This window comes from Lethenteron reissneri, chromosome 15 (genome assembly GCF_015708825.2).
Source record: "Lethenteron reissneri isolate LAM-NWPU_2019-01 chromosome 15, ASM1570882v1, whole genome shotgun sequence".
In the NCBI taxonomy this organism is placed as follows: Eukaryota; Metazoa; Chordata; class Hyperoartia; order Petromyzontiformes; family Petromyzontidae; genus Lethenteron; species Lethenteron reissneri.
Window position 1 is genome coordinate 5,492,980 of NC_083793.1, and position 144,179 is coordinate 5,637,158.

Genomic DNA, 144,179 nt, shown 5'->3' on the forward strand with positions numbered 1-144,179 from the left:
AACACACCCTTCTCCGAGGATTTGATATTGCGAATTAGAAAAACCATCCTGAGCTCCCGGAGGAATCATCGGGTCCCTCTCATTCACCCTCTGGCATAAATCCCCATTCGCCCGAGCATCTTTAGAACACCTGACACTGAGGAATAGGGAAGGGGAGTTCACCCAGATCTGGGGTCCCCTCGCGAATGTCACTCCAGGGTCCCTGAGTTTACTTGATTGAGCTTGAGACTTAGGGGCGGTCCATAAATGACGTCACGCACTGGGGGGGGGGGGGGTCAGACATTTGTGACGATGTGTGACGAGGGGGGGGAGTTGAGAAATGTGACGTCACATCAAAATGCGCAACTTTAAATAAATATAGACAATTTAATTAAATAGACTTTTTTATATAAAAACAATTCTCCTACAACATCAGAGTGCAGCGCCACATCAAATACGCACCACAATGACAATAGTTTAAAGCGATTTAAAGCATGTTTTATTTTCAAAATGGAAATATGGTTTGGGGTGGGGGGCAGAGCTTTGTGACGTCATATTTGAGGGGGGGGTCTGACTTTTTGTGACGCCGTGTGACGAAGGGGGGGGGGGATCAAAAATCGTCCAAAATCGCGTGACGTCATTTATGGACGGCCCCTTATTCCCCAGCCCCCTCTCCCCCCCTTCCTCCCCTGAAGAGAAGGGATCTGACGCACCACGCGCCACATAACGCTCCGGTCCTACACGTCCACGTTGGTTGTCTGTCCGAGCCACCTATCCCGCTAAGCACCACTCTCACCTCATCATGGGACCTCCTTTGGTACTGGCAAAGGAGGTCCCATGATGTAGCTGCTCACCCCGAGCTCTCATTACTCTGGTAGTGGCGTTGTCTTTGAACTGTGCGCCTTTTGGCGTCATCTGGTCGAACACTATGTGAGGCTAGGCTCCAAAGAAAGCTGTCTCTGGTGTGGACCAATCAGTTTCAAAGACAATGCATAAATTATCAGAGTATTGTTTTTTGTTTGCATTTGACTGCAAGTATTGTGGTTGATGTAAGCATGATTCCTTGCAAAAGGTGGCAGTTTTGTTGCCAAAAAAAGGGGAAAAACCCTTTTAGTGCCACTCTCACCTGTCAAGGAAGTTGCACACCCCTCCCCCCTCGTGGTTCGCTCAATAAAAAATAACTTACAAAAAAAAACCTCAGCGCTGAAGTTCACCTATTGTGAGGGATTGCCATTGGTTGCGCGTCTTTTTAGGCTTGAACCTGTAGTAACATGACGACGGTTGCCGTGGGCGACGAAGCTAAACGTTAGTAGCTTCATTCGGAAAGTGAGTTATTCACCCTGACGCTTATCCTTAAACAGGGCCGTGGTAGCCTCGTAAGAGCTCGCTTCGTCCAGTAAAGCCTTGTCAAGGTCATGCAGGCCAAGCCCCATTCAACCAGTTCATAAACAGGACCAGTCTGATAATTGATAATTGGTTTTTTACCCTTTTATCTGGCAACAAAACTGACACCTTTTTTTTTACAAGGAGTCATGTTTGCATAGACCACAATACCTGCAGTCATAATGCACTGCTTTTCCATTGGTTATTAGAATGGCTGACATTGAGTTAGGGCCTCTAAAGGCCAGAACGTAGCATGGTTGGATACGTACGGTGCGAAAGAAGTTCAATACAATACAACTTTCTTTATGTTGCTGTATCCCGAGTAGGTCGCAAACGTTTGCCCATGTCTAGTCCTGAGCCGAACTATATCGTTACATAGCCAAACACGATTTTTATATGAATACCATTTTACATACGAATTTACTTAAACGAAAATACAGAAAGTTGTCAAATAGAAAAAAAGATCACCAGAGAGGTGGCACACACTTGTAATGCAGTGCTTTGAATACAAAGGTTTGGCAAATCTTATCGTTTTATGAAATTCCCAAAATGCTTTGGGCTGAGAGGTGATTAGGCACTTTCGTGGAAATTCATTAATGGGAAGTAGAAAATTATTCATGGATATGTTTACTTCTTCGCATGTAATCCACTCGTTCACGTGGATTTTTTTCGGGTACTGTACTTGCAAACTTTAGACGTTTCCAAAAGTGAATCATCCCAACATCTGAAAGGCAAAAACCTCCTGGAGATTTTCTCTGCAAGTGACATTGTACAACCTCTTCAAGTGGATACAATTATAACATCGCCTTGGTTAATAAAATAAGTACAACGTAAATAAACTGAGCGGTTATTTAACAAAGATAGTTTTTTTTTCATTTCCCTTCATTTATTTATTTAACAAAAATTAAACTGCAGAGAAATCCTTTTGAAAGGTTTGTTATTCGTGTTACTTTGTGTTTATATTAACGATGACGATGGAAGCTTAAGACACGTGACATGCTGAGAGTCTGTGCAATGCTTGCTCCCGTCTCCGTGCTGTATAGACGTTGAACTTCTGTCGTGTTCACCGTTTAATACACACACAATCGTAACAATCCCTTGCCGCTTGGCTGCAAATATCAGTTTTTTTAAATGCATGTTGTGTATCAAGAGGCTGCTTAGTTCTAAGTAGCCATAATATAAATATGCTAAATTCCTCTTGATATGCAAATTATTTTGTCAAGGCGCCCTTCCCCCCTCCATCCCAGCTTAAATAGTCGCTCCAAGCCTGGAGTGTGTCATTCAGACTCTGTCTTCTCGACAGACCTGTTCCTCACCTGAGGACGGCTGCTTGCGTTGTGGCCGAAACGTCGTGAGAATTATTGTATAATGTTTTAATGTATTATTTTATTATTTACATTCTACGTGACTTTACCGAAAGAACCAAGAAGAGGATAGCCATAATATATTTTAAAAAATCGCTACCGAGGAGCATTTTGAATAATAAAATAAATAAAGCAAACAGCAGTTTTGTTTTAAATGCATGTAGTCTATCAAGAGGTTGCTTAGTTCTAAGTAGCCATAATATATGTAAAAAAAATCGCTACTGAGTAGCATTTTGGCTAATAACATAAATGAAGCAACCTCATTTCAGTGTATCTACATATGTATTGATCTACTTCCCATTGGTCTATTGGCCTAGACTTGGGGCAAACTGCAACATTTGTTTAAATACAAAATCCTTGAACCTCTTTCGATTTTCTACCTCTCATTAACAGGGCGCGCTTACTACACAAACATTGCCGCTTTACCAGGTGTTATCGGAAAGAACGCTTCCTTAGTGATTAATGGCAGACAAGATACAAATATATATTTACAGCATCAGTAATCTATAACAATGCCCCTTTGCGCCGCGGTGGCGAGATGTTAACTCCCTCGCCTGGTATGCAGGAGGTCGGGAGTTCGATACCAACCCTGACGCCTGCTGCTGCATATTTGGCGTGTCTCTCTTTCTCCCCGTGGTCGCGTTGATTTTTCTCCGGGTCCTCCGGGTTTTCCTTCTATATTTAGAAACGTGGTTTTAGAATATTTGGCTGCTTTAAATTCCCACGCGATAAGCCACTTCGTTGGGCTATAATTTGTGGCCAGGTCGCTTTTGAAAAAAGAGCTACATAGCTCAGTGAGCCTTACCTGGTAAAATACAATTTGTATAGTTTTTCGTTTATTTACGTGCAGTTTCTTAAGCGCTTTTAAATGCAAGTGCATACAATCGCTGAAACAAATTTAAATTATATTCTCCGTGTGCAATAATACATCGACATATGTACTTCCATGAAGAAACCTGACTGAGCATCACCTTTGCAGCATGACCTTGTATAAGGGGGGGCGGGGGGGCAATCGTACAAGAACTAAGGGAGGGCACGATGCAGCCCACGTTAAAGAAACGTTAGGCGAATGTTCAACACTGAACGGAATGAGCGATGGTGCGATCCGCCTTCGTCGTCCATCGATGCATTCTGCTCTGACTCTAAAGAGGTTGTGTGCCAAATTGGGCGAACTTTGAAGAAGAAAAAGAGGAAAAAAACCGCACCACGAGTGTCAAATACCTTAACCAGCATCGACTCGACGGTTAGAACTTAAAAATGGAGCTGCTGGTCCAATGGGCCCCCACAAAACTCTTTTTTAAAAATCCAGAATTGTGTCATCAAACTCGCAAAATTTTTCACTTGACCCAGGGTTCAACTCAACTGATCCTTATTTTGGCAACAAAAAAATTGGATTGCGACCAAGCTGTCAATTCTTGAAATGTGCGTTGTTGTGTAGACGATGGTATCTTCTGTTTCCTCCTCTGCACGATTCGTGCCAGATGGGCTTTCCTGCCACACACGAGGGCTCATAAATAAGGCGGCTTTCAAACAATTTTATTGCTCCGAAACATTACAGGCGAGTGTCCTCAAGTGCAATGCTCGGAACCATAACAGTTGTTGTTGAACTCCTGTGACCAGGTCAAACGCACAATATGTGTGTGTGTGTTTGTAGTGCAGTATGTAAACATGGGCACTGGTGAGACAAAGGCGGTCAAGCACTGTGCTTGCCATACCACCCCCTTGTATGCCCTTCGAGCCTTCAAAGGTCTTGGCTTACAGCCCTTGCCCCCTTGTCTTTGTGTGGCAAACCCAGACTTGGGCAATGTTGTAGGCGTGAGGGCAGCGAGTATGAGCTGTGGTCAGGAGATGTCAGTGTTGAGTGAGATGTCATCTTTCTCGCCTGGTATGCCGGAAGTCGCGGGGTCGATCCCGACCCTGACGCCTGCTGTATATTTGGAGTTTGCGTGTCTCTCTCCCCGTGGTCGCGTGGAGTTTTTCCCTTCATATTTAGAGACGTGTGTTTCGATTTAGATTAGATTTTTTAGCTGCTATACATTTCCACATGATAAGCAACTATGTTGAGCTTTCATTTGTGGCCAGGTCGCAATTGAAAAAGTGAATGGCTCAGTGGGCTTCACCTGGTAAAATAAAAATAGTTTGTTTTATATTTTTATTCTTTTATTATTTCCCTTCTACGTGACTTTACCGAAAGAACCAAGAATATAGTTTAGTTTTATTTGTATTTTTTTATTGAGCGATTTGCTTACCTTTCTTATACTTTGCACTCCTATCGTGTTTTTGTATTGTTTGTTGGTGGAACGTTCTGACCCGCCCCCAGTGGACATCTGTGAAAAAGAGCGTTATAGCTCATAGGATTCCTCCAGTATTAATAAATATTCTGACACTGCATGCATGGGTTTTCTCCAGACCCTTCAATTTATTCCCACTCACAAACGGCCCTGAAAGGTACCGGTGCTCAAACAATCACAATGATAATTCCCTCCTCAAACATTACCGTACTTACCTAGGCTTTCCTATGTAGATAATTTGAATTGTTATTGGTGTTTTTGTTAAAATAAAATTTTAAATGGAAGGCAACCATGCAGACTCCTTAGTCCCATCGTCAAATGAGGAAGATGACCATTCGGACATTTGCAGTGCTGCTGTTCATAGACACACGCGTGCACACAGAATGGTAACAACGAAAAGCCTTTATTGAGTTTTTTGTTCTTCAGTTCATTGTGGTTATGAGGAGCCGGACAATGAATGAACATTTGTAACACGTGTTAGTCGGTTTAGGACGTTACTTGTTTATAGTTCATGACTGTGATATATATTTTAAATGTGTGTCATCTAATTTTACTTAAGACATACACAGCTGAAAATGTCTCAGAATCTAGCGCAGTGGCATTTCTGTGAATTGGCTGTGGGCGCCTTTATCAGCAAAGGTTTTTTTCATCTTGTCCCCCCCCCCCCCACCAGCCCGAATGAAGTGCCCTGCCAACTTCTTCTCCCGCTATTGCAGACTTTTCCCTGCGCAAGCTCTCCGTGCACCGAGGATGAACAGCAGTGTCAGGAGAGTATCGCTCTTAAACAAGGGGCTTGCAAATACAAACGTGGGCTTGGAACTTCATTCCGATTGAAGTCCAGTGAAGAAAGTGAAAAGGGCATCAACAGCTTTAACGATATGAGATTCATTTCCGAAGCCATTTAACTCTGCATGACACGGCCATAATCTACTTGCAGCTGATATTGCGTCATAACAAATGTTACGTTTTTTGGCCTCTTAATATTTGTTTGGGTTTAATTTTTTTAATTTTTGAAGCAGTGCCCCATTCTTGTGGCCAAATGTATCGAGCACCACCACTTTGTCCTCGTTTTAACAGTTTCTGTTTGACGTGAAATCTATTTTCAACCGAGTATGTCCAAAAGCAATGCTGTCCTACAGAGTATTTACAATAAATAGAAAATCGATTTGTCTAGTACCGCGTGAAAAAAAAACTATACACAAACAAAAAATACCAACACCTTAAAAGAAAAACAGTTGCACGCCTAATTAAATAAACATTTAGGGGGACAGAAATAAGTGTAAAATTATTTTGTTAAAAAGCTCTATCGTTTCCATGTACAAAACAACCCTAACCACCCCCCAGAACGTTTGTAGCACGTCTCAAAGTAAATGGAAAAGTTATGCATCACTCCGTACAAAACCTGACACGTACCATACACCAGCATAGTTTTGCCCTCGTGGTCAGCTCCAACATCAAGGCTCTTCACAACGGGATCATCTGATGTAACGATGGGAATAGCGTTACAGCAGCCTTGGTGGTTTAATGAATCAAACCTTGCGGAACCGGCAAACACAGTTTACCCCTTCACCCTGGAGCCTACGAACTACGTGATGTACATGGCAATTCCATGTATCGATACCCCAGTGATTCATTCACCCCGAAAGACGCCCACCTTACTTCCATCTCAACAAGCGATTGAATGCAGCATTGCAAAAGCGACGGCTCCACGTCGCAATGGAGGAGAGTGCTCAGAGATTGAATGTGTATCTTGAGATTGATGGTGGCGAAACATACAGAGGCTTTGAAATGATAATCTTCTTGTATCTGTAATTTCTCCATGTTTATTTCGTTTCGGTATCTATGCATTGGATCACCCGAAACAGTGGATGCAAAGACACACATTTTGGTAATGTTTTTAAACTTCATAAATCACGTGTCTGTAGTTTACGTGTAAGGCAACGTTCGAGCGAGGGCATCCCACAGAGGTTGCGGCTACAATTAATGTGGCTCATGCATCACCGTGACTCCAGGCTCAATCAATCGATCTGCGTTGTTCTTTTGCCTGCGCATGAGAACCAGCGTCCCACAGTAAAGATCGACTAAACTAGAGTCAGCAAGATGGGAAACCTCCCACAAGCCTCGCCCAGTGAGATGCGGCTTATGATGACGATAATGTCACCAAGCTCCACCCATCACTTAACGTCTATCGGCAACACAGGGAACAGAATCGAACTGATAATAATTATCGGTTGTGTAACAGGAGGCTAGCCCAGTTATACGCTAAACCAAACATAAGGTTAGGCCCAACGCGGGTCAGAAAAAAATGCCAAATTAAAACGGAGCCGGCATTAATGCAATTCTGCGGTCCAACTAATTCCGCACAAAGTTTTGCCAACAAGCGCAAACATTAAGGATGAAGTTGGTCTGAACACCCTGGACACGTAAGGATGGCAGGCAGTCTACACAGACTCTCCTCCAGTCTTCTAAGAGTTGGTACCCTGGGTAGAGGCAGAATGGCACCGAATCTTCAGCCTGGGTTCTGAGAAAGGCGCGTGTCCACTGGCAGTTTCCAACAAATCATATTTCATAATAAACGTTTTTTGGTGTTAGATCGCGTTATTTATAAATGTGTCTTAACCCTCCACCACCCGACACGGCCAATCAGTAAAAAAGTGTCACGTTGACAAAAGACAAATATGATAATTGGTTCTTTACCCTTCTATCTGGCAACAAAACTGACACCTTTTTGCAAGGAGTCATGTTTGCATAGACCGCAATACCTGCAGTCATAAATACAAACAAAAGACATAACTCTGATAATGTGCACTGTCCTTGAAGTTGATTGGTCCACACCCGAGACAGCTTTCCTTCGAGCCTAGTCTCATATGGGTTGGACCAGATGACGCCAAAAGGCGCGCGTGCGCCTTTTGGCGTCATCTGGTCCAACCCATATGAGACTAGGCTCGAAGGAAAGCTGTCTCGGGTGTGGACCAATCAACTTCAAGGACAGTGCACATTATCAGAGTTATGTCTTTTGTTTGTATTTATGACTGCAGGTATTGCGGTCTATGCAAACATGACTCCTTGCAAAAAGGTGTCAGTTTTGTTGCCAGATAGAAGGGTAAAGAACCAATTATCATATTTTTACTGGCAAATGAGGTCCCCATAGGAAAAGACAAATAGTTCACTGCTTTAGCCCACCGGTGTGTTGAAGCCACAACATTTACAAATAACGCGATCTAAACCCAAAAACGTTGATTATGAATAACATTGGTCGCGAAAGCCTACGTGTTAAAATCATATTTACACAAACAAGCTTAATTAGAATCAAACGTTGTTAAATCCCTGCTGGCAAACTTAACATCATTGTATTAGTATTATGTTAAGGTTTAACGTTTCGAACGTGAATTAAAAAAAAAACTTTTTTTAAACAACTCGTTTCAACTTAAAAAAAAAACAGAAATTGGCGATGCGTGTTTAGACAGGTTGAAATCATGCTGTTTTAGATTACGAGCAAGCGTGCATTATGAGTGTATAGGTTTGACTGTGCACACATGCTTTTAAAATGTCAAAGTGAATTAATCGGTCTTTCTGCACCTTCAGTCTTAGTGAGTAAACGCTACACGTCTGCCAGGGAGAACGTTCGACTTTAAAAACAAATGTGCTAAAAAAAAACATTGCGTTGTAAAGGTTGATGCCAGCGATGACCCTTGAGGATTTCATTCAACCTCACTCACCAGTCACAAGGGCAGGCAACAGCAGCGACCGTAATCGCAAGATAAACGTTTCCACTTTGGTTGATTTCACAAAATGCGCGGGTTTTTGTTGTTGTTGTTGTTGTTCTTTACCCGATTGAGAATTTGTGTAAAAATAAACCTAATTAACGTCTTAACACTTGTCGTACACACGTCTAGATAAGGAACTACATGCCCGTAAAAGATAAAGGTGCAGCCCTGCAATTGCTCGCTCATGCCACTGCTGGCAAGGGCCAACGCTACGGGGAACGCTTAATAGAGTCCCTCTCGAGGGCTATGTTGGCCTACGCTTCCATGCTGGCGAGCCACCTTGGAAGGACTCTGTAGTACCCACACTTTACCCCACCTCACGTGAGCTTGCCGTTCGAAGAACTACTATCCATTGATCGTGCTGGGTGGGACACAGGTTGGTTGGGGGGGGGGGATGGGTATTGCAGATTTAAGAAACCCGCTCCTATTGTTGCAACTGCAGTGTCGGGAGAATGAAATCGGCGTACTCCGGATTGCTGATCCAGTGTGCGAACCGTTTACACCACTGGCAGCATCCCTCACGTGACAAGTATGATGAACAAAGCAAAAACAAACTACAAAAAAAAATCACCAAGAATGAACGGGAGCATGTGAACTGGTGTGGCACTGACAAGACTTGAGTATAAATATTTACAGTTGAATAAATTACGACATCGACGCTATAGCTTTTAAAAACAGGTAAACCTCTCTCTTTTCCAAACAAATGATTATTACTTCGATTCACTGAACTAGTGGCACGTGGCTGATACTGCCCTACGCGTTGCCATCGTCACTGCACAAGCGTACGGACGCCCTGTATATGATAATATGAGAGAAGAGACACGTGGTTATAGTACTGTAAGAGTGAACATTTATACCTTAAAACGCACAGTTGCGCCCAACGCTGCATGACAGCACGTACACACAGATTCAGGGCCCATGTCAATTCGCTGGTCCTAGGAGTATTTGGCAAAGTTATGCTTCTAGTGCCTTTGACCACATAGCTCGTGTCGTTAACTTATTTAATTCAGGGGGGGGGTCCATTTTTGTCACCCGTTAATATCGTCGTCACGTATATAATCTTATTTGCAAATGGAACATTCATTTAGAAAAATAAAATAAATCTATGTTGAGATGTTTATTTATCTCCACTTGCTATCAAGTTATCAACGTGCAAGTTGCTTACAAGGACTCATTTAGGGAAAAAGATAACTATCACGGTTTATGAGACGTTTTTACTTTAGGTGCGCACGAAAGCTCAACTAAATAATTGATGAGGGATTATTCCTCTCAATATCATTTGATTTTAACTGGTTTGAAAAGTAATCATTGACACTCTACTACATGGAACTCAGGGCATCGTACACACGTATGATTCCGACGTATGTTTGAAATAATCTAGAGTCACTAAACTGGGAATAAAAGACAACTAAAATTGTGGAAATCCATGCAGGTGCACGACCTACATGATTTTGCATTTCACTTTCCAAATGTGTCCCTTTTTTGTGCAGCAACAAATTTCCTTTCAACTGCTGTGGCCCTCGAATGCAAAAATAAAAGCACCTTCATATTATCGTCTAGTTTGACCAAATCTCACGGAATGGATACACGCCGTATCATCACCTGTACCACCAAAGAAGCCCACGCGCAAATACAATTGAGCTTTCGCAATCAACATACGCGCCGTCGTGTAGGGGTGTGTGGCTTTGTTTCCAGCGCAGCGTGCACACGGCGTGGCTCTGATGAACCAGAGAAAAAGCAGTGTTACATGGTCACAGGCACTCCAGTAGCCGCAAAGAAAATGGCACGTTCAATTTGGTTGGTACAGGGTGATATGGCGGTGGAGCGGGGGGTGGTGGATGTGAGTACTCGTCGAAAGCGGTCCCTTCTGCACCTGCAATACGAAAACCGCACGCAACCATTTGGCTCGAGGGAACCCTTAATCATCGACCTGCTCGGGGCAATGAACCTGTTGTGTTCGCCCGTCCCTATCGGTTGGTGGTGCGCTCCACAAAACAAATACCGACAACACAAAACGGAAAAGAGTCACTCGTCTCGGACCCTCCTCGGCGGGGGCCAACGGCAGAGAAGGGGCGCAGGGGGGACGAGAGAAAGAGCCGTCGCGTCAAACGCTGCGCGGGCTCCTGTCGTTCTCTTGCGTGCGCCGGTTGCGAGCCCTGTGCAGCTCCCGCAGCTGCTTGGACTTGACGTGACGAGGCTGCAGGTGCGCTCCGCGGCGTGCCGGGCGACAGGACGACCCGTGGCCTGTGCTGCTGCTGCTGCTGCCGACGCCACCACGACCGCTCGCACAGCTCGCGCAGACCCGGCCGCAGCTCCGCGTGGTTCAGCAGCTGCATGACGTCGCGGTACCAGGACCTCTGGCCGGGGCCACCGGCTGCGTCGCCCGGCCCGCCCTTGGCCCGGCTCACGTCCTGCAGGAGCAGCACGCCCTCGAGCTGCGATGCGTCGAGCACGTAGAGCGAGAAGCGCGCCAGCGTCTGCACGAAGCTGCCGTGCTCCTCCGCCTTGCACAGGTAGAGGCCCGAGTCGCCGGGCTGCAGGGTGCGCAGGAGCAAGCCTTGCTCCGTCACGCTCGCCCGGTCGCTTGGGATCACCTGGCGCGGCGTGGAGGGGAACGAGCGGTTTACACGTGGATGGGTGGCCAGCACTACGCCCGACCGCCTTCGTCTCCCCAGTGGCGATGTTTACACATCGCACCAGGTACTCATTTGAGGCTGAGTCGACCTAAGGGAGGCCCAGGACCAGTTCAGATATTCGACACCGGTGTTGGCCGTGAGCGGGAATCGAACTCGCCGGGTTCGTAGCGCGGCACGCTAAGCTCTACACTACCGCTCCCCAAACACGGACAAACAAAGATCCCCCGTATAGCCTCAACATACCGTTGGGGCAAGTGCTGTTAGCGAGCACCAACACACAGACACACACACACGTATGCACGCCAGTGAACATACCAAACACATTCGCAAACACGCACACATGCACACACAGGCACACACATGCACACACACGCACACACAGGCACACACAGGCAGACACATGCACACACAGGCACACACATGCACACACAGGCACACACAGGCACACACATGCACACACAGGCACAAAAGATCCCCCGTATAGCCTTAACAGACTGTAGGGGCAAGTGCTGTTAGCGAGCACCAATGAAGGCCGGAACGGTACACGAGGGGGTAGGTGGCCAGCCCCACGCCCGACCGCCTTTGTTTCCCCAGTGGCGATGTTTACACACGGCACCAGGTACTCATTTAAGGCTGAGTCGACACACAGGCACACACAGGCACACACATGCACACACAGGCACACACATGCACACACAGGCACACACATGCACACACAGGCACACACAGGCACACACAGGCACACACAGGCACACACATGCACACACATGCACACACATGCACACACAGGCACACACAGGCACACACATGCACACACAGGCACACACATGCACACACAGGCACACACATGCACACACAGGCACACACAGGCACACACAGGCACACACAGGCACCCACATGCACACACAGGCACACACATGCACACACAGGCACACACATGCACACACAGGCACACACATGCACACACATGCACACACAGGCACACGCGCAAAACGAAGACCCCTGCACGAGACACACAAACTGTCGCGACCAGCACAACCGACGACGTCGTGGCATCACACATCGGGTGTGCTGTTAAGGCCGAGCCGACCATGGGGAAGCCCAGGAGAGGCTGCGTTACCGACCGTCTGCCGACGTCAACTTCCCACACCACGCTCGCGACAATGGGATTACAAACCACAACGACACCACCCAGAACCGCACAGGCGAGGCGTGAATCATCAGGGAAACTCAAGGGGGTAAAGCATGGAAAGGGAGTGCAAGTGAAAAAAAATAACTTATGCCCTCCTTGCCATCGACCATTACTCACGTCCCTTTGATTGACTATCGGCGTCTCCAGTGCCTACTCGCAAGGTTTATACAAATGTCACACACGGGCGAAGCGCGTTAAACGGAGCTTGCCCATGTGCTACTCGCAATGTCCACGTGTCAACAACCTGTTGCTTGTTTTGTGCAACCACTACTGCTTAAGTGGCACTAGATCGCATAATGAAGGCTCTCTGGGATCAGAAACCACATCATAAGCACCACCGCGTTGAAGCCTCTCTCACTCTGTTATCAAGTGTGGCAAGCCCTCTCATTCCCCCTGATGGGCATAAGCATGACCGGTTGAGCAGAAATCGCAGGGGTGGGGCTTATTTGGTCCCGAGACTTCTGCACAAATAGTGTGAATGTCCATCTCCTCCCACGTGCCAGTGTCCTGTGGCTGCAGTGCGTACAACCTCAGGGATGCACTGCAGCAACTCATAATCACTTCCCAAACATGAGACCTCTATCACCGAGCAGCAGAAGCCACGTGGGAAGGGTAACACCTCCAATTAGCACGGCTGGCTACGTACGGTGCGAAAGAAGTTCCCCTCTGGGTCACGCACCGCCCTAACTTGGGACACATTGTCCCTCTTTCACCGCCGTTGGGACAGAACCCTCGAACTCCCCAGGGAACAGCATTGTGGGAGGACCGGCGCCACATCGGCTATAGCAGTGCAAGAAGGCCCAGCGCCACCACCTTCTCAGGGCAATTACCGAAGGGCATCAAATGCTTGTTCACCAGTGACACCCACATCCCGAGGAACGGACGAACAAATAAATAGAGCGGTGTGAGAGACAGACTTTCACTGACACACACACGTGCGGTGAGAGGGGCAGCCCACCTCTTGTCGATCCTCGATGTTCTGTCCCTTCTGCAGGAGCCAGAAGACGCGGGCCTGCCGGGAGCGCGGGGCGCACTCGAGCAGCATGCTGCTGTTCTGCACGCCGTACACCGCCCTCTCGCCAGACACCGCCGCGTCCGGGTTGTCTGCGAATGGTGAACAATGACCGCGGTGACACGGCAGACGCTCAGCGGGGAACGGGCGGCGAACGCTCGCGGTCAAAGAGCACGCGCCAACTAATAAGTACTTATAAGTACACGTCTGTTCTCCTGTGCCGCGGTAGTTGCATTCCTGAAGTGCACCGCGTTATGGAAAAATCGCGTTATATATACAGTATATATATTTTTAAAAATATATAATATAGAGTAGAGCACGATCCACGATAACACGTGAGATGCGTACGCATCCAGCAGCATCCCGCCTCGTGCGATGCTACCCCGAGGCGGCCATTACGACTGCTTACGCCTACTCGCGCGACGTAGTTCCGTTCACTCGATCGCGTTATATCCATTTCGCGTCCGCGTTGTAAAAAAATGTGTACCCCGATACGTTTGTCGCGTTACGTATCCAACTCGCGTCACGAAAACAACGAGCAGCGTTATAGGAGAACAGACTGTAGGCGTGCAATACGGTAGGACTGAAATGCGGTGGCAAGTGGACAATGGCTTGCGCAGCGGGACTTTGTCTCCCACACGTTTCTGATGATGATGGTGATGATTTTACGTCATCATCAGAGCTCGGCAAGCACTCAGAAGAAAATTCTCATCGCAAACACCAGATACCCCGTAGCAAGTGCGAAACACAAAAAGTGCTGAACGGTCATTGTGAGCATCAAACGTATACATTACTAAATGCTGACATCAAAGTGCAAAGCATTGATAGCGGGGGCCTATGCACTCGTATCATTAATCCTATGCACAAAGTACACGTGTTAGAAACTAAACATTCATTCACACATGGCAGGTGCGAAACACCAACATCCAGTCTTAAACATTCAAGAGTAAACCTTAAACATGCTGAAATGCTCAACAAGCACTAAACACTGTCATCAACTGTCAAATACAATTATAAAGTATTGAACACATTCAGCATTAAGTACTAAAAAACGTATAGCAAGTACAGTAAAACCCCTCTTAACGAAGGCTATTGGTTCCAAAAAACGGTCGTTAAGTGATTTGGTCGTTATCAGCCATAGCAAGGGACTCAGCATTGTGTTAAACACTTGCAGCAGAGTGGTGGAACAATCGTGGAATTGCACAAAATACATAGAGCTAAATGTTAAATACGAATATTTGAACTGACTCTCAATGCCACTTGATTGCTCTGGTTGTATTGCCTGGGGTTTAGGGTTGGTGATCTCATAGATTTGTGGAAACTCCCAAACCCCGCTGGGCTGCAAGGTGGTTTATGATCCCATCTGTGCATGGGTTTTCTCTAGGCACTACAGCTTCCCCTCACCTGCAAAAATACAAAAAGGAATTTGGCCAAAAATCCCAATGCATAATCTTTCTGAAGAAGGGATATTAAGAGACTCAGACCTTCGGGGTAATTAAGCTACACGTATCATTTACCTTTTGATTTGCACCTGCCCATAGTCGTTGTCGCACAGCATCTTGAGACGTGTGCACACTTTATAAATCCAAATATGTTTTAAGATTTATTTTTTAAACTCGCAACCTCCCGAGCGCCCGCAGAAAACGGCAAACGTAACCGCGCAATGTCAGACATCGAAACACTGGCGCTGATTCACACTCAATGAAACTCATCAAAAGTTGAATCGCTCTTTTTCATTGTAAGTGGTAACACCCCCCCCCCCACCGACACCATGAAAACTTAAGCAGAACGCACGCAAAACATGACAAGTGATACAAATGCTCAGAACATCACGTTCATGGGAAACCACCCAGAGTCAAGAGCGCCTATGGGCAAGTGTAAGCACGTGGAGCGCGCTTTAACAGCGGCCGTGTGGCAGTGGAAGATACGTGCGGTGTGTGGGATGCGTGGATGTGTGAGATGCGTGGATGTGTGAGATGCGTGGGTGTGTGGGATGCGTGGGTGTGTGGGATGCGTGGGTGTGTGGGATGCGTGGGTGTGTAGAATGCGTGGGTGTGTGGGATGCGTGGGTGGGTGGGTGTGTATGTGGGACTGTTTGCTTACAGTTGTGGAACTGGTCAGAGCACTGAGTCATGGGATCTCCGTTCCTGATGTCCTGACGTCTGGATCGCCTGTAGGTGGGAACCGCAGAAAGAGCCAAAGTTATCAAGTGCCACGGACCACACGTTTACTCTTTAGTGCCTTCCACAGGTTGGTAGTTAGATGGGTGGGTAGGTAAATGCATCGGTAGGTAGATGGGTAGGTGGGTGGGTAGGTAATTTTGTGCGTAGGTAAATGGGTGGGTGAATGGGTAAGTAGGGAGATAGGTGGGTGGATGGTGGGCAGGTAGGAAGGGAGGCAGTATTAAATTAAAACAGCAACTGTATTTTTTTTCAAGAACACCTGTAAACATTTACACTGGGAAAGACTGGTGTCAGAGCAACGGATGCACATTTTGATACTGCGATTTATTTTGATACCTCCAACTAACAAGCATGCATTTGAATGGATGAAAACTGTTGACACCAACCCAGGAAGGAAAATAAACTTATCTGGGAAGCGTACATCATGTCTGTTAGCTCAATAAACAAGGTCATGATGATGACACTGCCCTCTGTTTTGGTAGGGCCCATCATCTGTCTGCCACGTAATTATTTGTTGGAATAGAATTCAAACATTTCCCCGAACCAGCCTCTGCCCATGAGACACAGAAGCCCCACCGAGTGATCGTGGCAAGAACGTGCTCTGTGAACGTCAGAAAGTGGCTAAACACTCCAAAGATAGTACAACGCAGCGGGAGGGAGGGGTGAGTTACATGGAGGGCAGAAGCACTCGAGCCAACCAAGGGCAAGACCTACAATTAACGACCACACGATTTGCTATTTTTATTTAACCAGGTAAGGCCCACTGAGCTATATAGCTCTTCATCAGAAGCGACCTGGCCACAAATGATAGTTCAACGAAGTGGCTTGTCGTGTAGAAATTCATAGCAGCCAAATACTCTAAAACGCATGTTTCTAAACGTGGAGGGGAAAACCGGAAGACCCGGGGAAAAGTCGACACAGCCGCGGGGAGAACATGCAAACTCCAAATATCCATGCATCAGAATCGGAATCGAACCCACGACCTCCTGCATACCGAGCGAGGGAGTAAACATCTTGCCACAACAAAAAAACTAGTCAACCAACAACTCGTACTAGATTTTCGAATTACTCTAACCTGACCCCTAACCCCACCTGATGCTTCACCAAGGCTTCATTTCACTTTTCATACTTTTCAGGCTAAGATATTCAAGCCATACTGCAGGGTGGGGGGGGGGTGAGATGGCAGCCTCATTTCATCTGGCCCATGACCCCATAGACGGGTGTGCTCGAATTAGCCCACGCACAATATTTATCCGTCGCTCCAAGAATATGAGCCACACTTATTGGGTACTAGCGGGGAATATTTTAGACCGGGCAACACTTTATAATTTTAGTGCACTCAAGTCACCAGTTGTCTTTAAAGTACTGTAGTTCTGAGCCTACACAGTCATTGAGCCTTATACACTTAACATCTAGATGGAAAACTATTTCTTTACAACTCTTTTTTTTACACTTTAGTTTGTAGTTCTCCCTCGGCACTTCCGATAAGCGCGGTTGGCTACCTTGCGGCGCGACAGAAGCTCAACGTACATACGTAGCGTGATCAAGGCTTGGTAAGAACCTAAATGTGTGGCCTGCCAAAGGTATCTGAAGGTCCCGATTTGGCCCTCGAGTGAGAACGTCCCCCCCTACCACCACCGCCCTTCCCCTACAAACCCTCCAACCAGACGGCGTGGCCGGCGCACCTCTTGTTGGAGGGGAAGTATCTGCGAGCACGAGTTCCCGTCCCAGGCGCAGTACGGGTCCCGCGAGAGGCAGCACTCGGCGCACGCCTTCCCGTAGATGCCGCAGCGCTGCAGGGCGAGCTGAGTGACGCCGGTCTCCGAACCCACGTACAGCTGTTGCTGCTCGCGGGGAGAAAACGTGCGCAGCGTCACGTGGCAGGGAAGGAGATCGAAGCGCCGATGCCCGGCACCGCGCTGCGCTGGTTGGCTTGCGGACCAACGCCAGCCGCGATGAAGGATGCCGTTTCTCACGTGGGTGGAATCGCCGCCGGCAATGGCGCGAATCCGAGAGTGGTCAAATGGCTGATGTTAGATAAGGGGGAGATGCTAATTGTAATCAGGTGAGAAAACAGAGGTGGGTGTAACCACCCAGTAGAGTAGAGTGGTTCACGATGGGGCCTGATGCAAGGAATGAAATGTCCTGCCCAATTTCCCCCTTCTTTGCTGCCTGGAACCTGGGGCCTCTCTGGCCCATGGACCACTCCTGGTGCAGTTGCACCGCCGATGTACTCGACGGCGACACCGCTGGATTCCCGGGAATCAAAACAGATCGTTGAGATGAGCCACGAGATTCCATGACAAACAAACAAATGAGTTTATTCTTGAATTCAACGAAAACTCTGAATTATGACAGCTCTCCCCACGTATTAATGCACTGACCCCCATCGACTAGAATAGATTTTTACTCTCGTGATACAAGCGTAGAATCGTGCGCTTGAGAATTTTACTTTTGTTCAGTTCGTTTGTCCTATGTGATGTGTGAACTTTCACCTCTGCAGCCACTGAGACGTGGCACATTCACCGCAACGTTGAGAGTTCTTGAATGAAATTGCGGGGGCAGATTGGTTACATGTCTTTTGAATTGATGTTGGGGGAGGGATCACTTGTTCCATGCCTAATACTGACATAGGAATGGTTCCAAAAGTGGATTTGATAAGCCATCAGTAAATTAAAAACTCAATCTCGGCAGTTCCATAAATCGCTTATAATAAGCGGAATTAAAATTAACAATCGTAAGATCTTTTTTTTTTCTTCCAGCGCCCACAGGAAAAGCGTGTCGGTTATTTCACGATGGACTTTTTTTCTCACGCGTTTAACCCGAGGCGGCCAACGTTCTCACAAAGAGCCGCATCAGCCGTAATTTCAAGTTTAATAAGCGCAGTTTATTTCTCCGTCTCAGCAGAGGTCACGATCTCCCCACTTACCCTCTTCGGTGATATTGCCATTGACAGAATCGGCATGGGCTCCTAAAGCAAACAAGGGGGACAAAAATAAACATTACACTGGAGCTCGTTAGCGAAAGCATTTTAATATAAATCTACATTACACGGCCCTCAAACAAATTAAGCACTGTTGGCAGCCGCACAACCTATCGGGTTTATGTTATCGGGCCAACATAATCATACCCCGCAGACGTACGTTTTGCAAGTGTTAGCTCAATCCATGAGACAAAGTGGGCAGGAGATAACACCATGGCAAGTGTATTGAATCCATCTGTGCAGTTGGCTCTGGGTGCTCCGGTTTGTATGGACGTTGAACTTCTTTCACACTGTACGTAGCCAACCGTGCTAATCGGAGGTGCGGGGTGCCCGCCCACTTGCCACGAACTCGTTACTGCAATTGGCCAAACATCTCAATTGCTGGACCCTCCTGAAAAAAAAATGTCTTGAGACTCGTTGAGGCTTTCCTGCATACTTAATGCACGTGATTATGAAGGTTATTATTTGCACGAATGTTTAGTGTGATACGCTCATGCGCGTCGATTTTCTCCGGTCACTCCCGTTTCCTCACACATGCAGAAAATACACATGAAGGAATTGGCCAACCATCTTAATGAAGGACCCTCTTGAAAAAAGACAGTCGTGAAGGCCTTTCCTAGATAAACAAATAACGGTCGCAATCATAAAATTGTCCGCTTTTCCATGACACGCGATGAACAAAAATCCAACACTGCGCAGACGCAGCAAAAGCCACGATACAGTTCGCCACTGATTACCAATGTCGACGACGATTACGTATCACGTAAAAGCTTTCGTTCATACGGGCTTTGATAAGCAACGGACGGAGTTTATAACTGTATGTTGAGTTTGGCAAGACATTCGATGGCATCTGCGGTTGCCGGATATAATCCATTTGTGCCTCGTGTAGCTCGTGCAAAATATATCTGCGGCGCAGCGATCAGGGATGCCAGTCGTGGACGGTTCTTCACCGCAGTCACAATTAGGACATTGCAGGTTGACCACATATATCAACACTCGCTATCAGTGCCATTTCCGGCTGACAAAGGAGTCGAGGCTTGAGTCCAAAAAGGTGTCCTAGACTCTTATGTGTAAGGCTGCCACTTGTCCGGGTTTGCCATGGATAGGGGGAAACCGTGTGTTCAGATGGCAGGAATTAATAATTAATAAGCCCAGTTGTGCAAATGTCCAGATTTACAGTGCATCCTGCACAGTTTTGGTAGACCAAGGCTGAGTGAGAAATATGTCTGGGTTTTGCTCCGTGGAAAAGGTAGCAACTCAATTTGTTTTTCAAAATACAGCGTGCTTCAGAAAAATGTTAAATGGGACTATCGTTTTTAATGGGAAAATAACGGATAATACACTGTAACGTGATGATAAATGTATGTTAATAGCTTTAAAAAGTCAAAGAGTCTCCACTTCTTCTCGGTTCTTTCGGTATAGTCACGTAGAAGGAAATAATAAAATAATGAAAATAAAACATAATAAAATAATTCTCACGACGTTTCGGCCACAACGCAAGTAGCCGGCTGCTTGCGTTGTGGCCGAAACGTGAGAATTATTTTATGATGTTTTATTTGTATTATTTTATTATGTTTTATTTTTATTATTTTATTATGTTTTATTTGTATTTTTTTATTATGTTTTATTTTTGTTATTTTATTATGTTTTATTTTTATTATTTAATTATGTTTTATTTTTTATATTTTATTATTTCCTTCTACGTGACTATACCGAAAGAACCGAGAAGATGCAGTCACGAAAGCTTTAAATCGAAAAGATTCTCCACTTGTTCACCATCATTGTCAACACGTGTCTGGAATCTTCACCAGGTGGTCTCCAGAGCCTGGAGGCACATTTCCTGTAATATTGTTGCAAATTCTCAGAAGTGTTAATCAACAAAATTTCTAAGCAGCCTGTATGTGGCTGACCACCAATTGCCATGAATCACCGAGCACCTGGTGCGGACGAGGACGCCGCCATACCTTAAACACCTGCACTTCCTCCAGCGTCACCTCCTCCAGGTCCTGCCACGTCTGCTTGGGCACCAGCACGACCTTCAGGACCGTGCCCACGTCTGGGTGGTAGGGAGGTGAGAGTCAGAGAGGATGTAACAATAGTTTTTTTTTACCCTTTCTAGCGATAAAACAGGTGTCGTACGATGTTAAAACACCAAACAGAATTCTTTTTCAAGGAATCAGCTCTGGTGTGGACCAATCAGTTTCAAAGGCAATGCATATATTACCAGAGCAGGTTTTCGTTTGCATGTTCACCACAAGTACGTGTTGTTAATACAGACAGGATTCTTGTTTTATTGCCAGAAAGGGTAAAACCTATTCTAGTATTTTATTACTGGCAATAAAGGTCCCATAGTCAAAGGGGATGTTCGTTTCCTGCTCGGCAAGTCGAGACAAACTGCACACAACTTGCGTAGGCCCAGGTGCCCCACCACTTTGATATGAAGGGGGTGAGACACTCTGTGTATACTCAATTCAATATCTCCACTTCACTACATTAGTACTATCCATACCGAATGACAAGCGCTCCATTGCTATTTTCTTCCGTGGTTATTTCAGTTCTAGTTTTTAAACGTGACGTGCGAATTGTAAAGATAAATCAAACTTTAAATGAACCAAACTTTTATTTTAATTGCGGCACGCAACTGGCAGTAAGACACAATGATAGCGAGGGCTTTATTACCTAATGACCCTAGAGGATTGAGCATGAAACATTATCAGAGGACTACAGTATTTAATTTAATAATACTATGGCAATACCAATATTTGCACCTGTGTTGTTCCCGTAATGTAACAAACCACCTCTAAAGGCAGTCCTCTTAGGCTAGGGGACCCCCGATCTGTAGCGTACCCCCATGCGGTGCAAAGTGAGCAAAAGCACTGGCCTACAAAAGTGGGCATTTACCTGCTACAACAAAAGTGTCAGATATTTTTTTTGGGAGGTCCCTTCTCAAAGTTGGGAGGCTCGCCGGCTCCGCATGACCCTGAAGCTGCCGTTCGCCGCCGGGCGCTGCCGGGCTAACGTGCGTGCGAGCGTCATACCGGTGCCGATGAACATGACGTCGTAGGCGCCGTCGTCGGCCTCTACGTGGTCGACGGCGATGCGGGTGAGGCGGTAGGGCACGTTGGTGCGCACCACGATGGGCTGCCCGCTCGACGGGTGCACGGGCGAGAACATGAGCGGGTGGCTCCGCACGAAGCTCAGCACCTCGTCGGGGTACTCGTGCGTCGACGCGAAGCCGCCGAACGTCTTGCTCGGGCACTGGCGGTTCGGGGCGGAGGGGTTGGTGGGCGTGAGGTGGATGGCAGTGGGTGCCAATGAGTTTGTGGCCACGGTCACGCGGTCTGCAATCTCCATCTTCCAAGTATTTTTTTTTAGGTATGTATGTTTTTTTATACTGTGTGTAATTACGTGTAGTTTTTGCTGTACTCGTATCTCAATTTAGTTTCAATTGCACAGTCTGCATGATTACGCGAGATGAAAATACTCATACTGAATTGTCATCCCACGTTGGAGAATGGCCCACAAAAGTAGATTATATAGAATTCCTCTGTATTCTTTACGGTTTCATTATGCATTCCATTAACCTGTGAGTGATATTAACAGAGCAGAGTTTTATACGGGTGATACGATGCGGGTATTGTGCGCATTAGCAATGGATATTCATGGACGAATCAACACATTAATACGTAGCGAGAACTGAGAGTTTTTGATTGAATTGAAATTTTACTCTATTTTTGCCTTTTTCATACCAGTTTGTCTCGTTTGTTTTGCATTGCCCTTCTTGTCGACCAATCTTTACATGCATTTAATGAGCTCCCATTGCCCCTAGTGAGCACAGTGAGCTTGATGTGGAGATGGCTGCTCGAGCAGCCGGTGAACGCGATAGCAGGTGCGGTATAAAGATGAATTATTGCTGGTGATGAGCGTAGGATGGGGGTGACTCACTGTGCCGGGTCGGGGATAGGGCACCTTGCCCTGATACTGCACCCACTGGTAGTTGGGACCCTCCTTGTGGGCAAACGGTCCCAGGAAAGAGCGTCTGATGTCGGCCATGGTGTACTGGCATATCGCCGAGCCCTGGAAAATGGGACTGGGAAGCACACACGTGGGTTTGACATCGAAACAGATTCTAGTTGTGCCTGCTGCATTTATTTATAATGGTTTTTCTAAGAAGCGAACCTGTGGGCACATACACACCCAAGCCTCAAGCCTCCTGACGAATTATCCTTTACATTACCAATAATTTTGGTTGTGTTTGAGTCTCCATGAGGGTATACTTTCACACTTTTCTCTACCGCTGCTCACCGTGCAAATGCCTCGCCACAGTACATCGCAAACGTGGGCGAAAAAATGTTCACCTAAATAATTACAGAGCACGGTCCCTTGATGAGGGAGGGATAATTGTCTGAATAACACAACTTATGATGTCCGGGACGCGAGCCGAGCAGAGCCAACAGCTGGCACATGGAATTTGAGAGCGGCCAACTGGCCGGGAGGGGGTGGGGGGGTGCCCCCCCAATGATGCGATCGAAATTAGGGGTTTATTAGTAATAATTCGGCATTTTGCGACCCCCACTGCCACTGTGTAGCATAATATTACTGTGCCAGGGACTCTATGAGATGATAGAACAATAGTCTGAGTTCCATAATTGGCAATAAGTAACGGCAAAGCAGTTATAAGTGACTCACAGAATTGTGCGCAGTTGCGTATACAGTACACCACTTCCCTGAAGGCATCAACACCTTCAGCGAGCGCGATGCCGATCACACAACGCGGTTGGAATTCGACCCTCGATCGATGGCTGTGCCATTGCCGCACATGCGTCGAATAAAAAGCAAGGGACAAGTCCTTACTTACTAACAACTCCTCTATCATTTTTCATTGCTGGAGGGGTTGCCCCCCCTACCTCAAAATCCTGGCTCTGCAATTGCCCAAGGGCTGATCCCTATTAACCGACTCGGGTGTATTGGTGGGTCTCAGCTTTCCCCTCCCGAGCCAGCTGGAAGGAAGTGGCATGAGTATTAAGTACTTTATTTATAAGCAGGTAATAGCCCACTGAGCCTAAACATCTGTTTTCCAAGGGAGAACTGGGTTAGAAGCATGTACAACATAATGACAATTATGCAAAGTATAACATTTAAGAAAGCTTGGGTACATTTGTCAATAATTCTAATAAATCGAGTTTAATATAAGAACCTTTAATTTTAATTGGTCTGGGTAAAATGAATTTTATGTAAAAAAATGTATCAAAAGACTGCAATAAATATTGTCCAGGTGATGTGACACTACAGATTCAAAGAACGGAGAACTGCTCGTTCAAGGCACGTTGTGCCTGCTGGCTTGAGCTGGGACAAGGATCTATGTAAACGCAGGGAATCTTGTAAGTGGCGGAAAAAGATGCTCACCTCGAAGTTGTAAAGACCCCGTAGAAGATGGGGTTTTTGGGATCTCGCGTTGGCATCATGAAGATATCCTCTGCGCAGAAAGAAAAAAAACACCGAATGTTAAATCATCAACCCAAGCAGTGCATCTCGTGCATGTATGTTGAACGTTATTGGAACCTCATTTGCCAGTAAAAAGTGCGCCTTTTGGCGTCATCTGGTCTAACACCATGTGAGACTAGGCTCTAAGGAAAGCTGTCTCGTGTGTGGACCAATCAACTTCAAGGACAGTGCATACATTATCAGAGTGGTGTTTTTTTGTATGCATTATGACTGCAGGTATTGTGGTCAATGCAAACATGACTCCTTGTAAAAAAGGTGTCAGTTTTGTTGCCAGATATGTCGAACGTCTTTCGCACCGTACGTAGCCAACCGTGCAAATCAAAGGTGCGGGGATGTGTGGGGAAGGACAATATGGGACATAGGGAGAACTCTTTCATTTGGATAAATTACTTGGGCAAAGGATATACTTGCTCACGCCAATCGCCGTGCTAGGCACACGGAATTGACGAACGCACACGCCATCAATCACTGGCTCATGTCGGTGGAGAGATGCTGACTCCTGACCCTGATGACTGTACAGTATATTTGGATAATTGTTTTTTTACCCTTCTATCTGGCAACAAAACTGACACCTTTTTTACAAGGAGTCATGTTTGCATAGACCACAATACCTGCAGTCATAAAGCAAACAAAAACATAACTCTGATAATGTGCACTGTCAATGACAGTGCATACATAATAAGATAAAAGGGTAAAAAACCAATTATCATATTTTTACTGGCAAATGAGGTTCCAATGGAGTATATTTGGAGTTTGCATGTCTCTCTCCCAGTGGTCGTGTGGATTTGTCTCCAGTTGCTGTAGTTTTTCACCTCCAAATTTAGCATCAACAATCGGGTTTAGAGTATTTGGCTGACCCTATAAATTCCCACGCGATCAGCCACTTCGTTGAGTCGCCATTGGTGTTGGGCAAGTCGCTTCTGGGGATAAAAAAAGAGCTCTATAGCTCAGTGGGCCTCACCTGGTAGAATAAAATATAATTTTAGTTTAGTTTAGATTGTGAAGTTGCCGGGGAGCAACTGCACGGTTACTCACGCAGCTCATCAATGCATGTACATTTGGAGTTTGCTTGTCTCTCTCCCAGTGGCCATGTGGATTTTTCTGTGCCTGCTCCTGTTTTTCACCTCACATTTAAAATCAACGTGCCTTTTTAGAGTAGCTTGCTGCTACTATAAATTCCCACGTGATTAGCCACTTCGTTGAGCCGTCAAAAACAAAAGAGCTCTATGGCTCAGTGGGCTTTGACCTGGTAAAAATAAAAACAAAAACCAATATATATCGTTTTAGTTTAGACTGTGGAAGTTGCACGACTACTCACGCAGCTCGTTGAATTGAGTGTCCACCCCCTCGCCGCCGCCAGGCACCGAGCACATGAGCCGGGCCTTCAGGAAGGTCGTCCACTTGTTCACGAGACTACGCTGGCCGCCCATGTCGTTCTGCAGAAGCAACGGGGGTCGCGAGGAATACGAACGGAGGGGTCAAAAGGTCGGCGGGCCGGCTGGCAGTTCGCTCGCGCACGCAACAGCTCCCTCTCGTGCGGCACATTGGGAACGGCGTCGGCATTCATGCATTGCCCGTTGCGGGGTGGAGAGGGCTCAGCAAGCGTGGCGCGCTCAGTGGTTAGCCCAGCTGCCGCTACGAGCCCGGTGACCCGAGTTACATTCGCGCACGCGTCCAACAATATTTGAACTGGCTCCGGGCGTCCCCTAGCTCTGCTCAGTCGTTAAATGAGTGCGGCATGTGTACGGCACGGATGCAAGTTGAACTTGTTTCGCACCGCACACACACCTGTCAACCCCTTATCAGTGCCCCTACCTTATAACAGACCAATTCAGACCTTGTTGGTCACCACGTGCTCTTATAAATCGCAACGTTCATCCTATAACGTCCCATCACAAGGTAGAAACACAAAATAGACAAAAAAAATTGCCCGTATTGAAACGGCTGTACGCCGTACGACCCTGAAAACTCAATTTCCCCGTACAAGATTACGGGGTAAACCGTGTGGGCTGACAGGCTATGCGAAGCGCCGTGGTGATGTGGTGGTGGTTGGGTGGGTGGGCAGCTCACGCGGCACAGCTGAGCGATGCGCGAGTACGTGGCTTTGCCGGCGAACTCGCCCTCCAGCGCCGTCTCGCGCAGGAAGAAGTACACCTTGTCGTCGTCGGAGTTGTCGCTCTCGGGCACCCAGAACGCCGCCACGAACTTGGGCTCTGCGACGGACAACGTTCCACCGCCCGCCCGGTGTTGAGCCGAGCAGTTTCGGTGGTGGCCACCCGCCGATGCACGTGTCGCCCGTTGTTTAAAAATATACGGAGGACAACTTACTTTTGGCCACAAAATGAGACCTTTTTTGCCGGTAGATGCTCAACACGAGCTATAAATGCTCCGATACGTGCATTGTCTTTGTGCTGTTCGCCCTTTGGCGTTGTTCTCTGCTCTGACACTGGTGGTGAGACTCGGCCATGAAGATGGCTGTCTCTGGTTTAGGCCAAACAGTTTCAAAGACAATTCCATAGATTGTCAGATAATGTTTGTTTGCATGTTCACCACAAGCACACGTGCTTAATGCAGACTCGATGCCTTGCAAATGGTATCTATTTGGTGTTTAAACACCTTAACACCTGATTTAAAGCTTTCGTGACTGCAGTGATTCATATTCTTGGTTCTTTCGGTAAAGTCACATAGATTGCTTGCATTGCGATCGAAACGTCGTGATATTTTTATTTCTATCTACTTATAACATATGACCAGGGCGGTGACCACTGTGAACTTATAACATATGACCAGGGCGGTGACCACTGTGAACTTATAACATATGACCAGGGCGTTGACCATTGTGAACTTATAACATATGACCAGGGCGGTGACCACTGTGAACTTATAACATATGACCAGGGCGTTGACCACTGTGAACTTATAACATATGACCAGGGCGTTGACCACTGTGAACTTATAACATATGACCAGGGCGGTGACCCTTGTGAACTTGCCGTTGAGCCAGCGTGAGTTGTCCTGCTCGGTGCGCACCGAGTGCCGGCTTCCCAGGCTCCGGATGATCGCGAAGTCCCGGCTCATGAAGTCGGTCGCCATTCCGCTGAACAGCTCTCCCTCTACATTTGGTAAGATCGCCCCCCCGCCCCCCGTCTTTGTTAGTATCAATGTGGTACGATCGCTCACCTCGTGAGTGTAAATCGCGGGTTGTCTCCACGTAACTCGGGATTCCTTCCCGCGTGAAAGATATCCCCGGTGGTGAGAATAAATGGCCACGCACCTTAATCGATGCCCCTCCTGAATGAGCCTTTTGACTCGGTGATTATTCTTTGGATAATAAAATCACATTGCTAAAAGTTGGTCATTATGTTCCCATTTTCCTGACCGATTAATTTGCCTTAAAAAATATTCCGACCGCAGGTATTGTGGTCAATGCAAACATGACTCCTTGTAAAAAAAAGGCGTCAGTTTTGTTGCCAGATAAAAGGGTAAAAAAACAATTGTCATATTTTGCTACTGGCAAAGGAGGTTCCAATGGTGTTAAAAATATATTTTGGTATTTTTGATAGTCATGGGCTCTTATTGTGTCGTTTTGTACGTGGTGAGTGAGTTTTCATCCGCCGTCTGCTGTTTTCCCAATGCTATAATTCCTTTATTTTTATTTAGTTTTATCACTTTCCGTCCTTTTCTAGTTTACGAGCATGTTTGTAAAGAGCCTTGAGGCCCCGTGGCATTCCGGCGCTATATAAATGCAAATCATTATTGTTGTCGAATATAACCAAAATAAACATTGCACGCGTGTGCATAATAGAAATGATGACCTGCGGTGGAATTACCAAACTCCATTGCATACACCGCGCCTTGTTGAATGAATGCGAACCAGTGAGGCATTACCATCACGGCATGTGTGCCTCAGTCCCAGTGCAATCTTATTCAGCCTTTAACAATAGCCAGCCTTGCGTCTTGGGAAAATGTGTTTTTTTTATATATAATAATTGTGGTTGAAATACAATAAATCGAGCTTGTGTTTCTATATCATTTGAATGCAACTGCATCTCAAGTTCGTTCTGTATTATTTGTCCGATGTATAACGCGCACGATTTGGGCGTAGGGAGTCGCTCATGCACGTCAGTGGCGTCAGTGGCGTGAAACACAAGGAGAGAGAGGCAGTCTAAACCAACTAAACTTTTCATTTCTTATCTTACCAGGTAAGGTCCATTGAGCTATGTAACTTTTTTTTTTAGAAGCGATCTGGCCACAAGAGATAGCTCAACGAAGTGCCTTGTCACGTGAATATTTCTAGTAGCCAAATACTCACTATTTCAATAGCCGCAATACATGTGAATATGAGAAGGTGGCAGTTCCTTAAAGAGCCCCATGCGGCTGCGAAGATGCAGGTTGCCGACCGCTGCTCTAAACCATCGTAGGCAGTGGAAACCCGGAAGGTCTTGGAGCATGGAACTTGAACAGTTGGCAGGGAGATGGCTGGGAGACTATGGGGCAACAGAGGAGATGCAGGGCAGAGACTCACCCACGAGGATGGAGGCGATGGGGATCGTGGGGTCAAACGGACTTTTCCACTTTCCTCCCTCCCCGTGGTTGATGTCCATGTGAAACTCCCGGTCCTGGATTGAAATAAAACACACGTGGTAACGTCACGACTGGGTTTGAGATTGGTAGCTGTGCTCATCTCCTTACTTACAGCCATGAACCATCGGTGGAAATTCCACGTTGCTAACTTTCCATAGCACAGCCGCTCCTGAATTCCACCAAACATTCTCAGAGGTGAAAGGCTGAGTCGATCCCCGACTGAGATTTTTTTCATTCCCAACCTGATTGTGAACCGCGCCCTATACCGCTGTACCAGACCGGTAAATAGGGGATGCAACATAGAACCTTGAGCTTGAAGTGTAATGATTAATGCCTCGAGCTACTCAGCCTCACGTCTCAACTTCGTAACAATTATCTCTTCCAGAGGTGCAAGTGTTAAGGCTCCACTGTTGCGGTAGTATTGTCTGTCCTTTTATGTTATTTGCTCTGTTTTATTCACCTAAAGGTACATATTTATGTATTTTGAACTACGTAGCCAACCGTGCTAATCTGAGGTGCGGGGAAGGGTGCATCCATCCATTGTTATGATGCATCGATCCATTGTTATAAATTGATTCCTATTGTTACGACACGTGTAATTGTAATGTGTATGCTGTTGTTACAATTAGGCTCAATGCATGAACAAAACAGCACTGTTAAACTGCACAAAGGAGAGAGCCAAAATGAGAAACAATATAAACAAGACGGTAAAAACGAAACAATAAAAGTTTAAATTATGATTGAATCGCGGCTCTGAATCGTGACAATCCATCAAATAGCTTGAGTGATTTATTGTTTCATGCTTATACATTCACACATATATAGCACAATGTATACATTGTGAATGCACTGGTATATACATGAATCGATGCACATTACCACTAAGTTATTTTAATCGATTAATCACTCCACGATTAATTACTTTAAATTTTGTATTATTAGTAGTAGTAGTATTGCACACCGCCTGCAATGGATGTATGCGTGGCGAGAGATATTCGCGTTAGATGCACATTGGTTGTACTGCGTATAATATTCCAGTAGGTGGCAGACGTGGACCAGTGTGTATACTCAGCAGAGGTTGCAACCGGGTACCCGATACCCGTACCCTACCCGGCCGGGTACGGGTACCCGTTTGCGACCCTGGTGCGGCCGGGTACGGGTACGGGTAGGCCGTGAGTCACTGGTGAGCAGCCGTTTGTCACTCATTTCGGGTAGGGTACGGGTAGGGTATGGCTACCCATACCCTGCTGGCCCGTACCCAGCAGTGCTGGGTACGGGTACCCGTTTGCAACCCCGGTGCGGCCGGGTACGGGTACGGGTAAGGAATCAAAACCCGTTTGCGACCTCTGATACTCAGTGGGATTCTCCGCTGCTGTGGTCGATGTTAACTTGGGTCGAAATGTCAGTTTCTCAACTCCTCCTGAACCACCTGTGCCCACCTCTTTTGTTATTACCAATCCATACGGAAGAGTTGCCGAGGTGCAATTGTTAGCAAACGGAGCTCGCGATCAAGAGGCCCGTTTCTATATATTCAATCTCCTTGCATTTTTGAAACATTGGGCAAAATGTCTTAAATCCCCCAGTTTTGTGTCTGCCCAGCAGTGAGAACCTTGGTACACCACAGACTCTTGGCAGGTCACCACGTGATGGGAGGGGGTCACGTGTGACTACTCCCACCTCCTCCAATATGTCTGGTCACCATGGACGAGTAGGCCAAATACTCTGTGGATGGGGAGGCTCTTGGGAGTGTTTCACAATGGAGCCCCTTCGGCGAGAAGTGGTGTGCCCAAGTAATTGCAGGGCTGCACCTTTACCTTTTGATGCAAATCAACCAACCTTAAGGTTGGTAATCGTAGACGGTGATATATTGGCGAATTGGGAGGGCTAGTGTTGAGAAACACTGGCCTAGGACACTCACCGTTTTTGCATTTCGTCCGAAGTGACTGTTGAGACTTAACTGGCTTCCCGAATTAAGTTTTTTTGAAAATTATTTTATTTGTCTATATTTCTTCTTTCTTTCTCTCTCTCCCAATGACATGTTTCCATTCATAATTGCTGCTCACTGCAGTTAGAGAACGACCACTGGAAGACCGAGCACTCTTCAATTGCCTCATGCACACCGAGTAGTGCCCCTTCTGACGTGCCCTGCATTGGAGGCCATTCGCTGCACAGCAATCAAACCAGATTCTGTGAACTCCGGTCATCCTCACAGTCACCGCATCGCGCGCTTTCAGAAGCGCTTCTGCGACCGTCTGGAATGCTCTTCCTTACGATATTAGGAAGCCACTGGAGCTATGCACTTTAAAATAATTTAGATTGAAAACTCATTTAGTTAGAATTGCCTTTTGTGTTTAGTTTGTTTTCCTTCCCCTCCCACACACCTCCGATTAGCAGGGTTGGCTACATACGCTGTGAAAGAATATCAACATACACACATACATTTGTTTTAGTCCTGACAGCTACCCTTGATAACTCTGTTCAATCACAGATGGTACTCTGGATTCCAATTTAGGATCTAACAGTTCCACTGGCTCAGTGCTTTGCCAACTTATTAGCCACCTAACCACGAGGCTACCCTAACAATGAACCTTACCTTACCATTTGTACGATCACAGAATAATACCTCATTAGTGGGACACTGCTATATATAACTGCATATTTAACAACAAGTAAAATGTAAATAATAAAAGGCAACTCAATTGTTTCTACGTTGGAGAAGGCTTCTCAAAAATTGCACAGGACAGCCACGTAAAGAAAAAACTAAACTTTTGCCGAAAAGCTACAGCTGTTTGTTATTCGCGGTTACGACAGCCACCCTCTTTCTTGGTACCAGAAGCATTTTACTCTGCTTTGGAAGAATGAGTTGGGGCTCAAGCCAATATTGTTCATTGTGTCCGTGAACTGGCCTTCCGCCTGCACAAGTAAAAGGGGCTCCTCCACCGCATGTGCTGGGCCCCCGTTTGGTGTGGCCGGTGTGGGCCTCCTTCAAATAGCCCAGCACGAGATGAGAAACAGCATTGCGATGTGGAGACCCAAACACATTCCTCCAGAGACCAATTAGCACGGGACACGAATTGCTCTCCAAAGTTTCGCGAGATAGGGCTCCTATCTCGAATGGGAAGTGATGCAGCTGTGTGTGTATCTGCCGTGCTGGGTTGTAATGTGGGCCAAGGTGGAATGGGACACAATGATATATGAGCTAGTAATGAGCAAAAAACATCAATGAACAACGGGTAAACCCATTACAGATGCATTCATTATTTGGATATTAAACTCATTATTCTCACAAAGATATTTAAAGGCCAGGAACATATTTCATTTGACGAACATTTGCTGTACATGAGAAGAAATAAATATTGTAAGGTCGGTCAATTCAAACGCTTTTTAAATATAAGATTTAAACTTAGCATACTAAAATTAACTTTTTCAGCCCTTGCCAATCGACTGCTGGATGAAGGGCCTCCTCGTGCCTTTGCTGCCATGGTGGTTGTTTGACCATACTTCGTCATGCCAGTCAGTACGGGATGGTAAATGGGTGTGAGGATTCATAACGGGTTCAGAGGTCACTTGGTCACCAGTGGGTTAGCCGTGACGGGCGATCCAACTCGGGTCGTGGATTTCATAGCACAAAGCACGAACCACCCCCCCCCCCCCCCACTAACATCACTCTTAACGCTTTGTGAAATTACATTTCCAAATTTAATACTGGTATGTTAGGGGCAGGAAAAAGGAAGGAATGCATGACACACATTTGTGAGAAGTCAGAATGAGGCTGCAAGTGGAAGACGTTGGGTGGGGGGGGGGTGGAGGTGGTGGAGGGAGCTTGTGACTCAGGGAAGGGCGTCTCTTTTGCATTCGGTTCATTCACCACCACAGGAAACGACATTCACCACCGCCGCTACAACTACGGTTGCCACCTGTCCTGGTTTTTCTCTCGCATTGTCCTCTACGCGAGGCAGCTGTCCTGGGTAATCCGTATGTCTGCGCAGGACATTAAAAAGCCCGTGCCAAAAAACTACATATTTCTACGCTACTCGCTTCGATGCATTTATATGAAGTCCTCCTCTCTCGTGATAGCGTGGGGTAGTCTTTTCTTCCCGTTACACGTCCCCAGTTTTTTATGTGCCTCACAGATGACAGCCCAGCCACATCTTTCCAAAATTAACCGAGCACGCATGCCCCAGGCTCAACACCTGAACTCCCCCCGCTACCCCCACCACCCAACCTCCACAAAACAAAAATAAAAAATAAAAACTGCCACGCAAGCTGCAGACGTCCGCTGCTGGAGATCGACACCCCGTGTCGCAGCGGCAAGCAACGTCGGCGATCGGGTGACAGGCAGGCGCGGGGGAAGGGTGGGGGGGGGCATCATCGCTGAAGACATCTCCGCGGACAGACATACCTGTGGCCGGGCCCTGCGGCCCACTCCCACGTAGTTGCAGACGGGATGGAACGCGCCCGTGCCGCACGCCAGCAGGTGCGACTGGTTGTAGTGGTGCAGAACCTTCGCGTAGTTGCCACACTCCGTCTGCAACGCACGGCCGTCACCCGCGGTCAGCCGCCGAAGCGACGGGTTTGTTTTTTTTGTTTGTTTTTTCACGTCGTTCTTCCAAGAATCGTTCACTTCGATTATTATTTATACGATGCCGCGCTCGCGTGTTCCGTGTTTTGCATCCATGGAATAAACAATGGAAAAAATGGGAGCGCTTGACAGATCATGCCAAAAAGCCTCGCTGATTCTCAAGACTTTATCGGGCGAGTTCTGCAATGGGGATGTGTAGCCAATTCCATTAATGAGTGTCTGCCTTTCTCTTAACGTAACCAGAATATCGAGATAACCCACACAAAATGCGAACATAATAAAAATAATAATAATCCCCATTGTTTATCCAGGAATAGCCTGAGATTTAAGGCGCTTTTTCAGAATGGTCCTCTATTGGCATGTTTGGACAAGTTCATTCATGCGTGGCATGTGGGAGCAAACCATAGAACCCAGAGACAACCCTTGCATCTAAGGAGGCAGCACAATGCTGACCACCTGCTAGTCACACGCCTGCAACACGCTGTGACCCCCGTGGTAACCTATCAAAGTAATAACCAGGCTCAAACCTTGCTGAAATTTTGAGTTCCTGGAGGATTGTAACCATTGAATGGTGATCTGTCGAGAGACAAGTGCCCTATATGACTTTATAAATCCTGACATTCCGTGTAATACATCCAAATCGCTGTCACAAGAAGGTTAAAAACATAATTTTGACCGTTAATCAGAATATAGTGGAGGAAATCCGATGAGCTACACATCCGATGTCCACAGATGTCCAGCCATCTTTTTTACTTTTCACAAACGTTTACAAAAGTCAGTGGGCTCGGACAGGACGCGTCCCTTATCGAGACGATAGCTGGTGGTCAAGAATAACTAAAGGGTGGGGACCGTGCACGAGCAGTGCGTCTGCCGTGGAGATGGAGCGGTGACATCTGCTCTTGTGCATCTGCTTGACGGATAACACTGGTCAACAAAAATATCACTGGTCAACAATAAAAACATTTTTTTCTGGCCTGGACTTTTGCAGCTGTTTTAGACTAATTTCAGGGTGCCGATTCCAAATCTGATCTCAGATTTGCTCTATCACATCTCATTTTTATGCTATCGGCATACCCCGTTTTCATTGATTTTACCCGAAATTAACTCTGTCACTTATGATTGCAAGTTGTTGCGAGTCAGTGACTTCTTTAGTGTTAAAACACGGTGCTGTATTTTTAGGATAGTGTGTTTATAATATAATTTTATGTAGATATCCACATTTATTTAATATTTTTCTTCTGCAGTTTTTATTGAAAATGCAATATTTGATATCTCAAAAACCTGATGTGATAGACAAAAACTGATGCCAGATTTGGAATCAGCACCTTAAAACCGTTGGAATACCTCATGCCAGAAAAAGTGTGTTGACCAGTGTAATTATTGCATGGCGGGGCTGTGCGAGATGGGGATGGCTTAGGGATGCCTTTATTCAGCAGTGGATTGATCATGGCTGATGACGGCGATGATGATATATAGTGGTAGAGACTAGCTTATTGTACTCGAGAGCCACAGGTCGATCTGTCTCACTCATTAATTTCTCCAGTTACATTGGGAGTCTGGGTTTCCCCCGCCCTACCCCCACATTTAAATAATGTAATATATCTTTCATTTCAAAGGCAGTAAAATAAGAGAAATGCTGTTCAACTCCAGCCAAGTCAAGAGCAAGCCTGGAGGCACGAGGGGATGGGTGGGGGGGGTCAAAACACCCTTCTTGGAACATTACAGGGCAAGGACGTGGTATGTCACTCTGGGGTTTGCCGTGGGAAAACTATGTATTATTTTTTTTGCCTTGCGCCATAGTGTTGGTATAGTTACCTGTCATTCAAGCCACCCAACATCGGGCCCTCTCTTTTCCTCCTCGCCGCATCCCTCCCCACGCCCCCGCCAGCCCCCAACAATGCCACTTTGCTTCCAGTCACAATTACAAATTCTCGAGTAGGGCACAGACGGACGCTAAAAAACAATGAGCGCATTGCCGACCGCGGAGAGAACGGGGCTCGTGACACTTTAAAGCTGAGCTTTGGTCTCTGCAATTCCTCGCGTTCCTTCTCCCGGGGCCTTATGGGGCGGGCGAGCACTGTGCATGGAGCATCTGCAGAATTTCTCATCAGTAAGAGCCCTTCACAGCCTCTGTTTATGTGAGTAAGGCAGTGGTCCTGAATGCAGGTGCGTCCAAGTAAGGTAGATGGACCGTGGGAAGCCGGATTAGGTTTTGCCCTTGGAGCCTTGCAAGCGAATATAAAAGGGCATTTTAGCTTGCCAGACTGTCCGACCTTCCCCCCCACCAGTTTTGGTCAGGCCTGGTTGGATTTAAAAGCATTAACACATTCGCTCTTTCACACACTAACCCAGTCACACATTCGCTTCTTTCACACACTAACCCAGTCACAGATCTGCCCTGACACACACACTACCCAGTCGCGCTAAAGTGTAACTTAAGGCAGAGGTGTGTTTTTCCCCCAGCTCTGCTTAAGAGCTGGAATAAAAGCCAAACAATCTTAGTTTGAAGATTGCAAAGTCTGCCCCCCCCCCCCCCAGCAACCAGTGACAGGAATTTATTTCATTTTGTGTGGCTATGATGCAGCGTCGGCGAATACATCAGAAACTTGACTTGCACAAATGCAGATGTGGTTAAGCTGGACTCTGGTGAGTGAACTGAGAGAGGCTGGCAAGTGCAACTGTCACTTTAGTCTGTTGATGGAAACGTAGATGGTGGCTTAAAACTTGAAGTTGAATGGCATCCAATTTTGTGATTACCCCCCCACCCCCCCCCCCCAACTTCAATGCCTTCTAAACAAATTATCAGATATGAAAACGACCCGTGGCCCTAGAGTCATCCAACTTCACGTTCAAGATGAGTCGGAAAGAAAGCTTTGACTTAACTTTTTTTTAGTTTCGACGTGGAAAACGCTGCAGCGCCAACTCTCGCCGGCAGACGCATCCAACCAGCAAAACACCGCGTCAACACGAATAGCAGACAAATGCCACTTACATCTGCGAGGACCTCGCAGCCGATTTCCTGAATGTACTAGTCCTCAAAACACTTCTATGGACACATTTAGACACGAGGATTAACAAGGTGACAGCTCATTCACGGTGGAATGGAAAATTATTTTCCTTCCATCCCACCCCCCGATTTTCTTGTGGACTGCAAGGTTTTACGAAAAGTTAAGAATATTTTTTGGCAAGCACGTTCCCTCCTCTCAACTTCATCCATACCCAACCCTCTGGCAGCGCTAAAACAAACACGCTCATTTTGGCTCACCGGTTTGCTCCGAAAGTGAACCCAGCTTCTGGCTGAGCGCTTTGCGACAAATTGAGTGAGCAAATTTTTCCACCGCGAAAGGGGGGGGGGGCTGGAGGGGGGGGGGATGACACCCGTCGGACATGTCAACTCCAGCCCCTCACTCGAGAAGCGGCGTGCAGATTTGACGCGAGCAGATCCAGAGAGAGAGCTGAGTGCAAACACGTGCTTTGATTGACGATTTGGATGCACGTGGGGATATTATGCCGCTAAATAAGCATCTCGGCAAGGCCGTTTGCGGCACGTGTGAATAATAAATCATTGCATCCGTATGAAAGCAATAATTTATAATTGGCGTACGTAGAATTACAACAAACTCATTTTCAACAGATGCCCGAACACACACGGTTGACTTATTGGCACCAGTAGAGATCGTTCCAAAAAGAAAATACTACAAAAATATTTAAACACGTTGTATAGACTGCGTGCATGTACCGTACAGGTGAATTGGTGTAGGATATCAAGAGCATCATTACAATGCAATGGATTTTTTGACGTCGTGTTATTATTCAAAGAGGACGCATTTTAAAGGTGGAATAATTCCCCCCTCCCTCCCCATTCATCGTCGAGATTTGTATGAACGGTAGCACCTCGAGTGGCTGCAGAGATCATGTGAACCGATTAGACGCATTCATTGAAAAACGTTGATTCTTACGTTGGCGAATCAAGGCACCTAGGATACATTCATCAATTGACTGAATTGGATGTTCACGCTCGCATCTGCCAGCCGGGGCCAATGTTGCGATGTGGTTTGCCTGAATTAAGTAATTTTGTGCGGTTGTTGTGTTTTATGGAGTGTTAAAATTGCAAAGAAAATGGTAGTGTCCACGTTAACAGTCGAATGCCATTTGCCCCGCTTGAATGAATAACGTTTTATACCATAAGACAGTTTTGGTTATCAGGTGCCACTGACCTTTCACCAGAGTTCTGTGTAACATTTCAGCAAAGATTGTTGACACAAGAATTGCAGTGACACTTCTCTACGCATAAATGTTTCTTTGTCTAGGTCATTACGATGAACCTAAGCAGTTTAAATGACTTTTTCTTAGACTGCTGACACGTAGAATATACTGCATTATATTTTAATCCAATATGAAGCGTCAGAGTATTTCATTAAATGGAACCACCTTTAATGAAATCCACACCAACATTTATTTAAAAGGTAAAGTTTGGCCCAAAGCAATGTGAATTGTCATATGAGACCAAAAACGCTCGAGATGCATGTACATTTCTTGAGATTAGTTTCAGTCTGCTTTCATTCAAAACAGAGTGCTTGCCAGTGCCAAGCCACTCAGGGCTCTGTCTTTTATCAACATCTGACTCCATCAAAGAGCACCGTGTGCTTGTTTTCTATATATATAGTGCCCTGCTATTTTTGATAATGCCCTTGCACTTGTTGGAATTGATAACATTCACACAGTGGAAACTTTTATTAAAATGTTGCCACCCTGTCTCAGAGCATCACTTTAATTGCTGCAGCTCTCCGTTTTGGGTCACCTGCACAGCCTTGCAGGATCTTGTCACGGAGCATAAACCATCACGCGAACTCCGGTCACCCTTGCAGTGGCGTTTAGCTAGCCATCCAACAAATTCAACCACTGCATCGCAACGGCGCTTTCAGATGTGATTCTGCGACCGTCTGGAACGCTCTTCCTTCCGATATTAGGAAGCCGCTGGAGCTATCCACTTTTGAATAATCTGGAATGAAAACTCATTTCTTTAGCACGGCCTTTTGTCTTTAGTCTGTTGTCCTTCCCCCACACCTCCAATTAGCACGGTTGGCTACGTACGGTGCAAAAGAAGTTCAACATTCATACATACAGCCAATGGTGTCGGTGGAGCGATGAAACGCTGCTCACACCAGCGGCAACGACAAAAAAATATTCACGGGGAAACCTCATCCAGCAATGGATAGAGACTGACCGATGAGGAAATCAATTGTGGAAGCTGCAATGTGCTGCCCCGCAGAACAATACGATTTAGATTTACAGTATATAGCTTCTAAGCTTGAATGCCACACAGAGGAATAGGGAGATGCGTGAATACGATAGCTTTCGACTGCACTTCATTACCACTGAAGTTGACTTGCACAGCTCAATTGGACCAGACGTCAATCGATGCAAATGCACAATTGAAATGTAATTTGCATCGACGTATCGTAATCTCGTTGTGCGCGCAGCTCCGTGTTACCATCTCTGGATACAATTTGACTGCACCCCACAGAGTGAAAGCAAGCTAGCAAGCGGACAGGCAGGCAGGCAGGCCATAACCTCCGTGTATGAACACCATCCTAAATAAGTAATGCCATTCTTTTTAATCTCGTCTCCATCGCACTCGCTCGGACACCACGCTCTCCGCACGTTGTCGCCACTCCCACACACACACACGCACGTGCGCCTGATTGTTGCTTTAGCCATTTTGACAGCGTAATCCCTCCGCTATACGCGGTGTCAATAGCGCCGCACGTAGTCCTTCCATTCCTCTTCCCTCGCGGAATCGTTAGCCGCGTTCTTGTCCATTATCGTCTGTGTCCTGTCTGCCGTGCCCCAGCCGCGTATTCTCCTCCCTCCCGCCCGGCCAGCCGACACATTCACATTTTGCAAAGAAACACAGCTTGAACCCAAACTGTTTTGATTTCATATTTTATTTTAATTTCCTGGTTCCTACTTTTTTTTCTTTCCAAGCAAATCCTGACATAAGGCCCTTTTGCTCGAGACGTTGACTCTTATTTTCCTTCCTTGGAAAGTTTCAACGTCCACTATGAATAGTGTTGTGTATGTGTGTATGTAATATATTTATTTTTTCTTAAAAAGCAAATATCAATATACTCCTTATGACTTACTTGGCACTTACTTTTGAATCGTGACTTAATATACTTCCATTTATAATGTGAAGCATGTTGCATTATTCATCCGATATGTTTTTTTGTGTAATGTGTTTTTTTAAAGTATAATGCTGGTAACATGTCTAAGTATGATTTAGAACCCACACACTTATAGCCGTCTTTTTTTGAACTTCTGTTGCTCATCTGCTGCTGCAAATGTGGATACAAAAGGTAGCCACTTGGGCCTGCAAGTTATAATAGAGAGGACAGCCTTAAAGTGGATCAGAATTTCATACATTTACTAAGCTCCCGATGGACGGCACAGCACGTCTGTGGCATCTGTATGTAATGCGTGTCCCATGGGAATGCGTACATTATGTCACGGAAACCACAAATAGTTCCCTTTATATAAGTGGCTCTGGGCGCCAGACAAATAATAAGAGGGAGCTGCTCGCTCCTGCCAAGCGGGCTCCATGTGGACACTGTGGGACGTGAGCCACTTATTCTAGATTTGAAGCTTTCGTGACTGCAAGGATTCATATTCTTAGGTTTTTTCGGTAAAGTCACGTAGGTAAAAAATTTTAATTAATAAAATAAAAATCACGACGTTTCGGAGGCAACACAAGCTTCCGTCTTCAGGTGGAACCGTCACAGCTATCGTGCTGTGACGGTTCCACCTGAAGACAGACGCTTGTGTTGCCTCCGAAACATCGTGATTTTTATTTTATTTTTATTTTACTTTTATTACTTTTAATTTTTTACCTACGTGACTTTACCGAAAAAACCTAAGAATGTGAGCCACTTACTTTGGGGTCCTTCCCGGCCGCTCTGCAGTCGTCCTTCCATTCGCTCGCCGAGGGCCAGAAAATCTGCGCCGGAGAGAAAGCAATACACAAAAAATGAAATGGCAAGAGTTAAACGATGTTTCGTATCTGTAAATGGCACACCGTGGGTATACATTGTTTTAAAGAATTCATCTGATTAACATCTCCTCGACTTGATGTCCTCACTTAGTTGGGGCAGCAGGCTCCATTCCACTCCTTTTAGCACCCCCACCCCCCATATGTGGCTCCGTTGCATCGGGGCGATTCTCCGAAATCTTGCGATTGCGAGCTACGCGACGGGCTGTAACAGGCTCGCGTTTTGTATAAAAAATAAACTAAAAATATATATTATTCTGATTATAATTTGCAGCCCTTGTCCACCGCACTGCTGGATCAAGCCACCCTCTTCCCCCTCGTGACGCGTTGGTCACAAGGGTTATTTGACCATACTTCACCACGCTGATCAAGGTGGGTCGGTGTAGGGGAGTCCGACTGACATGAGCAATGGTCTAGAATCAAACTTAATTTCACCCTGATCACTGTCACCGTTTAACCCCGGGAAAAATAATTCTGCCCTGCTTTCATTTTATAATAGATATATAAAATGAACATATAAATGGAGCGCAACAATATTCCGTGATGCTTTCATGAAACTGAATACGCCGATGAAAACGTCAGTTCATCCGAGTGCATCCGACACCAGAATACTTCATGAGCATTGTCAACAGAGGGGAGCAACTACTTTCTCTGATTTTCAGTCCAACCTAGTTGACATGCTGAGCCCAAGTTGAAAGGGCACTTAAAGGCTGTTTGAAACGTGCCTGGAACGTCCCGCAGTTATTTTCTCCACTGAATTAACACCTGGCAGCTATGTTAACAATGCCCAGAAATCAGTAAGCCAGACAAATCCGTGACACTATGGGACCAGGGTGTCATATTTAATCATCGCCCAAAAGGGCAACCTACAAACACGTGCAGATATTAAATCATTGCCGGCACTACTTAATAATTAATAATAAGCCCTTTATGGTCAATGAAGCACACACATACGCACACGTGCAATACCGTAGCTACTAGTCGTTCTCCAGACTCACACGGGGGTTTAACATTTATGCAAGATCGCAAAAATAATAATTTTTACGTTCAAGTCAAAAAAATATAGACTTTAATAGAATGAACACACCTTCTTTACATCGTAATGTGCCATACGGGCCCTTTACAAAGGCCCCAATAAATATCGTTTAAAGTATAGAGTCCTGATAAAAAATATATATATTGACATTCGAATAATATATATTTCTATTATCCCAACAGCAATCGGCAGATATTCATATTTTTGTTACTTTTAATCGTAAAACTTTGCAATGAAACACTGTTCTGTGGAACCTTTGAAACACACACACACACATATACATACACACATATACACACACATACATACACACAAATACACACACACAAATATAATTTTTAAAGGCCCTTTCAAATATTTGTTACTTAAAAAAGCTAATTTGGAAAAATGGTCTGCCCAGCATTACTTTAAAGCACACATGCCTCAATTTGGACTTGGATATTATTAATTTTCTTTGTAAGTCGTACAATGAACAAATCACACAACATCTGTGTTCCTGCTGTATAACCCAAAGAATATACATATCAGTGTACGCATAATAGCGGTTTAGTATGGTTTCCATATGAAAACATTGCTATGAAAGCCATTGCCATCAAACACACTCCAATGAGGTAAATTGCATTTAATCTGTAATACATGAGAAAATAAAACAATATGAACTGTACGCTGTAATACAAGTTTCCCAATGTAGGTTTGATTTATTTTATTTTTTTACTTAAAACGTGGGTTTAATTAGGTGCCCAGGTGGCTATGCGGTGGAAACAGTGAGGCAGCAAATGGTGAGAACCTGGGTTTGGAATCTGAACAGTCACCCGTGGTTGGCTTATCAAGCATTGTGAACTCATCATTCCAATCTCATTGCGTGTGGTCAAATAACCTCCATGACCTACACTGATAAACGGCTATACGTGTAGGCGTAGATCGTGGTATTGGACACACACAAAAAGGAGCCTAACCTTCTTGGTTCTTTCGGTAAAGTCACGTAGAATGGAAACAATAAAAATAATAAAATAAAACATAATAAAATAATTCTCACGACGTTTCGGCTACAACGCACGCAGCCAAGCTTGGCAGTGTTTCATTCTTCACCTGAAGATGGCTGCTTGCGTTGTAGCCGAAACGTCATGAGAATTATTTTATTATGTTTTATTTTATTATTTTTATTGTTTCCATTCTACGTGACTTTACCGAAAGAACCAAGAAGGTGAATCCCTGCAGTCACGAAAGCTTTAAATCGAAATTTAAGGAGCCTAACGCTTAGCCCGATCTGAAGTAACTGAGCGGATCATTCAAACCTCGTCATATATGGTCGAATAACCTCCGTATACCTGCCCTACAAGGGAAGCCCCTCATCCAGCAGTGGATTAATAATCGGCAATACATGTACAGTATATGGAGATTTTAGTATTGCACACACACAGAACACACCGAACACTTAGACCTCATCGATAGTAACTGCAATCAAACCAAAATCGATGTGCATGTAAAGTGTAGAAGACTTTGCCTGATCCTTAAAACCAAACGCATCAGGGACCTGTTTGTCAAAGAGGGCGTGTGCAGATAAGTGTTGTCGAGCCCAAAATCGTTTCACTAAATTATATGGCTGTGTCTGGTGACACTGCGATGCTAATTCTCAAAAGTCAACATGGCTTCAAACTCAAACAAAGTGGGCTGGCAATGTCAAACTGAGCAAGTGATAGAGGTTCTACATCCTCACAATAGAGGCAACTACCAATACAGAGGATTCAGGATGTAAGCGCACCCCTTGGGAGACAGGCCAGCTGTGCTTATATCCAAAGCAGCGTGCTTGTATCAGAAGTTGGCACCTCACCTTTCCCCACCAGTGTGATGTGAGCAATGTGTTGCTTATGCCAGAAGCATAAGGTGTGCTAATATCCGCCTTTTACTGTCGCTCAACCGCTGCTGACTTTTAAGAAAGCGGTATTCATTCATACTCTTAGTTATTTCGGTAAAGTCACGTAGGTAAAAAATGAAATAAAAATTAATAAAAATAAAAACAGGATGGGCCGCGGGGGAAGAGGAGTTGTGAAGTGGCCAAGTACTGCTTTTCGTTATGCTGCTGGGTGGGTAAATTAATTAAATACGATTAAGCCGCATTTTGTTATGCTGCTGGAGAATACTGTTAAACGCTGGGGATGTTAACACTCGGTCGAGTAAAATAGTGCCTGTCAGATAAGATGGTCCAAAAATGTGTAGTTAAATCTTTTTTTTTTGCATGGTTGATAACATCTTTCCAATGATTATTAAGTTTGTACCCATCATCACGGTTGAAATGATGTCTGTGTTTGTATTTGTATTCATTTCATCAACCCTGGAGGGAAGATGGGTTAAGTCGATCCCTACCAAGGGTTTCAACTCGCGACCCTCCGACTTAGAGAGTCACACATCCTAACAACGGCACAGCCTACCGACTGCACCGCCGTGGATGAATTAACACAAAAAGGTGGTGAACTCAATAACGGCGAAAGGAATGTCTGCGGTGACGATCGCGTTTCACCAACCGTGAAATCTCTCCACATACCTCCCAATTGGCTCTAGAATTCATAACAAAATCACTCTCGTTTTTTTTTTCAAGGTTCCTAAACGCTCTCCTCCTTTCACCTCCGCGTGTGTCGACCACGGCGGATTGCAAACGAGCCAGAGCCCGCTGTGCGTTGTTTGGCATGGTGGCCGACGTTTAACGTGCGCGGACGACGGTCACCTTTCGGTGGTCTGAGCTGATGTTCTCCAGGTTGAGAGCGAACAGGTAGTCGCGGGAGCCAAGGTAGAGCTGCCCTCTCTCCTCGTCCATCAGGAAGGGGTGGTAGCTCTCCGTGTCGTACAGTCCGCCGAAGCTCCAAGTGCTGTTCGTCGCCTGGAGCTCTGTGCGGAACAAAGAGGCAGCGTTGAAGCCATTAATGGCAAAACGACCACAAGCGCATGAATATGTGAAAAAAATGAAGAAAAAAATAATAATAAACACGCACACGCTGCATTATCTAACGCTTGTAAGCGTGGGTGAGAAGTATTTAACGGGTGGTAATGTTGCGTTGCAAGTCGCACAGCGGGATAGTGTCACCTGGAGCACGACGTGCGAGGTCGAGAGATGATTTCACGTCGAATGACGTCTACTGGAGTCGTAGATGCATGCCTCTATTTGGCGCTGCCTTTGGGAAATCCTTTTAGCACTGGTTTTTGTTTACTAGTTTTGGGCAAGCCTTTGATCAATTTGGCCAGTTTATTGTTCATAAGGTATATTCTTTCTAGTAACACAACTTTTAAATAAAGTCTTGTTCATTTTGGACCATGTTTACGAGTGTTATCGTGGCCCCTTATTGCAGGCAGGCAGAAGGAAGGACAGACGGACAGAGCTCATGCATACACACTTTCGACCTTGAGCTGGAAAACATGAAGGAACGATGACTCATACTGGTAGGAACCTCCTGGTTACACCAGCCAACAGGGGATTATTGTGTCCGTCGTGCAGGGAGGGGCTGGGTGAGGATGGAGGGGCTGGGTGGGGAGAGTGGGGCTGGGTGGGGGGTGGGAGGGGTGGGGCTGGGTGGGAGGGGCCAGTCACCCAGAGGTGCCCTTATAAAACTCAACGTTTAACCTACTCACACCGGCTTGTGCCCGCCCTCACAGTCGGGCATATTTGCGGAATACACCACGCCGCCGTTGACCCTGGCCATTGACCGAGCAACCCAACGTTTCTACCAGCTCCCTCCGCAGGAATGTGTTTTAAACCACCCGCTGACAAGAGGCCCACTGTCCGTGCTTATATAGAGGATTACAAGCTGAATTCAGACACTGCCCACAGGTATCGTGAGTACAAATAGAGCAGTGGTAACCTGAGTTTGATTCCCGGTAACGGCTAACGTCAGTGGTGAGAGCGATTTCCAAACCGCTCCTCGGCCCACCGTTTCGCCGACGAGGGTGATCGCAAACGGCCAAGTGACCCCGTTGACCGACGCGCCACGTGGAGGCCTTCATCCAGCAGTGGATTTACAAATGACTGTCCGTTAGGATATTTCAAATTAGTACGAAAAAAAGAGTCGACACTGTATATGTCCTCTTCTTGGTTCTTTCGGTAAAGTCACGTAGAATGGAAATAATAAAATAATAAAAATAAAACATAATAAAATAATTCTAACGACGATTCGGCCACAACACAAGCAGCCGTCCTCAGGTGGAGAACAGGTCTGTCGAGAAGACAGAGTCTTTTATTATTTCCATTCTACGTGACTTTACCGAAAGAACCAAGAAGATGAATCCCTGTAGTCACGAAAGCTTTAAATCGAAATTTACGTGTCCTACTTTCCATAAGCACCATCTGCGTTGAAATAGAGAGCCGTGGGGTCGCCAATTATTTTTTCCGTCATTACCAATCGTAGAGACACAGGGAGCCTCATGGTCAACGGAGCTTCTGATGTGGAAGAATGGGTAGGCACGCAGGAAATTAACTTATCCATGTTTAATGTCTGAGATTTGCCAAAGCAGCATGGGATAGTCTAAAAGTCTCAAAGTTTTGATGAAGAGATTGAATTATACAGAGAGCCACGTGACGTAGAGTGAATTTTTTTTTAAATACTGCCGAGGAATCCCAAACATCAGCTCACTTTTAATATGATGTTTAAGGGGAAAATGTCTTTTGCCAACCTTCTGCAAAATGAATGCCTCCACGCGCCATGTTGGTCATGGGGGTTGTTTGACCATACTTCACCACGCTGGTCATTGGAGGTCTGCGAAGGTCGGGACCGGTTTTGATATTACTCGCCAATGATATTACACACGGCTAAACATCGAATTCAGATCACAAGGTTTAACCGTGCACTTGGCTAACCAATCCGCCTCCACTCCTCCTTGACATGATGTAATAAATGCAGAATTCACCTCAAAGTAAGCCTAATTGTATTATTTAAATTACTTTCAACCCTGACATAGAGATAGAGGTGGAAATATTCACCACCCACCCCACCCCCCAACCACCCCAAACAATTCGATTAATTGTAACAATTCAAGATCGCTACTCAATTCAAGAAATCGTGAAACAAATATTTTTTTCTGGTGCTGTGTTGGCAGCGGTGCACAGGAACAATTAACAAGGAAACTTGACACACTCGTGATAACACTGTGGCCTTAAATGGACGGCGACGATTCGACCAATGGCCCGTCTTCATGGCACGTGGCTTTCTTTACATTACGGTGAACGGTAGCATTTATAGTGCCTGTAGAGGTGAACGTAGAAAGCATTGAAAAACGCCGATTGTTACACACGCGATTCGAAGCATGTAATGGGAGCTTAAGAATCCATATTAATCGATGAATATGCATCGTGCCATGCCAATACTTCTGCCATGTATTCACTAAACATTTACAACTTTGAGAGCAAAACACACCATGTATTTTCTCGTAAAATGTGCCATTCTCGTATTATGCCTTTGTAAATGTGACATCCACTGTTCAAGTATATATATATACACACACAGAACTAATCTACCTCACGCTTCAAGGCTCACCGCAGGATAATGCCCTGTGTGTTTGCAAGCGTCCTTTCCAAAAGGCACAAAGAGGTCACCACCGGTGGGCACGATCAAATTCAAGTTAATTGTTTTGCTTTCACCACGGGAGAATTCGACAGCCCCAGGATAAGCAAAGAGTGACCCGGGTCACCAACGTGACAATAGGTGGGGGAGGGGAGGCAATAGCAACATAACGCAGAACAATGAAGCACATCGAAATCGGAGCAAGAATTAAACCATCCATGAAAAACATCGAAAACAATGCACAAACATAAATCCACGTTCATTAATCCTTCCCCTGCAGCGTATGTGTCGGCTCGGGAAAGATTATTTTTAGACTCATCTCAGTACAAGTCATCGTACACAATGCCACGTCTGTCTACTACTCCTTGATAATTTATTTTTGCGGAGATAGGAATGAGCTCATACGTTGTTGTTTTTTATTCTCCTTCCTGACCTGGCCATGACTTTCGAAGGGCCTTGCGACTACGTAATCTATACGACTAAGCAGCTGGCCCACATGACTGAGCCTTGATATAATTTTTTTGGTTTGTTTGGGGGTCAAACCTTCATTTTTTTTTTTTAAACGCAAAGTAGGGTTCTAAAAAGATGGGCAGGCTAATAGTCGTGCAATTTTCCACGCTGTCGCACAGGGCTCTCAAGAGCCGGACGGATGGCATGAATTACTGCGAAGGTGCTATTGGGAAAGTAAGCCATGTGGGGCGTGCCGTGTTTTCTTGGGCCGTTGAAAAATGTGAACTTTCCCCTACCCCAACCCCCTGTGACCAAGCAAGTAGAGACACACCAGGGCATCGAATAGGTCAAGAAATGTATTTCTATAAATATAACCAACTGGTCTTCCTTTGCCAACGCGGCGATGTTATGGGACATCTTTAACGCGAAATATTCGTGTCAAAAGTCATGATCTTAAAGAAGAGTCATATTTATTTTTCTGAAATATATATTGTATATACATAGGGTAAAGGTAAAGGTACAGCCCTGCAATGTTTTGCTCATGACACTGCTGGAGGAAGGGCCTCCACAAGACGGAGCCATGGAGCACCCCTCTATACAACATTTGGAATACTCTTCCACACTGGCAAGACGACTTTTCCATAACATGTTGGAGTTTCAAAAAAACACAATTAGCTCTGAATATTTAATTCCATAGAAACATTTGACCTTTCAAATATAAATGTTGTCTATTTCTACAAAAGTATAATGTTAGTCATAATATGCAAGGGATTTTTTTAAACAATGCTTTAGGATCAAATACATTAAGACTTTTCTAGGTAACCACATTAAAAACGTTAAGAACACAGATTAATTTGTATTTCGTTATGGAATTAAATCTGGCATTCGTGTAATTCTATGCCAATTTTATGTTTATTTTCATACGTTACATTAAATCGTTTGAATGAAATAGGTTGCAAATGCACACCACACAGCTCCACAGCTGAATCGTTTCACCCTGTTTTCATAATCGCTGGAATTTCTCTGAAATTTGAGAGTAGGAATGAATGAGCAAATTAATTAATTAATTAACTTTCATTATTTTTGCATTGAAATACAATAACCATTCAGAGGTTGGCGCTTAGCACAATACCAATAATATATCACATGTAAGGAGTACCCCCCCTCCCAACTCCCACAGTCTTTATTCAGCTGCAGTTATTTTATTCCAGTACAATGCTCCTTTTCGTGGGTTAGCAATGATGCGGTGTCTTGTGCACACATCACAGCGAACCTTGCGACCTGACTTCGATTGTCAGCCACAGCTTATGACGTTCACAAAAAATATCTGGACCAGTTCTGGGCACCCGCACCCCCCACTGCCCCCCCCCCACTTCACCAACCCACACTATTCCAGTTTAGTGAAGTATGGTCAAACAACGCCCATGCCTGACAAAGTGTATGTGTGAAGGATCTCATCTAGCAGTAGAGGATAGACAAAAGGCTTCATGTGGAGCAGTTTTGCATTTAAATTGCGAGTACACATGGACCGTGGTTCATTAACACACGTGCTGTTTCATTTATTCGATCGATGCAATATAAACTCCATTTTTAGAAAATATGTGCACTTGAATTATATTATTGCTTTCGGTAAAGTTGAGCACAAATGGAAAAATACCATTTAGACATATTTGTTCAACTTTCCACATAAATGCATTTAAGCTCTTGGATTCGTCTTCCAAGAGCGAGTGCAGATATGACAAGAGCCAATATCTTTACCAGACCGCATTCCACATTTCTGAAATTTGAAGTGCAATAGTTATCGTCTTGTTGAGAGGTCGCCAATGTTTTTTTGAGGGGGGGGCACCCATTGCAGCGAGCTTTCAATAACACTGCATTGTAAATAACACTGCATTTTAAATGCAACGGACCACATGTGAAGCTCACACGCATGTGGAATTGTTTACGGTGCTGCATATGGAACAAGAGAAGCAACGTCAAATCATCGCGTTGTGCTGCCGAAGCCCGTGGAAGCAATTGCCATCAACCGTAATCGGGAAGCCCAAACAAATATTTGTTTTGCCCACAATAACATCCGGCCTCGAGTTTAGTTATCATAGGTGCCAGATTTGAAGCTTTCGTGACTGCAAGGATTCATATTCTTAGGGTTTTTTCGGTAAAGTCACGTAGGTAAAAAATTAAATTAATAAAAATTAAATAAAAATTAAATCACGACGTTTCGGATGCAACACAAGCTTCCGTCTTCAGGTGGAACCGTCACAGCACGATATTAATTTTAATTTTTTACCTACGTGACTACCGAAAAAAACCTAAGAATATCATAGGTGCCATTTATTAAAAATGGTAGCGAGTTCGCAAAACGGCACACGTGGTCGGTGCCCAACAAAGCGCACGGCAAATGTCTTTTCGGCGTTCTTTCGCCACACACGCCTTTGAAGCGGCGAGCGATGCTGCGTATACATTTTAACGCGTCTTGGCAAAACACGATAAAGTTAGCGCGCAGGTTTGACGGTGGGCTGCCACTGTACTTTATCCCTCCCCATAAACCCTTCATGGCAAAACAGGCCACGGAGTGCCAAGTCCAAATTCCACACATGCCCCCCCCTGCACCCCCCCCCCCCAATTTTTTTTTGAACTACAGTCGACTGTTGGTAAAGTTCAAAGACATTGGCTCAGTCCGGTTCGAAGAAAAGTAAAAGCATGGCAATCGGACGTAATATGTTGCCTGAACTCACGGCTCCGGGTCAGAGTTCATGACAGGAACTCGGAGAGAGCAGAACAAAGTTTGGGCATTAGCCCCCGTGGCTTAACAGTGCGGGGCCTACGGAGCCCCAAAACCCTCGCCGCACGTGATAGTTATTAACACAATTTATAACAAAGCGCCGACTGTCGAAAGGATTACCACCGTGCAGCTTACTTACCACCTGAGGCCAGCACCGAGTTTAAAATAAGACGCAACCCAATAACTCCCTCGCCGGGCACTGTTTTACTTCACATTCAGAACAATATCGACCCAGGGCAGCGAAAATATTTGATATTTTCTTGTCTAAATATTTGTTAAATTATACGCGCGTGGTTTAATCGCCTCTAAAGAAGTGGCTCCCAGCTGCTGAGCAGTGTGCCGGCTATTTCATGTTTCAGATTCCATTGCCTAGACTGTGAATGGAGGTGAGGGTGGTAATTCCAAAGTGACTGTGGGCTAATATTGAGGCTGCATGGATTCCCGCACTCTGCAGTTTTAGGGTGTGTCTGTCTAACCAAACTAAAACGAAATATTTTTTATTTTACCAGTTTAAGTCCAATGGGCTACATAGCTTATTTCAGAAGTAACCTGGCCACAAATGATAGCCCAATGAAGTGGCTTATTAAGTGGAAAATTATAGCAGCCAAATACTAAAATGTGGATCGAAAAACCGGAGGACCCAGAGAAAAATCCACGCGACCACGGGGAGAGAGACACGCAAACTCCAAATATACAGCAGGCGTCAGGGTCAGGATCGAACCCATGACCTCCTGCATACCAAGCGAGGTAATAAACATCTCTCCACCCTTTTCCCAGTTCACTGCTCACCATAACGTCACCACGCTGGCCATCGCGGGTTGCTGAGCGTGTGGAGTATTGACGTGGGGTACAGTACAATAATGATTGTGGCTGCCTTCTGCTGCCCACAACATAGCCGACAGCAGCCTGCAGCACCTGTTGTATGCACGGCGATTGCCCATCCGGGCACTATCCAGACTCTTTTTTTCCACTTAGCTTCCGAGATTGGACGAGGCTGCAGTCATACATCTATTTGGACACCGTCCTCCTGCCCTGTAGTTAGTTGCCTCAATAATACCAAAAAGGCAGTGAAGACTTCGTGAGCTCACTAGATGGAGCACCTGACATTCGCACTTCCATGCTAGAATATAGATACGTGAATTATTATCCAAGTTTTAAATTCACGTCAGATACCCTTGATTTAGCTTGACCATTCATTTTCAAAGGGTAACTCTCTCTGTAAAGGTCACCCAACCTCCATGGAGCCCAGTGGGTTGTTTTGTTTGCTTCAAAGCCACCCTAACGAGTCCTCTCCACACGCTGCATTCGCTCTGAGGTCTGCCCCGTGTGCCCGTCCCTTTCTTACAAATGAAACAAACCTTGACAAGCCTCCTAATCTCGCATTCTTGAGGCATTGCCAGCCCACAATATAGTTATTGTCTCTGATTACACATTTCCACACGTTGCAGATTCTTGGAATGTAGTGCCTGCAATTGGATTTCAAAATGTAAATCTCTGACAAAATTGAGGAATCTCTGTTAATGTTATAGAAGTCGGGTGGAGCAGTGGTGGAGTGGATATTCCGCTGCGCTATGAATCCAGCAACCCGAGTTTGATTCGCTGTCACGAGTCACATCAGTGGCGGGGGATAATCTTAAACAGTCTTGCACCTCCATCTCAGCTCCACCAACTACGCTGACCAGTGTGTTCAGAATCAGAATCAGAAACGGTTTTAATCGCCATGTAAGTTTGCACAAACAAGGAATTCACTATGGCGGGACGGTGCATACATTGAACAAGTAGGAATCTTAACTTATATTAAAGGTATACACTCTAACTATACTAACGTTACAAAGTATAAGCAATACTAAAGGGCTAAAATCTTTAAAATTATGAATAAGTAGACCTTATAAAATGCGAAATGTAAAATGTTAATTAGCCGTATTAAACAATCTTAAAATACAAAAATACAAATAAGATTACACGTTGTAAGTATGGAAAGGTGTAATTATGTAGATAAAATGTTATAGTAAGTGTAACAGTCATTTTAAGTGTAAAGTCATTGAGGAGGCCAACAGCGGATGGGAAAAAACTGTTTTTATGACGTGAGGTTTTGGTCTTGATGAAGTACGGTCCAATAACACCCACGTTCACCAAGCAGTGGTTTGACAAAGGGGTGTCGATTATTTACGTCCATTATTTCGTATGTTTACCAAGATAGCCATAGCATTGGTGCCGCTTGGATGTATGAATACCTGCGTAATTGTAAGCACATATTTGTATTAATCCCATACATTTACTGAGCACCTGACTTGGCTCCTGGAATGACATTTCCTGAGCAGAAAGAAGGACAAGGAGCTATCCTGGTTAAACGTAGGGTTTTGTTCAACCCAAATTTCTGTCATCTCAAGATAAAGTTTCCCATGTGCACCACACCCTTAAATTGCGACATTTTCCCGTCCCGGAGACCAGCTTGGTTCTACCGGTATCAGTCGGGCTCTGCTAGTGACGTAAGCCGTTCAATATTGGAATAGTGCCCCAGAAAGTAACACAATCTTTGATGAGATTTAAAGTTTGTTTAAATGTTATTTTAAATCTTATTAATTGTTTACTTGTGCATTCTTTATTAATAGTCATTGTTTTCCACCCCCCCCCCAAACTAGACACCTTAAATTAATTTAATTTCAGTAGTTTACAATAAAGACACAAAACTAATTATTTATATGCACCCGCAATTCCGAATGTGAGTGACGAACCCCTGCTCCCCTCCCCCCCCAAACATACGAGTCAAACTCTGCCTGTTTTAGAGTAATACGTGAAGGAATATCTCAGTCTGTGCTCTTTCCAGTTGCCCGGGTGATTAGCCGGGTATGTCCTTGCCTAGTCCTGGCCAGCTGGCTCTCAAACTCAACAAACAAACAAACAATCATTTGATGCGGGCAAGACTTTGCACGTGATTCTACCGCTGGGGAAAAAAAACGAACACGTGGTGATATTTTCATCAACTCAAGTTAATTTAGTAATTTTATTCGCAGTGCATCAGATCCGCGCCGACGCATTAATTTCATCGCTTGAATTCAGCGGATGCGCAAATCTATCTTTCAATAAAATACACTTCTTGACTACGCACGGATGCACTCAGGGCATGTTACAAAAAATCGATTCCTCAATTAAAATGCACTCACAATGCGTCCATGAAATCGTCCGTATGAGAACGTATGTTTTAACAATTGAAGGAAATTACATGCAGCAATGGTGTGAGCTAAGTAATTACGGGGCTGCGCCTTCATCCACGGAGGCCAACAGAGTGAACGACGCTGTACCGATGAGCCAGGAAACCAAGCAAGAAGCAATATAAATGAGATGGTGAAAGCGAGAAATAAAATATTAATTCCCGAGTTTATTCTCTGTGATGAAATCAATTCTGACAATCCATTGCATCACAATGGGAGGGGATGGTGCCTATTGCAAACATGCTGCTGTAAAGGACCTTGAAAGTGTCTGCGAGCAGGTGGCTTATTTGGCCTTCGCACAGTGACCTCTTTTCGCGGACACTGTCGTGAAATCTGTTATATTTCGTTGGTGCAGGACGTAAAACAAAATACACGCACAGCTGAAAGCAACCGGGTGCCGTGTTCACTGCTGTTCCCAGAGCTCAGCACGGGCGGAGCAGCTTGGGTTTCAAACCAAGGGGAAAACCTTGGGATGTAGAGACCACAGCTTTGCCCCAGGGCTTCATTCCGCTCAGCATTTTACAGGTCCCCCCCCCCCCGTATTTTCAAACTCCACAAGCAAGGCACCGCAGAGCGAGCAATAACTCAATGGTGAAATCAGAAATAGAAAAATTGTGAAAAAATATTTAGGGTAGTAAACTAATAACATCGACTGACCTCTGTTCTGTAGTCATCATCTTCTACAGCAGGGACCACGATCTCTCGACTGCTGAATGAAGGACTCCCCCACCTACCTCGCCACCACCTGCACGGTCTCAGGAACCCATAATCAATCTCTCTCCTGCACGAGTGCTGCTCTCATCAATCTATCTCTGCACTGGTTGTCCTCGCAGGCATGTTCCCTCTTTCTGGCTGCCATTCCATCGCAAGTCTCATCCATTAGTCGTCGTCCCTTGCAGCGACGTGCCCTGCGCCCAAGCCCACTTACCTCTATTAACATTGAGCCTTAGTACTGTAAGCTTCGTATACCGAGCAAGGGAGTGACCACATTTTGTCGATGCTTACAATTCACATTTCCTGTCTAATTCATGAGCTCCTGTATCTGTCCCTCTCTCAGGTGAATTACCAGCATGCATCTCTCCGTGCTCCTTGATACAGTCTTATCAGCGTTCACGTTTCTGACCCACGTGTCAGCGTGAGTACTGTGCGTGGATATTAAATGTTGTTCTTTCATCACGTTTGGTATGTTGCTTTTATTGATACATTTTATATTTCCAAAAGCAGTCCAAAGGGCTTCACTCGCCCCTCTATATCATCCGATGTTACTGGGAAAAGCACTCACTCTAAATCACGGAACCTCACCAGTGCAAATGACAATATGGTATAATCATTTTATATTGTTGTGAGGCGCTTAAGGTAATATCAATAAAAAACCACCACCATTCTGTACCTCCGCGTGAAAAGAAACTTCTAAATAACATATATTTTTATACAAATAAAATACGCTCGTATAAAACGGTCATTTTAAACGTATATACAGAGGTAATGAAAGATTGGCTCTCTTCCTGGAGGCGCAACTGAATATATTTTCTTTAAATTTTATTTATCTGATGCAAAAGCTTTATCGGAGAATACAAACAGAGCCCTTTCACTGTAAGCTCCGTATGCCAGCAACAGAAGTGACCCCATTCCATTTCCTGTTATAGGGCTCTGCTATCATTTACGATCAGTCACAAAAAAGCATGTAAACATTATAAGGCTGCTGTAAAACGAAATAAGCCTGGCAAATAAACCTGCTACGATACGATGGTTTTAAGACCGTGGCATCAATCCCGGGTGCATCGTCAATTCTGAGAAGTAAGATTGTTGAATTCGCACAGCTGGGTTCATAACAAATCTCAGCGGTGGTGGGGGGGGGGGTCGAACAGGTTGCGATGTGGTCGCTATGACATCAACCGCATGGAATTCACGGCTGTATGCTGGGCATTCACCCGGGAAAAGCTCCTGTTGAGATGTGCTTCTCTGAAATCCGATAACAAAAAAACGCATTTATTTCATGCCGTCTTGTATGCCGTGTACATAGGACGATTCGCCGAGTGTTCTGTTTGATTGACGGATGACCTTAAGGCCCACTGTGTTCTCTGCAATAACCAAAACGCTGTAGACACCTGCAAGAGGCAATGCAATACTGCCCGCTGTGAAACATTGCCTCTTAGTAAATCAGTTTTGTACAACCCCAATTTAAACAGATGGGATAAATATTGTACCACGCGTTATCGGAAAGAATTCCCGTAACCAGAGCATTTTTGAGCATGACCAATTTCTTCATATCGCAGAAGCTAAGCGGATTTTGAGCCTGGTTAGTATTTGGATGGGGGGACCATTGGGGCTTGCCAGGTGTTGTAGGCGTGACGCTGTGCGTTGGGCTAAGGAGATGACAGTGCTTAGCATAACTTCCTCCTGAGCGTGGGTTGTCTTTGTGGTCTCTGATTTCCTCCCACGTGAAAGAAAAAAATTCATTACTCGAATTGACCAAACATCCAAAGGCAGGATCCCTGCTGAAAATGAATCTTGAGACTGATTGAAACTCTTCCAAGGTAATTGTCAATTTGTATGATAAATGGAAACACGGCTGACAATAACTTTATTAAACAAAAAATGCAATACGTTTTTTTTGGCCACAATATGCAATCCACTCCATCTTAATAAACATTTAACCTCCGTATGAACCGTGGTTGAGTACTCCCTCTACTTAGCAACCACAACAAGCTGTTGGTATTTAATTGAGGTTCTTGTGTGGGAGTTGTGTTTGGGACTAAGAAACCCATCAAATGCCTCATCCTCACATTGGAAATGTGTGACTCATGCCCAAGCCGTGGAAATCCAAAGAAGCCCTCAATTCCTTTACGGAAATGTCACGCATTTGAATTTCTGACATTTATTAGTGAGGTACTGTCATTTAAATGTGGGCGAACACATGTATGACTTTCGCAGTTGCTAAAGGGGGCGGTTGGCAGGGGTGGGGGTTGCTCAAATCAATTGCTGAGTGCAATGGGAGGCAGAAACGGAAAGAGGAAGAACACGGATCAGTTAGTTTGTCAAGATGAGCAGTTGAACAGGACTTTCCATGAGTCTTACGAGTCAAATGTGTTTTGCCACAAGCAGCCCTTGCTTCCGCGGATTTTTGTAGCTGTGCTCATATCGGGATGGGCTAATGTGCATTACTGAAGACCACAATTTAGTCAAAATGCCAGATCTCGATGCCACACTGGCAACACACTGTCATTGTGACTCACCCACAAGCACAGACCAGTGTGTAATGAGCAGCATGTGCTCAAGTCTTGTGTTATTGCCAGCCAAAGGGCAGCTGGTCCGATGGTCGAGGGTGACGTAACTCTCACACAACCCTCGTAAGACAGTCACCACTAACCCCTGCTCCTCACTCGTGGTGCTCAACACTCACCAGATTCAACGACTACCACCCCAACCACTTCATATACACCCCTAATCAATGTCATCGCGCACACACACCTCTCTAACTTTCTGGACATCTGTGAAAAGGAGCTCAATAGCTCATCGGGTTCATCTAGTGTAAATACATATTTTGATTTTGATTCTGATCTCGAATGATTTTGAAACGGGGACACGTGGCACGAATGGCTATGGAAAATGGTAGAGGTGACATAAATGCCAGGGCTGAAGCGCCCAATTAATCAGGTCGAAGTTTAAAAAATTGTTATTCAAACCTCGTTTTGACGGACTGCGTATCGCAAGCAACTTTATAATGATATCTTGTTCATTAACATTGGTGGAGTGGCTTCAGAGGAGTTCTACGTCAAACATCCATGCACACAGACAAACACGCAATTAGCCACTTATTATACACATGTGTGCCATCTGAATTTTCCTAATTGCTGCACTGGACATTAATGCATGTGCATTTCCAAAAAGATGCATTCCATATGATAACAAAAAAACGAGTTCTTGCGTGGAACAGAGTTGGATATTGGCCACGGCTATTCAAAGAAAACCAATAAGCATAGTAAAAAATAACAAGTGATGTGGATAAACAATTATGAAGGATATATATTTGTGCGGCAGTGTGGTACAGCAGTAACACTCGTGCCTCAAAGCACGGGGTTCTACCAGATCCTCTATTTTCCTCCCATAGCCAAAAACCCCACCCATGAAATGTAACTGATATTGGCCAATCATTGCAAATGCTGACATGTTACCTGCAAATTATTCAATTGGGGATCACACACAGCAGCAATATCGCCTCCTACTGAACAAAAACTCGGCAGGATTCCCCGCTGATAAAGAATCTTGAGGCTCGGTGAGGCCCTCCTAAGGTAAACACGCGTTGTAGTCAAAAAAATGATAATGTAAATCTTGAATTAAAGCTTTCGTGACTGCAGGAATTCATATTGTTTGAGTCTTTCAGTAAAGTCACGTAAAGTCACGTAGAAGGGAAATAATGAAATAATAAAACTAAAACACAATATTTATTTTATTATTTTATAATTATATACTTTTATTTAATAATTATATTATTTTATTATGGTGTATTTTTATTATTTAATTATTTCCATTCTACGTGACTTTACCGAAAGAACCAAGAAGATGAATCCCTGCAGTCACGAAAGCTTTAAATGGAAATTTAAAGTCACGTAGATAGAAAATGTATAGATCACGACGTTTCGATGCTGACGTCAGCAGTCCTCCTGCTGTGTTTGTTTCACCTGTTGACGGTTGCTTGACTGAGCGATCGAAACGTCGTGATTTATTAATTTTAAACAAAATAATAAAAACTACGACGTTTCGATCACAACACAAGCGATCATCATCAGGAGGAAAGATGACGGACGCCTGGTATTGTGATCGAAACGTCGTAGTTTTTTGTTATTTTCTTTGAACCATCTACGTGACTTTACCGAAAGACCCAAAGAAGAATAATTATTTTGTAATAACGCAAAATACACAAATAATGATGCTGAGCTGTATTCATTGACCCATAAAGGAGCTTGTACGAAGTATGCGTAACGTGAAATGAGATGCGTAAGCAGAAATGTGTTGTGTAAAATAATTGTATGAAGGTTGTTTGAACAAGACCGTGGCAATAAAAAAAATCAATGGCTTATCCTTGACATAAACCCAGATCTTACAGTCACCGATTTTGAGACCGAGTAAAAGTTTTACTCTTCAGCTGTCTCTAGAATGGTGTTGTTTTGTTCTAGTCTTATCTTTACAGCAGATCATAAGGTTAAGGCCAAAAAACACTTAGCCCTTGCTCAATACACTGCTCTATGAAAGCCAGTTCACACCGTGTAAGGATTGTTTGGCCTGACATCGCCATTGCTGGTCAGTGCAGGTCGGTGAAAGGGAGTTGGCCCAGGTCAGATATCAATCACCACCGATATTAGCCGTCGTGGGAATTAAACTCAAGCTGCCAGATGCCTACGGCCGTGCCGCTACTCAACGCAGCATGACTGCCTACCTACCCCGCCCCCCCAACCAATCAAATGCTTAATAAGAGGTGGGTTAAGGCGCAGCCCTGCAATTTCTCGCTCACGACACTGCTGGCAGAAGGTCCTCCACTAGCGGTGGCTCTGGAGAGCTCCTGTTGGCCTACTCGTCCACGCTGATCAGACGTCTTGTAAGAGGTGACAGTGCCCACACTTTACCCTGCCACACACCCCCCTCCCCGCCCTCCCTCCCACCTCTGGATGGACAGAGGTGAGAGAATTTAATAAACTTGCACCGTTGTTTCAACTGCTGTGCCGTGCGATCGAACCGGCGACCTCCGAGTTAAAGGTCCAGTGTGTGAACCATCGCACCGTGCGGCAGCAACACTGAGTGTGAGATATTTGTCTTTTGTCAACGTGACACTTTTTTACTGATTGGCCGTGTCGGGTGGTGGAGGGTCACGACACATTTATAAATAACGCGATCTAAACCCAAAAACGTTGATTATGAATAATATTGGTCTACGTGTTAAACTGAGTGTGAGATAATAATGCGCGTATCGCTTTTTTTTTACATTGATAGTGGCAAGAGCAGAGCGAGACCACATAAATATTCCCAACAAAAGCAGTCGCCCATTAATGGTGTTCAATGTTTATCCACCAGCAAAGGAAATGACGGGCGTCCGTTTAGATTGGGTCCTTTTAGATCGAGAGCGTCAATTGACGTTCAACTTGCGATAACAAAAGGATTAGCCTGTAACGGGGTGGGGGTGGGGGTGGGGGTGCGGGGGGGTGGGGTCAAACCCGTGCCAACTCTTAACATTCTAAGTTTGCGCTCCATAAAAGACTTGACGCCAAAACTAAGTCGCTGTCATCGCACATATCGGGGACTGTGGTGAGGAGGTTTCGAGAGCCGTCTCCGCTCTGCACGGCCAGATAAAGGGGCGCTTCTTTTTTGCTGCTTTTGTCGCGAATCTTTTCTGCGGCGAGAGAGTCGGACAGCGGGAAGGGGGCCGCGAGGTGTGGTGCCGCCGCCACCGCCACCGCCGCGATCGTTCGGTGACTTTACCAGAGCACATTCGTTTTAGGCGAGGTTTAAACAAGCACACGTTTTCATCAGCTTGCTTATGAGCTTGCGCCTGTGTGCCAAATGGTCTGTTATGTGGAACGTCTCGATAGCGATCAAACCCCAAAAATATGGAGCGCCACGCATGAGCACATAAACACCCCGCCGTACTCAAGATTTATAAAGAGTGTGCATATTTATGGGCCAGATAAGACTCGCAATAACAATAAAACATTTCGGTTTAGTGTCGGCCTCCGATTTGTTAGATTTAGTGCTGTTATGCACAAATGAAACGAAAACCCAGTTTAGCTTGGACAGATGTCAGAATCCGTGCACGGGGAGGTTTGGGTAGTGGCACATGTGCCGCATGCCTTGGTTTAAAAACCTAAGAATAGAAGCGCGAGCAATGACCACGAACATCCCTTTCATGTCTTTCTTTGAAGTGAGCGTGTTTTGTACTGATAGAGGTCCAAGCCATTGCGTTTAATCTTGAGAAAATAATTCATGTAAGAGTTTTTTTTTCATTCTGGAAAATTATTCAATTTCCCTCTGCCATGAGTTTTTTAAATTAATATTTAGTGAAGCTCTTTGCTTGCATTTTTGTTGCATACCGTAGTCTTAATACATTGATAAGAAAACTAAACGTCAGTGTTAATTTGTTATACAGCTGAAGAAGAATGCGAGAATCACGTGAAGATAAAAAATTGTGACATTTGTTTCCAACGGCGGTCTTAAAAAATGTACGGATGTAAACGATTCAGTACCTTAGCTGGAGAGCCTCAACGAAAATCTCGAAAAAGCTCATTAAAAAAACGTCCGTTCAAAAAGTTTACAAAAAACAACGTTAATTAAAAAAGGGAACTTTCAACAAACTTCGCCAACATAACAGTGCCCCTCTCGCTCTCTCATATCTCCCGAGCTCACGCACAAATACATCCGCGTGGACCCCCTCCGACAACGGCGCGGCATTATTCTATAAAGCGGCGCCCGTCGCGGCGGGCGTTGTTATTTTTTTACGCGCGGCGGGCGCGAATGTGAAACGCGAAACGCGATACGAAACGTGAGCGGAGTTGTCGATGGGGGGGGGGGGTGAGAGGGAGGTTTGCGTACCCTGATAAGACAGCTTGATCCTCGGAATCGACGACTTGCTCGCCTGGCCATGCACCGCAGCCACACTCAGCAGGAGCAGCGTCGTGAAGGTGGACAACGTCCAAGTCCACCTTGACCCCGTCGATCGAGCAGTCCCGCCGCGGCAGTCCATCTCAGCCGCCACCGCCGTACTTGCTAATTTTTCCGGCCAAGACCTCGCTCCTCCGTCTGTCGGCAGCGTGCGCACACGGGGCGGAGATGAGGGGGGGGCGGGCGACAGCTACTCAGAGGACAGGGCGGGGCATGGCGGAGTCATCGTCTCACGTCAGCACATATATAGCCCTGGGAGAGACTCGGCTCTTCGGCGGAGAGAGCATGGAAGGAATGCATGAGGGAGGCACGTACAGACGCGGTGCACTGACTGAGGAGGAGGGAGCGTGGAGTGGTGGTGGTGGGTGGTGGTGGTGGGTGGGTGGTGGTGGGGGGTGTAGGAGGAAATTTGGCAGCGCTCTCCGATGTTGCAACACAACAAAAGTGAAAGGCTTAATTGTGAGCCTCGCGCAGCGTTGGAAATGTTTCTCACAATCGGGGCACAATGCGTTCGTCAAAAGCTTTAATTCGGCATAAGACCGGCGCGACAAAGGGAACTTCGAACATTAATCAAATTTGAATTCTTCTATTCGAATAATAATTGACTTAAATGCTTTCAAACACCCTATGCTTTTGCATTGTTGTTTTTTTTCTCTCTTTCTCTCTCTCGTTCATTGCTTTTTCTTCAAATTTGATTCAGAATTGTAAGAAAAAAACTTTTAAAAAATGCACGCTGCGATTGAAAGCCACGGCAGCTGTCTCCTCAGCCCTGAACGATGAGGGGGTTGTGTGGGGATATTTCGGAAAGGTTGGGACGCATTCTGACCGTGGTGGTCCATTCCGACTGCTCCACAGCGACGGTAGAACTTGGCCACAAAAAAAGCCAAAGCACTTGCACAAAAAACACATTCAATACTTTCAAAAATGTCACGTTTGAGTGTTCTGGCTGAATGGTGAGGTGGATGGGGGGTGGATGGGGGGTGAACGAGGTGGGGGGAGTGGAGGTGGGGGGTGAACGAGGGGGGTGGGGTTGAACGAGGGGGGGTGGATGGGGGGTGAACGAGGGGGGTGGAGGGGGGGTGAACGAGGGGGGGGTGGAGGTGGGGGTGAACGAGGGGGGTGGAGGTGGGGGGTGAACGAGGGGGGGGGTGGAGGTGGGGGTGAACGAGGGGGGTGTGGATGGGGGGTGAACGAGGGGGGGGGTTGGAGGTGGGGGTGAACGAGGGGGGTGGAGGTGGGGGGTGAACAGGGGGGAGGAGGAGGTGGGGGTGAACGAGGTGGGGGGAGTGGAGGTGGGGGTGAACGAGGGGGGGGGTGGATGGGGGGGTGAACAAGGGGGGGGAGGTGGGGGTGGGGGGTGAACGAGGGGGGGTAGGTGGAGGTGGGGGGTGAACGAGGGGGGGGTGGATGGGGGGTGAACGAGGGGGGGGAGGAGGAGGTGGGGGTGAACGAGGGGAGGTAGGTGGAGGTGGGGGGTGAACGAGGGGGGGGGTGGATGGGGGGTGAACGAGGGGGGGGAGGTGGGCGTGGGGGGTGAACGAGGGGGGGTAGGTGGGGGTGGGGGGTGAACGAGGGGGGGGTGGATGGGGGGTGAACGAGGGGGGGGAGGAGGAGGTGGGGGTGAACGAGGGGGGGTAGGTGGAGGTGGGGGGTGAACGAGGGGGGGGGTGGATGGGGGGTGAACGAGGGGGGGGAGGTGGGGGTTGAACGAGGGGGGGGAAGAGGAGGTGGGGGTGAACGAGGGGGGTGGAGGTGGGGGGTGAACGGGGGGGAGGAGGAGGTGGGGGTGAACGAGTTGGGGGGAGTGGAGGTGGGGGTGAACGAGGGGGGGGGTGGATAGGGGGGGTGAACGAGGGGGGGGAGGTGGGGGTTGAACGAGGGGGGGTGGATGGGGGGTGAACGAGGGGGGTGGAGGTGGGGGGTGAACGAGGGGGGGGAGGAGGAGGTGGGGTGAACGAGGGGGGTTGGAGGTGGGGGTGAACGAGGGGGGGGGTGGATGGGGGGTGAACGAGGGGAGGGTTGGAGGTGAGGGTGAACGAGGGGGAGTGGAGATGGGGGGTGAACGAGGGGAGGGTTGGAGGTGAGGGTGAACGAGGGGGAGTGGAGGTGGGGGGTGAACGAGGGGGGGGAGGAGGAGGTGGGGGTGAACGAGGGGGGGTTGGAGGTGGGGTTGAACGAGGGGGGGTGGATGGGGGGTGAACGAGGGGGGTGGAGGTGGGGGTGAACGAGGGGGGGGTGGATGGGGGGTGAACGAGGGGGGGGGGTGGATGGGGGGTGAACGAGGGGGGTGGAGGTGGGGGGTGAACGAGGGGGGGGGGGAGGTGGAGGTGGGGGTGAACGAGGGGGGGGGGTGGATGGGGGGTAGAGGTGGGGGGTAAACGAGGGGGGGGGAGGTGGAGGTGGGGGTGAACGAGTGGGAGGTGGAGGTGGGGGTGAACGAGGGGTGGGTGGATTGGGGGTGAACGAGGGGGGGTGGTTGCGAGAGGGGGGGGGGGTGGACGTTGAAAATAAAAACAACAAATAAAAAAGCTGTCAAAGGTTCTTCCTCGATAGGTTCAAATGTCAGCCAGTACTCGATGTTTGTGTTCGCTAAACATGTCGCGGAGCCGATGACAGCCTTGAACAACGCGGGCACCATTTACAAGTGCGAAGGAATGAACAATTTGCAGGGCTGCAGCCTTTCTTTTTTCCTTTTCCCCCCGGCATTTGCCGACAAGTGATGGACACGTCTCGCGAAGCCGCGGATTTCGCCACACAGGCTCCCTTCACGCCGACTTCCAGTAAAAGGAAACGCGCAGAGCGCAAGAGGTTTCGCAGCTTTTTAACGGGAATGGTTGCAATAATTATTTTAGGGGGAAAAAAATATGTAAATTGACAGACGGAGAACAAAAATATTCACGCGCAGACAATAGTGGGGTTTGTTACTCGTCAGACTTGTATATTTACCATACTTTAAAAAAAGAAATATTGTTATTAAATACAATTATGGACTGAAGAGAATATAGTTACGTGTTTGATATTCCAGATTACCACAATTGAGAACACCGATTACAGTGTGGTCGTTGGTAAACATTCGCGAAACATTAACAGCAGATTAGTGACCGGTCGGAATACATTTTGACATCGCTTCGCGGTGTCAGCTGCCGATGAACGCGTTCACTCGATCTGTGAGCAAACGACACACGGACGCGCTTCTGTTTCGCACGATGGCAAAGAACCCACGTCTGAAATTACGCGGCGCAAAGAGAAGCTTAAAAAGATTGAAGCTTAAACATCAAGACGGCAAAAAAGTAGATGTTTTATTTTTTCATGGAATGGCAAAAGCGGTCGCTCAGCGTACGAGGCGTGAAACAGCGTGTCTCGCACGATGGCAAAGACCCGCGTCTGAAATTATGCGGCACAAAGAAAAGCTTAAAAAGATTGAAGCTTAAACATCAAGACGGTAAAAAGTCGATTTTTTTATTTTTCATGGAATGGCAAAAGCGGTCGCTCAGCATACGAGGCGTGGAATCGACTGGGAGATACGACAGGGGCGTCAAGAACCGCGTGTGGCGAAGAGGCAATCAAACTCCCAGATTGCTTGCGCGCGAGTGCTGGACGCAGCAAACGCAGCAAACGCAGCAGGGAAAATTCGCCGTGGGGGAAGAAAAAAACCCATTTTTTTACACGCAAGTGGCGCTCCTGGCGCGTTGGCAGAACGGCACACGCCGCTCACGCTCCCGGAAATCCCAAAGTCTCCAGGCGGCCTGCCGCCACAGCCTTCCCCCCCTCTCCTCCTCCTCCTCTCTCTCCCTGCCTCGGTCTCTCGTGTCCGCCCCCGTGGATACCGCTGCACGCCTCCCCCCTGCCTACGGTTTTTTCCTCTCTCGCTTCAGCTCCCTCCCTCCCACCTTGGGTGCTTCTCCATGAGTTTCATTTAAAAATAATAATAATCATTATTATCTCGAAAAATCTTTTAACTACTCACTTCTAAATCTTTTGTAGTCATTTTTTTTTATTACTTTAGTATATGTTTTGATTCGTATGTTGTTTTTTTTCTGACTTTGTGTGAACGAAAAGACACAAATTCGCCCGTTTTCTCATTGAAAATCGCCAATTTAAAAATATTAATGTCCTGGTCACAAAGGCAAAGTTTGTGGGGAATAATACCCATTTTCTGGACTTTTGAGGCATAAGCAATTAGAAAATAACACTTACTACCCATAAAAAAATGTGTTACAGTGTTATCCGCCATTCCCTTTCCCAATATCTCAAACCGCTGGCCACAGCTTCGCGTCCTCTGGCCCCGCGTTCTTCCTTCCGAGCCAAGCCTGGCGTGGCTCGGCGGACCACCACGTGGCTCTCTGACTAACCACACTGGACTTAAGAGCTCCGCGGAGTGTCTCGGCACACTTATCGCACCAACAAGCGAGCAGACACAGCGGGGGTGCGGGGAAGGGGCATTGGTTCGCAATTATCCGCCCTGCTCCACAAGCCACGGGGAGAGTTTTTTGGCTGGAGTCGGACGCGTGCGTGTGCGCGCTCTCAAGCCCGCGGTTTGCCCCGGCCAGCCAAGCAGGTCAATGTGCTCTGGAAACCACCCATTAAGCACGCAATTTGGCAGGTCCCAGGCTTTTCGGTAGGGCCCTCTCGGGATTCAGGCAGATTGTGACGGCAAGAATTTGAGGGGTCACGTCGCTGTTGGCTGAGGGAATAACTAAATCATTTGCTCCGTCTCACCTCAAGTGTGTGAACACAAAGGGGAAGACGATAGCGCACCCAACTCGCTATGGCAACGGGGGGCCCGAAAGAACATTGTCTCGATGGCAACCCGTACGCTATGGGCTTCGGTGCGGCATTCCGGGCAGGGCACTTCAATAAAATATGGTGACGTTATTTAAATATGTGTTGACCCACAGCTTTGGCGCAGAGCAAGATAAATTGGCGAACCCTTTGAGCCCTGACATCAGAAACTGCCCGAATGCAAACGTTAGGCCCCGGTATTTTATCCCATTTAGGCAGCCGTGCTGAGCCCTCGCACAACACAGAAACTACGGAAAGGGGATTTGAGGAAATCACTGAGATCTTTTCCCGGAACTGAGAGTCTCGTTGAACAGCAAATGATTGAAAACGATATATTTTGAGAACTGCTCTTTTGAGTTTAGTTGCTTGTCCTTCCCCTGCACCTCTAAATAGCGCGGTTGGTTGTGTGTGGTGCGAAAGAAGTTCAATATACATGCAGTACTGCACTTATTCTTTGGGTCTTTCGGTAACGTCACGTAAATAGGTTCAAATAAATGTTTTTGTTATTTCTTTGAACCTATCTACGTAACTTTACCGAAAGTACCAAGAAGCTGCAGTCACGAAAGCTTTAAATCGAAATTTACCGAAAGACCCAAATAATATGAATTCCTGCAGTCACGAAAGCTTTGAGTCAAGATTTAGTTCTGTACTTGACCAATGGTCTACTACTGTTTAAGCCGCACGTGCAATTGAAAAGTATTTAAATCTAAATCATAAGGCTGCCTTAGCCGTGGTGTGCAAGCACTGTCCAAAAACACCTCGCGGCCATCATGATCAATGCCGCCTTCTGGAGACGCAACATGCAATGTATTCCATTGTAAGGCATTGCACGAGGCCACATTACTGATGGCGATGGTCAGGTGTTCAAGGTCTGTCAATTTCACAGGAAGGAATGGGATGTGGAAACAGCGTGTTTCAGGATGCAGTGTTGGAGGACTGCAGCCAGGTTTTGTTGTTGGCTTGACCTTGATGTTTTATTTTCTACACCCAGCACCGCGTGCTTATTTTTTTCCAAATCGTCTGATGTATGTTCGCATGAGGGGTTCACATTTTTTTAAAACGTGTTTTTGGTACAGACGGCTCCTCCTCAGACCCGGGGGAATAAACAAAATACACCCAGGTCACTACAGAGAGAACCGCTCACAAAAATAGAATTACAGTTAAACATTTTATCTTGAGAGCCCAATGGTAAATGTCTATGATCACAAAAGGCACGTTCCTTCCAGCGGCTACGTTTTATTCGCTCGTGTTAGTCGACCACCGCCGTTGAGCAAAACGCTGATACACCGTGTCGAACACCGAGGTAGTAAAATGTGCCGTGACTCGCTCATATTAAATTAATCGCGTACAATGCGTGTCTGTGCACGTGATTTAAAGCCGGTCGTATTATATATTAATTCTTTAATACCCTTTCCCCCACCTCTTCTGTACAATGTCAATTTTAATTTGGCAAAGTAGCAGCCGCTGAGAGCCGTGCACGGCTGTTTGTAGCGGAACGCCATTATGCAAGTGCCTTCTGGGTAGCGGATCCACACTTTGGGGACTCGAACGCAATGAATATATCAACGGTTTTGCTTTAATGCACCTCTCCCACGTGATTGGCATGTTTAATTAAAGTGACCCTTTCCAAGAAGCGAGCTTCAAAGAGGCGCCGACCAATAATCTGGGATGAATTTGCGCGTTCAATACTCGCGGCCGTGATAACGGCTGACAGGAGAGAGGCGATGGGATGGTGTTGTGCAAGAGGCGTTTGCGTTTCTCGACGAGAGCGAGGCATGCGGGCGCCACGGTGGCGAGATGTTAACTACCTCGCCTGGTATACAGGAGGTCGTGGGTGGTTCGATGAGTCATTACACCGCTTGTTGTCCGGCATGGTGTCCAAAGTTTCAGTTCACGGGCATAGAAGCTCACAGCGCATCGGACACAATTCCGTTTCAGTTCACGGGCCAAGAAGGTCGCCGCACATCAGATGCCAGGGTGGTGAGATGTCAACTACCTCGCCTGGTATACAGGAAGTCGAAAGAACCAAAGAGTAAGGAAGGCGTGGGTTCGATCCCGACCCTGAAGCCTGTTGTATATTTGCAGTTTGGTGTTCTCCCCGTGGTCGCGTGGATTTCTCTCGGGGTCCTCTGGTTTTTCCCATCCGCATTTGGAATCGCGCGTTTAAAGTATTTGGCGGAATATAAATTTCCACGTGACAGACTTGGGTCCATGCTGCGCGGGCGAATGCCCGTAAGGCGAAAGAAAAAAAAACACATTTGCGAGAGGCCAAAATTTCCACTGAAAACACCGCATACCATCGTGTCAGTCGATCGATCAATCATACGCTCATCCTGGGGCTGAACAAAGGGCATTGGAAGGTCGAAGCGACCCATTTAACCAGAAAATTCAGTCCATGTACAATTTCACCTCGGGGGGAGGAGGGAGGGGTGGGGCATTCACGCCGTGCTGGAAAATGGGACGCCGTGATGGGAAACGTGTTTGTGCTCTTGGCTCTAAACCCAACGTTGGGTAATGTGTTATATCATTAGTAATCGTGTTTATATTCAGCCGGTACACCTTAAGATAACAACAACAGTGCCGCTGACATGGAAGAAAAATCCCAGAGGAATGCCTCACACTCACTGGGAGTGACTGCAAACGTTAGGCAAATGGACCTGAATGGCGGGTACTATGTTTGACCCGCTTGGATTGACAATGAATTCATGTCCATTAATACATTTAGTGCCACAGGCACCGTGCGTACAATGTAATAATTACCATGGATACCATGACCTGATGGACTCAAGGAGCCGCACAATAATCTCCAATTAGCCACAGTTGGCTGCGTTACAGTGTGAAAGAAGTTCAACATACATACAGTACATACAATAACAAGCTGCTTGTTGATGTCCGAAAGCGTCGTTGTTTGTGTATCAACCCACGAGGTGGCTTGGCATGCATTGAGTCGCTGATGGGAAAATAGAGGGCACTTCAGTCAAGAGAAAAGGCTGCCCAAAAATCCACAGAATTTCCATGTGCGTAATGTCAGACAACTTGGCAGCCTGCTGAGAAAGCAATTGCGATTACCTATTCGTAGAAATTGCCCTGATAGCAATGTTATTCGCTGACATCCAATGGCCCAAAAATGCTTGTCTGGATTTGAGGAGATTATCACATTCTGAGATGCCTTGGATTAAGTTATGAACTTACTTATTTTTATTTTAACAATCGCCAAGAAAGGTCTCAGGGATTTGCAAAATGGATTACGCATCGAGATGGAGAAAACAGATATGGTCGCGATTGAGGCTACTTTGACAACTAACGACAAATCCTGACCATTATTGAGTTGCATTGTTTTTCTTTTGCTTTTCCGTGTATTACATTCATAATAAAAAAATAACATTCGGTGTTTCTGCACGAAAAAAAAATGATGCTAAACACCACTGCCCTCCATGCCTAGATGTATAGAGTATTGCGGTATTTTAAAAATGCCCTTCTCTGGCCCTGACAGGAACACAAAACGCCTATACAATCCCATTTGATTCCTTTAAGATTGTTTGAATTACTTAAAGGCTCTGGCAGGGATTGTTCCTTTAAAAGGATGTCTCTGAGGGTTTCTGTGCAAAGGAATTTGGCCAAATCAAGCGGGAATATTTCTACAGACAAAAAAGGTGGCGCTCTGGTCACATGACCTGTGGGACACCCAATGATCGTGGAGATTTTATCGGGGCTTGTGACAGCGACACGTTGATTCATAACCTTCGCTTCATCACTTTCCTGGGATTCTCTTTTTTATTTACGCTCCTCTCGTCAGGGTTTCGTTATCAGTGACAGCCCATTAACCTGGGCCACGGGGGTGCTGACCTGATGATACATGAACCTTTCAGAAAGAAAGAGTAAAAGTGAAAAAAAGTCCGTCCGAGTAGATTTTAATTCACCCTTGCAGGCGCGCCAGGAAACTCACTGAAAAAGGCAACAAATCCGACAGGATTATGAAATCTCTTCACAACAACAACAACAACTCTCCGCCGACATTTTTTCGTCAAGTAACGAATGACACAAAAATTTTAGGGTGCCAAAGGTCCCCGATGATAACAACGTCAGCCGCAGGCGGCGGTTATGGCCAGCCTGAACCCTGGGCACAGCTGTATACCCCTCGAGCAATCCCGAGCCGGCCGCGACAACTCCTCGCCCCAAGGTGGGAGCATCTGTCTGCCCTTTGGCCCACGCTCCCCTATCGTTTGTCGATAAACAAGCAAAAAATGATGTTGCACCTGCTGCCAGCTCTCTCTCTCCGCTCGAGTGTATATTTCTTCTTTGCATCGCAACTCGAGGTGGCGTGCGACCTTCAACTTCTACTTCTTCTACCTCGGAGGGGGCGAAAAAAGACTCGCACGGCCACTCGAGGCGGACAATGTTTCAACTTGTTTATTCATTTATCTATTTATATGTTACTAGCTGTACTACCCGGCTTCGCCCGGGACTTGTATCTACCACGGCCGGCCGCCTTTGTCTCCCCAGTGGCGATGTTAATACGCTACAGTAGTTAAGTTACTCGTTTGAGGCAGAGTCGACCTAGGGGAGGTTCAAATAATCGTCACCGGTGGTGGCCGTGAGCGGGAATCGAACTGGGTTTGCCGGGTTGGTAGCGCAGCGTAGCGTTAAGCACTACACCCACCGCTCCTCACACACCACACACGCACAGACACACACACAGACACACAGACACACGCAGACACACACAGACAGAAACACACACACAGACAGCACGCTAACCACTACACTACCGCTCCCCACACACCACACACGCACACACACAGACACACACACAGACACACACACAGACACACACACACAGACACACACAGACACAGGCAGCACGCTAAGCACTACACTACCGTTCCCCCTACACAACACACGCGCGCGCGTCCATAGGTACACATACACGCGCTTGCTGCAGACACACACGACTTTCAGGGTGCATACGGCAGTAAACGACTGAAATAATAAAGCGGCAATGCTGTGTAAGGAACGCCTTAGACCCGCATTATACATTTGTGTAATGCGAGCGTAAACACACAAACACACACAAACACATACACAATACACACACACATACATGCAGACACACAGACAGACACATAACACACATACATACACACACATACAAACACAGAAACACATACACACACATACATAGACACACACATACATACACACAAACACATCCACAGACGTACATACACACATACATACAGGCACGCAGACATACACATAAACACATACAAAAAAACCCACATACATACACACACACATACATACACACAAACACATGCACACACATACATACACACATGCATACAGACACACAGACATACACATAAACACATACACACATACACATGACCCGGCTTCGCCCGGGACTTGGATCCACCACGGCGGCAAAACCGACATACATACACACACAGACATACACACAAACACATACACACACATACATACACACATGCATACAGACACACAGACATACACATAAACACATACACATGACCCGGCTTCGCCCGGGACTTGGATCTACCACGCCCAGCCGCCTTTGTCTCCCAAGTGCCGATGTTAATACGCCACACCAGTTACTCGTTTGAGGCTGAGTGGACCTAGGGGAGGTTCAAATAATCGTCACCGGTGGTGGCCGTGAGCGGGAATGGAACTGGGTTCGCCGGGTTGGTAGCGCAGCGTAGCGTTAAGCACTACACCCACCGCTCCTCACACACCACACACGCACAGACACACACACAGACACACGCAGACACACACAGACAGACACAGACAGACACACACACACACAGACAGCACGCTAAGCACTACACTACCGCTCCCCACACACCACACACGCACACACACAGACACACACACAGACACACGCAGACACACACAGACAGACACAGACAGACACACACACACACAGACACAGACAGCACGCTAAGCACTACACTACCGTTCCCCCTACACAACACACGCGCGCGCGTCCATAGGTACACATACACGCGCTTGCTGCAGACACACGACTTTCAGGGTGCGTAAGGCAGTAAACGACTGAAATAATAAAGCGGCAATGCTGTGCGAGGAACGCCTTAGACCAGCAACACATTTGTGTAATGCGAGCGTAAACACACAAACACATACAAACACATACACACACATACATACACACACATACACACAAACACATACACACAGACATACACATACACAAACACACACATACATGCACACAAACACATACACAATACACACACACATACATGCAGACACAGACAGACACATAACACACATACATACACACACATACACACACATACATAGACACACACATACATAGACACACACATACATACACACAAACACATGCACACACGTACATACACACATACATAGAGACACGCAGACATACACATAAAGACATAAAAAAAAACCACATACATACACACACACATACACACAAACACATACATACACATACATACACACATACATAGAGACACACAGACATACACATAAACACAAACACACATACACATGACCCGGCTTCGCCCGGGACTTGGATCCACGATGCCCCGCCGCCTTTGTCTCCCCAGTGACGATGTTCACACACGACAGCAGTTACGCTTTTGAGGCTGAGTGGACCTAGGGGAGGGCCAGGTCCGTTTCAAATAATCGTCAGCGGTGGTGGGCGTGAGTTGGAATCGAACTGGGGTCGCTCAAGCAGCTTAATGACTGTTTGTACAAAGAACATATAAAGAATCGATTATAATAACCAGGCAAGAGTCCACATTATAGACTGCCAGTACACGCACTCAGCTTCATAAGCAGGCTAGAGTGTACATGATAGAGTGGCAGTACGCTCACCGAGCTTAATAAGCAGGCTACAGTGTACATGATAGACTGGCAGTACGCTCACCCAGCTTAATGAGTATTTGTACAGTGAACATTAAAGTAATCGATTGTTGGCGCGTTGGGTTTAAAAGTAATATTAATAGCACACATTGTGGTGGGGGTGTAGTGAAGAGTAGGAAAAACTTTGATGAATTTACCTCAGAGTGGCGTGGTGGGTGTCGAGGCCTAGTAGCGTGCAAAGCCTGCGGCCTCGCCTAAAATTGTCGGCTTGGAAGAGGCAGGGTACGGGTGGCGTTCCTTCCCCCCCCCCTAGCGCTCCAACAATACTGTGTAATGGCTATTATTTAATTAAATACGGAGCTTATGAAAGTGGCGAAGGCGTGGCTAGCCGTTGGCAGGGGCAACCGCCGTCCAATGAAACTGCAGCCCTTGGCGAAGGCGTGGCTAGCCGTTGCCAGGTCCAATGAAAGCGGCGAAGGCGTGGCTAGCCGTTGCCAGGGGCAACCACCGTCCAATGAAAGTGCGTATGGGCCAAAGTCCACACACACACACACAGACAGACAGACATGAACGATTTTATATATATAGATGTGCAATGTCCGTGGCCATCGAAGTCATGGCCTGAAGTCATTCATGATATAATAGTAATACTGCTAAAGTGCTCTACTATGCACCTCCTGACATTTAACAGTTTTTTGTCTTTACCGCTATAAAAAAAGCTTAATATAAATCTTGATTTGAAGCTTTCGTGACTGCAGGAATCCATACTCTTTGGTTCTTTCGGTAAAGTCACGTAGATAGAAAATGTATAGATCACGACGTTTCGATGCTGACGTCAGCAGTCCTCCTGCTGTGTTTGTTTCACCTGTTGACGGTTGCTTGTTTGAGCGATCGAAACGTCGTGATTTATTAATTTTCTATCTACGTGACGTCATGTATATCCAGCCGCATTGTATTTCACGCACTCTCACAAGACTTGAAAATTGCAACACCGTAGGATTGTACGGGAATTCTTTTTAAAAAAATCGATGCTTGTATTTATTGCCGTTGGTCAGAGGGCAATATTCAACTTTAAAGCCTCATTCACAAGACGTAAGTGCCAAAATAACCACGTTTTCACCACAAACAGTAAAGTCCTCAACATTATAAACGCGTTTAAAAGTGTATATATTTCCAAAAAAAAAAATTTCGAAAAACACTTGAACTACATGTCCAAACTGTGCACAGTAAGTAGTGTCAAACCAAAGTAGCTTGTCTTCCATACGAAGAGACACCAAGCACGATCGCTGTCATTTTGTGGATCAAAACATTCGCAAAGAAGGAACCTTTGCCCTCCCGCACCGTTACACCACCACTACCGGTTGCGTGCGATGACAGGACTATTTTTGTGAGGCCTCTCTAATGCCCATAACAGCTGTCCTTTAAACTCCACATACATGTACACCTACAAATATCTTTCCTTTTTTGCTGTCATCACGTGCGCTTGCTAACACACACCCCACTCCCCACCGCACCCCCCCCCCCCATACGGCGACATTTACATATGACTGTTTAAATATGAATGTTAATTTAATTTAAATTTGAAGTTTTTGTGACTGCAGGGATCCATACTCTTTGGTTCTTTCGGTAAAGTCACGTGGGTATAAAATAAACTGCAGTTGTCCTGCTGTATCGGTTCTGCCTGATGACGGCCGCTTGTATTGCGATCGAAACGTCGTGATTGAATTTAATTTATTTTATTTTATACCTACGTGACTTTACCGAAAAAACCAAAGAGTTTGTGAATTCAATTTTCAGTCCTTTGTCAATCCACTGCTGGACGAAAAAAGCCTCCCCACACCAGTCCTGACAGATGTCTGAGCATACTTCACCACGTCGGTTAGTATCATTCACGGATGTATTTTGAACTTCTTTCGAACCGTACGTAGCCATCCCTGAAAATCGTACGTGGCCAACCGTGCTCATCGGACGTGTGGAGAGGGGTGTCCAAGCTTTGTACGGATAGCACCTCGTCATCGATAATTAGCCGGGACCCTGGATTTGAACCTTACAGGCGCTGGGTTCGTGGCACGGTGTGCGAACCAGCGGCACCACTGCTCTATCGTGCAGGGTATAAGCACGGGGCGCTGCAATTGCTCCACGCAAATGCCTAACTTTCAAAGAGGCCGAAGGTAAGTCGAATGTGTCCCGTTGGGGGCCTCTCTGTGGCGTACGCCTCCTAATTTTTCTCAGCTCCGCTCTGAGCTCATCTTTCGTGTAACGCTGAGAGGACTGGCACACCCCCCCACCCCTGCCTGCCCGGCCCCCAGATGTCTAAATTCAAGCCCGCTTCGGGAAAGCTATAGCCTTCACATTTCAGCAGCTCGCCACGTGAACTGGCGCCTCGTGTCGCCTTGGGTCAAGGAGTCATCGAGTAACGGAGCGATTCTTCGCTTTCCCTTCCGCCTTTCATATAGGGTTGCCACCTCTGAGGTACAGAAAACCGGAACATGCCTTGGAGTACAGAATATCTCGGAATGCCGGAAAGGGTGCAGAACTGCGCGCAAACGCATTGCACGGAGCGGGTTGTTTCATGTCCGGTAGAAAAAAGCTTCCATAATTCCCAGGACGGCTACTTCAAAAGGCAGAGATCAAAAGAGGATAATCCTAGGAAAAGCAGGGCAGGTGGCAACCGTAGTTGCACGACGCTTGGGTTTTTGTAAGTAATGCCTCAATGCAGGCTCCTATGACTCGCCACCTCGTGTGAATAGTAAATCCACACGAGTCAACATGATATCGCTGGCCGCCCCCCTTGCCCTCGTCTCCGACGCAGACAGCGCGGTTTGTGATGGTCTCGTGGTGCAAATCCATTAATCCGGAGCGGGTGAGAATGTTGTAGACACGCAGCTCACCCTCTCGCACCTCCTTGCCTCATGCGGAGCACATGACAGAGGGTGGATATATTTCGTGATTCATCAAAAGCCCCTCACCAACCCCATGTGGCTGTGAAAGATTTCAAAATCACCCACGTAGAACTGTGAGGAAGTGTATGCAAAGCTCTGCGTAGAAATTAGTTTTTGAACAATGTCATTCATTCTCTGATGTGTTTTTTTGGTTGTACCGCAGGTATAAAAAATAACTAACGAACTATTTTTATTTTTCCAGGTAAGGCCCACCGAGCTATACAGATATTTTGTTCAGAAACGACCTGGCCACAAACGATCGCTCAACGAAGCGCCTTATTAAGTGAAAATTTAAAGCAGCCAAAAACTCTAAGTGTGGAGGGAAAAACCTGAGGACCCGGAGAACGATCCACACGACAACGGGGAGAGAGACATGCAAACTCCAAATATTCAGTCGTCAGGGTGGGGATGGAACCCACGACCTCCTGTATACCAGGCGAGGTAGTTAACATCTCCCAGCCACCTCAGGGCCCTCTGGCCATCGTGGCGCCTGCGCAAAAAAAAAGCAAAACTTGTTTCCAGAAATACAACAGTGAAGCAGTGCTGCTAATTAGACTGCAGAGAAAGCCTCTTCATTCCTCATTGAACCACTTTTTTTTTCTCCTGGCCGGAAAAATGTGTTTCTAACACGTAACTTGTTTCATTGTTGATCTAAAATGCACTCGGCTGGACAAAGATCAACATTTATATCCAACCCATGGAAAAAAAAGGCAAAGTTATATTTATTTTGGCAGCTGAAAATATTCCAAAGTAATTCCATTCTTTTTAAAGTTTAATTTACTTGTTTCATCTATTTCAATCAAATGTTCTTGCTTTGCAGAATGAAAATACTGTAGGTGTTGTATGAGTGTATTTTTCTGCTGTATTGCTACAAGTGTTCGTGAATAACAATTTACTTTAATGACACATCCAGTACTTTAGAAACACTCGAAGTTGTTAAAGTGTAGTCACAGCTAAATAGAATATTCCAATGTCACTATTATGTAAAAAATAGATAAATGGTTTCAGATCTAAAATGCTTCTCATGTAAACACATTCCTGCAGACTACTGTGCCGCTTACTTTGTTTTTGTTTAAAACGGTGACCGCAAGCGTAGTTTGCACATCTCTGCATGTGCAAGTTTTGTGCATGGGGAGTCGACAAGATGATGAATTTATTTGCACTTCCGTGTGCTTACATTAGGCCACCGCACGCGTGCCTCCATTTGTGTCTGCACGCAGCGTCGTGTGCGTCCCTGAACGCGCATGTTCACCAGAACAACACGTGAGCCTGTGCTCACAAACCCTCTGCAAGAACACTGTTGGTTTGGTTGTTGCTCAGAACGTTAGCTTGTGCTCGCTAAAGACGCTGGTTTGTTAGTCCACCTATACACTCACATACCGACCTATCCACCTTACCTACCCACCCACCCACTGAATAACCTACCCACCAACTTACCTATGTACCTACCTATGCACATATCTACTAATTTACCCACTTACCTACCCACTAACCTATCTACATATGTACCCATTTAATAATTTAGCTATCTATCTACCCACCCACCTACCTATTTACCCACCTCATTTCCCATCTATCAATTACAATGTCAAGATTCTTTAAGGACCTATAAAACAAACCTTGAAATATACACGCATATGTATTGTGCACAGAACAAACAACAACAAAAACCCAACGGGTAAAAAAAGAACACGAAGCCCTCCCGAGTGGGAACCGCACGTCCCTCGCACCGCGCATCACTCAGCCAGTCGTAAGGACGTCGTGGGTCACGATTGAATGAAGCGGCGAGGGCTGACGGAGTTATGGGGTCCTTGCTGCACAGGGTCCACCCCAACCACAACCCCCCCACCGGCCACCTTGGGAGAGATAAAAAAAAATGACGCAAAGGGTCACGCGCGCCCGCGCTGCGGCGATGCCTGCCAACCCACGCGGGAGACAACGCGCGCCCAGTGGTGATTGACACACGACTTGATTATGCTATCGCGTCGCTCTCATGCCAGTCACGCAAAGGCAATCGCACGCGCGCACACACGCGCACGTGCGCGCGCGAACAAAGACAAAGATCCCCCGTGCAGCCGACAGACTGTCGGGGCAAGTGCCTGTTAGCGAGCACCTATGGAGGCGGGAACGGCGCATGAGGGGGTGGGGGTGGCCGGCACCACCTTTGTCTCCCTGGTGGCGATGCTTTTTTACACACCGCACCGGGTACTTATTTTGAGGCTGAGTCGACCTAGGGGAGGCTCAGAACCGCTTCGGATAATCGTCCCCGGTGTTGGCCGTGAGCGGGAATCGAACTCGGGTTCACCGTTGTACTACCACTCCCCATACACGCACGCACACGCAGGGTTTCTTTTTAATTATGTAAACATTTAATGCACACGCTCTATCCGCAGAGAGGTGGTGGCCCAGCTGTTGGTGCACGTCACTACGAGCGCGGTGACCTAAATTTGAGATAACGTCCACGGCTGACATCAGTGGCGAATGCCATTTAAACCAGTCATGTTCTCTCCTTTGACCACCCCACACCGACCAGAATGGTATAATGGCATGGTCGAACAGCCCCGATTACCTTTGTGGCCCTCATCGAGTAGTGCGGATTGACAAAAGGGCTGTACATAAGACTTATACAAAGAGCATTTGTTTGGCTGCAGACCTCCGTTTATCTGTGGGAACAGCGGAGAATTTGCACCATGCTTACACGCACGCACAGATGCGGTCACTTTTTGCCGATGCCTTCTAAGCCGCAATTGCGTCTCTTGCGTAAAGGATCCATAAATACAACTCACTGGATATGCCACGTATAATGAAGCTAGGTTGTACAACCCTAGCCAAGACGTTGCTCTATTTAAGGGCACTGCAAGTTGCACAAATACAAGTCCGTTATTACAGCCGGGAGGAATGTTACATGCAGTTCACCAAATGTGGCCATTATAGACAGAGCCTTAAAGATTTATTAAAATTTGGTTGGTTGCTAAAAGCATTCCACGTGTTTCAAGTATAGCTGTTAGGTGCCTTTGCCCGTGTGATTATAGTTTTCAGTGATCTTGTCTCGTACAGAGAGAGTGGTGCTGCAGCTGTTAGTCCACTGCGGTAGCAACTCGAGTTCAATTCAGGGCCATGGATAACATCAGTGGCAAAGCGATATGTGAAGCACCCGCCCTCCCACGTTACCTGCCCGCACTGACCGTGCGTGATAAAGTATGGTCAAATAGACCCCCTGACCTGCATGGCATGAGGGGCTATTTGATAGGGAGGGGGGGGGGGACTGTAGGGGCACCAGAGAAGAAGAAGCCACCACCAACACAGCAACTAAGGGACATTTTCAACACACAGGCCTTTGCGGCCAATGTTATTTTATTACAAGTCTGGAAATCACCTGGCGATGCTGGTTGTAACTCCCAGCGAAACGTTTATGGAATTATGAAAACAAATAAGAATGGGTTTTACCCTTTCTGGCAATAAAACAGGTGTTAAGATGTTCAAACACAAAATAGAAACCTTTTTCAAGGATTCAAGTTCGCATTCACCACACGTACTTGTGGTGAACATGCAAATAAACGCGCTCTGACAATAGCTGGCATTGTCTTTGAAACGAATTGGCCTACACCAGAAACAGCCTTGAGACTAGGCCCTGTTGAGACGAGGTCCTAAAGAAAGCTATTTGTTTGCACGTCCACGACAAGTAGGTGTGGTTAATTCAAACAAAATTCGTTGCAAAATGTTGATATTTAGTGTTTGGACATTGTAACACCTGTTTTATTGCCAGAAAGGGTAAAACCTATTTTTGATACTGGCAAAAAAGGTCCCATTTTGTAGATGCTCGTTGCTAAATTGTTAAACGTGTGCGGATCGCTCTCGCTCTCTCTCTCTCTCACACACACTGGTGTACTGATGCAATAATACATTGGCACGTTTGTTTCAGTGACAACTTTGTTTGGCTGTGTCAGGTGGAGGGAGGGTGTACGACACACATTGGCATTTTCCTTATGTGGCAATCTGACCCAAATATTAAGTATGAATCACTTTTAACTCGGATCCTTGATAGAAGGCCTCTTTTCTTGAGCATAGGTGTGCCGTTTAAATAATTAGTGCCAAGTTGCATCAACCAACTTAACGAATAATATCCCATAGTTTACAACATCAATTAGTTTAAACAAAGGGGATTCATGAATTGTAATTTCACACAATGAGAATTCACATCGAAACACAAGTATTACTCGAACAGGAACGGTGGGTGCATCCCTTAACCTCATACGACCACCGACGTATTTAAAGTTTTTTAACAGAGCCCAGTAGCATCACTGGGGCAAACAAAGTTAAACCACCCCTGTCAGGTAATAGAGCTTTAAGAGCTACAAGTTGTTTCAATGTCAGTCTGACCTCTGCACAGCTCTGTTCCGGAGTCAACATAGCTGTTACATTTTACTGCGACACAACCTTTGAGAGGATGCTGCACGTTGGCACAACGCTGGCTTTTATTGGCCTTGTTGCTTGTTTTCTTTTTATTGGCAGTGTTCCTCGCTCCTTCGCACTGTTGTTACATCGCTGATGAGCGTGGCCGCTTCAAGCGCCACCTCCAACATCAACGGGCGTAATCCCCCCAACCCATTCCCTCGCAGGAAGCGTCTGCCTTCCTGTAATCCAGAAGGGGTAGGGGGGATAATATATGTTTTGGGGGGGGGGGGGCACTATTGGTATATTAAATTCTTATGCAGTTTCGCCCTCACACGTGCGCGGACGCCAAGCCACTCGATTGTCATGAAGCTCCGTCACTTCAGTTCCAGTTTTGTAAAAGTGGTGTGCGAATGGTGAAGCTTAATCAAAGTTCAACGGGACACTTCGGCGCGTAACTGGTAGTAATTACCGATAGGAATGATCGTGCTTATAGTATTGCGTTTCAACCGTTACAGAGCCGTGCATGTAAATGGGATGTGGTGGAGGCCCGGCCCTCAAAATTTGAGATTCTAGGCTGTAAGCTCCTCAAGCCCATGCGGTAATCCGGCCCTGCCTGTGTGATAACAGTGCATCTGTAAGTCGTTGTTGTCGCCAACATGAGTTATTAACTGCATTAGGTCATTCTTTTCGTGCGCCAACGTATTAAATAGCTTCCCTTCTTTCCTGCCCGTATCAAATGGCAAGTGGGGGGGGGAGGGGGGGTGTCGTCTCCTCGGAGTCATGTCGTCCATTATGGATATCGTGACGCAGTTGTGCTTTTTGGCCCCGTTATTGTTTATTCGAATAAAGTTCGTTTGGAACAGCGACAGATGGGGCTGAAAATGTAGATGGCTGTCCAAAAAAACTTCGCCTACTCTCGAGCACAGCAATTATTTCGAAGTTGTTTTTATGTTTTGGCTAATACATTGATTTTGGGTGCAGTCAATACGTTTCAAGTTGACGTCAGCTACACGTGACAAATTGCAAGTTGTAATGAAGACACGTCTGTAAACAACTGTGTGTAGAGCGAAGTATATGACTCCAGTCATCAACAGCCATGATCTGTCTACTGCTGGATGAAGACCTTCAGAGTTGCTCACCATCCTTCGTGGTCTTTAGATGCCATATAATCTATCTCTCTCCTGCGCTGGCTGATCACACCAATCTGTCACTGCAATTGCAATCCTCTCAGGAATTCTCTCTTTCGGCTGCCATTCAATCACCAGTCTTATCCATCAGCCACCATGCTTCCTAAAGACGTGTGCTGCCCAAGCCCACTTTCTTTCCTTGACATTTTATATTATGCCACTAATTTGTGGTTCTACTCTGACCCACGCGTGCCTCTTTCTGTCCTCCCAGTTTCAGTTCCCAGCATGCATCTCCGTGTGCCAAATTGTCAAAATCTTGCTTTTCAACATTCTGGGTTGTTGAAAAAATAAAATCAACTGGCATATTTGCGCACATGACAACGTTAATTTGATTGGCCTTTGTCAGGTTGGTGGAAGTTTATAGTCAATAAATTCACACTATACCTACACGATCTATTCCAACAGTAAATGAAATTGAATCTCTCCGTGCTACTTCGGTGAAACTTTCCGTTTTTGTTCCATGTTTTTTGTCAGAGTACGTATGCCACAGTAAGCAATGCCCACTCAGTAAAAAAAACCTCTTTTTGAGGTGCATTGTTATGTTGCTTTCATTGTCACATTTGCGTTTTAAAAAATCGCTTCATCCTTCTTATGTGCACCTCTTTAATTTCATCAACATTTTTATACCGACATAACAGTGTGGCCTTAAAAGTAAAAATATCTAATGAGGTGATGTTATGGACAATGACAATTCTTGATAGCATGTAAATAAGGAGGTCAAAGAGATAGGATGGATAATAAGAGTTGGGGACTGCACTTAAAAGCACGTGGCCTGATGAGAATCACATTTAAAAAATATTTTCCATTGAATTATTACCTCACAGTATCTGTTGGATAACAGACAAGCCCTTCATTAATGAAACAGTATTACCACTAAATAAACTAATTTATATGAGAAGTTAAACAAGACAATGTAGCTCACTTTGATCATAGTCTGGCCTGAAATGATTGCCCAAGATACCCATATTCTGGTGTGTTTTCCAGCTGTGTTAACTCCAACAACATATTCTCTCTCTTTTTCTGTGAACTACTTGGACGTGAATTATTAAAGCGTTTAATCGTCTTCATGCAGTTCATTCCCCATGGGTTGTTACAAAGGCGATGTTGTTTTGACGATGTGCGATGGCTTTCATTATCTCACCGTGCATCTTCACGTCTGCCCTTCACAACCAAAATTGTTTAGGAAATATCTCCTCAGGGGCCGTCCATAAATGACGTCACGCGATTTTGGACGATTTTAACCCCCCCCCCCCCCTTCGTCACACGACGTCACAAAAAGTCAGACCCCCCCTCAGATATGACGTCACAAAGCTCTGCCCCCCCCCCCCCCCAAAAAAAACATGCTTCAAATCGCTTTAAACTATTGTCATTGTAGTGTGTATTTAATGTGGTGCTGCACTCTGATGTTGTAGGAGAAAACATTTATTAAAAAGTCTATTTAATTAAGTAGAACGTGCTGTCTATATTTATTTAAAGTTGCGCATTTTGATGTGACGTCACATTTCTCAAACCCCCGCCCCCCTCGTCACACATCGTCACAAATGTCCGACCCCCCCCCCCCCCAAGGTGCGTGACGTCATTTATGGACGGCTCCTCATGTTGCTGTGAATTGCCTCGACTCCAGTAGTAACCATTAAATAGAAGCATTCGATATTGGAAGATAGTTGTTATTTTTTTTACTTTTTTTAATCAATAAAATCAAGGCAATTTTGTTACAAATAACATTCGTTATTTCTCTAATTTCTTAACGAAAGCCCAGCGAAAGTCAGAAAATGCACAGCACAATTGCATACCCTCCTTCGAGGATGTCTACATGTGGATCGCATCTCACACCAAACATTATGTAACTTAGAATGCTGTCACTTGGCTGTACCCGATTGTGTGCTATCTCATTCATCCCATGCTCAAACCCTTTCCCATTGTCGACGTACTCGCCCAGTCTCTGTTGACAAGTTACAGGAAGACACCTTCCCTAGGTCGTGCATCACAATGCGCAAGGTGCTCAGCAACATCTGCATGCTACAAATCTGATTTTTTCTCAAAGTGATAATTTATTTGGAGTGCTCTTGCCAATTACATCTCGCATAACAAGCACGCCTCTTAAATTTCGATTTAAAGCTTTCGTGACTGCAGGGATTCATCTTATTGGTTCTTTCGGTAAAGTCACGTAGAAGGGAAGTAATAAAATAATAAAAATAAAACAATAAAATAATTATCACGACGTTTCGGCCACAACACAAGCAGCCGTCCTCAGACCTGGTCTTCACCTGAGGACGGCTGCTTGCGTTGTGGCCGAAACGTCGTGAGAATTATTTTATTATGTTTTATTTTTATTATTTTATTACTTCCCTTCTACGTGAATTTACCGAAAGAACCAAGAAGAAGAAAAAACGCACTCCTCTGCTGACGATACCTAGGCAAAGAAAGCAGGCCTTCCAGGGCCATGCCCAGGGGGTTACGGACATCATCCGCCGCAGCAGCTGGAGCAAGGCTGAGGTGGCTGCGTTGAACGGCGTGGGATGGCAACGCAGCGTTTTCCAGACACGTCGCTTCCCCCCCTCTGCCCCCCACGTGGTGGCGCATGCACTTGATTAAGACCGTTGGGCCATCGTTCGCACGTCCGCCACGGGGGCTGTGCCAACGGCCAGCGGGCGTCCAGTGGCTTTGACTGACTTCATTGACACTGAAGGGAGCCATCGGCGTGCAAACAAAAACTCCACGTGCTCCCCCCCGCCCGCCTTCCCTTCCCTCCCCCATCAGCTTCCTCCACTTGTCAGCAATCGTCTTCGTCGCGCGTGGCAGCTGCATGGGCACCGCTCCAGGCAAAACTTACCCGGCAGGAAGTGACAATCACTACGATGGCAACCAGTCCATCCTCCCCTGTGCCCTCTGGTGTGTCAAAACCTCTGAAAGCCGTGCCAGGGCACTTGTTTGAAGGAAGAGGCAGGCCTAATTAAGAAAAATCTCTTATCGTGTAGATAACAACGTGGGTCGTGTTTCGAAGGCTATCTATCTGACACAAGGTTGAAGCTTCGTTAATCAGAAAATAGCATTTAGTATTGTGATCAGGCAAGCTGTTGTAGCGCTCTAGTAATGTCACTGGCATGGCAATCGATAACATTTTAACATCACTTAGAGTGAGCTATGGGTGGCGCGTCTGAGCATAACTTTAAATGCTTTTTTCTGAGTGTCAAACTTGTGTTGGAGTCATGATGATAACAGACAAAACAAGAAAAAAAAGTGAGTTGCATTTGTATCTGTGGGGCCTAGCCAAGAAGTGACAGATGTATTTCTATATCTATTTAATTATTATAAAAAAATTTCCTCCCAATTTTTTTATTTCTTTTTTACAAGATTAGAATTAATGTCTTGAGTTTAAGAGATTTCCATTCGGAACTCTATAACTAGCAGTGTATGAGCATGTGTGGGAAAATGGTCCTGGAAGATAATGTCACAGAGCTACTGCCGAGGTCACTTCAACGGACGAGAGGAGATCATTGCTTGATGAACATGATGGCGCAGCTTGATAGATTCCCTTCCGATGTAAAATTCCAAGCAAAGTCAGAGCAATGATCACGGACGCATGAATGCCGCGCTGGTTTCGAACAACGGGAGGTCAGAGAACGCTGGCGTGCCCAGAGGTCTTTGGTGAGCGTGTGTGATTCTAACAACAGCTCACGCTCCCACAATGTGACATTGTTAAGCTTATCGGTATCGCACTTGACGATTAGGAGTGGTCTTTTGTTGTTATTGCTTTTATTTTTATGGTTTTCTTTCAAACCTGAAAATAGCGAGGATTGTGGCAGCTTTTAGGGAGAGTATGGCGGGGAAGGCACAACGGGTACAAGCAATCTCTGCGATGATGACCTTCTGATTTTATTTCTACCAGATCAATACAAATTTGACAATCTCAGAAGCTAAGCCGATTTTGAGCTCAGTTAGTATTTTGTTATTTGGTGATACCGCATTGGCAGTTGGTAAACAGGCGCAAATCACAAACAAATCCAACACTGTCGTCAATAATACTATGGCTTTAAAAGGAACACAATATATAAGGTAACATTTCAGGCAATTGGCTTTCTTCATAATCAAGCTCTTTCTGGTTAGCATCCGAATGGTTGACCACCAGGTCATGCCAGGTGCTGTAGCTGTGGGCCTGCGCGGTGGCCAGGAGGTGTGATTTTCTCCCAGTACTCCCAACTTCCTCCCATACAGAGCCAAACACTCACTAATTGTATTGGCCAAACATCCCCAGTGCAAGACCTTGCTGAAAATGAGTCTTGCATGTATGTTAAACTTATTTCGCTAATCGGAGGTGCGCGGGAAGGTCAACAAACTAAACGTGAAAAGCAGATCTGAAGAAGGTAGTTTTAAATCTAAATGCTTTATAAGTGCATATAAGTCCAGTGGCTTCGTAACATCGGAGGGAAGAGCGCTCCAGATGGCCGCAGACGCCTGCGTAAATCAATTATTTACGCAGGCTTCTCTGGGTAAATAATTGCCATTATTCTTGGGGTGGAGCAGTCCAGCGGTCCTTCGCACATTGCACCATTTGAACCCAGCAAACTTGAGTTTGAATCTCTGCCGTCGCTAACATCATTGGCCAATGATAACGGAACCTTTTCTTCATCCAGAAATGGATTGACACATGGCTTAAAAATTTCACGCGTGATGTTCGCATGTTATTAATGTTATTATCATTACAACAAATGCCAAAAAAGGTCACAATGTCATTGCCCATCTCTCGTAAACAGCGGCAAAGAATCAGATCGAGATGGCACCAATCCCTGGCATTTTGTGTTACACAGCTTCTGGATTGAAAACTAATTTCTAGATTAAAACTTAATAGTTGTATAACTGCTTTTAGTGTTAAGTTTGTTATCCTTCCCCCGCACATCCGATTAGCACAGTTGGTTACGTACGGTGCGAAAAAAGTTCAAACATTCTGCAATTGACGCCAGGGTGCTTTGCTTGAAAGAAGAATTGACCCAAACAAACATACACAATATAACACGCATAATTTATCATCTCTCGTAAAAAAACAAAAGATAAATTGTGGATAAAAGCCAGACCATGACCTCATGAGATATTCAGATCTCACTGGGTTGTACAGTGAGCCATGTCAAATATTTAACAGACTTTAAGAGCCACATTTTTTTTTACAAGGAACAGCGCAAGTACGGAACGGTGACTTTACGGGGAAGCAACAGGGGAGGATATCATAGCAAGAACACTGACTCAATGGGCGTGAACGCAGCATGTGACATTATATATTTATTTATTTCAGAACAGTTAAAAGGGGGGATGGAATTGGAGAAGTACAAATACGCGCCCACGCATATGATTAAGAATTTCTTCAAAACCAAACATCACTTCTTTGGTCATCAGTAAAACCCTAATATGGAATTTCGACTTGCCATTCAGCTAATGACTAATGTTGCTTGCAAAGGTCAACCGGCAAATACGGGTCACATTTGTCAACAACAGGAAGAAAAGTATTTGGACGTGACTCGAGTGTGCCGTAGCATCACTTCAACGTGAGCTCTCCGAAGCAGAGTATGATCGTGAAAATACATGCCATTCTCGGTTGGCAATGGGACAAGTGTTTAGCTGGTAAACTGCTGAAAGCAGATTTGCTAAGGAACACATAAATACAGCCATGTCCTCGGGTATCGTGAGTATAACAATAGGCAGCCTGTAGTCATACGATACGACATCAGTTGTAACCTGGAAGCAGATTGCTTTATTTTCCCGTAAACAACAAAACAAGCTGTACTTTGACCCCCGTGCCATTTACGTTCATACCACCCAAACACGTTAGCTACACTTTGTACCGTCCGCGTGTTTCGCAGAGCGGCTTAAGCCAAGAAGATCTTGCGGAAAGCTCCTCATTTCGGCAAATTAGGAGTAAATAGAGTGCGCCATGACTACCAATGAGCGATGGAGTGTGTGGAACAGTGGTAGTAATTCTAGATTTGAAGCTTTCGTGACTGCAAGGATTCATACTCTTAGGGTTTTTTCAGGTACAGTCACGTAGGTAAAAAATATTAATAAAAGATCAATAATAAAAAGAATAGAATAAATATTTTATTTCTAGAATGTCTTCTATTATTTTTATTATTTATCTTTTATTATTTTATTTTTTTCCTACGTGACTTTACCGAAAAAACCAAAGAGTATGAACAGTGGTATATCATTCAATCCGTCAACCCACGGCACCTGCCGGTGAGTCTTTTGACATTTTCACGTGACCTAAAAGTGCACTTCGGCTGGCACAGGCGTCGTGGTGGCGTCACCGCCACTTTGTGCTGGTTGCTGCTGCCGTTAGCGCATTGCGTTACGAACCCCGGGCATCGCGAGTTTGATGTCCGATCGCAGTTTTGAGTAAAACCCTGAAACGTGGTTCCGGGCCCCCACTTCGCCAATGGGCTCTGACCAGCATCGTGAATTGGGGTTAAACGACGACCCCCATGACTGACACAGTGTGGGGGAAGCTTTCATCCAGCAGTCGATTGACAGAGGGTCTGTACATTATTATTAGTGGTAGTTGAATGCCAGTTAACGCACCACAAAAGGGTCAAAATTGGAGCGTTGCCACTTTACACTGCTTAAAGCACAAAAAAGCAGTACTTTTCATTCGAGTTTTGCTCCTTGTTTCTTGAGCCCCGCATCAGCTGAACAGCAATTCACAAACATAAAATCGCTCTGCTCATTCACATAGAATGCGTCGTCTGTGTATGAGCGAGTATGCTTGCGTGCCAACTCTTACCGTAAAGTGCACTGTTAATGCAGTATAAAGTTATATAGCATAAAGGTAAGTTGTAAGTTGCGACACTCTAGAAGCAGTGCTCTCAAACTTTGAGAAGCACCGTTTAAATGCTGGAACTAAGGTGAACACGTGACTACAAAAGCCACAGTGTGTGCCTTTCCATCAAGACGCTGCTGTGCGGTCAACATGCTTGGGTTACACACGAAGCAATGTCATATTGTGAAAATGTGACATTGATAACTGTGGGAGAATGTTGAATGTCATTTTATTGCTCCTTCTCCTCTGCTGCACCCACGGTCTGGAATTCCCTGCCCCACCCACAGCCATCCATGCTGTCGACTCCCTGCCCCTGTTCAAGTTCAGTTTCAACACTCTCCTTGTTTTTTCTCTGCTTATAACCCAAGGGTCCATTTCTCCCTATAGATTCAAATAGGCCCCCAGTGTTTTTCCCTTCTTATGAACAACATTTCGATTTAAAGCTTTCGTGACTGCAGGGAATTCATCTTCTTGGTTCTTTCGGTAAAGTCACGTAGAAGGGAAGTAATAAAATAATAAAAATAAAACATAATAAAACAAATAAACCATTTTGATACACATTAGGGTGGGTAGAATAATACATAGTGTTATATTAAAATGTATAGGGTGGTTTATAGCAATACAGTATGTAATTTAATGTTGGGTTTGCCTATGGCAGTATATAGTACGGTATAGACGCGTGTGATGTAAGAGAATAAAGTTTAGATGGAAGCATATTATATCATTTTTTACAACGTAGACATTTTTTTTTTATGTATTACTTACTGTTAGTAACTCAACTTATTGTAGAGTATAGTAAGTATACTGATGATGCTATGTAGTTTATAATTTAGTTTGTTATGCAGTTTATACTTTAGTTTTTTACGTGGTTGTTTAGTAACTGCAGCTACATACTATTAACATTCCTTTCCTTTGTTAATGCTACCCCCTCCCCCCCCCCCCTTTGATGCTGCTAATCCTGCATAATGCACGGGCATAGTATTGATTTGGAACCCCCCCCCGCCCACCTCCTTACGCATTTTCCATATGCTGAATTCCTCTTGATATGCAAATTATTTTGTTTAGGCGCTCTTCTTCCCACCTCCCCCCCTCTAACCCAGCTTAAATATACGCTCCAAGCTTGGTGGTGCTTCATTCTTCGCCTGAGGACGGCTGCTTGCGTTGTGGCCGAAACGTCGTGAGAATTGTTTTATTATGTTTTATTTTTATTATTTTATTACTTCCCTTCTACGTGACTTTACCGAAAGAACCAAGAAGATATGAACAACATCTTGAGATAGCGCTTGCATTTTTGGATATTGTTTAAATCCAAAGATTGCATTTCATTTGAACCACAAGGAAAATAAATATTCATTTGCTCCAGTAATACGCTAAGTGAAATTGTGACTTTTGAATTAACGTGTTGCAATGTAACGTATTGTGCTTGATAGAAAATGTCGCATAATCATTTAAATGACCCATGCCAGGCAGCTATTGCTCAGAAATGTGTTCTAATCACAGAAGGGAGTTACGTGCCAGTTAGCGTAATGGCAGGAAAACGTAATTTAGCAATTTCCACGGTAAATGGTCTCGTTTAAACATAGCCATCAATTGGCACACCTTAAAATTGCCACTTATATGAAATGCTAATTTGGGAGTGGGGGGTTTCGTTCTTCGCAAGTGCAGTCTATAATCACAGGCAGATAAATGTGAGGTTCATCATACTCAACCGAGTGACATGGACACGCGTGGGAAGATGACATAATCTAATTGCCACCGGTTCAAAAGTCACACGGAACGAGCGAGACACTTGCATGCAGTGACATCACCAGCTGGAAGAAGAACGCGTTCGCAGCTCGATTTACGCAAAGAAAGCAATTCGCCCACACAACCCCCCGTGCCCTTGTGGTTTATTTTCGGAGTGGCCCAAGCTATAGTAAGTCTGGGGGGCCCTCTCGGGCCTGAGCATTTTTTTTTTAGAATTTCGATCAGGCTTCCTGATAGCCACTTTGAAACTGGAATGCATCTGAGCTTGTTATGTAGCAGGCACTTAAGGAGTGCTAGGATTCCTGTTGTACCCGACCTGAACGCGTCGCAGCGTTCTGGCGCACATGACAGAGGATACCTGCAATTAGTGGAGGCGAAATGCATCATGTGTGTGTGTGTGCACGCGTAAGCATGTAAGTGAACAGATGCTCGCATTCTTCGGTGAAAGGTGCATTAAAAATTGACGTCCTCGCGCATTTTCATCGATTTCTTTCGGCTTGCATTCGCCTAAAAATAAGTCATGGAAATCGGCATGGATGCACTGGCGCAGAAATATCATTTATAATGGGGTCACGTGTTAGTCCTTAGTGCTGCCTATTAAGTCAGTGGAGGCAAGCAGTGGCATACTGGCTGGTGCACTGAATTGCGGCAATTTTCAGTCGCTTATTTGCAACATTGGACAATATGAACCCGATTGTCTTATTGGCAATGTTTGGGTTCTTCTGATTTTTGTGGGAAAGCGTGCTGCAGACCTGAGTTTGATTCCCGACCACACATAACATCATTGGCGAGTGATATCTGAAACTGAACTCTGGCACCTCCTGCCCCAAGCCGGACTACCCAGCATGGTGATTCCAAAGAACACAGGATGAGATGTTACTATCCTTTGTGCAAGCACTTCCAAGAGTTCATGAACAGTGAGCCTGGTGAAATTTGGGGAGCGCATCGTCAGTAGTGAACCTTTGGTTCCTAGGGTGTTTCGGCCTTTCATACTATACACCCTCCCCAAAGGCGGCCAGCGACAGGGTGATCAATCCTACGCTTGCGTCCCATTCCCAATTAGTCATAGGAGTTGCCTTGTTGTTGATAGCAAGTATGGCAAAACAACCTCATCACCGATACAACATGGTGAGGCCTTTATCCAGTAGTGGATTTTCAACAGGCAGTAAATATTCCAATTTAAAACTTTCGTGACTGCAGGAATTCATCTTCTATTATGTTAAAATGTTATTATTTTATTACTTCCCTTCTACGTGACTTTACCGAAAGAACCAAGAAGAGGCAGTAAATAATCATTATTATTTAGTTTTCTGCAGTTGAGGTTTGACAATAGTTTTGAAGATGTACACAATCAATATGATTAAGGCTTAATTGAACATGTCTCATTGCATTGTCATTTCAGACCAATCATCGTCAGCCACGATCGATCCACTGCTGGATGAAGGCCTCTCAAAGTCGTCTCCTTCTCTCACGGTTCTGCGATGTAAGTCAGATGGATATGGCCTTTCAAAAATGGCTTAATTACAACCTGCAGCTATTCAACCAGAAAAAGCCTATAATCTTCCCTTGCATAAGCTATTACGGTGCGTGCTTGAGTAATCGTCATTCTATTTCACCAGTCAGACATATATTTTAAAAAATAAACAATAAAATAATCCCCACTCGCCCTTGCGGGTGCGAAAAAACGATGACAATGAGGACGGACCTGTACCCAAGAGGACAATGGAAACTGCGGATTAAGCGCCACACCTCCACCAGGTGAGCGAAGCAAAGTTGGCAGGTATTTGTGCAACCACCATCATTAACGGCAAACCATCAGCAACCGTGAACCACGCACACGCGCGCACACACATCCGGCGTTTGATCGACGCAGACCTCCAAAAGCCCAGCAGCCTGAATGGGTCTCATTGTCGCGCGGCGAATTTCCATGATTCAGCGTCGACGTTTGTAGAGACTCATAAGAAGATGATTGTCTCCTGCTGCGTGAAACATGCTCCGTGTGCGTGGTGTGCCCTTTACACCGAATCTGCGTTTCTGCTGCTACTGCTGCTGTGTTATGGTCGTCATCAAGGTGGTGTGATTGTCTCATTGCTTCCTTTTTGGTGAACGTTCGGCAGTACGGGGCCCGATTGATTTGTTGGTCAGATGTTTATTTTCGTCAGATTGTTGGGGGGGGTTTGGGGGGGGGGGTGGCAACGTTGCTGTGCTCACAATCGGGCGTGTCGCCCACGTGGTGTTTGAATAAATCTAAAATGTGAAAGAGAAATACGGAGCGTGGGTTTTGGCGCGTTGAGCTGCATAGCTGTACCGATGTGTTTACGGGTCGTGCCGCGTGCTGGTTCAGCGTTATGTCCGACGTTTCACTCCCACGCACTGGGAGCTTTTTCAGGAACTGAGAGCTAAAGATGTGGAAAAAATGCAAATCTTTTCTGTATGTATGCATGTTGAACTTATTTCCAGTGAAACGGCCCCAAACGCACCATAAACCCTTCCATAAATCTGTAAAATGTAACTACTATAGTGACGCTAAAAAAAAGTTGTATTGTTGCTATCATCTTGCACTCAAATTACGTGCATGCAAATTCAAAACATTTGCACGAGGACTTAATGACAATACATTGCAATGTTGTACCGTACAGTGTCACGGGAGTCGGGTTCAAGTTTACTAAAGGCTAGAGTTCATCCCGAGCAAACCATAAAAACTTACAAAAGCGTCCTGTGTCCATAAATGAAGTGCAGAAAATACAAATCACGTCCCGTCGCTTTTCCAACGCACGCCCACGCGCATGGCGGGACAATGCAGAGTGCTCTAAACAGAAGACAGCGTGCTGAGATTGACGCTCACGTTAACGAACGCAGCAGCAGCAAGAGCATCATTATACAACCGCCACCAGCCGCGTATACAACAACTCTTAATGGGGGAGGCGGGCGAACGGCCGCTCAATCTAATTAACGGTCCTGGCTTTCGCCTCCCACCACCACTGCCACCACCGTCCAGGGGTCATCATCGTTGCGAGGTGGGCACGGCTACGAATACGAAAGCCACTTAAAATGCATGGCTGTGGGGAGGTTGAGGGGGGAGGGGGCTTGTCGTACACTCATTCCAGCTCAGCGACGCAGAACTCAGAGAGCACTGCGGAGCGCGCGGGCGGTGACGAACACGCGGATTGCAAGGAGAGCCCAGCTCTCCCTCCCCACCGAGGCATACAACAACAACAACGTCGCACGTTCGACTTAAAGAGAGAGCCCCAGATTTCGATTTAAAGCTTTCGTGACTGCAGGTATTCATCTTCTTGGTTCTTTCGGTAAAGTCACGTAGAAGGGAAATAATAAAAGAATAAAAATAAAACATAATAAAATAATTCTCATTATTATATATTATTAAATAATTCTCATCATTATTTTATAATGTTTTATTTTTATTACTTTATTATTTCCATTCTACGTGACTTTACCGAAAGAACCAAGAAGGAGAGCCCCAGACTTTTGCGAGCGAAAGGACGCGCCGAGGGCGGTGTGAACCAGGGCGGAAGGAGGAGGAGGAGGAGCGGCGTTAAAAAAAAAGAATGTCTCATCTACCAACACAAAGTACAAAAACAACGATCGGCTGCGCTTCGCCGTTGTGTTTGCCACGATTAGGACCGTGCCATTTGTTCGCGTAATGCGGGACCGGCGTGCCCTGCGCTGTTCTGTCAGTGCCCATTAGTGAAGGGTGCGCTGGCTTGGTTGGCACGTGGCCAGGCAGACAGGGCTTAGTTAGACCCAGCGGCCACCTCGACTGCTCTGGGTTTTCCCTCCTCTACACATGCCCCTGAGAGAGCCACCACCCCCTCCCCGCCCCCACAGCATGAATGCATCATTTTCTTGAGGGCGCAGAGCCATTTATACCCAACCGTGCGGGTCATGGAAACCTCTATACATCTTGACGCACATTGCACACACACACATATAAACGCACCTCCAGTTAGCACGGTTGACTACGTACGGTGCGAAAGAGGTTCCACATACATACTTTATTCAACACATTTGCAATGAAAGCCCCTGTTTGTTATTGTGAGCAATGCGTTCCATCCTGCTGGAAGGAAAGACATGTGGTTTATTTCCAAGAGTTCCCTGCTGTTGTGAACACTTGAGTGGGATTCTCAAGTTATTAAACACGGTCTATTTAATGTTATATAAATCAAGAATAGTTTCATGAGCTTCCTTTCCAACCAGGTGTCGCTATGGAACGGTGGTTGGCTCAGCGGCACATCGAGCGGGTACGCAATTGGAAGTTTTCGAGTTCAAATCTCTATTTCGGGGATGATTCGGCCCATTATCCCTCTGTGGTTGATAAAACGAGTACCACTTTGGGAGGAAGTCAACCGTGGTTGTTCTGTGAATAGACTTCGTCGCTGCCATATGCCTGTAAACAGGAGAAGCGCACCAAATAACTCAGTGCTCATATGAGCAGGGAAATCACGTTAACTTCTTTGAAATATACATTTCTGAAAAGCTGAAAACACACACACATTTAAAATTCCCCTTAAGCCACTCGTAATGAATGGGAAGAGCTGTTTTCATCCACATCACCGAACGGTCATATTCACCTTCCATTATAACGTAGATTGTAAAGCATTCACACGAGACATGAAACACCTTTATTCATCAGTTGAACGTCGTACTCAAATTGTAAATGTTGTGGTTTCACGCTTCAACACACCGGTGGGCTAAAGCAGTGAACTATTTGTCCTTTGTCAACGTGACACTTTTTTACTGATTGGCCGTGTCGGGTGGTGGAGGGTTACGACACATTTATAAATAACGCGATCTAAACACAAAAACGTTGATTATGAACCTTTATTCAAACATACGCGTGTCTACATATTTCTTTAAACAGTATTTCCCACGAAACAGCCCGCTTAGCACAACGTGTCTTGACACACGTCTGCGCGTGTGTTCCACATCCTTCGTCCAACCGTTAAATTGAAAGAATTCCAGCAGGCACTCAGGCAAGGCAAGCAAGGTAACTCTCGATTTTATTCTATCACAGAGTGAAGAGGCCGACATTCCTCTTACCTTGACTCGCTCTGCGAAGAAACTTCCGAGGCAGGGATCTCAAAAATTCGGGCAGCACCACAGCGAGCCGCGAGCCACAAAAGGGGCGCGCACGGAACACCGTCTCGCACCTACCGCGCGGCTCACCGGCGAATCCCTACGCACGAGACGATAGATACCCCCTCGCGTGCGTGCGCGTGTGTGTGTGTATGGGCAGCGCTCTTACTGTACCAGAAGTCAAGTTGCGAGGCTCGGAGAGAAGGGAGAGCAGCTCCACCCCACAGCGTCTGCCACATCCCACACACCACCACCACCCCACTCCTCCCTGCCCCGACCTCCCCACCCGAACCCCAGCCAACCAAGCCCGCACAGCACTTCTCCGACGTACACCCTCCCCCCCGCAGCAGCAGCAGCAGCATTAGCAGCAAGTGCCTGCCGCTATGGCAGCCTGGGCCGGGCGGGCGGGGGGGCCCTTTGGGCAAGGAAGCGGTGATGTCGGGTCGACTCTTGAGGATGGAGAGCTGCTGATGGGATGAGCGGCGTGAGCAGATGGCAGCAGAGCGGGGTGGGGGTAGCCTCATCCACATCAGCCGTGTGTAATCTGGTCATTAGCGGGTATCAGACACGCGGATACCGCGTGTGTAATCGGGGCCCAGAGGCGTTGGTAGACACGCAACATGAGTGCATTTACGGGGTTTGGAATGAAGGGCCCACTTGACTGGAAAATTTGCTAATTTGCCGATTGAAAGTTGTTCACCCTAAATTTTCACGAGTTCTTTTTTTTTTATCTTGAGTCGGTCGATCTCTCTGTACTCTTCCTGTTGAGGAGCAGGGCTTTGGCCTAAAGTGTTTTTCTTTACTGTCAAATAATCCTCTGGCATTTACGCCGCTGCGAGTTGTTTGTGCAACATTTATGAAACATGTCCTTGTTTTAACCACATTATTAGTTTGGTGACCTTTCGTGTTTTTTTACAAGGGTGAACTGGATAACCTTAGATAACTCTACAGTCTATTTTTGTAACTTAGTCCCGATTTTTTTTTTTACAAGTTTCATTTAGGTTAGCCCACAAAATAACCTCATTCTTTCAGGATCTACGTCCACTTTACAACATAGAGCATGTTCTGTGTAATATCCTGGTTGTGGGAATGGCATTGTCAAACATATGCAAAATGGCTCTATGGTGAACAGTGAGCACGCGAGACCATCCATCCAGCTGTCTGATGTCCACATGCAAAAATAATTTATTCTCAATCCACTCGTCGATCAATGCCTCCAAATGCTTTGGCTCACTCCTCCACGTCCCCTTTTGCTTCATATTTCTCCACAAACATTATTTAAACTAATAAAACAAAACGAGCCATTTCAAACATCCTCATTCGCAGAGAAACGTATGTTTCTGTTAAATGATGTTTCCTCTTCACTCCGATGCGTCCCTTGAAGCTCGGCCCTCTTTCCTTTCTGTTTTTTTTTTACTAATTAAGGTAAAATACTCACTGCCAAAACTCGCCGTTTTGGCATGCCGTGCTCCTCAGCTTGTTCTTATTTCATTAGCAAAAACACAGCGGCTGTGGGAAGTTTCACCAGGAGACTGGCACTACGACTCCACAAAGGCTCCGATTATGTTCGGAGCCGGCGCTACACGACGGCATGTTTTTTTTACACCGCCGCAATAAACCAAAAGTGGTCGGAGCAATTAGCTTGAAGAGAGGAATAAAGGATGGCATAGAATGTGGACGCGAACAAAAAACGTGTCTAACTCGTGCCTGTGATGATGACATTCTTTATCGGGAAGAGATGTATGCGAGTCCTCCCACAAAAAAGGGGAATCTATTTCGATGTAAAGCTTTCGTGACTGCAGGGATTCATCTTCTTGGTTCTTTCGGTAAAGTCACGTAGAAGGGAAGTAATAAAATAATAAAAATAAAACATAATAAAATAATTCTCACGACGTTTCGGCTGCTTGCGTTGTGGCCGAAACGTCGTGAGAATTATTTTATTATGTTTTATTTTAATTATTTTATTACTTCCCTTCTACGTGACTTTACCGAAAGAACCAAGTAGAAGGGGAATCTAATCTTCGCCCATGATGGCTCAGTCATTTAACATCACTCAGCTTCATAATCTCCTTTGGTCAGGAAGAGCCCTTCACTGCGTCAATTTGGCTTTTGTAGGAGTCTGTTAAATATGTATCCCATGGGATCTTGTGGCCTTGAGGAAATTTACATTATTCATTTATCCCACAAAGCTTCACTGAGTTACAGAATGAGGAATCGTTTTGCAGGAGAGTCCTATATTGCGATATTCGGGCAATTATTTTATTAATTATTTTTTTGTGTGCACGAGGAAACCAGATTACCTATAGAAAAAACACACGTGAGGTTATCGCGCACAGATGGGTTTAAAATCCCAATTGGTGTACTGGAATCTCCTGGCCAACCCAGAATGTTTGAGTATTCACACATTATATGTGGTCCACCAACCCTTGAACTGCAAAGCACTGAATTGCAGGCGTGTGCCACCAATCCCAAATTATATCATGGACTCATATTCTTGGTTCTTTCGGTAAAGTCACGTAGAAGGGAAGTAATAAAATAATAAAAATAAAACATAATACAATTATTATCACGACGTTTCGGCCACAACGCAAGCAGCCGTCCTCAGGTGAGGACGGTCATTCATTTTTCACCTGAGGACGGCTGCTTGCGTTGTGGCCGAAACGTCGTGAGAATTATTTAATTATGTTTTATTTTTATTATTTTATTATTTCCCTTCTACGTGACTTTACCGAAAGAACCAAGAAGATGAATCCCTGCAGTCACGAAAGCTTTAAATCTAAATTCTATCATGGACATTGAGATTATGTTTCTGTGTTTGGTTTTGTCCTCGCTGCGTAATCCAGTCGTTGACGTGTGAACTTCTCAGCAAAACAATCCAATAATACGTGAGGCATGTGTCACTGTGGGTCATTTTGCCCAAAGTACTTTCTAACCCTAGCATTGGCTTCATTTCACCGCGAGTGTTTGCACTCCTCTGTGTGTAGGCAACCGTGCGATGTCCCTAGAGAAAGCAAGGACTTCTCCCTGCACTCCAATCAGTACACGCGTGTAATAGAAACTGGGCATCCACTCTACTGATGCCGTAGTGTACGATCTACATGCACAAGTATATTATTCCAGTTCTATATCGCTGCATCACGTTTGAAAAAATCACTTGCAATGCGCCCGATCTCAACGGATTTCACTCGGAAGCTAAGCAGGTTTGAGCCAGGATAGCGCATGGATGGGTGACCATCATGTTATAAAACGGGCGTCAGAGGTTCCGGGGCTACATTGTGGTGCTCTGTCTCTCGCTCCCCACCTCTACGAACTCGCGCTGACCAGCGTGGTGAAGTATGGTCAACTAATCCCCGTGACTCACACGGTGTGGGGAGGACCTCAATCAGCCAGTGGATTAGCAAAAAGGGCTGTACAGTAACGATATATCTACATTTAAAGTGGTTGTGGCATCTTGCTGTGAAGCTAGCGACCTGAGTCTTGTTCTAGAACACGGCTAACGTCAGTGGCAAGTGATATCTAAAGCGGCCCTGGGTTCTTCCTTCACCATCATGCGCTGTCCTGTCCTGTCTTGTGAAGTGTGATCCAACAAGACCAACAACACGGCGTAGTGAGATGCCTTCATCCAGCAGTTGCATTGACAATGAGTTTTACATTATTCATTTTTGTTATTCTTGTATTACAAACTATATATATACAAAAATATTCTTGGTTCTTTCGGTAAAGTCACGTAGAAGGGAAACAATAAAATATTTAAAATTTAAAACAATAAAATTAAATGTTCTATATTTGTTAAGAATTTCATATATTTTCTCAAAATACATTGCAAAAAATATCATCAAAGCACACTTCGATGAATGATGCAAATTACATCATAATCCTTCTGCAAGGAAATATCACATGACATGATTTTATATATTGCACTGAATAACGAATGTTGCTCAACCCTGCCCTCTGCGCTAAACCCACGGCGGATGCCTGCACACGTTGACTTGGGGCACATTCGTCTCCGTCGTGAGCGAGGGGCGTGCATCACTTTTCATATTCTTAGGTGTTTTCGGTAAAGTCACGTAGGTAAAACATCAAAATTAATAAAAAATAACAAAATAAAAATAAAGATCACGACGTTTCGGAGGCAACACAAGTCTCCGTCATCAGGTGGGGCAGTCACAGCCAGATCAGCTGCATCAAGTGAGGCAATGATTCAAGATGTAATCCCTTAAAAGCGAGTTGAGGGGGGAGGAGAGGGGGGGGGGCTCATCAGAATGTGGTAGCCAATGAATGGAAAGTATCGGGAGAGAAGGGCCAAAAAAGGGTGGGCGACGGCGTGGAAGCTATTGTGCGCAAGCGACACACTGCTGCCAACGCCAACGCATTGGACAGAGAGGGGGGAGGTCTGATACACATGATCACTTGATGAGCATCCGTGAAAACGGCGGTTCTGTCTGTCGCGCGGATGAGTCACGTGGGGTTTTTTTTTGGGTTTTTTTTTTCTTCTGGCGGGGTTAAAACCCATCCGTTGGTGGCTTCGGAAAAAAAAGAGCTGTGGGGAAACAAATGAGACAAGACACGCGGTCGTCAAGAGAACAAAGCTCGTGAAGGGAAAGAGGTCAAGGTTAAGCAATACGCTCCATTTCATTTAAGTGCCACTGTGGGATTTAGATATCATCACAACACTGTAAGTTTGTTGTCGTTGTTTTTTCCTTCTTTCTAAAAAGTGAATCAAGGTAGCGCGTGCTTTAGTGGATAGCACGTGACGATGTCAAGCGAAACCAAGTGCTCTGTTAAATTGTGTAAATCTATATAAATCGTTGATAGGTAACGCAGCTTATCTGCCCGCTATATATAAATACCGCCCGGACTTAATTAACCACCCAGGGCGTGCGCTGCAATTTGCGATAAATGTTCACAAATCAGACCTTTTCCGCATCCAATAACGCATCCTAAATCTCGCGCACTTTCACGGGGGCCAACGTCCGGTGCAGCAGCGCGCAACGGTTGAAGCGGTTCGCCCTCCTTGCTGCCCAGCGGCGACCCACTGGCTGCACACACACGCACGCGTGGCGGTGCCACTGTTATTTAGTAACTCAGACGTTCACGCGTCCGACCACTTCGTATGTCCGCCGATATATAGACACGTCAGCCACCGACCACCGCCCGGCGAGTCAGATATGCGACTTTGGTACTCGACATTAATATAGTTTAACACGTAGCAGGCTTTCGCGACCAATATCATTCATAGTACAGGTTTTTTGGGGGGGTTATATCGGGCAAATATATAAATGTGTCGTTAAACCCGCCACCACCCGACACAGACAACTAGTAAGGTTGGTCACGTAAACAGAACGTGGCCAATTCGTCACTAGTACAGCATCACCGGGTGTGTTGGAGAGCCAAGCCACAAATGTACAATTTGAATACAACGTTTATCTGGCTGTCTGCGGCGAAGTGTTTAAGTTCATTCCACTTTGAAAATCACATCCAATTCGCTTCGGGGAGGAAAACAAACAGAAGGTGAGCTGCTGCTGCTGCTGCTGTCGGTGATCAGCAGTGAGTCTGCGGATTCCTCTCTGCCACGGACGTGAGTTTGTAGCTAACCTTGATGTTGGCCCCTTGACGCATGGGAGTGTTGCACGCGGGCTTTGTGTGTGCGTGCCCTTCCCTCCGGCGGCATCAAGGGGGGCGGAAAAAAAGTAAACCCGCACACCAACATTTCCATTGCGTTCGCTTCTGTATAGATTCGCCCCCCACCACCACCCACCCACCCAGCCGCATATGTATTATGAATGGATTTGTCAACACTAAATGAATCTGCTAAGTGCCCCGAGTAGCATGTGTGCATCCAAGTGCATTACCCTTAAAAATCCGTGCCTAACAAGGTTACCGCAGAAACGCATTCTGCGCGGCCCATTAGAGAAGATGCGCTGCATGGGCTCTAAGCCATCTTATGGTAGATTAGTGCCATCGCTATCCTCCCGTACAGATCTCTGTCGAATGGAATTAAAACGGGCAACATGTTTGTTCCTTGAGAATTAAACGTGATGTCCGTTTGGGTAAACGGACACGGAACTACGGCGCCGTTTATTCAAAGCGAATTTAAAAGGTCCAATTGTATTCGCCAACCATTACTTACGAGCAGTGGATCATTGTTGTTGTTATAATAATTGAATTAAAGATGCTATCATCTTCGATTAAAGAGTAATGATTTATCAGCCGTTTCAGCTAGGTCAATGAAACTGTACACTTGGTCGTATGAGGAGGCTAGCACGGTGAGTCTCGTCCCTCTAAATGTCTAATATCCCACATGTTCTTGATGGTGCTTGGCGACTCACATCTCAGCAAGGATTTAGAGGGTCTCGGGTGTTCGATGTTGATTGTTGTCAATGCTTCTGTTGCACGCTGTTGAAGAATTTCTAGTTTTTCAGCTTAAAAAAATATATAAAACATTCAAATGTAACACATATTTTGCCCAGATTTCATCCATATAGTTCAAACTTCTGCTTACATGCGTATTTTATCATGCAAAACGCTTCACAGACACACTCTATAATAATGACAGGTATGCCTAGGCGATATGCAGGGAAAAATTGACACAGACACAGCCAAGACAAATGGAGCAAGAGTTTTAAAGGGCATAAAGAGTCACTGAGAGGGTGAATGCTTGGAAAATACACCAAGATACAGAGACATAGGAACACGTTGATCAGTGAACTAAAGCAAATCGGAGACCTAATATTATGATTGTAAATGAAATTAAAGTGGACTTGTGCAGGACATCTCGCTATGGTGGCGAGATGTTAACTACCTCGCCTGGTATACAGGAAGTGGTGGGTTCGATCCCGACCCTGACGGCTTGAAAATTTGCAGTTTGTATATCTCTCTCCCCGTGGTCACGTGGATTTTTCTCCGGGTCCTCCAGTTTTTCACCGCACAATTAGAAACGTGCGTTTAGACTATTTGGGTGTTATACATTTCCATGCGATAAGCCAACTTCGTTGAGCTATCATCTGCGGCCAGCTCGCTTCTGAAAAACGAGCTACATAGCTCAGCGGGACTTGCTTGATAAAATAAAAACTAAAAACAAACTTTCGATTTAAAGCTTTCGTGACTGCAGGGATTCATCTTCTTGGTTCTTTCGGTAAAGTCACGTAGAAGGAAAATAATGAAATAATAAAAATAAAACATAATAAAATAATTTCGATTTAAAGCTTTCGTGACTGCAGGGATTCATCTTCTTGGTTCTTTCGGTAAAGTCACGTAGTAGGGAAATTATAAAATAATAAAAATAAAACATAATAAAATAATTCTCACGACATTTCGGCCACAACGCAAGCAGCCGTCCTCAGGTGAAGAACAGGTCTGTCGGAAAGACAGCGTCTAAATGAACGCTGTCTTACCGACAGACCTGTTCTTCACCTGAGGACGGCTGCTTGCGTTGTGGCCGAAACGTCGTGAGAATTATTTTATTATGTTTTATTTTTATTTTTTTATAATTTCCCTTCCACGTGACTTTACCGAAAGAACCAAGAATATAAAAACAAACTGTTGAGTTAGTTTTAGATAGCTGCCCATGGACGAGCCTGGCGATGGTATGACAGCTGAATGGGTGATGACCTGCGCAGAGATAGCGAGAGCGATGACGTCGCTTCGTGCACAGGAGATGGATCGTGCCATTGCAGGACCGTGAGGCATTACGTCGGCCTGGGAAAGCCTTCATCCAGCAGTGGATAAACCATTGCTCACCATGACGATACGTGCACAGCGGTATAGTGTAACGTTGTGCATATTAATGTGACGTGCAGATGTTGACTTGTATAATAGATTATTTTCATGTATGTTACCGTGAGAAAGGCAGGTTATATTTATTGGACATGTCATGAGAAAACAAACGACTGAATAGAATGTGTTGAGTGGGACAATCGGATGTACAAGAAGCCGGGGAAGACAGTGAATTAACTAGATGAGCAATGCGAACAATTGCATACAACTGGGGGGAAGGAGTGTCTAATGCAACGTTCTTGAGTGTCACCGTGGACAGAGCTCAATGGAAGTCCGTGATCGCTGACGAGAGAGATGTTGTGAATAAAATCCTCACCAGCTCTCTAGTCAGTTTTTGAGAAGTTCTTGCTACAATTGGATGCTTGGCCAATTGCTGTTTAAATAAGGATACACTGTAGTTGTTTTTTGTAGTATGCCTCTATTTAGTATCACCGTTGTTTTGGAACAAGTCGTCCTCTGCAAACGATTTCTTTGAAATGTTATTCCAAATGTGTTACGATCTATGGACTCACTGTATATGGACGCAAAGCTGTGAGCTACAATATAAGGCACGGCTAACGCAAGTAAATGAATTGCGTCGCTGCTGATGAATTTCCCTTAAAAGTACTCCGCCGGGCAACAAAAACAAACAAATAAACCACACGTGGCGAACCACTCGGTCTCGTGTCGATGATTTCCACAGCCAGCACTGTGAATTCACTTTATAATCGTGGAACCTCTCCTTACACAGAGGCCAATCACACTTTACGACGTCGTTTTAAGCGCCTTTGATTTAACTGGGAAACGTGTTCTTTGAGACACACTTGTGAGTACAAAAACACCGGGGACATATCGTGGGTAGACGAACATCCCACATTAACTTCAAGTAACTGACGAAACAACCGTGACTTTTAACGGTGCAAATTTTTGGGGTGGAAGATTTACAGATTTTCCCAGGGCAGCTAACCTCGAAAAGTAGACGATCCTGGGAAAGAAAGCCCAGGACAGGTGGCAAAACTACGACTACCAAGGCACCGTGTGATTTGAAACACTTGCCGTTTTCAATACGGGCTGTGACCAATTCAAATGACATGAGGCTCTGAGAGACTCTGACCCTGGGCTGCGGAGAAAACCTGGGAGGTGTCTGAGTCATGAGGAGGTTATTCTTTACTCACGTTTTGGTCCCTTGCACGCAACGCACTTTAAAGCCTTTAATGGAACGGCTGGGACCTATTCGCTTACAAATATGTCATGGGAAGAAAAAAACCCAAACTCGAATAGATCGTCTTACACACACGTTTTCTCCCTCGCCACGTTCCCTCCTTGGACTGACACTCTTCATCGTTATAAATAAATGTCATACTGGGTAAAATAAACTACCCGTTATCAAACCGATGCGATGCTTATTTTCATAAGTGCGGCTTTTTTGTTTGTCGCATCACAATGTTGATGTCCTGCATTAATTGTATTTCTTTACGTTGTTTATTTATCCAGGGAAGCCACACTGAGTCATACGGCTCTTTTTCTTACGAGGGTTCTACATTGAGCTTTTTAAAATACGTATTTTATCGAGACAATGTGCGAGCCCGATACATCACGCTGTGACGCACCTACACACCGTCAACATAGACCAAACCGGTTGTGAAAGGCAGAGGTGGAGAGATGGGAAACGGTTTGGGTTTGTATTTTAAGATGTTTTCAGACAATTAACGATGAGTGTTCATACGAGTGTGGGAGAAACCCTTCACCCTGCACGAGGGGGGGGGGGGGGCAACACTCTATCATCCCCGTACAGATGGAAACAGATGGATATTAGTCCACTTTCTGTACCGCCTTCTCCTGGCGAGCCAGGATATGGCACCTCCTCGATGCTCATGGGAAACACGTTGCACAGCATTTGTGTGAGACCCACCAACCGTCCCTGCCTCCACAGTGCTGGATAACAGGCCACTATAATAATAAATATCATTGAAGAAAGTTTTCGTTGACTTCAGTCGCATGAGAAATCCAAATTTGTTTTGCCTGAATCAAGAATGTATTCGATGGTAAGGACCGGTAGAGCAGATGCAGTGATGAGGAAATAAAAGGCGATGACTACGTTTCTTATTTTTCTGCTTTCAGACACGCGACGCGGCGTGGTTGTCATCACCTTGTCCGTGAAAGCAGCCACTCGTATTATTATGAGCTCCTGTACAAACACGTGCTCACATTCACAACACGCTCATCTCAAACCAATGGTCCAACGTACCCTTCGGAGAGCACAAATGCCAACGCATTGTTACGCGTGTGTTCTTGTTTTAGTTTCATAATATTTTTTTTTATAATGTCATGGGATGTTTTATTTCGATTACACTTTTAGTTTTGTTTACACGTGGGAATGCGTTTGCGGTGTTGCTGTACCGTATGTGCTTAAACTTCAGGTCTCCATTGACAAAATGACTTCTGAACTCCATGGTCTCCTACCGACCTCATTTTTTTGTCATTTATTTTATTAACAAAAGCCTCACCTGCTCTCAAAACTCTCAAAATCCTCCTACATTCGGATGTTTGGCCATTTCTTCTCGGTTTAAATTGTTGCTTTGGAACATCTCTCTTTCTCTTGAAAATATTTACTTCAAATGCTGCTCCAAATGTTTTTTTTTACTCGCTCTGTTGCTTTCATGACGCAAGTCTGCCTTGAAAGAGAGGATGATCTCAGCATATTCTCACCATGTTATATATAATTTGCTTGCTTGCTGTAGGAGGAAACCAGATAACGAGAAAACCCCATACACCATGGGTGGGTTCACTGGGTTCACCGAGTAACCTATGTTTATCTGTAATTCTGTAAGGTACAATAAAAATGAGTCATAGAAGGTGATCCAGTGGCTCAGAGGCCAGACCGCTGAGTCAGCACCGCTGATTAAACTGACTTTACAATGGTGGTTGTAATCACCAGCGAAACGTCATACTCAAGTTGTAAATGTTGTGGGTATGGGTGTGCTGAAGTCGTAACAGAATGGCATGTTTTGTTCCCTGTCGGGTGGAGGTGAGTTTACGAGACATTTTCATTTACGCGATCTAACGCAAAAAAATTATACTTGATCCTGAATAACTTGATGGTCTCAGACTTGCCACGAAGGACCACAAAAAAACATAATACATTTGTTTTCTTGGTTCTTTCGGTAAAGTCACGTAGAAGGGAAATAATAAAATAATATTAATAAAAAACAAAAAAAATTCTCACGACGTTTCGACTGCAACACAAGCAATCGTCATCAGTTGTGAAATCCACTTTTTTCATATTTTCTTGCTGTGGATTTCACACCTGATGATGATTGCTTGTGTTGCAGTCGAAACGTCGTGAGAATTTGTATTGTTATATATTTTTATTATTTCATTATTTCCCTTCTACGTGACTTTACCGAAAGAACCAAGAATATGAATCCCTGCAGTCACGAAAGCTTTAAATCAAAATAATACATTTAGTTTTATACGTAAGTTGGCTAAATCTACCTCTCAAAATAAAAAAAATATCAGTTTAACTGTTATGAGACAGTATCACAATAGTGTGCTGAAAAGTACAACTCCAACAATATAATCGATGAAAAAAGTTCACTTAAAAGAACATTTTTGTTGGATAAGTAATGTGAGACAGAGAAAAAAGAATCTCCTTTGCAGCCGTTCTCTGATACACGGGGCGACAACTCACGGCTCTGGGAGATTTCCGAATGGATTCGGCGTCTCGTGCAACGACGCCGATCGCCAGGACTGAACCGAGTCTAGATTTGAAGCTTTCGTGACTGCAAAGATTCATATTCTTGGTTCTTTCGGTAAAGTCACGTAGAAGGGAAATAATAAAATAATGAAAATAAAACATAATAAAATAATTATTAAGTCACGTAGAAGGGAAATAATAAAATAATAAAAATAAAACATTGGAATTTTTATGTTTTATTGTTTTATTATTTATGTCACGGAAACCACAAATAGTTCCCTTTATATAATTGGCTCTGGGCGCCAGACAAATGATAAGAGGGAGCTGCTCGCTCCTGCCAAGCGGGCTCCATGTGGACACCGTGGGACGTGAGCCACTTATTCTAGATTTTAATCTTTCGTGACTGCAAGGATTCATATTCTTAGGTTTTTTCGGTAAAGTCACGTAGATAAAAAATAAAAATAAAAAAAATAATAAAAGTAAAATATGTAGAATATCCGCACCTTACCATAATAATAAAAAGGGGGCCTGTCCTGGCCCATCCCCCCCCCCCCTTCAACCAGTATATATACGGGGTAGTATCTCTTGGAATCTCTCATTTACTTGATACAGCAAGCGTGCTGTGACGGTTCCACCTGAAGAAGGAAGCTTGTGTTGCCTCCGAAACGTCGTGATTTTTATTTTATTTTACTTTTATGAATTTTAATTTTAATTTTTTACCTACGTGACTTTACCGAAAAAACCCAAGAATATGAACCGAGTCTTGTAGCCGTTTTGTTCGCAGCGCAAATGTCACGCTCCACAAGACACTCAACTGTGCCTGCGTCTCCACGTTTCGATGCCAGCGCGCGCGGCAGATGCAGTTGCCCCACCGCTTATGAGGTCAAACCGCCACCGCCGCTTCGCAGTTCAATGCGAGGCAATTATTGAAGCCGCCATGGGGTCCCACCCACCAGCAAGCCCTTTGCATTATTAATTCGCACTTCTGCGCGGCGAGGGGAGGAGGCGGGCGGGTGCGAGGGAGGGCAACTGCGCGGAGTTTCGGGGCTGACGAATGCTGCTGCTGCAACGCGACAATGCACTTTCGGCTGTCTCGTGGGGCATGGCAATTAATAAATGAAGTAGATATTTTTTTGCCCGTCGATAGACGGGTGTATTTTGCGGTAAATCTGGAATATTCGATAGAAAAATTCATATTCGAAAGAATTCCTGCAGTCACGAAAGCTTTAAGTCAATAGAAAAATTGTTCAGCTCACGATTTTAAATTTCGATTTAAAGCTTTCGTGACTGCAGGGATTCATCTTCTTGGTTCTTTCGGTATTTAAAAATAAAACATAAAATAAAATACATTTTATGAATCCATGTTTATAAAATAAAATCCATTTTTATTTTATTATCTTTTATTTTTATTATTTTATTATTTCAATTTTACGTGACTTTACCGAAAGAACCAAGAAGACAGCTCACGATTGTTGGGGGGGGTTGCCCCATGTGGAGTGACGTCACCCCCTCATGGTTATTGTGGAGGGGTGCGGCATATGGAGTGACGTCACCCGCTCATGATTATTAATGAGGGGAGGGGTGCGGCATGTGGAGTGCGCGACCTTGTGCGTTAGTGTAAAAATCCGCTTACTCATGAATATTAATGAAGGGGGGGGGGGTGGGGCTCATGTGGAGTGACGTCACGCGGGGGGGGGGGCTCATGTGGAGTGCCGTCACGCGCGGGACGGACAGACATTTCTGGGTGATTATAGTAGCTAATGCTCACGCGGTCGTGCTCGCGATCTGCAATGGCACTTCTCTCGCTCTTGCGCATTCTTGTTCACCGCTGCACCCCTGAATACACCGCATCTCATCAGATTTCAAAGGCCCAGCGTGGTTGAGCCTCGTTTGTACTTTGATAAGAGACCGCCTGGGAATGACAGCTCCGGGTAGATTTGAGCTGTGAGGCGGCAGGCAGATGGCAGTCCAACAACGGATGCTTGAATCTCTCCGTGTGGAGCCGTGGGTGTTTACCACCTCGAGTTTTGTCCGAGCATTCCGATTTCTTCTCGTAAATGGAAATGGCCAAACATTAATGCAGGGCTCTCTTGGGGAAAAAGGGTCTAAGGCTCACTGGGGCTTTCTAAAATAAACCGAGGGAATTGTTATGATAGCATAAATACAAATACGCGATCCAAACCGCACTTCACTTAAGCTGCAGTGTGAGATCTAAGCTCCCATTCGCTTGTGCTAAACCAATGCTTGTGAAATTATGCATTCCCAGAAGGCCATGTGGCTGGTGGGATATTTTTTGTTTTGGTTTTTCTAGGCGGAGGGACTAATATTTTGGCAGAGGGCATATCATTTGCGTTTTTATTATGTTACTTAAAATTTTCACTAATTTGCATTTTTATTTTGATTCAATAAAGAAGCCATAATTGTGCTCTGAGGTAACGACCCTCGCTTGTTTTGCTTCAACGCTTTAAAAAATAGACAGCGAAGTGGTGGGGGGGGGGGGTCAGGTGCCTGACAAGGTTTACCGACCGACGTGCCAACAATGGTCCCAAAAAAACGGCGACTCGCGTCGCCCCTTCACTGGCCTGAGCATAAAACCGTCGCATTAGAGTCACGAATTTCATCAGGCCACTCGATCCGCTGAGCGTGATAACAATCGCAGTGATTGTCCTGATTAAAAGAAGGCGAGTGGGGGGGGTGTGTTTGAACAGGGGACGTGCGGGGCGGGGGTGGCATGGCCTCGTGGCAAATGAGAACCCACCGTCCACGGTTATTGAATTTCAAGCGCACGAGCAGAGCACTCCCTCCTAATCCTCCCCCCCCCACACTCTCCTCCCTTTCCATTGTTGCAGCCCACACAGCATGCAAGTGGCTTTTCTCAAGACGCCCGGACCGAATTTTTGAGCGTAAAACCCAATGTTGCCTTCTCGTAGAGTTTTAAGGAAACTGATACTCGTTTGCCATGCATGGGAAATATAAAATCTGCCCGTCTGCCCGCGGGACACTTTGCACGTTTGCAGGAAAAACTTACAAAATCCATCCAAGGAATCTCGAGGAATCTCGCCACGCAGCTTTGTCCACGTCTGTGTAGTTTCTGGAGGAAAGATTGGCAACAAATACTTTCAGAGAAGTGTTTTTTTTTTACAAAGGCGGCATACCAGGGTGATCAGCGTGCGCGTGTCGGAGGACACCGCTGTTGTGTCTGAGTGGGCCATTTTCCGTGGACCATCACCTCCCCTAACAACGTGGAGGCTCCATGAATGGACTGGCATTAAAATTAATAAAAGTAATATAAAATAAAATTAAAAATCACGACGTTTCGGAGGCAACACAAGCTTCCGTCTTCAGGTGGAACCGTCACAGCCACGACAGCTGTATCAAGTAAATATGGACTGGCATGTTCATCTCCTGTATTTCACTCAAAGTGAGTTTCATCGCGTTAGAGCAATCGCAACGCGGTCGCGAAACGAACCCTGCCCTTGCCAAGCCTCGGGCGCAGCCGCGTCAACTACGCGCGTCGGCAAACGTGAATCGAACGCTCGCTCAGTGGCTGACGACTTTGGCTTTAAATCAACGGGACTGGTGGGTTTGCTTGACAAGGTCACGCAGGGCTCAGTGTGGCCCACGGGGGCGTAGTGGAGCCCCGAAGTCCACGTGGCCCACCGCTGCAGGTCACGCGTCACGGAGGAGATGGAGCGCGCGTTGACATTTGTAAGCACTTCGTTCTGCATCAGCGTCTCTCCAATTGCCCCGTGGTCACCGGGCGAAGTGGCGGTCGAGGTGGAGTGTGCCGCGGTGGCGAGATCTTAAATACCTCGCCAGGAATGTAGGTGGGCGTGGGTTCGATCCCGACCCAATGTTCTCCCCGTGGTCGCATGGAAATTTCTCCAGGTCCTCCGGTTTTCCCCTCCACACTTAGAAATGTGCGTTTAGAGTATTTGACTGCTATGAATTTCCATACGATCGGTCGCTTCGTTGAGCTCTCATTCGTGGCCAGATCGCTTCTGAAAAATGTTTTAGGTTTTAGTGTGTTCACCTGGCTCTGGCTCGATCATGCGTGGAAGTAAACACGGCAGGACGGTCGTGAGGTTGGCTCCGTGTGTCCCAGAATTACTTCTGAAGTCACTTGCCGGGCGGTGGTGGCGGCTACGCGTGCCTGCAATCCAGCACTGTGGAGTGAGCGAGGATTGGTGGATCACACGACTTTTTGTGAAACTTCATTCCCATCGGCGTCGAGGTGACATACACCGGCTCGCCAGGAAAAGGCAGGGCGACAAGTGGACTGATCACCATCTGTTTCTATCTGTACGGGGATACAGAGCGAGTTTTCTCCCGTTGTTACAGTTTTCCCTCATGCGAATAAACATTCTTTCGTCTGAAATATCTTAAAATAAAAGCCCAACGCAAGACTCTCCCGAAAAAGAGTCCTCTGACTCAATGTGGCTTTCCTGGATAGATAAATAGGTGGCTTACAATACTTATTATAACAGAACTGCTGAAGTGAGATGAGATGTGTCAAGCGCTCTTCGATGCTTCTATGTGAACGGCACCCTTTTAAAAAAACTATTCATGATTCCGAGCAGGAGCTAGATGTATTCTGGCATCACGAGACCGCGAGAGAAGTCAAAACATTGGGAAGGGATTAATCCAGCAGTGGATAAACCTTGATGATAATGAACAAAGCAGTACAGGTCACGGTACACAAAGCGTGCGTATTCATGCTGAGCAGCTGTTGTCAGACCGACACAAGGGCATTCCTTGCCACAGGTCACCGCTTATGCCACTCGAACGGAGTCTTCCTGCAATGAAGGCAGAATCATTCAACAGCCGTTTGCACAAACTGGATGGAATTGTATTTAACAAACGTGGGCACAAGAGCAGAGAGCTGAAAGTCAGACAGCACGGTGAGAGCTGCCCCCCCCCACCCCGTGAGCCTGCTCTCTCCAGATTAGTTTTCTCTACGTCCAGGTAACGCTTTGCCACCAAACAGAAATCCAGCAAAAACAAATCAATGGCATCAACGCTCGTGGAAGAAAACAGAGGCTGCTTGCGTTGTAGGCGAAACGTCGTGGGAATTATTGTATTATGTTTTATTTTTATTATTGTATTACTTCCCTTCTACGTGACTTTACCGAAAGAACCAAGAAGAAGAAAACAGAGGCCGATTGACCGACCGAGGAGGTGGAGGAGACGGCAGGACGGAGAGGAAGGCCGTGGAAACATCAGCAGCAGCAGACGGGGACGTGATCGTCACGTGGTAGCGACATGTTCCAGGAGACGCGCCTCGTTGATGCTTGCTGCAGGCCACCCTGGCTATCGTCTGCGGGTGAATTAATCACAACAAACGCGCCATATGCTTCGCAGTGCCTGTCAACGCAACCCCGATGATATTCGAAACGAGGAGGCCATAATGTGCCGGCGTTATGGCCCAAATTAGACAAATTCGATTAATTACACCCAGATTACCCAATTGGGATTGTACTTAGCAATCATTGCCGCCCCCCCACCCACCTCCCTACTGGCAGACTATTGCCTACTTGCTGGTCGGGTGCTGAATCACCTTGTGCTGCACAGAGGCAGCTGCCACTGTGGGTTACCCTTTCAAATGTGTGACCTAAGCTGTGATGAAAGTCGCTTATTAAGTGTAAAGCTCCTTGGTGTGTAGGGAACTTTATAAACAAAAGCATACTAATGAGTCATATTATTGTTATTATAATTACCAAGAGCAAATATTTGTTAACCCAGCGGCCTCCGTCAAAGGGGCTGGATCAGAATGCGCAGAGGAACACATTACCGCGTGAATATTTTCCAGTACAAAAGAATGTGATCTTAACAAAAACAATCTATTTTTTTTACCAGTGCTTGATATCGCTTAGTAAGTTCACAATTAACAAAAAACACACCAATAGACAGGTTCCTGACACAATGGTGCAAGTGACTAATGCTGCCAGCTATGGCTACAGGGTTTGGTGGTACATGTTGTTTATGTCGTTTATTGTGAAATTTCGGTCACAGTTCCTATGATCACTGTTACATTGCTTTTATGGCTTTATTTTGGTGATTTCGAAACGTTTTTTTGTTTGGCCATGTTTGTTTGTTATAGTACGGAGTTAGAATGATGGCTTTAAACTAAGTTGTCTTGTGGTTGTTGTTGTTGTTGTTGTTTGACTTGCATCCCACTGGGATTTTTGCACAGCGTTGGTGTAGGGTGCTTTTTTTCTAGAAGACTTTGGAGTTTTTTCTTGGATTTTCTGTTTGCACATAGTCACTTTAATATGTTTTCTTGTTCATGTTTTTGTTTGTTGCGGTTGCACCCGATTCAAGAGCCGAATGGCTCACAGGGCTATACCAAGTAAATTAAACTGAAACTGTCCACTCACAGCTGTACAATTGGCCACGCCACAGTTCGTTGATTCGCAGATCGCGCATGGTGCGATTAGCTGCGGTTCACGCCAACGTCATTCAAGTCCAGCGTGGAAGAGTAGGCCAATACCCCCCCCCCCCCCCCCCCCCAGGGGGCTTATCTCGAGAGCTCTGTTCAGGGCAGGGGTCGGCAACCAAAATAACAAATGGAGCAAGTTTTTTTCGAATTCGGTAACAAAAAATAAAAACTCAACATTTCAAGAGCAGCAATGCGATGTCCACACGAGACGGCGATGGTCCTTAATAGAGAACGTCACGACGCAGTCTTTAAAGGGTCGCATGCGGCTCTGGAGTCGCAGGTTTGCCTGGTCTGGAGGAAGCCCTTCCCACAGCAATGTTGTGCATGCGCACTTGCATCGCTGCAACTGTTTCCACCTGCAGGAGCGCGGATAACGAATTGCTCAACGGGGATGCTTTGTAGATGTTTGTTTTGTGATGACAGTCCCGCAAAACAAACGAGCAATGTTTGCTTCAACAGAATTTTTGCGGTTTGGGCCACGAATTTTTTACTCATTTAAACATTTCAAAAAGAAAGGGGTGGTTGCATACCCATGAAACCGCTTGTCAAAGCTTATTTTTGTACTGAAATACTTTAATCCTCACCTTCATCTTCTTGGTTCTTTCGGTAAAGTCACGTAGAAGGGAAATAATAAAATAATAAAATAAAACATAATAAAATAAATAAAAGATAATAAAATTCTTATTAAGTCACGTAGAAGGGAAATAATAAAACAATAAATACTAAAACAATAAAACATAAAAGTTATTATGTTTTATTATTATTTTATTATTTCCCTTCTACGTGACTTAATAATTATTTTATTATTCTTTTTATTTTCATTATTTTATTATTTCCCTTCTACGTGACTTTACCGAAACAACCAAGAAGATGAATCCCTGCAGTCACGAAAGCTTTCAATCGAAACCTCACCTTCATGTGCATAAAGAAAGTTTAAGCAGTGAGATAAATAAAATAATAAAATAATATACTATCTACTCTAAATCTGGGACGCCGGGAGGACACAATCCACACGTGCATGCCACCTAATAAGCCGTCTAGAATACTTTGTGTTCATTCGTAACTCACGCCCCGTCCGATCGAATAGCTCTCGCGATGCATTCCTGCGAGCCGTAACAATTTCGGAGCGGTACGTACCCAGACACCGGCAACGAAATTCCTGACGGATTCATTCAAAGAGTCAGCCGAGCGAGAGCAAATATGAAAAACACTCGCGCGCACACCACTCACCCACCCGGTGCGCCATTTCATCAGCCTGTGGCTACCGATCGTCATTATCTGGCAAAGTCATCAAATTCCATGTTTCTAAAAATACCTTGCGTTACCATATAAGTACGTGTGTGTGTGTGCGGATACAACCTAGATGTGTATTAAACAGCAGCTGAATATCTTCTTGGTTCTTTCGGTAAAATCACGTAGAAGGGAAATAATAAAATAATAAAAATTCAACATAATAAAATAATTCTCACGACGTTTCGGCCACAACGCAAGCAGCCGTTGTAGCCGGAGCGTCGTGAGAATTATTTTATGATGTTTTATTTTTATTATTTTATTATTTCCCTTCTACGTGACTTTATCGAAAGAATCAAGAAGATGAATCCCTGCAGTCACGAAAGCTTTAAATCGAAAAGCAGCTGAATAATTCATGATATTTTTAAAATATTTTATTGTTGAGTATAGAATTGTGCCAGGGACATGAATGCCCCGTTGAAAATTACGTCTTCAACCGTAAAGTGGTTCAAGAGTATCTGCTAACAAATTTCTGGATGGCAACGGTGGAAATTTCATCGTTGATGGTTCTCAACCCCCAAACTATTTAAGGTGGAGGGTGCCGGGTGGGTCGGCTTTGGCACACAAACTGCGGCATGAATGCCGTGCAGAATACGCGTAGATAGTTGCCGGGGAATGTCATCGCCACGTTGGGGGCAACAGACGCACAACAAGACACAGCACGAGACATACTCTTAGTTCTTTCGGTAAAGTCACGTAGGTAAAAAAATTAAATTAAAATGAATACAAATAAAATAATAAACTCACGACGTTTCGGAGGCAACACAAGTCTCCGTCATCAGGTGGGACGGAGACTTGTGTTGCCTCCGAAACGTCGTGAGTTTATTATTTTATTTTTTCTTAATTTTAATTTCATTTTTTTACCTACGTGACTTTACCGAAACAACTAAGAGTATGAATCCTTGCAGTCACGAAAGCTTCAAATCTAGAAACAACACGATACAACTACCACTGCGTTGAGATCTCTTTAACCAGTGGCAAAATATAGTAGTAGGGTTTTACCCTTTTAAACTGGTACAAAACTGACACCTTTATTCAAGGCATCATGTTTGCAATGACCACAACACAAGTAGTCAAAAAAGCAAACAAAAAAAAGCAACTCTGATAATGATCATAATATGCACTGTCCTTGAAGTTGATTGGTCCACACCCGAGACGGCTTTCTTTAGAGCCTAGTCCCCATTGGTGTTGGACCAGATGACACTGCGTTGACTTGCAGAGTACACACGTGTGACCTCTCTGTGTATTGCGGACTCAGTGACCAGAGGCAAGGCGTGGTGACTGACAGGGGGACTGGAAGACCAGTGGGGGCTTGATATTGGGGGGGGGGGGGCGCCATCGTACAGAGGTTGAGAACCACTGGGCGAAAGTGAGTGATAAGACTCCACTGGTTGGAGCGCCCTGCACTATAAACCCAGTCACGTGAGTTCAATCCCACGTCATCTGAGCAAGTGCTTGACAACCTCCCTCCCCGCGTGTCATAGACCCACACTGCCCATCGCGGTGAAGTTTGATTGAAACAAAACAAAAATCCCCACGTCCGACACGGAGGGCCTTCTTCCAGCAGTAGAGTGACAAAGAGCCATCGATGTAAAAATAAAAATCGGATTCATTAAGCGGCAAAGTGTCCAAAAATCCAAATCAATTCACGTCTCCCATAACTTTCAGCAAGAATTTTAAACATTGACAAATGGACTTGAAATTCAAAAGCCACCTGCTGGAAGCAGTCAAAACACACAAAACACCCCTTGTCTTGCGATTGTGAATGATGAGCGTGGTAAAGCATGCAGGTGACGGCCTTGTAAATCATCCCTTTCGCACAATATTTAATAATTACCCGCATTCTTACCTTCCCTGGACAATGTCAATGCACGTTTTGACGCTGTGTCATTCAGTACCAGTCGCATCGGAGTTCCAGATAACGAGTCGTGCCGCTTAGCAAGGCAGGGGCGTCACGGTGGCGAGATGTTAACCACGTCGCCTGGTGTACAGGAGGTTGTGGACTCGATCTCGACGCTGACAACTGTATATTTAGAGTCTAGATTTGAAGTTTTCGTGACTGCAAGGATTCATACTCTTAGGTTTTTCGGTAAAGTCACGTAGGTAAAAATGTAATAATAAAATAAAAATAAATCTAGCTGTGACGTTCCCACCTGATGACAGAGACTTGTGTTGCCTCCGAAACGTCGTGGTTTATAATTAGATTTCTATTATTATTTCAATTATTTTTATTTTATTATTATTTTTACCTACGTGACTTTACCGAAAAAACCTAAGAGTGTATATTTAGAGGTTGCACGTTCTCCCCGTTCTCGTGTGGATTTTTCTCCGGGTCCTCCGGTTTCCCCCCCTCCCCCCCCCCACATTTAGAATCAAGACGTGTTTAGAGTATTTGGCTGCTATACATTTCCACACGATCAGCTCCTTCGTTGAGATATAATTTGTGACCAGGTCGATTCTGAAAAACAGCTACGGTTGAATAAAAATGGTTCAGCTTAGTTCTTAGTTTAGGATGTTGCATATGTCATGGCCCATTGCCAGTGAAGTTCCCCGTGAGAACGAAATTGTTTCCATGCCGCGTACTGTTGCTATTTATCTACGCACAAATATACTTCTTTGGGTAGGTGAACAGTGATTAGTGAACCCATTAAATTGAGTTAGATTCCCAGCCACGGTTAATGTCATTAACAGTGATATATGAACCGGTACTCTGAAATTACCCCCCCCCCCCTCTACTCCCACGTTCGCTAACCTGCACTGACAAACGTGGTGAAGTATGGTCAAATAACCCCCATGACTAACACGGCGTGGGAAGTTACATTATTATTTTTATTCTTGTGAATTTAACGGCGAGAGTTACCCGTTGAATTGTTTAATGTTCGTAATTGATATCAGGTTTACCATCTTAGCTGTTTGGTTGCTTTCTGGCCTATGCTTCTATTGAGAAATAAACATTTGCTCTCCACAGACAATCTTTACATAACGTACGTACAGTATATAAATAAGTAGTGATATACGATGAATAAAAAAAACATTAATTTTGTTACAAGCTAATGGTAACTCATACTCTTAGGTTTTTTCGGTAAAGTCACGTAGGTAAAAAAATTAAAATTAAAATAAATAAAAGTAAAATAAAAATAAAATAAAAATCACGACGTTTTACTTTTATTAATTTTAAATTAAAACTTTTACCTACGTGACTTTACCGAAAAAACCTAAGAGTATGAATGCTTGCAGTCACGAAAGCTTCAAATCTAGAATTAATGGTAACTCATTAAAAAACCTAACTGAAAATAAGAATCCTATTTGTATTGGAAGACGATATCCGCTTCCTCATCGCAGGATTCCCACTCCTATGGGGCCTGCCTCTGAAGGTCTTCTTTCTCCACGTCCACTCCTATCGGTATAATCATAAAAGAACGTCTATTACAGGGACTCCTCTACTTACGAGCGAGTTAGGTTCCAGAAATCTGTTCATATATAGATTTGTTCGTAAGTCCAACTTTACTCCTTCCAATTCCAAACATTTTGAACGGCATGTGCACTAAACATGGGGAATGGCTTTAAAAGTTGTATAATCTCCTGACAATGTAGATACCACTAATTTTTCATGTTCTGGAAATATAGATGCCATCACCACCATTTATTGCACAACAGTTGAACGTACGTCTCCCGGTCAGAACAGGCAACTGAACATAAGGACAGGTTTGTTCGTATCTCTGAAAGTTCGTTAATCGAATGTTCATAGGTAGAAGAATTCCTGTAGAGCTGTTTGCCAGTTCAATCCTGGATGAAGGCCTCTATACACAACATTAACCATGGGGGTTATGTGACCATACTTCACCAAACTTGGCAAATTGTGAAGGGGATGTGCAGGTTCGGTTGAGATATCACTTACCAATGATGATAGCCGTAGACAAGATTTTAACTCGAGTTTGCCAGTTCATATCGCAGTGCGCTAACCACTGCACAATTACTCGATATTCATATTCTTTCGCGTATAAAACAGAAAGTAAAAAGTGCTTTAGATCGAAGCTTTGCATGCTGCCTTCAAAACACAGCCACCTGGATTTACCCCAACAGCCAAATCGGACAAAGCCTTGAAAATAAAAAATGATCGCAAAGGGGCCCTATGATGTGCACGCTTTGAAACAAGAGAGCCCTATCTTCTTGGTTCTTTCGGTAAAGTCACAGTAGAATGGAAATAACAAAATAATAAAAATTAAACATAATAAAATAATAACAATTCCCATATTAAAATATTTATTTTATTATGTTTTATTATTATTTTATTATTTTCATTCTACGTGACTTTACCGAAAGAACCAAGAAGATGAATCCCTGCAGTCACGAAAGCTTTAAATCGAAAGAGAGCCCTACTTCGCAAAGGCGCGACTCGCCACGGTTTTGTCCGGGTACACATCTATCGCTCAGAGCAGCGCGATCACGCTCCCGACCACGGCTACGGTATCGCAGGTCCCGTCGCTCCCCGTCACTGCCGAGATCGCGTGTGACATCGTCGGATACGCGGCACCATCAGGGATCGATTTTGCTCGTCTCGCGCACGTGTCCCCCAAAAAAAAACTCCTTTGCAGAGCGGAACGGGATCAAAGGGGCACAGGCGCACGGGACGCCGAGGCACCCCCCCCCCCCACCACCCCACCCCCAGATCGCACGAGACTGCAAATCAAAAACAGGCCGGTCTCTCGAATGCACATCAGGGATATTCACCGGGCAATGACTGTAATGTTGAAAATTGAATATAATTAGCACAAAAATAAACCTCTATTATGGATAATATTTGGTCGCTCGCTCTGTGTGTCTTTGTGTGTCTCTCTATCTGCGTGTGTGTCTGCCTATGCTGTTCCGTATCTGTGTTGTTTCATTTATTCTTACCTGATGATGGTTGCTTGTGTTGCAACCGAAACGTCGTATTATATTATTATTTGATTGTATTTTCTACGTGACTTTATCGAAAGAACCAAAGAGTAATTCCTGCAGTCACGAAAGCTTCGAATTCTAGTTTAAAGCCCACATGTTAAACTGACAATTAGCGCAATTGTCCACGTCGGGTTTCGCGAAAGAAGTTCAACTGACGCAAAGTCGTGATTGCCTTTTTCACTGCGCGTGGCAAACAAAAACACCTCTTGCTCTTGCACTTCCCGTCGCCCCTGCCGTTTGTCGCGTCGATGTTGTCGTTGTGTCGATGTTGTCGTTGTGTCGATGTTGTCGTTGCCATCGCCTTTGCGGCGGGATTGTGGTTTGCGAAGCTGGCGATGGCTTCGATCTCATTCGCCCCGTTACATTTGCAGAAGGCCGTGGGTTCGATCCCGACCCTGGCCCGTGCTGTGTATTTGGAGTTTGCGTGTTCTCCCCATGGTCACATGGATTTCTCTCTGGGTCCTCCTCCGGTTTTACCCTCCATATTTAGAAACTTGCATTTAGAGTATTTGGCTGCTATAAATGTCCACGTATATCGCCACTTCGTTGAGCTGTCATTTGTGGCCAGGTCGCTTCTGATCAAAACAGTTATATTGCTCAGTGGGCCTTGCCTGGCAGAATAAAAAAAAATACTTTCTAGTTTAAGATGGCTCGTGGCATTGTGAGACCATGAGGGAAAGCGATCTCATGGGGAGGCCTTCATCCAGCAGTGGATAGACCATACCTAATGATGACGACGATGACAATGAGTAGGCGAATTATGTGTCGACGCGACCCTTCCCATTGTATTAATCCGATCGATCACTAATGGGAAAAAAGTCAATAAACAAATTGCTTACGGTTCGGAAAGAGACCGTTTTGCTTGTTTCACCCGTGATCACACCCCACCGCGTGCAGCACATGGGGACTTGCTCTGCATTCGCTGCGTTTGCTCACCGTTTGAAGGCTCCCGAGGGGGGGGGGGGCGTGGGGTCAGCCGCGACTACGCGGATGCGGTGCCCTAACACCTGGCAAGTGTGGAGAGCTGCTGCCAGACAGCACCGCCAGTGTTCCCTTACCAGCTCCTCTCCCCTCATCAAAGACCCACTGGCCCGGATCCTGTGAGTCGACCCGCCCGACCTCTCTGCTCACCAACTCGCACGCTAAACAAACACGTGGGCATTTCCATTGGCGGCACAGCTGTCATCTCTCTGCCATCACCACACCCCCGACTTGGGTCCCACGAGGACCGGCGCGTTGCCTTTATGGCGTTAGGATGAGACGCAAATTGCACGTGGGGCTGCCTCGGTGTAAGCTCGTGTTGGCATTAATAAGGCCCTGTAAACCAATTCCTTCCGTGCTTAACTTCGGTCGAAATAAAAATAGCTCCTGTTTCTACAAGGACTTTCCGCCGTGGTGTTAACGGTCAGCACGCTGCGCTCGCAATCCAGTTGCAAGGGCACCGGTTAGAGCCCATCTCCCGGCTCGGCAGTTAACACAATGGGCAAGTTGTGCTAATAGGGTTTTTCCCCTTTTTTCTGGCAACAAAACTGACACCTTTTGCAAGGAATCATGCTTACATTAACCACAATACTTGCAGTTAAATGCAAACAAAAAACAATACTCTGATCATTTATGCATTGTCTTTGAAACTGATTGGTCCACACCAGAGACAGCTTTCTTTAGAGCCTGGTCTCATATGGTGTTCGCCTTTTGGCGTCATCTTGTCTAAAGAAAGCTGTCTCTGGTGTGGACCAATCAGTTTCAAAGACAATGCATAAATTATCAGAGTATTGTTTTTTGTTTGCATTTGACTGCAAGTTTAGTGGTTAATGTAAACATGATTCCTTGCAAAAGGTGTCAGTTTTGTTGTCAGAAAAAATGGGAAAACCCCTATTAGTATATTTTGGTACTGGCAAAGGAGGTCCCATGATGAAATGGGAAAGTTGTTTTTAAATCCCACTGCCTTCCCCGCCACCCCACCCCAACTGTACCAATAGATACAGCACGGTTGAGGTATCGGCAGGTGGTGGGGCAAAATGTGGCTACTTTCACCTCTTCTAAGACGTATGGCCAGTGGACCAGTCGGACAAAATACTCTGTAGAGTGGCTCTCTAGAGCTCCCTTCTGCTTGTTTTAGGCAGCCTTTAAATGCGGTGGCATCGACGGGGCAATTGTAGGATGCACTTTGCCTGGTGTAGATTTACTCCAGGTATAAGCATGAGATGCATGCGTTTCATTTCTCAGAGATCATGTAGTTTAGCACCAAGAATTCAGGCGTCCTTGTTTAACAAGTTCCTAGAACAAACAGTGTTTTTTTTTTATGCCAAATAAATACCACTTGAATTGCCGCATGAAAGTCAATGGAACGTGCAGCTGCTTGCAGTGGGGAAGCTCTCAAGATGCTCGTGAAAAAGGGGCTCAGTAGCCACCTAATAGCCCTCGATGGCACCAAAGTGATTAATGAAAAAATTTCAGTCTTAAATAAATCCACCTTCATTCAATATGTCCAGATGAAAGTTAAATATTTGTTTGATCTATCGATCGATTGGCCTTGTAGAATCACATTATTCGGCGGTAAGCGTTAAAGCAAGCAAACTTTTGGCCGGTTTTTTTACACTCTGGGCTGCATTAGCAGAGTCAAGCTCGATATACAAACACAGCTGGTTTACAGACGTTATTGCTAAGAGCACTTCCCTTAAATGATGCGGCTGTGTCAGCACAATATTTAAAAAACAATGACGTGTAAAAGTTCATTGTGAATGGTTTGTCACTTAAAGTTATAAATTATGCTGTACGCAAGGCAAAAAAGTCAATCGCAGCATATTACAGGTCACCATCAGCCGTTATCAATTTGCTACTGAGTAAATGCCTTCCCAAGCCTTCACAATCCTCCAGTCTTTCAATTGAAAACCACATGTATTTAGAGCTGCGTTTTGTGTTTAGTTTGTTGTTGGCTACGTACGGCACGAAATAAGTTCTACATACAAACTACAATACCAACACACTACACTACTATACACTACACTACTATACTAAATTTAAAACTCATTTCTTTGCAACTGCTTGTTGTTGTTGTGTTTAGTTTGTTGTTGTGTTCAGTTTGTTGTTGGCTACGTACGGCACGAAATAAGTTCTACATACAAACTACAATACCAACACACTACACTGCTATACACTACACTACTATACTAAATTTAAAACTCATTTCTTTGCAACTGCTCGTTGTTGTTGTTGTGTTTAGTTTGTTGTTGTGTTTAGTTTGTTGTCCTTCCCCCGGCACCTCCGATACGCACGGTTGGCTACGTACGGCGCGTAAGAAGTCCGTACGTAACAATCCATCTAGCAGCAGCAGACAAGCTGATTCCTTTGCTCCGTTTGCACAGTGGATGTCCTCTCGGACATGTTCCCATCCCTTAGCTGCTGTCATCGAGCAGAGTTTGACTTCCTATATTTGGCGGGGAGGTGTGCAGGGGTTCGCTTTGTCCCTCACATTAGGAATTGCGGGTGCATATCATTAATCAAAAAAAAATTGCTTCATTGTCAACTACTGGAAATACATCAATAAAGGTGTCCAGTTTGGGAGGGGCGTTTGCCCCCCCTCCCCCGTGCCCCCCCCCCGTAAACTCCACCCATGGCCGCTATTCCTCACTCACAGTCAGTGCAACCGCCGTTATTTCAATGGACAAACTCACCTCGGCAGGATGGTACGGAATCCTCCCTCTTTGTTTTTTGGTTGATTATGGAGTACTGTAAACACAATTACCGTTCGTTTTTTTACCCAGGAAAGCCTCACCGAGTCTAAATATTCTTTCTCAGAAGTGTCCTATCATGTGGGGTATACGGTTTGCTGAATTTCCCAATCAAGTTAATTTGCGAGATAAAATGTTTCACATTTGGCAAATTTGGACCGCGACTCTCGATCCTATACTCCTCTTCAAACGGTGTCGCGGGAACTTTTACATCCGCCGTGAAGCAGATGGCGCGTGGTTTTTTTGTTTACGATTAATGTGCCCCACAGCATTAACTAGGGTGGCCTGCAGGATACAAACCACGAGCCTCTCCAACGAGGTGAGATGTGTCTTACATCTGCTGTTTACTTAAGCCGAACGAATGGCATTGGCAGGGGGCATCAGCGTGGCGAGGAATAGCCCACGGCTCATTAAGTGTCTGTGTGTACAAACAGCCTCGACAGCCAGGCCCCTGACATAATGTTCTCAAACCTCAAAGGTAGGGAGGGCTAGCACAACAACAGATTCCCCAGAAAACACAAGCCCCTCCACCACCTCGTACTCTCTCTCTCTGATGTGCCACAGAACACTGAAGTTGCATGTTGTCGGGTCAAAGGCGATGGAGGGCGGTCGAGGGAGGGGGGGGCAATGCAGAAAACAAAACAGAAGCATTCAAAGACTGTTAATTAAGCAGCGCCGTAGCATGATTCTTGGTGTAACAAAAACATAACATTGTAGGCAATGAATTGCGAAATTAATATTGTGCGTGTGTGTGTGTGTACATATAAAGAGCGTCATTCACACAAATTGCACCTCGAACGCAACGCTCGGATTTCTCACGGAGGTGCACAGAAAACCGCAGACAAGATGGAAGGCAGCCAGAAAGCTGGCACCTACGATGGACCACGATCTGTGGTCTTGTATTGGAATGTTTGGTCAACTCCATCGATGAGTGTTTATAAAAAAAAAGCTGTAGAAGCTAAAAGTTGCAGCACTTGCCTTGTGTTTGCTCGCATCCAGCACGAGCAAAAAGTCTTCCGTGAGATAGAAGCTCTCTCTAGACCCGAGAGCGTTCATCCAGAGGTCGTTTTTGGCCTACTCTTTCTGAAACGCTCGCCAGACGAGGAAGCACCCTCCTGTTTACCCCACCACACGTTGACTGCGGATCGACTGCGGTATTGCTTAATTCCACTGCCGGATGGACTAAAGCGAAGGAACATTTTGGAACGGCAAACTTCCACAATTACTTTATGTTGAACTTCTTTCGCACCGTACGTAACCCACCGTGCTAATCGGAGGCGCGGTGGAAGGACAACAAACTAAAGACGAAAAGCAGCGCGAAGGAAATGAATTCTCAAGAAAGATATGAACGTGCGTAAACTCGCAGTGGCTTCATGATATCGGAAGGAGGAGCGTTCCAGACGGCCGCAGAAGCGCATCTGAAAGCGCGCGACCCAGCGACCGTCTTTGTTCGATGGCCAGCCGAAAGCCACAGCAAGGATGACCTGAGCTCGCCTGATGGTTTATGGAGATGCTCCTTTCAGCCACCACGGCGGGAGATCTAACACGGGGCGGTGACCTCTGGATTGCAAAGTCCAACATGCTCACCCGTAACGCCACGGCAGTAACCCCCTGCAGTGAATGTTGCTTCCACTTGGTAGTAAATTTGTAAAAAAAAGGGGGTCCCGAGTTACACGTGTAGATTGAACGGCCCTGTTGATTTCACTCAACAGAGGAAGTCCAATCGACGATTGTGCAGTAAATTATCCCTCGCTCTCTCTCTCTCTTTTCCAAACCAGGAAATTATTCTTTCATTGCCCATGTAAACTATACCCAGCCTGCAGGTTGATGACTGCCAATAAGCCAGGGTCTGTCCAAGCGTGTGTACTTGTGTGTGTTGAGGTGGGTGTGTGGGTGTGTGGGTGTGTGTGTGGGGGGGCAGTCGTGTAGTGGTTAGAGCGCTGTGCTACGAACCTGACGACCCGAGTTCGATTCCCGCTCACGGCCAACACCATTGACGATTATTTTAACCGGTCCTGAGCCTCCCCTAGGTCGACTCAGCCTCAAATTAATACCTGGTGCGATGTGAAAACGTCGTCACTGGGGAGACAAAGGCGGTCGGGCGTGGTGTTGGCCACCCACCCTCTCGTGTGTCGTGTCGACCTTCATAAGTGCTCGCTAACAGCACTTGCCCCAACAGTATGTTAAGGCTATAGGGGGGATCTTTGGCTTTGTTTTGTGTGTCCCAATAATGGGAGCGGTAGTGTAGTGGTTAGCGCACTGCACTACGAAACCGGCGAACGTGGGTTCGATTACCCCCCCTCACGGCCGAACACCAGTGACGATTATTTTAATCGGTCCTGTGCCTCCCCCAGGTCGACTCAGCCTCAAATGAGTACCTGGTGCGGTGTGTAAACATCGCCGCTGGGGGACAAAGGGCACTTACTCCCACGGTCTATGTGTGGGCTGCGCGTGTGATACTCTATTTGCCTTTGTACATCCAGGCTGGAGTTTGTGTGTAAAACTGCACGCTCATATGGGGAATGTGATGCTCCAGTAACGGCGGCACCATGCAAGCGAATTCAAATGCGTGCGCGTTAACGTTTATCCCGTTACCCAAAATAATATATATTTTAAACTAATCTTGCATGCAGTTGGCTATGAACGAATACCTCAGAAGAGCCAACGAATATGTAACCAGGCAACAGTGGCGTAACCAAGGTGCTTATCTATTTATTTATAAATAGATACAGCGCAACATGGACAGGCTCGATGCAGAACAGCCCCATGCCAGTGCCGGTTTGAGCGAGTGCGGGGCTTGTAGCATATGTTATAAAGGGGCCCTAAATATTAAAACACACATTTTTAATCTTAATTTTGGAGCTTTCGTGACTGCAGGAATTATTCTTTGTTTCTTTCGGTTAAGTCACGTCTAAAGATAAAATAATAAATTAAAATAATAGTATATTACGACGTGTGTTGCAATCGAAACGTCGTAATATACTATTATTTTAATTTATTATTTTATCTTTAGACGTGACTTAACCGAAAGAAACAAAGAATAACACATGTTTTACTTGCACAGTAAAGTAATTGTATTTTTCCATTTGCAATACAGCCAGAAAATACGACAAATCGCTAACCTCGAACACCCAGTCGTTCATAAAAGTTGAAGGCGGTATAGTACTATAGTAATCGAGCAAGTGCAGAATTACTGAACCGGAATTGATAGCTTGAGAACATTTAGCGCGGGGCCCTTGAAAGTTGCGGGGCCCGTAGCATGTATAGCTACTACGTGTGTAGCTTCTACACGTGTGTAGTAGCTGCACACGTGTAGTAGCTACACACGTGTAGTAGCTACTTGTGCGACGAGGATAATCCGGCACTGCCCCATGGGCGTGTACGCGAATATGGAGTCGCATGAGGCCCTGTGTGTGTGTATGTGTGTGGACACCCGTGTGTACAAGCTATTGGAAGACGTTCAGAAAGATCCCCGAGTTCCAAGGGAGAGCATCTGAACGAGTGCACGTTCACAAAAGCCTACGGTCAGATCAGCCGCGTCGCGTACTTTCAGATACGCTTCTGCGGCCGTCTGGAACGCTCTCCCTTTCGATGTCAGGAAGCCACTGGAGCTGTGCACTTTTAAATCATCATCGAGATTGAAATTAATTTCTTTGCAACTGCGTTTTGTATTTGGTGTATTGTCCTTCCCCCGCATCTCCGATTGGCTACGTACGGTGTGAAAGAAGTTCAACACACATACAAAAAAACAATGAGTGATACTCTTTGGTTCTTTCGGTAAAGTAACGTAGGTAGAAAAATAAAATACAAATAAAATATAATATATCACGACGTTTCAATGAGTGATGCGGCTACTGCAGTTCTGGCTTTGCGAGACCTGCAGCACCACAGCTAATGAGAGTGCCCGGGCTTTCCATCAACTGCAATGGGCCGTGTCCAAAAAAAAATAGCAACGGAGCACATCCACCCCCTTAAACAACATTAAACCTCTCCAGCATCATTAGTCAGGTGTAACAAAGACGTCGGGAACAATACAGCTCCGTGTTGTTGCCGAAGAAAGACAAAGAAAAAGGAAAACGGGTCACGCACTCCAGCAGAGGCGAATAAAAACACGGAGAGCCGAGGTCACCTTGGCGTGCTTCCTGCGCTCGGAACTCTGACAGACACGGCGTGCACGCATTTGCTAATGCGCTCTTGTGCCCATTGCTCTCTGCCCTTGTCAATGTCAGCCAGTGTCGGATGAAGCTAGTGCAGGGCCTGTAGCATATGTTATAAAGGGGCCCTAAATAAATAAATAAATACACGTAAATATTATAACACATTTTTTACGTGCATAATAAAGTCATTGTACTTTTTTAATACGACAAATCGCTAACCTTAAACACCCACTCGTTCATAAAAAAATGAAGGCAGTATAGTACTATAGTAATAGAGCAAGTGCTGAATCGCTGAAACGGAATTGCTAGCTTGAAAGCATATTACGCGGGGCCCTTGAAAGTGCGGGGCCCGTAGCATTATGCTCCTATTGCTACGAGGATGATCCGACACTGGGGCTAACCTTAAACACCCATTCGTTCATAAAAAAAATTGAAGGCAGTATAGTACTCTAGTAATAGAGCAAGTGCAGAATCGCTGAACCGGAATTGATAGCTTGAAAGCATTTTACGCGGGGCCCTTGAAAGTGCGGGGCCCGTAGCATTATGCTCCTATTGCTACGATGATAATCCGACATTGGGGCGAACGCACCGCTCCGATAAGACCGCCGCGCTCCAGCCGCCAGTTCGCTAACACCGCTTGCCACGTCATGCCGAGACCCGAGATTGGGTTGTTTTCTTGTAATTGTACGTCGTCTTTCCGCCAATTTTATCCAGAGTGTGCTATCGGCGTCACGGCACGCGACGAGGTCTCTCGCAGGGCAGTGGTTCACGATTTGTGTTGGGCGAACGGCCAACAGAAGAGGATATCACAGAGTTACCCGTTCACGAAGTGGAGGGCAGCGCTTTAACGACCAACTCTACGTATGAAGGTAATCCTCGTAGCATGATAGTAAAAGCAATATTTCAATTGTCAGTTGGAACTGAGCCAAATTAAATAACCAATTTATAAAGTAAAAAAAAAACTTTCGCACAATAATTTGCGACTGGGCTCAGACCATCTTCATTGGCATATTTCACTTCGACAATCTCTTGAGATGTACAGGGGGTATATTCTTAGGTTTTTTCGGTAAAGTCACACAAAAAAAACCTCAGAATATGAATCCTTGCAGTCATGAAAGCTTCAAATCTAGAATGTACAGGGGGTATCCAGGGATACGCTGTGCTTAATCCCTCCACCTGAGGATCCGGTATCACAGGCAGCTGACACCTGCATTCAAACCCGGGACCTCATCAATGCCCCCCACTCGGAAGCACCCAGCCACCTCACCAGCTCTTCGTCAGTCGAATTCACGTGTCATCCGAATCCCAGTTTTCCTGGCGAATGGACAATTTACTGACAAGACACACCTCCGTTTCAACCATCCCTCTGAGACCGAGGCGCGTACGCCCGATTCTACGAATTCTATTAAGCCTTTGAAGAGTTACAAGGTTTAACAGCTGTGCGTTATAAACGTGGAACCGAGTCACATTTCCAAGCTGCAGCTGGGTTAATGGTGAAGCGGATACGAAAGGGTTGCAGGAAGAGAAGTCTTTGGTTTCTATAGTTCCCGTCACGAAGATGCTTGTCAAAAAACCCCAACAGGTTATGGGATTTACACAGCAACCCCAACCGCTCATCAATGTGTCCCACGCTCTCTCGTTTACTCTCAGTGCAAACATCGTCAGAATCATCCTCATGGGAAATTGTTTATCCACTGCTGGATGAAAGTCTTCCTACACCGTTTCTCTCGGCACCCGAGATGCCGCGACCCATCTCACGAATGTTCATCAAGTGAGGGGAGGGTGGCAGGGGTGAGGTGGGGTGGGTGGGGGGTGGTGAGGGGAGTAGGGGTGAGGTGGGTGGAGGTGAGGGGGTAGGGGTGGGGTGGGGGGAGGTGAGGGGGTAGGGGTGGGGTGGTGGGGGGAGGTGAGGGGGTAGGGGTGAGGTGGGGGGGTGGTGAGGCGGAGGGGGGTAGGGGTGAGGTGGGGTGGTGGGGGGGAGGAGAGGGGGGTAGGGGTGAGGTGGGGTGGGTGGGGGGGTGGTGAGGCGGAGGGGGGTAGGGGTGAGGTGGGGTGGGTGGGGGGAGGTGAGGGGGAGGGGTAGGGGTGAGGTAGGGAGGGTGGGGGGAGGTGAGGAGGATAGGGCTGAGGTGGGGTGGGTAGGAGGAGGTGAGGGGGTAGGGGTGAGGTGGGGTGGGTGGGGGAGGTGAGGAGGGGGTGGTGGGTGGGGGAGGTGAGGGGAGTCCACAATCAGCAATGGAACATTTTCTTTGAAGCTCAAACGCTCATGGATATTTCTTAAAATTATACGTTTAAAAAATCAGCTGTCAACAATTAACCTTCAGACACGCTTCACGGTTGGGAAGGGTTGGAATTGTTTTTTCTCATCACACACCTCATAGCGTGTCGAGGATGACACTGGTTCAAATTAAAAACTAATTGCTGCAGTGAAGCGATACAAAATGTCTCACAAGACAGCGACGACGTCTCTGCTGACGAATCCGATAGTTTTACATTTGACAGCTGTGCACAATAACCACCTGTGATCTCCGGGTGAAAGGTGCTTTCGAAGGGGCCATGGCTGACATCAATGGGGAATGATGTCCGAACGAGTCTTGGGGTCTCTACCTCACCTTCCCCGACATGAACTGAACGGCGTGGTCCAGTCTGGTCAAACAGCTGCACTTATCCAGCATAGCAGCGGGCGGCCTTCATCCAGAAGTTTACCGTCAAACGGCTGTAATATACGCTCGGTGTTATGTTATCTTAAAATAGTTTAAAGAAAAAAGCACATTTGATCTCAGCGATGCCAATTATGTCATTGCTTTCCCAAGCGGTCTGCAACCGTTAGAAGAAGAAACGCATTGAGATAACAACATCTGTAGGCTGTCATTCATAAAATTTTACGGATGAGAAATCGGATCGTTTATATCCAAATAGGAGAAAAGGAAACATTGTGTGTGTCTTCTTGGTTCTTTCTGTAAAGTCACGTAGAAGGGAAATAATAAAATAATAAAAATAAACATATTAAAATAATTCTCACGACGTTTCGGCCACAACGCAAGCAGCCGTCCTCAGGTGAAGAACAGGTCTGTCGGAAAGACAGCGTCTGACAGACCTGTTCTTCACATGAGGACGGCTGCTTGCGTTTTGGCCGAAACGTCGTGAGAATTATTTTATTATGTTTTATTTTTATTATTTTATTATTTCCCTTCTACGTGACTTTACCGAAAGAACCAAGAAGATGAATCCCTGCACTCGCTAAAGCTTTAAATCGAAATTTTGTGTGTGTTTTTTTTTTAATGCGCACAGCAATCCATAACCACATTTTTGGGCGCTTTACGTGTGAGCGTGTAACAGGCTACTACTACATGAATCTTGGTCACAATATTCAGTTACTCGATTCATGGTCAACCCGTTAAGAAACGCACTCTTCGCTGCAGCTGTTCAGCCGTGTTTCCGCATTCTCTCACTCAGCTAAGTGTCAATTTGGCCGTGCAAATTTTTTTTTGTCCAAATATATTTAGGGAACATTTCGCAAAACCACCAAACCACAACGCAGTGATCTCACTTTGTTTCCTGTTAATGATTCATGGTGGTAGGGGTGGTGGCCAGTGGTTGTTATAATTTAAAGCCCTTTGTCAATCCTCGCATGGATGAAGGCCTTCCCCATACTGAGTTGGTTATGGGGGAGGGGGGTTGTTTAATCATTCTTCATCACGCTGATAAATGTGGGTTGATAAAGGAGAAATACCCAGGACCGGTTCAGATATCATTCGCCGCTGACGTTAGCCACGGCTGGGGACTCAACCTCAGGTCACTGGGTTCGAAGCACGGCATGTTAACCACTGCACCACGACTCCATCCCATCATCATCATCATTATTATCATCATCGGCGGTTATGTTTCAAATTAATTTTAAAAAATTGCATTTTTTTACACAAAAACTAGGTTGCTTTTAAATAAATAAAAAACGAAATGCACAAGCCATTCAATAGCAACTCTAAATGCTCTCCATTTGGCCATATTAGCTGAATTATGGGCCTGAATTACTTCAGTAATATATTCCACCTCTGCTGCAATCCAGGTTGTCGGCGAGATGTTAACTACCTCACCTGGTGTGCAAGGAGGTCGTGGGTTCGATTCCGACCTTGAAGCCTGCTGTATATTTGGAGTTTGCATATTCTCCCTCCGTGTGATCGTGTGGATTTTTCTCGGAGTCTTTCGGTTGTTGCCTGCACATTTAGAAACGTGCATTTCGAGTATTTGGCTGCTATAAATTCCCACATGATAAGCCACTTCGTTGGGATATTATTTGTGGCCAGGTCGCTTCTGAATAACGAGCTCTATAGCTCAAGTGGGTCTTACTTACCTGGTAAAATAAAATAAAATAGTTTTTATAGTTTTATGTATTTCACCTTGTCCTACACATTAATATTGCGTCTCCCCTTGCCCACAGTGCACGTTAGGACCAGCCGTGCGGGCTTACAGCTACTGGGACATTGCCCAAGAAAACGTGGCTAATGCAACAGGCACATTTACACAAGGTAACCCAAACAAGGCATTTTTCATTTGCAAGCTCACGTACCACCATTGCTGCGTCATTCTGGGGGAAACAGCCATAACGCTAGCGTGAATGCCATCTAGTGGCGACAAGGAGTAAAATATTTTTTTTATATTCGTTCAAAGAATGGAACTCAACCCGCTTAGAAGTGTATTCGACCAACGCTGAAGTTCGGTTGTTTTTTTAACACAATTTACAGCCTCGCTGCTCAATGAAGGCCTTTACCAGTTATCGGAGTTGTCTGACCATACTTCACCAGGTTTTTTTGTGCAATTTGTCGAAGGGAGTCCTGGACTCTTTCATTCGCCACCGATGTCAATACCTTTGTGTGTAAAAAAAAACGCACTGAAGTATGCCCCATATTGTACGCAAAATTGACCAAAGATCACCAAAATTTAGTGCAACGAAAAAAACTAAACCAAAGAGTATATTTTTGTGTGCACAGCAGCTGAGAAAAACCCCGCTCAATTCCACACAAAATCAAACAATCTAACAAATCCTGCCCACTATCATGATAAAACCACGGATTTGTAAAGGAAGTTAATGCAACCCCCTTCTACTACTATGCAGGAAATACTGTTGTTATACCAGCCAGAGGACATCAAACGACATGCAGTCTTGACTTTTGTAAATTCACAAATTTCCAATAGCAACAAAAAAGTGAATCACCGCATCTACATTTCCACTTCTATACTCATCGTCAGTTTGTTGAGAGTCTGCCGGGTAGATGAGGGTACTGAGTCAGGACCATTGAGATCTAAATTACAATCTGAGCCGCTGCCTGTGATTAAACTGGGTTCTCAAATATATCAGAGATGATGGTCTCAAAGAGAATGAACAAATAAAACCCACGGGGTTAGATTTGGTCTTTCACTTGATGTGGCTTACTCATGCTCTGATATTTAATTTTTTTCATTTTACTGGCATGAAACAGTTTTTTTTCTGTAACAAGGAATGTAAAATGTGTGTTATTCATGCGGATAAAAAGGTCCATTGTAGTCATCATTTATTAGTCATTTTGTGATGCTATCTTCCAGAGAAGTTCTGTGCCACTGGGTGATGGATTGCTCGCTGGGAGAATACCAAATGCACATTTCATCATTTAATGCCGTGGTGCTGACAGAATAAAATAAATTCCAGCCATTCTTAATCCAGCATTAAGTGAAGGCCTCCACACACTATGTCAGTCATGGCTTTTTGTAACTCTACTTTACCACACTGGTCAGTGCTGTTTGGCGTAGGAGGGTTGGCGGATGGGCAACGCTTGTTCTGATGTCACTTGTCATTGGTATTGGCCATGGATGGAAATCGTATGTCGGCTCAGATTCAAATGAGTACCTGGTGCGGTGTGTAAACATCGCCACTCGGGCGTGTTTCTCACTACCGACCCCTCTAATGTACTGTTCGGACCATCATAGGTGCTCGCTAACAGCACTTGCCCCAACAGTCTGTGAAGCCTATACGGGGGAATCGTTGGCTTTGTATGTATGTTAAACTTCTTTCGCACCACACGTAGCCAGCCGTGCTAATCGGTGGAATACTCCTGATGCTGATAAGTGGAGGCGGGGAGGGGAGGTGAGTGCGGGGCGGGGGGGGGCGACATAAATAATAGTTTTCACAAGTGATGGAGTGGCGTGGAAATAATAATTGCTTTAGATAAGTGACCGACTCCTACAGCATTACACCCTCAATAGAACAACCGCGTCGCAGACTTGGTACGCGTTTATTTTACTTGGAGACACGCGGGCAGACAGATTTACTCGCTGCCGCACATCGAGTCATCTCCATTAAGGGGGGGCGGGGGGAGGGGGGCTGGGGGACGGGGTAAAGGGGAGGCTGGGGGGGCGGGGGGAAGGGGAGCGGGGGGCGGGGGGAGGGGGGAGTGGGAGGCGGGGGGAGGGAAAGGCGGGGGGAGGGAGGGCAGGGGAGAGCGGGGAGGGGGAAGCGGGGGGTGGAAGGAGGTGGGAGGAGAGGGGCGGGGGGAGGGGGAGGGAGGAGGCGGGGGGGAGGGTGGGAGTAGTGGAGGGGGTAACGGGGAAAGGGGGGAACGGGGGGGGGGAGGCGATGGGAGGGGTCTTTCGGGTCGCCCCCCCAAAGCCGCCCCCCACAGCGTTTTTTTTTGTTTTTTTCTCTTCCTACTCTTTGGTTCTTTCGGTAAAGTCACGTAGTTAGAAATAAAATAAAACAAATCACGACGTTTCGATCGCAACACAAGCAATCGTCATCAGGTGGGACAACTAGAGCAAGAAACAACTGCTGTCATCGGAGGCGGCATCCTCCTCCTCTGGGACGGGCCCGGGGTTTTTCCCCAGCTTCGCCGGGCGATGTGTTGCGCTTGAATCGTGACGATGAATCGTCGCGTTTCGTGGGCCACCGTTTGACTCGACGAATTCGTGATTTTTGTGCTCGTCTGTGCTTTTCATCACGTCGCGTCTATGCAGTTTTGTTCGCGTCGTTCGCCCTAAACGTAGCATTTGCATGTCATTTTGATGTAATTTGTATGAATCGTGAATGCTTGATTTATACATGCATTGTGAGATGCGACGCGTGCATTGTGAGCATAACAAATACAATTTAGTTGATCAATCATCGTTACATTGCCTCTAAACATTGGCGGGCTGTGGTGGATTGGCACAAGACCTGAAATCGCATCACTATATCAAAAGCTGTGTCACCACACACACACACGCACTATGCTGAGAAGGTGGTGAAACACTAATAAGTATAACCAGTAAAAACAAAGTTTTTCACTATAAATCCTTTATATGCGTGGCGGCTTGAGTCCTCTCGTCCTCTGGCTTGAGATGGCTGCCACCTATGGGTCAGATGATTGCATTGCACCATTAAGCAATTGGTAATTAAATATAATATTTTTGTCCTAAGAAACTTAACTTAATATAAAGGATTTAAAAATAGAAGACAGCTCATATCCATTTAGTTTTGTCTCTTTATTCCACTTGTGAATTGAACAGAGGGTCAGTGCCTTATTTAAGCATTGTATCGTGAAACGGATTCATCAATTTGGAAGTCTCACCGAGCAGTGCATCGTACCATGTGTGACGCAATGGCCTGTGAAGGTGATATCTTAGAACTACCTCTGAGACCTCTACGAGTAACCTCAGTTATCCGGATGTTTTAGGGAGCACACTTTCTTACAACCCTTGTTGATTCAGAACAAATTGGAATTTAAAGCAATACTTTGGAAAAAAAAAGTTGAGCTGGAATTTAGGCAAATTTAGTTAGGGGAAAAAACTAATTTAATGTGAAAGAGTTTTTTTTAGGCAGCCATCCATCGGTGACCCAGCTGATATCATCAACTCGCTACACTTGACAACCCGGTTCATTCACGGGTGGCTGATAATCCTAAAGTCAAACCCAGAATCCCAGCAGTGCCAACTCAGCTTTGGCCCCTGAATCACCCAGTCACCTCCAACAGAGTTCTCCAAAAATAATTTGATAAATTGAACGATTTTGGCATCGACTATTTTTTAAGAGTTTTTTTGATGGAATGTCTCATCCACACCCAATTTTTTATTTATTTAAAACGATTATACGAGACAAGCATTAATGCTGCAATGACATTTTAAAAACTCTTACAACTGTGCTTGTATTTATTGGAGTGGCGATGGCCAAAGAAAACAGTTCCTTTATTATGTTTTATTTTTACTTAATTATTTTCTCTTTTAGTTTCTAATTTGAGCCTGGGTTAATCTGTTGAGCAGGCCACGCAGCACCAGCGAATAATCGTCATTCCTGCCCTAGTTGGCCGTCTTTGTTAAAGTGTTAAACAAGCAAATGAAGTATGAATGCCATAATTGAAGGGAAAAAAAGCCACCGTTCTCTGTCAAAGTCAGTTTTATCATTGTGCAAATGTGCACTGGGCAATCCACATTTTTGTAAGTGATTTGAAATGGATAGTGGAAAATGTACATTTCTGTGACAGGTGCCTATTTTGCATGCGTTCTATTAAACTGAGTGTGACGCATTTCACCGACACCTGAAAGGTGATAGAGCCGAGTGAATCATGGCTGGGATTTGAACTCACAGCCTCATTATTCAGAGCACTTCCACTTGACCAGCTGAGCTATATCTCGGTCAGGTTGTCAGCTCTTCCACTTTAGACTGCACGCGCATTCCACATTCTTATAAATGTTAGCCAAAGTGTTAAAAGTGGTTTCGTCACTGCAAGTGAACATTGGGCGGCATTCATCTCCTGTTTGCAGCCCTGAGTTTTTGGTGGTGGTGGTGGTGGTGGAAATAAACTTCTGAACTTTTAACTTCTGTAGACTTCCCGACAAAGTGGTGATTATTCTTCTGGACTTGGATGAACGAAGGTGCTGAGTCCGACCGGGAGTTGAACTCAAAACCTTCCAATTGCAAGCCACCGGATATAATATGCCTGTAATTTGAAGACGCACATTTGAATAATGTGAATGAGCGATGTTAAGGGCAAATAACACCTTGCTGCTGCCATGTGATGTTCACCACTGGGATAGGTCATTGTTTATATTTGAACAATGTCTCAGAAGAATATCCCTGTCCTAAGAATTTCTGTGTATAAAAAAGCGTGTATTTGTGACATCAACAGTCTATATGAATTGATACACACATTCATAATTATGTGAATTAATTTAGAGCCCTATTGTCAATCTACTGCTGGATGAATGCCTCCCCACAAGTTCGTTCCTCAGTCGTACACTACCCACGCTGGTCAGTGTGGGTTGGCGATGGTATGGCCCAGTTATGTGGTTTCATATAGGAGAGTGTGTTAACTTACTGCCACCACCTCTCTACCCCCAACATTAGTGATGGGCGGTGCACGTTTAGTATGTACATTAATTTCTTTTAATTTGTGTCTATGAACTTCTTTCGCACTGTACGTAGCCAACCGTGCTAATTGGAGGTGTGGGGGGTGGAGAACAAACGAAACACAAAAAGCAGATCTAAGGAAATGGGTTTTCAATCTAGATGTATTTGAAGTAGTTTTGCACCTTATTGTCCGTGCGAGATTGGTAAAAGGAGAATTTGTAATAAGGATTTACATTGTTATAATATGCACATATAGAGCCATTGAGAAGTGGGTGGCCCAGGACTGGTTCAGATGTCACTCGTCACTTATTTTAGCCGTGCTTAGGAATTAATCAAATTCACGTGGCTGGGTTCATAGCGCAGTGTGCTAACAACTCCTCGATTGCTCCGCCCGGAATTGATATATATATTGTATGTAATGTAAAGAAGAAAATACACACAGCAGGTTGCATAGCTACAGAAATAATAACAAATGGGTTTTTAGTTTAGCTTGGAGAGATGCAAGTGAATTACAGAAGTAGCGGATGGAGAAATGGGAGAGGAAGCGTTATTAGCCTCTGCAATGGTGCATGGCTGGCCGCCTGAGATGTCTGGCTGGCGAGCACACAGGACTTGCTGTCAGGCTGGTTTCAAAGACTTGCCATCACACACACAGCCCGACTCACAGTGCCCGGGACACGGCATGCACAGCGAGACCGCCGGAAAACGTCAAGCGCTCGACAACACACTTTTGTGCTGAGCACGAGTAAACGAAAAATACATTTGGAGAGAGAGAGAGAACACGCGGGATTTGATGGCAGACTGGTTCCAAGGACTTTCCATCACACACACCGAGGATTAAGAGGATCTCAGTGCAGGACATGGTGCAGTGAGATAACCAGAAATGGTGACTCTTGCACTGACCACGAAGAAATGAATGAGAGATAGTGAGTAAATGAATTAACATGTCCACTTGCCGAACAAAACTGAAACATTTTGGTGCTTTTCCCACACTTAGCTGAAGAACACTGCGTATGCAGCCCCAATAGTTTATAATAGGGACAAGCTTTGATTTATTTTCTTTTTTCACGTATCAGATTTTTAGGCTCCATTTTGTATTTTATTTTCATTAATTACATTTTAATAACTTCCAGTCTTTATGCACTAAATGTAATCATTTTAATTATTTCCAATATTAATAATTGAGCTTTAATTTTTAGCATAAATTCCACAAGTCAAAAATGTTTGTAAGCAGTTTTTTTTACATCTTTACAATTTAAGAAAAAATTAGTTTAGCGCATCGTGAAAATAACATCAGGCAATGGCACATTTGGTCAGAAAAATATGGAAGTGGTATCACTCCCTGAGCATCAGCAGCCACTTTTTGTGATATCACTTCTTCGGATCATTCGAAATCGAAAAAAAATTATAGGATCCATTAAAATGTCATATCTAGGCCTGGGTTTGGATTTGTTTGAAGATGAATAAATAAAAATCAGGAACATATCCCTGGAACAACGATACATTTTCAACTTTATTTAAACCGGACAACCTCACTGAGTCTCAAGATAATGTTTCAGGAGGGTGTTGCATTGGGGATATTGGACCGATTCCATGTAAAAGTGTTCAGCACGTGGTTTGGAAACCAGTTTACAATATGGATTTTAAAAATCCACTCGTACAAGGGGCTAATGCTATAAGCGCTGCACAGATACATTCAATAATCTAGTTACTGTACTACCATCGCTTGTCCACGTCACAATGTGCTGTTCACGCTTGAGTCATTAAAAAAAAGCAGCTTTGGCATATATGTGTAGCTTCCTTATTTAATTAGAAAAATACATTGCAGCAATATAAATATTTTTTTAATCAACATAGACTTGTATTGTTCTACTTCCATGACACTTCCATTACTCGTATGCCCATGCGTATATATATATATAAACACACGCATGCTGTACAGTTGATTGCTACAACCCATATACATACGGACACACTGCAGAGTTGATTGCGACAAGGCACAATTTATAAATGCTCAAGCTACTCCATTAAGTCTTTCAGCCCAGCCATCTGAAACCGTAAGAAATTAGAGGAGACAGTGTCTGCAGCACCAATTTAATTAGAGAAAAATCACACTCAAAACGCTCATGGATGCATCATAGTCAGTTTCCATCAAACGCGTGCAGGCATGTGTGTGTGTGTGGTATGAATACAGCAGTGGGTGCAGCTGTTAGCGCGCTGCATTATGAACAGCAGGACCCTAGTTCAGGGTTGCGATTTCCGCATGGAAAATGCGGAAGGAGGGTTCAAATTTTCCCGCATTTTTGCTAAAGTCAACCGCAAACGGTGGAAAGACTACTCCTATGACCGCGCGCTTTTAACAACACGTTAATGCGTTCTATTGGAAAGGATACATGCAAGGCCCAGCATCACGTAGGGCTTTGAGTTACTGATTGGAATGAATATATGATTTCCGCATTTCCGCACAAGAACCACATACTTTATTCAAATGCGGAGCCGTGATTACGAGCACATGTACATGATGTATCCTTTCCAATAGAACGCATTAACGTGTTGTTAAAAGCGCGCGGTCATAGGAGTAGTCTTTCCAACGTTTGCGGTTGACTTTAGCAAAAATGCGGGAAAATTTGAACCCTCCTTCCGCATTTTCCATGCGGAAATCGCAACCCTGCCCTAGTTCGATTCCCGCTCACGGCCAACACCCAGTGACGATTATTTGAACCGGTCCTGAGCCTCCCCTAGGTCGACTCAGCCTCAAACGAGTACCTGTGTAAGCATGGCCACTGGGGAGACGAAGGCGGTTGGGCGTGGTGCTGGCCACCCACCCCCTCGTGTGCCGTTACGACCTTCACAGGGTGCTCTCTAACAGCACTTGCCCTAACAGTCTCTAAAGGCTACATGGTGATCTTTGTCTTGCATGCAGTTAAGTTTTCAGGCACTACGCAACAAGGCAGTTTTAAGCTAAAAAAAATATCTCAAGGCTAAGCAAAAAAAATAAATACAGGCCCTAATTCATGAGTCAGTGTTTGGCCACAGTCAGATGTTAAATGGTGAAATGAATAGAGGCATTTTGCCAGTGTTTTTCAAAGACCTATTTCTTGGAGAAGTTAGAGAGGAACTCTGAGCATTTTTTTTCCAATACACAAAGCTATACGCTATAAACCCTTTGTAATTTACCATAAAAAACCTCTTCACTGGCCATCCATGCAGTTTGAGGTCCCATTTTATGACTCAGTCACCCAAATCAATTTGAGATGGAAAAAATTAACCCGTAAAAACAAAGTTTTTCACTATAAATCCTTTATATGCGTGGCGGCTAGAGTCCTCTCGTCCTCTGGCTTGAGATGGCTACCACATATCGATCAGATGATTGCCTGCCACCATTAAGCAATTGGTAATTAAATATAATTAATTTTTTCCTAAAAAGTGTAAAATTGTGGAGAAAAAAAATTCACGAAAAAACATTGTCACGCACAACGAGTCTGTGTGCAAAATGTCAGCTCGATTGGATCACGGGAAGTGGGTTAAAAAACGACCGAAAGATTTGCACGGTCGTAAGCGTGCAAGCAAGCAAGCAAGTGAACTTAATATAAAGGATTTTAAAAAACACTCCCGTTACACATCCTTAACGCTGCCCTGTGCGACCGTTGAGTAAAAACGCACATTTTTTTCAGTTTAACACGTAGGCTTTCACGACCAATATCAATATCATCAATAATACAAACCTTAGTAATTGGCTGTGTCGGGTGGTGGCGGGTTTAACGACACTTATATATTTACGCGATCTAAGCCACCCCCCCCCCCCCCCAGTCGATCACGTGAGAACTCGTGAAAAAAAGAGGTTCGCACTTTGCTTAAACCACCGAAAATATAACCACCGTGAAAATGACTGCAGATTAGTTTCACTTCCATGATTGGTGGGGTTGGGGGTGCCAGGGGTTCGCTTTGTCTGTCCCTCATATTAGTAATCGCTGGTGCGTATACATCATTAGTTTTTCTTTATTGTAAACTACTGAAAACAAATTATTAAAGGTGTCCAGTTTGGGGGGTGGTGGGCATGCCCCCCCCCCTCCCCCCGCAAATCTTCGCCCATGACTGTAGCATCCAGTTCTAAGCGATGTTTTGAATGACACAACAAAGCCTCTAAACCCTCCGCAGATCTTCTTTTCCGGATGGCTTACCTGTCAGATGAAAGATCGAGCTCGATTCGTCGGACCCTTATCAAGTAGAGGCGGCAAATACCCGTCAATTGAAGTAATCAGGTGTTTGCGATCATGTGGTGTTTTTGTTGTTGTGGTGTAACTGAAGGAATCATTTGGGTTGATGGAAGAAATAAAAAAACATCATTGTGGCAGATCCTATCAGACATGCGGAAATTGTCCAAGCGCACGCGTTCAGCTGCGTTGTTAAGTTAGAATAAAGATGCATGTGAACTGTATTAAATTACCACTTTCGGTGATGGGATCAGATCATGACCAGGTGCTGGATGGGTTCTTGCATCACAGGGTCATGAGAGATAGCAGCCATGGCTTGGGAAGGTTTTCAACCAGCAGTGGATTGATCATGGCTAATGTTGCTGGTGATGAATTATGACTCAAATTGGTGACGGTTTATCCTTTTCAATGTTTTTTCTCACTTAAATACAGTCTGTAACTTTCACGCCGTTCAAGTCATGGGGCTTGTTTGACCATACTTCACCACGTTGTTCGAAGGTTGAATGTTGAGGGGGGGGGGTGGGCGGCGTGGGTTGGCAGAGCCTCAGGAACTGCTCGGATATCACTCACCACACGTATCGGGTCACTCGCTTTATCGTGATATGAGCTAAGCACTGCGCCGCCCCTATATCCGATGATGTACTCATTCCACGTAAAATGTGCCGTGCGATACGGGGCGTGCCACGCTACACCGTCCTTGCATGCCACCCTACCTCCGTGCAACATTATACTACCGGCATGCCACGCCGTGCACACGGGGCATCAAAATGAAAGAGAGCGAGAGAGAGATACAAAATTAACCCGTAAAAACAAAGTTTTTCACTATAAATCCTTTATATGCGTGGCGGCTAGAGTCCTCTCGTCTTCTGGCTTGAGATGGCTGCCACCTATGGGTCAGATGATTGCCTGCCACCATTAAGCAATTGGTAATTAAATATAAATTTTTTTTCCTAAAAAGTGTAACAATTTGGAAAAAAAAATTCACGAAAATTAATTGTCACGCACAACGAGTCTGTGTGCAAAATGTCAGCTCGATTGGATCACGGGAAGTGGGTTAAAAAACGACCGAAAGATTTGCACGGTCGAAAGCGCGCAAGCAAGCAAGCAAGTGAACTTAATATAAAGGATTTTTTAAAAAGGCGTTTGTGTGTCCGCAACGGTTCCGTGCAACCTGTTTCTGGGTGCGGCGAGCACTGTTTCAAAAGACGATCTGGGGGGGGGTGTTCAGTGAAGAGCGGCCAGCCTTTAGAGAGAGAGTCGTTAAGCCTGACATCTCGCACGCTTGCCAATCTAGATCCGAAAGTGTTTTTTTTTTCTCCGAGTGTGCGTCTGTTTGTTTTTTTTTTGTTCTGTCACGCGTCTGGCTAAAACACAGGTGTTATGCTTCAAATGTACAGGATGAACGTGAACCAAAAACATAGATGGCTCGAGCAAGTTACACGCCTACAGCTGACAAGACGGTTGACCAATGTGAAATGTGAACTTTGTTGTTGAGAATAGAAATCGCCTTCAGATTCACGTTCAGACGCATGTTCCTCGAATACTTTTTTTTAAACAGGAGATGCTTCGATTGATCAATTATTGTCGATTCTTAAGTCCACGATACATGAATAGAATTACGTGAGTCCATACGATCCACCTCCAGCCACTAGAGCCCAAGGTTCACCACAATTCGATGAAGTTGAATCGATTCTAGCACCGACTCTTAATATGACGTTCCCTATTAGGCGAGGCGAAAATGACGGGGGGGGGGTTTTTGTCGGAGCGAGAAATTATCCACAACGGCCCGCGCGTCCGTGGCCACCGATCTGCAACCGTGGAGCGCACCGTGACACCTTGCCCCCATGGCGATCGTTCGCCAGGAGGTTACCTCCTGAAGCCCTCGACTGGCTCACTCGCCAACCTCGACGCGAATATTCAAACAAAGAGTTGATGTTAAATTTCGATTTAAAGCTATCGTGACTGCAGGGATTAATCTTCTTGGTTCTTTCGGTAAAGTCATGTAGAAGGGAAATAATAAAATATTAAAAATAAAACATAATAAAATAATATATTATTATAAAATAATATCTTATTATTTTATTTCATTATGTTTTATTTTTTATTTTATTATTTCCCTTCTACTTGACTTTACGTAGAAGGGAAATAATAAAAAAAAACATAATAAAATAATAATATATTATTATTAAATAATATATTATTATTTTATTTCGTTATGTTTTATTTTTATTATTTTATTATTTCCCTTCTACGTGACTTTACCGAAAGAACCAAGAAAAAGAGTTGATGATCAATTTCCCGCCGCCACCGCCATACAAAATAAGAAGCAAGGCGAACGCAGCTATGGAGGCGGGCAGGCGGGGGGGGGGGGGGTTATATGTTTGATATATATAAAAGCCAAAAGCATTTCTGTGGGGCAACGTGAGAAATGTCTGGTCTACGTACACGGCGGAGCCAAAACACAAATGAGCACCGAGATTAAAGAGGGGGGGGGGGTGGACTGCGATGCAGGCATTCGCTCTGCTGTCAAAACACATAAACCACCAGGGGGGGGTCAGGTCTAGCTATTCAAAACATTTTGTCTGCCTTCAACAGAGCTTATTCTGCCAATGTTATTGCAGCACCAACAATGATGAGAACGCGTGGCCAGCCAACCCTCGTGCAGGCGAGGCTATGAATCTAAGTGTTCTTCCCGGGGAAGCAACAACAAAAACCCTCCCAGCAAATGCGAATTCCAATGAAGATGTCTCCCTCACCTGTGGACTCAGACTTTGCTCGGCGAGTTTTAGCTCAACGGCCCCGTCAAAGGCAAATCAAGAAACTCTCCCGAGTGGGGCGGGAGCTAGTCCCGAAATTTCAAGCGTTTTACATAAAGCCCCGCTCAACTTTCAGTGTGTTTTATCTGATAAGTATCGCACGTGTGTATGTCGAGCTTCTTTCGCACCGTACGTATGGATTCAATACCCATTTTGGGGGGTCTCAAAGCGGAGGGGGGGCGTGGGGTGGTCGATCCGTCTTAGCAGACTGTAGGGGCAAGTGCTGTTAGCGAGTACCTGTGAAGGCCGCCACGGCACACGAGGGGGTGGGTGACCCAACACCACGCCCAGCCGCCTTTGTCTCCCCAGTAGCGATGTTTACACACCGCGTTCTCATTTGAGGCTGAGTCGACCTAGGGGATGCCACGGACCGGTTCAAATAATCGTCACTGGTGTTGGTGGCCTTGAGCGGGAATAGAACTTGGGTCGACGGGTTCGTAGCGCAGCGTAGCGCTAACAGCTACACTACCGCTCCCCACACACACGCGTGCACACACACGCTGACCGATCTGCTAATTTGCGTCGCTTCATTCAATATATCAACGCGTAGACAGTAGGTGGAGAGAGGCTGGTTAATGTAGCAACACAATAATGATGGCAATCACAGCATTTCCTCATTCTCGGAGGAGATAACAGCTACATTTACGACAGACAACAGCAGATTGCATTGTCGCCCACTCTGCCGAGCGTTTAACACGTGTTTACAGTGTGTTCAACGTTGGCTGTGTGGCACGTGCCACCCTCTGAGTTTTTTTTCTTCTATGTGCCCAAACCC

General features: G+C 45.5%; 1 pseudogene; it reads right to left on the bottom strand.

The window, feature by feature from the left end:
* Positions 1-10,742: 10,742 nt before the first annotated feature.
* LOC133342622 (semaphorin-3A-like) lies at positions 10,743-77,537 on the bottom strand (annotated as a pseudogene).
* Positions 77,538-144,179: the final 66,642 nt, after the last annotated feature.